The sequence below is a fragment of the Mobula hypostoma genome, chromosome 8 (genome assembly GCF_963921235.1).
Source record: "Mobula hypostoma chromosome 8, sMobHyp1.1, whole genome shotgun sequence".
Lineage (NCBI taxonomy): Eukaryota > Metazoa > Chordata > Chondrichthyes > Myliobatiformes > Myliobatidae > Mobula > Mobula hypostoma.
This window is the reverse complement of record NC_086104.1, coordinates 49,055,584-49,174,068: the sequence shown is the minus strand read 5'-3', so window position 1 is coordinate 49,174,068 and position 118,485 is coordinate 49,055,584. Positions and strand designations below refer to the sequence as shown.

The 118,485-nt window shown below is 42.0% G+C and overlaps 2 protein-coding genes across 5 annotated transcripts; one reads left to right on the top strand and one right to left on the bottom strand.

Annotated features, from left to right (window-relative positions):
* Positions 1-2,390: 2,390 nt before the first annotated feature.
* nsl1 (NSL1 component of MIS12 kinetochore complex) lies at positions 2,391-19,610 on the bottom strand. The gene is made up of 6 exons (XM_063055813.1): positions 19,357-19,610; positions 16,772-16,856; positions 13,964-14,094; positions 6,021-6,078; positions 5,245-5,312; positions 2,391-3,995 (listed from the first exon to the last, which is right to left on the bottom strand). Exons 1-6 carry the CDS (start codon positions 19,477-19,479, stop codon positions 3,714-3,716), a joined length of 747 nt encoding a protein of 248 aa, XP_062911883.1. The 5' UTR covers positions 19,480-19,610; the 3' UTR covers positions 2,391-3,713.
* Positions 9,861-106,213, top strand: LOC134350523 (putative deoxyribonuclease TATDN3). 4 transcript variants are annotated; one of them, XM_063055810.1, is made up of 10 exons: positions 9,861-9,962; positions 30,685-30,717; positions 31,456-31,529; positions 53,955-54,039; positions 58,311-58,373; positions 65,105-65,214; positions 76,385-76,440; positions 85,516-85,628; positions 92,503-92,580; positions 104,343-106,213. In XM_063055810.1, exons 1-10 carry the CDS (start codon positions 9,864-9,866, stop codon positions 104,484-104,486), a joined length of 855 nt encoding a protein of 284 aa, XP_062911880.1. In that variant the 5' UTR covers positions 9,861-9,863; the 3' UTR covers positions 104,487-106,213. The 4 variants fall into 4 exon arrangements, with proteins under 4 accessions (XP_062911880.1, XP_062911878.1, XP_062911881.1 ...); XM_063055808.1 differs by having other exon boundaries at positions 92,500-92,580; XM_063055811.1 differs by lacking the exon at positions 9,861-9,962 and adding an exon at positions 19,617-19,871 and having other exon boundaries at positions 92,500-92,580; positions 104,343-106,210.
* The last annotated feature ends 12,272 nt before the right edge of the window (positions 106,214-118,485 follow it).

Genomic DNA, 118,485 nt, shown 5'->3' with positions numbered 1-118,485 from the left:
CCAGTGCTATGTTTCCTCTAATCATCTTGATTTATATATTCCATTTAACCTCATAAGAGATTACATTGGTCCCAGGGAGGGTGTGTAGTTTATGTGTGGTGATGCACAAGACTTTAAAACTGTAAGGTACAGTCTGGATACACTCAAAAGGCTCATGTACTAATATTTTGGAAACTCCACTCTCCTTAGGCAAAGGTTCTTCTTAAACCATGTACAGATGACCAGGATACTGTCAACTCTCCTCAAAGAAAAGCATTTTGTCTCTTCCATACCATTGCCTTCATTTCCAGAATTACTCTAGTAAAGGGATAGGAGAAACTACAATGACGAATTTGTTCACTAAAGTGGAATAGAACACTGTATAAGTAGTAACGAGCTTCAATTACAAATAACACACAAGACAGAGCCTAAATAGTTTGAGAGTGGAATTCACTAGAATGCTATCATCATAATGAAATGTAAAACATATGCAGAATCCATTCTTAACTTTTCTGATGAGATTATTTAGCATTTTAACAATTGTACATGTCAAAAGTATTAAACCATGGAACGTACTTACTGAACAAACCACAGATCACAAGATATAGGACAAGAATTAGGCCATTTGGCCCATTGACTCTGCTCCACCATTCATGGCTGAATAATTTTTCTCCCAACCCTTTTCTCATGCCCTCGCTCCCTAACCCTTAACACCCTACAAATCAAGAACCTAACTCTGCTTTAAATATTCACAATGACTTGGCTTCCACCGCCATCTGTGGCAATAAATTCCAGATTCACCACCCACTGGCTAAAAAATTGTTCATCTCTGTTCTAAAGGGATGCCCTTCTATTCTGATGCTGTGTCCTCTTGTTCTAGATTCACTCACTGTTGAAAACATCCTCTCCATGTCCACTCTTAAGCAGGTCTTTCAATTATTTGGTAGGTTTCAATGAGATCCCCCTTCATTCTTCTAAACTTCAGTGAGTACAGACCATCAAATGCTCCTCAGCCTCAACATTACATCCTTATTTTTTATATTCCAGTCCTCTCAAAATGAATGCTAACATTGCATTTGCCTTCCTTACTACCGAGTTAACCTGCAAATTAACCTTTATGGAATCCTGCACGAGGAATTCTTAGTCCCTTTGCACCTCTGATTTCTGAATTTGCTCCCCATTTAGAATGCCTACACTTTTATTCTTCCTTACACAGTATCCCTCTGCCACTTCTCCTTATTTGTCTAAGTCCTTCTACAGACTTCCTGCTTTCTCAACACTACCTGCCTCTCCACCTACCTTTGTATTGTGTACAAACTTGCCACAAAGTAATCAATTCCATCATCCAAATCATTGACATATAACATGAAAAGCTGCAGTCCCAACACTCACCTCTGTGGAATTCCACTGGTCACCAGCAGTTATCCAGACTAGGACCCCTTTATTCCCACTCTGTCTCCTGTCAACCACTGAAGTCAGGCTGACTGGCTTATAATTCCATTTTCTGCCTTCCTTCCAGGAGATGAACCCTCTAGTCTGTCCTGCCTGAGCATTACCACGACATTTCCCTGACAAACAATACCTCCTCCACCATCATGCCTGAAACATTGAGCTGTTAGTCTTGCAGCTCACTAATGGCTACAAATGTGCTGGTTTGTGCTCTCATCTAAGGTAATGTGCCTTACCTATATTTGCATTAAAATAGACACAATCCAGAATATTAATCCCCATATGCTGAACTTTTTGGCTCCCATCTTTGCATGTAGGCTGAACATCTACTTTCCCCACACCACTCACTAGCCCCTCTGGTTTCCACCCAGATAGAATCATTTTTCTTGGTGTGCCCCTTAGGGAAGGAGGTGCTGCTAAAGATTATAAAACTAGATAACATGTTTAGTTTGAGGGGAGAAATTTAAAGCTGATACAAGAGGCAAGATTTTCACAGTATGTGGTAGCTATATGAAACAAGTTGTTAAGAGGAAGCAAATACCTGGAGAGGAAAGTAGTAGAGGGATAGGGGCCAATTGCGAGCACAAGATTAGTATAGATGAGAGGGATGAGTACCGTACATCTGTCAGAGGTAATAAGAAATAAATTTTGCAGCTTGTAGATCTTGGGCAGAAAGTGATGCAAGGTTGGACTACTAAGTCTATGGGCCTGTGCAGGGAAGTTATTCCATTGTACTGTACATCCTAAGTGAGGATGCCATGTGATAAGGAGTCAAGAACGCAGCTTGATTCTTTTTCCCATGCAATTGGTGCCTTATTCCACACTTGGAAATTGAGATTGAAAAATACTTTTGCAGTAACTTTGGTAAGTACTTACAATGTATCTTGATACAGTACAGCAAATGCAATAAACAATAGTAGAGTTAAGGTGATAACTATTTGCATATTTTATTCCTACAGAATGTTCTCTACAGTGAAAGATTTAAAAGAACAAGTAAAAAATTAAGATTTACTTGTTCAGTATAAATTCAAAGATCACCATCATGCACTGATAATCAGATGACAGAAATGCAAAATTGTACTTGAAGGTCAATTAATTTGAACAATTTCAACCATTTATAATTATTTAGATTCCTGAAGTAATTGAGACATTGATCTTGAATGGCACAGGCACGGTCAAAATCGAGGATAAAATTTTAAATGTACCTATTTTCTAAGGGGCACACTGCATCTTGAGCATGGGAGGAGGGGGAAGGCTTTGGTGCTCTAATGTTTGCCGTCATTCATTCTTTGGGTTTTCTTCTCTCGGTTTCATGGATGTCTGCGAAGAGCAAGGATACATTCTCTGATATTAAATTGAACCATTAAAAAAGCAATTCTGTCTCTGGATGGGAACCAGAGTACCAGGGCAGCTAATGGGAGTGGTGTGGGAGGAGTACATACAAAGACAGGAACCAAAAGGTTGAGTATGGTGAGATTAATGTTCCCCTAGCTGTGTCCACTTCAATGCAAAGAGTAATGTACAGCATGGATCAACACGTGGAATTATTAAAAGTTCCTATAATAAAGCATTGCTCCCAATTTAAGAGATCTTAAGTGAATCTACTGTATTTACAGTTTAAATTTTTTTAAAACCAAAACTGATGTACACATACAAAAGGACAGGTATAATTATTGATCTTTACAATATTAAACAAAATGTATTAAGGTGTGCTACATCCTTTATTAAATGCATAACTGACAAAAGTTTAATTTTTCTGTATCATATTTAGACACACTGAATGTTCATTTTCTGAATAAAGATTTGCTCAGTCACAATATCACAACTGAACAGAATGCTAGAGAGGCTCTTAGTAAAGCTGGAGGAAAAATAAGTCAAACAAAAACTAAACCATTTTTCACATTTTCAAAAGGATGTCACAGTCTTTTCAGATAAATCAATACTTGTAATAAGAATTGTGAAATGCACAAAAACAAAGAGCAACTAAATATTTAAATCAAGATCCATACCAGTCTAGCATCTTCTGTAGAAATGAAGAAAGATGACAAATATGTTATATTACACATTCTATCATGCTTAATATTCTATTTCATTTTCTCCCTATCTTATGGACATCCAATGTTCTGTTCAATCATGTAGCTAGTATGAACAGACTCAGTCATTTACATGTTGATATTGCCATACCTTGTTGCACATTTGGGTATTAATTGCTTAACATTCACTGAAAACAACTATATTTTATACAGGAATATACAAAAATGTTGGGTCTAAACATCTGGCAGGGTTTATTGACCAAGATGCAGTCTTCGCTTTGGATATTTATAATTAACAGAAGTATTTGTTTTTCTCTTCCTTGAACTACGATTCTTCAGCAATATCTTTTTATCTGTCTCTATGGGAGTGACATCCGTTTTTCCAAGGGGAAAAGCCTGTCCTTTTTCATTTTGGAGTTCCATCCCTGTATGGTTTGAGAAGACTGTCTTATTTGTCTGTGAGTGCTTCATGACAGAAACAAGATGTAGAGTTTGCAAAAGTCCTTGTGCTTTCTCCATAAAGGCTGGCAACTCCTAAAGGAAAACAAAAATATGGTTATTAGTGCTATTACACATTTATTTAGTTCAAACCATGGAAAATACACAAAAGCTAAATGATTTTTCACATCTTTTTCCCCCAGGTAATTCCTGCCCAGTTTGCCAAGTCAAGACATTGCACAGCCTCAGTAATCAAAGTACTTCATCTAAAAGTTACCTCTATCAAATGAAAAAATGTTAGAAATTAAGGCATAACAAAGATGGGAATTCAAGAAAATGTCTTGCAGCAGCTCTTTCAACGGAACCCTTTGTAGCTGCAATTAGTGCCAGGAGATCTGTGCACATTTCAATAGTACCAATGAGGTAGTAACAGACCAGTAATCACTAGCATGTTACTCATGTAATAAATGACAGATGTGTGCCCCAATATGCTACACTAGCATCACAGTTGATGTAACCACAGCTGACTTAGTGCCCAGAAATTCATATTTAGGCATGGTATGGTCCCAAGTTCAAACTGGGTAACAAATAAACTTACTGTCAGTCCCACAGGATTATAATAGCAATTAACAGTTTCACTAACTTACATCATTTGCTCCAATGTTTTACTATTCAATTCCAGTCACTGAATGGAACTCTATACAGTTTGCAGTGTTATTCTTGGTCTCTTAATATTGCCATCTAGTGGCTAAAATAAAAATAACATATCCTACAGTCCTGATGCAGGGTTAAGACTTAAAATGTCACAATTTCTCATCCCCTCCCATCCCTAAACTAATGAAGCTCAAAGGCATGGCATAAGATGTCTGCATGGACATCCTGCTACAATAGTTTGTTCTTTCAGATTCCAGAAACTGCACGTCTCCTCTGGGCAAATTTAACTGCTGGTTAACAATGACGTACATTAAAGGATTGATTCTAAATCACATGAAATTATGGACCCTGATTCAGACAACCAATTAAGATTTTTTTGTCTGGTACTTTTTTTGGATGGACAGATATACGAATCGCCATAATTATCAAAAAGTTTTATGTAGGCACTTAATTCAAATAATTCCAATACCCATCTTACTTTACAGAAATTTTCACACTGATTTTTGTACTTTATTATTTGGAAGATGGAACTTGAAAGCCCCTCTAGGAGAACCGAAGGCCTCACAACAAACAAGGGTAGAACTGAAAGACCTGAATACTTTCTAAAAACTCTAGTTGAAATGTTTCTGAAATTTGTTAACTGCTGATCGAGTTTCCTCTAGATAAAACTCAAAATATGTGGAATTCTTACCTTCATGGCTTCACTCATATCTTGACAATTTTTTGATGTACTTTCCAATATTTCTGCTTCCTTGAACACTAATGAAAAGTATACATATTAAAATTGGCCAATGCACAAATACCAAAAAGAGTTAGCACCTAGTGGTTGGGGTGTCATGTTGCAAGATGTTGTTGATGAGACCACACTGAGTATCGTGCAAACACGAGGAAATCTGCAGATGCTGGAATTTCAAGCAACACACATAAAAGTTGCTGGCGAACGCAGCAGGCCAGGCAGCATCTCTAGGAAGAGGTACAGTCAACGTTTCGGGCCGAGACCCTTCGTCAGGACTTGGGCAGTTCTGGTCAATCATAGGAATGATGTTTGTAAGCTGAAAAAGGTACAGGAAAGGTTCACCAGGATCTTACAGGGACATGAGTACAGTACAAGTGGCTGGAGAGACTGGGACCTTTTTTGCCTTGAGCACAGAAAGTGAGGGGTGGCCTTATAGTGAAGAAAGTCTTTTTCCCAGAATAAGGGAGTCTAAAACTAGATTACATACTGTAAATTTAAGGTGAGAGGAGAAAGATTTAATGGGAACTTGAGGGACAACTCCTTTTCCCCCAACCACACAGAAAGTAGTGAGCATGTAGAACACGCTGTCAAGGAAGTAGTAGAGGTGAGTACCATTACAACATTTAAAAGATGTTATCCCTGATGTAAAAGATTACTTGATAACTACCTTCTGTTGTTTTATTGTGTTAATTAACTCAGGTCCATAGCAAAAATTTATGCTAGGTAATTACCTTGTTCTGGATGGGTTTCCATTTTCATTTGCAGATCTACCGTTGGCTGATAAAGCTTCTGCAACAATGAAATGCATTAAGTTTATGACAGTAATAAACAAAATCAGTTAAAACATTTTACTATTAAAGTAATACTACTTTTGAAGCTTGTACAGACTGAGTAATAGTGGTCTAGAATGCAGACTTAATCATGCATAGTAAAAGGAATCAAGGGGGCAACCAATTTCGTCACCCTTTACAATTAGTACGCAGACCAAGATGTGATACTAATTGAGATGTAAAGAGCATAGTATATTTTGCTGCATGTCAATACCTCTGCATATCAGCAGGCAGCACAATTTCATAACTTCTGAACATCACTTAAAACCAGTCTGTACTGCAAAGCACGGCTAGACCAGGTGATGGGAAATAGTGAAGAACACCTAAACAAGTGAAAGATCGGGCGTTAAAATTTTCAGTGGAGATCTACGAAGAAGGACATGGGATGTTTTGTGTTGCTGGGCATCAAAAACCACTCAAACCACATGGGCATAAAGGCTGGTAAGCAGAAAATTAGTGAACGCCTCTTTCTGGCTGGCACAGCTAGTAAATCTTTGTTCTTTCCTGATTTCTGGCGCCATGGGGAGCATTCATGTTCTCCTTGTGACTCCATGGGTATCCTCACACATCTCAAAAAGTGAAGGCAAGTAGGTTAATTGGCCATATTAGACTGTAGGTGAGAAGCAAGTTGATAGTTGTGTTGCCACTGTAGCATAGCGATTAGTGTAATGCTATTACAGGTGGAGTGTTGAAGTTCAATTCTAGCTCTGTCCATAAGTTTGCATGTCCTTCCCGTGAGCATGTGGGCTTCCTCTGGAAGCTCCAGTTTCCTCCCACATTCCAAAGACGTACCAGTAAGTAAGTTAATTGATCATTGTAAATGGTCCCGTGATTAGGCTAGGATTAAATAGGTAGGCTGCTGGGTGGTGTGGCTTATTGCGCCGGAAGGGCCTGTTCTGAGCTGCATCCCTAAAATAACGGAGATAAATTTAAAAAGGATTAGACAACGGGGTCACCCGTTGGGGCACCCTTTGATGTGACCAGAATGAACATTAAATTTTCCTGAATGCCATTGGTATCACTTTGCTTTGGAAACTGAAGTAGAAAACCTCAGTTTATTGAAGAAGAATGATGCATAGCAAAGCAAATATAGCTGCTCCTCATTTAACGAAGGACACTTTTGATGGCATCATTTCTGGCTTATCTGCCATCCAGGACATCTCAAATGTCCTCTTTCCTTAAAGATCATGGTTTCCCTTCTGCCGTCACCAATGATGCCCTCACCCGCATCTCCTCCATTTCCTGCACTTCGGCCCTCACCTCATCCTCCCGCCACCACAACAGGGACAGAGTTCCCCTTGTCCTCACCTAGCACCCCACCAGCCTCCGGATCCAGCACATTATCCTCCGCAACTTCTGCCACCTTCAACAGGGACAGAGTTCCCCTTGTCCTCACCTAGCACCCCACCAGCCTCTGGATCCAGCACATTATCCTCCGCAACTTCTGCCACCTTCAACAGGACCCCACTACTAAGCACATCTTTCCCTCTCCACCCCTCTCCGTTTTCTGCAGGGTTCGTTCCCTCCACGACTCCCTGGTCTACACGTCCCTCCCCACGGATTTCCCACCTGGCACTTAGCTCTGTAAGCACAAGTGCTACACCTGTCCCTACACCTCCTCTCTTGCCACCATTCAGGGCCCCAAACAGTCCTTCCAGGTGAGGCAACACTTCACTTGTGAGTCTGTTGGGGTCATCTATTGCAGCAGTCCCCAACCACCGGGCCGCGAACTGGTACCAGGCCGCAAAGCATGTGCTACCGGGCCGTGAGGAAATGATATGAGTCAGCTGCACCTTTCCTCATTCCCTGTCACGCACTGTTGAACTTGAACATAGGTTGCCAACAGTCCCGTATTTGCTGGGACATCCTGTGTATTGGGATAAATTGGTTTGTCCCATACGGGACCAGCCTTCTCTTGTATTTCTCCCACTAAGGTAAAGCGTTCCTATAAAACCTTTCGTGCCGAAATGGTGTGAAGCGAAGGAGCAATTACCATTAATTTATATGGGAAAAATTTTTGAACGTTCCCAGACCCAAAGAATAACCTATCAAATCATACCAAATAACACATGAAACTGAAAATAAATAACACTAACATATAGTAAAAGCAGGAACGATATGATAAATACACAGCCTATATAAAGTAGAAATAATGTATGTGCAGTATAGTCGGGAAGATGAAGGCAAAGCTGATTTGTGGGGAAAAAATTCAGCATGTACGTGCATGCGCACGCAGGTGCCCGCGCAAGGCTTCATGGTCATGATAGTCCTTCCTGGTGTAAAGTGTCCCGGGATTTGACTGCTACTTTTATCCCTTATTTGGGAGTGAGAAAGTTGGCAACCCTAACTGTAAAAGACATGACGAGGTGAGTTCAACCCTATTTGAACACGCCCCCACCACCCCCCCCCCCCCGCCCAGTCCACAAGAATATTGTCAATATTAAACCGGTCCGTGGTGCAAAAAAGGTTGGGGACCCCTGACCTATTGCATCCGATGCTCCCAGTGCGGCCTCCTCTACATCGGTGAAACCCAACACAGATTGGGGGACCGCTTCGTTGAGCACCTCCACTCCGTCCGCCACAACAGACAGGATCTCCCGGTTGCCACCCACTTCAACTCTGCTTCCCATTCCCATGCAGATATGTCCATACATGGCCTCCTCTACTGCCAGGATGAGGCTAAACTCAGGTTGGAGGAGCAACACCTCATATACTGTCTGGGTAGCCTCCAGCCCCCGGGCATGAACATAGAATTCTCCAACTTCTGGTCATTCCCTTCCCCTCCGTTTCACTCTGCCCCCTCCCCCAGCTGCCTATCACCTCCCTCATGGTTCCGCCTTCTTCTACTACCCATCGTGTTTTCCCCTATTCCTTCTTCACCTTTCCTGCCTATCACCTCCCTGCTTCCCCTCCCCCACCCCTTGATCTTTCCCCTTACTGGTTTTTCACCTGGCACCTACCAGCCTTCTCCTTCCCACCTCCTTTATAGGGCCACTGCCTCTTCCCTCTTCAGTCCTGACGAAGGGTTCCGGCTCGAAACATTGACTGATCATTTCCATGGATGCTGCCCGACCTGCTGAGTTCCTCCAGCGTGTTGTGAGTGTTGCTCTGCCACCCTTGTGCCTTTCGTTGATATTCACCCCCACCCCCGTCTCTTCATCCCTTCTGCTGTTTGTTGTTTGCCTCTGATCCTGGAGACGTGCATGCCTCTCCTCCTCTGTCTCTTCTTCTCTCATCTTTTTTTGTCCTGACTCTTTGATCCTGGAGTCGTGCGGCCCTGGCCTCATCCGATTCTTGTTCTCTCCCTCTCCTTGCCACTTCCTGACGACGTATGGCATCATCTCTTGACCATAATGTCCCCCTTCCCTTTCCACGTGGCATAATTAGGCTGACCATTTTTTTTTACCCTAATGCTGGATAGAAGATACAAAGCACTAACACCAAAGGATGCTGATTATTCTTGATGATGTGGTTGGCGCTCTCCTAAATGTTTGTGATATAGTCACCGCTGTCCTTTGACTGCAGCAAAGGGTTTTATGGGTGTCCTGGAGTACGTCATTACAATAAGATTTAATTATCTCTTATTGATGGGTGGCAGTTAGATCTGTCCCAATCCTGCACATGCTGATGGTGATTAGCAGAATGTGATCCCTTGAAATACAGCTGCCCTGCCCTTTTGCTCCGGTAGGTGTCGCTGCTGAGGCTGGCCGTGTGCATGCGTCGGGCTGTCACGTCCCGATTTCCATGATGGCCGATCACATCTCGAGTGAAAGCCAGCCTGTTGATTTTTGGCGAATGAGAAATCTTATACCAATATATAACCCTGAACTTTGCCTGCATTCTGTAAGTTAGTGCATTTTAATTCAATTTAGCCCAAAAAAGTGCTGCTGTAATGCACCATTTGCACTAATTGGAGGTCACAAAAACAGAAAAAACAGAGCGTGAGAGTTTTAGTAGTATATAGATTAGAGTAGGATTAGTATTACCAGGGCTTGAAGATTGGTGTGGGCTTTGTGGGAAATGGTTCAACTCTCAGTTATTAATGCAATTCTCTGGACTGATCTCCATGTATAATTACATTAGTTAGGGATGAGATCACAAGAGAATGCAAATGATTTTTCTGATTTATTGACAATGAAATGCTTCCACAATAGTGAGCTCTCACAACAATAAATTCCTAGTGAAAAAAGGTGAAGACAGTTGTTAATGAAATTAAAATTTATCAAGTATTTTCAGGGCAACGATATAGAACACAATATTGTGAACTTTGTGCAGAAGTAAGTAGGAGAAAGTTGGGAGGCAGAGAAAGTGAAAAGGTAATTAGCTTACACTTTGAAACCTGGGATTAAAAATGAATAACTATGCATTACAACACTGGTATCAGTCTTATTTTGCCCAAAATTTGTATCAAAATGTGATATAAAAGAGAAAAAGTTGAAACTGAGAATGAAACTCATGATGCAAGATTTTGTGTTGAGAAAGATAAACACAAAGAATATATATATGACCAATAGGAAATCTCATGACAACTGGAGATTAGGGTCATGTGAAAGCAAACTGAATTATTTGACAATGAATGTTCAAGTAGTGACAGTATTCCTTTCTTTGAAACCCTGACTTGAAAAAGAAAAAGACTACGGTTATTTGCTTCCACTCTGAGCTTAGCCGTTTTAGAGTTAAAAGTTGTTTAATACATAATACACTTCAGTTTTATTTTGGAAGCATTAAGATCTTTATGTTTATACATGCATTATTCCTGAGATACTGAAGTACATTTTGCTGTGTACTTTACACACTGATACTGCCAGATTCCTGTCCTTGCACTGCACACATTGATCCTTCTGTGTGTCCCTTCTCCACATCATCTCTTTCTGAACTGAGTTTTCAGAACAGAAATAGTCAGGAAAGGGAGGAGCAGCAAAGAAATTGACAATGATTACTGTAGCTAAAAACTTAAGTGTGATCCAATATCGTAGAATTGCAAAATAAAAATCATAGCGGTAGGGTGCCTGGTGATTTAGCTTAGAATCAAACGGAACATTAACTAATGCACTTTTTGGAAAGAACAGTTGCTGAATGTCTGTGTTTGAAATACAGTAAATACTCCAAGTACAGAAGGTGGCACAGTGATATCACTTTCTAAAATCTCCAGTGAGTTAAGGACAATTGGGATGCAGCACGTGCTCCCTATTGACAGTAGGGTAACCCCTAGGGGTTCTGCTTTCTTTCCACACCCTAAAAACATTCTGGTTGTTAGATTCATTGACAACTGTGAATTGTTCCCAGCAGGGGTGGCTCATGGAGAATCAGATGGGTATTAATGAGCACATGAGAAAATAGGTTCAGGGATGTAAATGGAATGAATCTGAGACCTAGCATCAATGAATCAAAAAGCCTCCATTTGAAAAGATACATTTCAAATAATGTAAGCTAGATTGCTTTTCCGAAGTCCCAGTTTGCAGGAGGATTTCTTTAATTACTATTCTTTTAAAAAGAATATTTGGATGTTAATAACCTGCAACAAGATAAACTGGAGTAGACCTGTGACCTTTTACCTCTACCACTTTCCTACACTTAACCCATACTCCGATACTATTAATATCTGAAAACCTACTGTACATATCTCTAACAAGAGAAAATCTGCAGATGTTGGAAATCCAAGCAACACACACAAAATGCTGGAGAAACTCAGATCAGGTAGCATCTGTGGAAAAGAATACAGTTGACGTTTTGGACTGAGACCCTTCAACAATCCGCCCGAAACATCGACTTCTCCCTGGTAATGGCAACTTCACTAACTTTTGCCCAATGACACTTGAACCTCTGGCATACTGACAGTGTCTTCCACAATGAAGACTCATGCAAAATACTTATTCAGTTTTTCTGCCTTTTCCTTGTCCCCATTACTACTTCTCCAGCAACATTTCCAGCAGTCCAATATCTACTCTTGTCTCTCTTTTACTCTTTATATATCTGAAGAAACTTTTGGTATCCTCTTTAATATTATTGGCTAGCTTACATTCAGAGTCCATCTTTTCCCTCGATGACTTTTTCTGTTGCCTTCTGTTGGTTATTAAAAGCTTCCAAGATCCTCTAATTTCCTACTAATTTTTGCTCTATTATATGCCTTCTCTTTGGTTTTCATTTTGGCTTTCACTTACCTTGTCAGCCACAGTTGCATCACCTATCTTTAGAATACTGCTTTGGAATGCAATTATCCTGCGCCTTCCGAATTGTTCCCAGAAACTCCAGCCATTGCTGCTCTACCATCATTCCTGCTAGAGTTCCCTTCCAATCAACTTCGGCCAGCTCTACTCTCACGTCTCTGTAATTCCCTTCACAGACTTCTAAAATCTCGAGAATGCAGGCTTAGTCCACTTAATCTTTAATTAAACACAAACCTGCCAAACCAAGAACTAATTCTAATCCCCTTTTCATAAATCCATGAAATCTGGAGTAATACAAATCACGTTATACGAGGGGAGATTGATAAGTTCATGGCCTAAGGTAGAAGGAGTCAATTTTAGAAAGCCTAGCACATTTATTCTTCAACATAGTCCCCTCCTACATTTACACACTTAGTCCTGGGGTCATGGAGCATACGGATCCCTTCTTTGTAGAAGTCGGCATCTTGGACCTCCAAAAAGTGGTCCACAGTCAGGGGTGATTGATAAGTTCGTGGCCCAAGGTAGAAGGAGATGAGTTATACAGCTCTCGTTACATGCACATGCAGTTCAACTCTTTCAGTGACTATGCAGAAAGTTTGAAGTTAATAACAAGAGGAGAAGATGACGGCGCGACAGCAGTGCGCGCGGCTTCTCCGGTGAACGATATCTGTAATCTGTCAAGTAGGGGACCGTGCACAATTCTGATTTGATGGAGACAGACGTGAGAGTACGGAGGAACATCTGGAAAACTTCTGAAATGCCCGCTTCGCTGCCGCTGCTACTGTATGGTAACCGGAATCTCTGGAGCAGAAGGCCCCGAATCCTCGGCTTTGCTTGTTTCAGCAGCCTGGGCTAGGTTGAAAGTGCTTGGCAGAGGATGGCACTTGGGAGGCTGTATCGGAGGGGCTGGTTGGAGGCTCGACGTTTTTGGACGGATGGACTTGGTGTCGGCTGCTTCCAAGGCATCGGCAAGTTGACGATGCCTGGAGGTTTATGGCAGGGAATTTCTCCCTTATGCCGCCTGCTATCGGGGACTCGGGAGTCGATCGACTCGGGGACTTTGAGACTTTTTTTTACCGTGCCCATGGTTTGTTCTTCATCAAATTATGGTATTGCTTTGCACTGCTGCAACTATAGGTTATAATTATGTGGTTCTGTCAGTGTTAGTCTTAGGTTTGTCCTGTTTTCTGTGATAGCACTCCGGAGAAACATTGTATCATTTCTTAATGCATGTATGCATTTCTAAATGACAATAAAAGAGGATTGAGTGTTCTCGTAATCTAATCTCCTTCTACCGTAGGCCACGAACTTATCAATCACCCCTCGTACAATACATTTACAAGACTATGAAATGAATAGACCATTAAACAGTACAGCACAGGAAGTGACTCTTAAGTACGAGTACTGACTATGCTTATTTTAACTCATCTCATATGGCATACATCCTTCCACCTATTGTGCCAATCTAGAGGTTCTTTATCATATCTGTTTCTATCACCTTCACTGGCAGCACAATCCAGGTACCTACCAGTCTGTTTAAAAAAAACTTCGCTTCATAACATCTACTTTAAACTTCCCTCCCTCTCACCTTAAACTCATGCTCTCTAGTATCTGACATTTTCACCCTGAGAAAAAAAAACTCAACAGCACAAAAGATACAAAATCGAAAACACATACCAACAATTCCCTTTCTGCTTTCATGATTTTAGCAAGATGTCCAACGACCCTTCTGGGAAACTGTTTACGTTTTGAGGCTGTCTCCTTAATACATTCGTCCAAATCGTCATCCAAATTCTTTATGTCATTTCCTGAAAATAAAATTGTTAAAGCAAGATATTTAGTAAAAATTGGCTTTTTTTGGGCCAGATATTAACACCACCAATTACTTTAGGAATTAATAGCACAGCCTATTGAACTTACTTTCTCTACAGAAATAAAACAGAAAAAACATTAAAATCCTGTTGACTACCATAGCACTTCAACATTTAAATTCAGAAAGATTTAAATTACAAAGTAACTTCTTCTGCTTACATAACCAGAATTTAATTGAAGTGCAATGTCTGCTGCAAGCATGCAAAAAGAATTAAAGTTATGAGGTTTCATCATAATTCAAAATTTTGATTTGAATAAATCAAACCATTTAAATAGAATTGAAACAAGGTCAATTGTTAAATGTCCATTGCAATTTGAGATACCTGTACAAAAAAAAAGGACAATTGATGGAAATTAATAGTACCCTAATTATAGTTTTATTTAATATGCATGCCTAGTCTTAGTTCCCATAGATGAAGGAAATGCAGACTGCAGAGAGCAGGATGACACCAAGACTCAAAGTTCTGTAATGACTAATGGATGGATTCCCACAGCAAACCATTTAAAAGCACTGACAGAGGAATCAAGTCAATTCCATTCAATTATAACTTATGTCACTAACAGCTAATATTATATATTTTCTTTCATTTGTTTTTTGCTGTTGCACCAGAGGATTTTGAATAGGATGTCTAGGTTATTCCATTCCAGTTAAAAATGCTTTCAACTCTTATTGATCAGTGTTCAAGGATCAAATTTACACTGAGTTTAACTCAAAGTATCTCCATCTTCTGTAACAGAATCACTTTCAATTACTATAATATGCTCCTTAATATTATTCCTCTAAGTGCCTGCTAAATATATTTGTGTATTAATTTGAGGACTAAGCTCACAGATACAAAGAAAGATGGTGCTAGTGTACAATGCTCCGTCAGTCAACACCTTCCAGATAGTGCATGAAAATGTCTATTTTAATTCCTTCACATCTGTTTCTCATCTTAAATGTATTTCTGGGACTGTTACAGCCTGTAACTTACAATTTGGAGATCCATTGAGTGATCCATTGCTTTGCTGTTTCTGAGAAGATTCTGGGAAGTGAGCTTGTACTTGGAGGGGCTCGATGCAAAGAAATTTAGAGGCAAACTTTGACTCCATTTTGCTGATTGAAGCGTTGAGTAAGATTGAGACATAAAGCAAATGCAAAAGGCGAGCGAGAGATCAGTGCTGACAGCCTGTTTTGGCTGTGAGTGGATAACCATACTGTGGCTAGCCATGGTAAGCAGATAGGCCTCTGCCTCTCTTTTGATGAATGTCAGAGGATGCTTCGTGGTTCTGTGTTTATGGATTGTGGACTTTTTATGACTATGGTTTTTATATTCTGTGTTTTTGCCAATTCCTTTCTACTTTGTTGTGCAGGGGAAGGGGACTTGGGAGTTGTTCTTATTGCGTTTTGTGCAGAGGAAGGGGTTTGGGGGTCGATGTTGCATTTTCTGTGGGGGAGGGGGTTTAGTATCGAGGTTCTTGTTGCATTTTGTGTGGGGAAGGGATTTAGAGGTTTAATGTTCTTGTTGCATTTTGTGCCGGGGAGAGGGTTTTGGGGGCAATATTCTTGCATTTTGTGCATGGGGAGGGGTTTGGGGGTCAATGTTCTTGTGTTTTGTGTGGGGAGGGGGATGGGGGTTGATGACGATGCCATTCTTTTTTGTGCAGAGGTGGGTTTGATGTTTCTCTCTGGGTGACTTTTAAGTACTTTCTTTATTTCGTGGCTATCTAGAGAAGACTAAACTCAGAGTTGTATACGGATACGTACTTTGATAATAAATGAACCTTTGAACCTTATTGAACAACTCTGGACAGTGACAGTGTTCCCCAAAAAAAACTTGGTCTAGCTAATACTTCATAAGAACATGGACACCCAAAAATAGTTTAAAATGGAGACACAACAGAGTGTAATATGTTGGAAATCTGGGCAACTCCCAAAATGCTAGAGCAACTCTCAGTGCGACAGGCAGCATCTATCGAGCAAAATGGACAGTTGATGTTTCTGGTTGAGATCCTCCTTCAGGACTGGAAGGAAAGATGGAAGATAACGGTATAAAATGATTGGGGGGGGGAAGAGTGTTTGCTGGACAGAGCTGTCAAGTGATGAGTGAAAGGTGAAGGGGTAGACAGGCAGATCAGGGTGGGGAAAATGGGAATGATGTAAGAACTTGGAAAGTAATAGGTAGAAGCGAAGATGATGAAATCTCATAGTAGTGGACCTTGAGGTGAGAAGGGGAACCAGAGAAGTAGGTGATATGCAGATTGAGAGAACAGGAAAGGGTATTGGGGTGAGTGAGATAAGGGAAAAGACAGTAGTGACAGAGGTAGTGGATTATTCTAGGTTGGAGAAATTGATGTTCATGCCATCAGGTTGAAGACCACCATGGTGGAATATGAGACACTGTTCCTCTAATGTGCATCAAGGCCTCAATTTAGCAGTAGAGGAGAATGTGGACAGCCATGTTGGTATGGGAGTGGAAAGTGGAATTAAAATAGCTAACCAATTAAGCAATTGAGCTGGACAACTGCAATCAGAATTCAAAGGTAAGACTTTTTGTTAAGTTCAACATTTATCTTTTCACCTCTATATCCACCACATACTCTGATAATGAGCTGGAATTTAGTGCTCCATACCGTATCTCAATTCATCATCCTCTGAAACTTCTTGCCATAACATTCCATTGATAAGGATGTTCTCCTGAACAGCTGTTTCAAATATCTACAAAAATTAATGCACATATTAAAATATAGATATACAATTTAACCATAAGATATAGGAGTGGAATTAGGCCATTTGGCTCATTGAGTCTGCTCCGCCATTCAATCATGGCCGATTTTTATCCCTCTCATCCCTATTCTCCAGCTTCCTCTCTGTAACCTTTAACACCCTTACTAATCAGGAACCTATCAGTCCCCACTTTAAATATACAGGCGCCCCCCACTTTTCGAACGTTGGCTTTGCGACACTTTGCTGTTACAAAAGACCTACATTCGTTACCTGTTTTCGCTAACAGAAGGTGTTTTCACTGTTACGAAAAAAGGCAGCGCATGCCCCGAGCAGTCAAGCTCCTCCCCCGGAACTGCATTCTAGCCAGCATCGCTTAAACACGTGCCTGTGAGCATCTGTGCTTTATGTCGATTTATTTTGAGCATCCATTTGCAAGATGAGTTCTAAGGTGTCGGAAAAGCCTAAAAAAGCTCATAAGGGTGTTACACTAGTGTAAAACTAGACATAATTAAACGTTTCGATCATGGTGGACGAAGTGAGTTTGGCTTGTGGAAGTTAACGAAGATGATGTTGAAGAGGTTTTGGCATCCCATGACCAAGAACTGATAGATGAAGAGCTGATGCAATTGGAAGAGGAAAGGATAACAATCAAAACCGAATGCAGTAGCGAACAGACCGAAAGTGAAGTTGTCCAGGAATTGAAAGTGAAGCAACTGCATGAGATTTTCGCTGCAATGATTGCAGAAAAATACCACTTTAATTTTGAAAGGGCATATTTGCAGGATGGTTTGAGTGCTTACAAAGAACTGTATGATAGAAAATGCGCGAGGCTAAGCAATCAAGCCTTTTTCAAGCCTTCCACACCAGCCACAGCAGATGACAAACCTCGACCTTCGACAACGAGGCAGGCAGACATAGAAGATGACCTGCCTACCCTGATGGAAACAGACGACAATGAGATGACACCTCAGTGTCCCACCACCCCAGTGGTCCCAACATTCGGGCCGCAGACCGATACATTGCCGCGAACTGTGCAGTGGTGCAGCGGTAGCCGGGATGCACCCAGCACATCTTTAAGAAAAAAAAAAGCTGAAATAAACAAGCTAATTAATTTGGTGCCAGGCAGCATCTAATTAATTAGCTTGTTTATTTCGGCATTTTTCTTAAAGATGTGCTGGGTGTGTCCCGGCTACCGCTGCACCACTGCATGCTTCGCGGATCGGTATCGGTCTGCGGCCTGGAGGTTGGGGACCACTGCACCACCCCAACCTCCAACGACTCAGCCTAACACACCATCATCAGTGTGCTCGGCGCTGTCTTCCCAATTCTGGTAAGTGATACTACACTGTACATACATTATTTCTACTTTATATAGGCTGTGTATTTTTGTGTTATTTGATATGATTTGGCCGCTTCATAGCTTAAAGGTTACTGGAGAGAGTGTTTCTGCCGAGAGTGCTTGCTTGAGATTTTTGCTACAGTGGACAGTATGGCAATGATTGTAGAAAAGTATTTCTACTTCATATAGGCTGTGTATTTATCGTATCATTCCTGCTTTTACTGTATATTACTGTTATTTTAGGTTTTGTGTGTTATTTGGCATGATTTGGTAGGTTATTTTTTGGGTCTGCAAACACTCACAAATTTTCCCCATATAAATAAATGGTAACTGCTTCTTCACTTTACGACATTCCGGCTTACGAACTGTTTCATAGGAACGCTCTACCTTCCGATGGCAGGGGAAACCTGTACCCAATGATTTGGCCTCCACAGCAGTATGTGCCAATGCATTCCAGATTCAGCACCATCTAGCCAAAAGAAAACTTCTCATTTCTGTTCCATAGAGATGTCCTTCTATTCTGAGCTTGTGCCCTCTGGCTCTAAACTCTCCGACTACTAGAAAAATCCACTTCACAGCAGCTCTAGGCTTTTCAATATTCTGTAGCGAGTACAAGCCTGGAGCCATCATAAGCTCCTTGCGTGTTAACCCTTTCATTCCCAGGACCTTTCTTGTAAATCTCCTCAGGACCCTCCGCATCATTTCTTAGAAATGGGGCCTAAAACTACTCATAAAACTCCAAATGTGGTCTGACCCGTACCTTATAAAGCTTCAGCATTACATTCTTGCCTTCTATATTCTAGTCCTCTGGAAATGAATGCTAAATTGCATTTGCCTTCTTAGTACTGACTCAACCAACACTAGGATTCCCAAATCTGTTTGCACCACTGATTTCTGAATTCGATCCCAGCTTAGAAAACAGTCCACGACTTTATGCATTTTACAAAACTACATGGCCATACACGTCCTTCCACTGTAACTTGGAAAACCAAACTACCCTCCCCAGTGCCTCACCCCACCTACCGACAGCCCTCCATCCTCCCCCGTCTCTCCACCTATACCCACTCCCTCTGTCCCTCCCACCACCACCACCACCACCACCACCACCACCACCTCCGCCACCACCTCGGGGCCTTTGTTCACCCCACTCACCCGCCGAGCCTCCAGCTGCCGCTCTCCCTGCAACCGATCGCACAGAGCCTCCGACAAGCGCTCAAGCGCCGCCGTCACCGGCCGCTTCGAGCAGCAGAGCACTCGGCCGCCCGGCAGCGCCATCCATCCACCCGTCGGTACAGCTCTGGAACCACTCCAACACTAGGAGACTTTGCCGCCACTTTTCCAAACAGACGAACTTCCGCCGAGTGCAACCCTAGAGAATTCCGGTGAAAAACATTACTTCTAATACCGGTTCCGCAAGAGCCCTGGTCAGCCACATCGCGGAAGGAATGTGCGTCCCAATTTTAAAACAAATGGTTTAGAGCCCAATCTGGTATTGCTCATGAAGAATATTCCCCCCCCCGAGAATTCCTAAAATAAGCAAATCCGAAAGTAAAACGCTGCACTTCACTAATGTCAACGGACGGTGAGGTGCATCCTGTGGCGTTCCGGGCAGTATGAGCGGATTTATCGATTGCCACTGTCACTTAGCGGCGCAGGATTTCCTAACAGTAAGACCTTGGGCTCCAGGCCCTTTCATTCTCAGCAAAAGCTACTGCCCGCTTAAAGTGTGAATTATTATTGCGTAATATTTCAGGTCTGCATTCCTGGGCGGAGGATTCATTCCTGGCGGCCTTGCTGCTTCGAGCTTGGCACCATTCTTTCAGACGGGAGAAAACAAACAGGGTGATCCTGATGAAGGGTCTCGGCCCGAAACGTCGACTGTTTACTCTTTTCCATAGAAACTGCCAGACTTGCTGAGTTCCTCTAGCATATTTCAGCATCCCATATTTTTTCTTGTTTGAAACGGGGTGATCCTTGTGTTTTTTCCCCAATGAAATCAAATTAATAACGTTTATATTGCCATTCAGTATTGCAGTATTAAACCTTTTAAATAAAACACATTTACGTTCTTCTTAAGAAGACCTTCGGGCTGGAGGGATAATGAATATCACGAATGTTTCGTATGTCAATATCATTGATGCTAAACGGGCTGTGCTTAACTCCATTAATGGCAGAGGTCCCTGGACAGGACTGGTTGTAGACAGTTCTTGGCACCGGAAGATTAACAAGCTTCAGGCAGTCCAGACCTTCCAGCAGTAGTCAAAGCTTTTCTTCATATGTGGCAAAGCAATAGCGTATAGAGTTCAGTCTAGCATCATGCAGCTGGTCAACATAAATCTCGACAAATTTCTAGACAGTCTTTAAACTATACAGGAAGGTGAATGACCTTCTCAGCATGCAGCGTATTTAGATTCCTGGTATACATTAATGGTCTAATAGGAGTTGGGTGTTCTCAAAATGAATCAAGTGACTTGGTGCTTGTTTGAAATTTCTGTTGATGAGGCACTCTGTCAGACAGACTCTTTTGCATTTTCCTCCAGGACAGCTTTGTGGTGAAAGGTGCTTTTCCAAATAAATTTTACAATGAAGGACCGGTAGTATGGCATGGCCCACCTAAATGGAACGTTCCATGCCACTGACCCATTCTTCTCCACATCAGGGACAAGTACAACCTCGACATGTAGTGACATCTGATAATTGAGTACCCAGAATTTATACAGTGCTTAGTTTAGCCACAATCAAAGGTAGCCATCAGGTGATGGTTAAGTTACATTCTTGCCCTCTTTCTCAGGAGAATTATACATCACATCCCTGTGGATATGATCCACTTTGGATTAATAAATTAAGTGGCAGATGAACAGCTACATTGCTGGAGTGGCATTTGGGCCACTCCAGCACCACACATAGCAACACCAATAACATTGTGTGCTTGATGACCAGATTCTTTCCTGTCTGAGAAAGTGCAACTCCTGCATTCCCAGCTCTGTTATATCATGACTTTTCATTCCAACAAATTCCTGCTGCATGCCCTGGCTCCTCTGAACCAGATTTTTATAGCACTTTCCCATGCAACTGAAGGAAATGCAATGCCTGTGCATTCACCTTTTTCCTTCCCACCAACCAAGAATTCAAATAACAGTCCAAGTGAAGCAGTGATTCATTTGTACTGCATTCAGTGCTCATGATGTGGCCTCCTCTACATCGGAGAAATCAAACAGTTTGGATCACCTGCAGTGGAGTAGCAGCATTCAATTCACAGGAGTGACCTTGAACTTCTGGTTGCCTGTCATTTTAATCTATTGCCCCTCTAGCACATTAAGCCCTGTTTTTGGTCCCCTGCACTGTTACAATGAGGTCTAATGTAGGCTCTGGGAACAGTGCTATTTTTGTCAGCCTACAGGACTCAATACTGAATTTTGTAACTTAAGATAACTTGACTCTTCATTTTGTTTGTACCAGGACTGATTATTTGCGCTCGCTACCCTGCTTCCCTTCCCTCTTTTATTTTTTCTTGCACGATATACATCCCTGTAAGCCAGGCTGTAAAATGTCACCCAATTCAAAACTGGTGCCAGATGCTGATCAATCTGCGGACTGACAGTGAGTCTGTGCAGAAGATGGCAGCACTATTCTTGCAATGGAAAACTTTTCGGTTGCCTATGCAAACTTTATTCACAGCCAGATGCACTCTATCAACTCTGTATGCTTCAGAATCAGAGTTAGGTTTATTATCATTGGCATGGACATGAAATTTGTTAACTTAGCAGCAGTTCAATGCAGTACGTAATCCAGCAGAGAAAGAGAAAAAAAATAATAAATAAAATAAAACAAAACAATAATAAATAAATAAGTAAATCAATTACGTATATTGAATAGATTATTAAAAATCTGCAAAAACAGAAATACTGTGTATTAATAAAAGTGAGGTAGTGTTCAAAGCTTCAAACTCCATTCAGGAATTGGATGGCAGAGGGGAAGAAGCTGTTCCTGAATTGCTGAGTGTGTGCCTTCAGGCTTCTGTATCTCCTGCCTGATGGTAACAGTGAGAAAAGGGCATGCCCTAGGTGCTGGAGGTCTTTAATAATGGATGCTGCCTTTCTGAGACACCGCTCCCTAAAGATGTCCTGGGTACTTTGTAGGTTAGTACCCAAGATGGAGCTGACTAGATTTACAACTTTCTGCAGCTTCTTTTAGTCCTGTGCAGTAGCCCCTCCATACCAGACAGTGATGCAGCCTGTCAGAATGCAACTATAGAAGTTTTTGAGTGTGTTTGTAGACATGCCAAATCGCTTCAGACTCCTAATAAAGGATAGCTGCTGTCTTGCCTTCTTTATGACTATGTCAGTGTGTTGGGACCTGGTCAGATCCACAGAGATCTTGACACCCAGGAACTTGAAGCTGCTCACTCTCTCTACTTCTGATCCCTCTATGAGGATTGGTATGTGTTCTTTCATCTTACCCTTCTTGAAGTCCACAATCAGTCTTTTGCCCATTAAGTCTTCAACAGCCTCCTCCAAAATATGCTACCGCCAATCTTTCTCCACGCAGTCCCAGTCCTTTCTCACTGATTGCATCCTCAGATCAGTCTGCCCTGACACCGTCCCTCCTTGATACTTGAAACTTCCCAAGAAATTCTAGAATATTAACTCCCAGGGGAAAAAATAAGTTAAACATTTTTAAAGCCATTGCTGTAACATTTCATTTGATCTTTAATAGCTTTGTAGATACATTCATTAAGTTTTTTTACCATTGAACCAATAGATTTGAAAGACCAAGATTATGCAGTATTTGTAACAAATCGCTTTCTGGCTCTTTACACTTAATTGTAAAGATATAACAAAAAAGTAGCCACTGGTTACTGACTACAATCCAGAAGTCTTTGGTGAAAAGTATATGGAGGTGTTTGTAGAATCAGGCTTCAGTGTGAGTACCTGCATGATAAATAGTACAGTATGGCCTAATGGTTATGCATGCACAATATGAGGAGTGAATGGACCACAAAACAGACCACTGAAAGAACTCAGAAGGTCGAACAACATCTGTGGGGTGTGGGTGAATGGCGGAAGAAATTGTCAATGTTTTGGATTAAGAACTTGCATTAGGACTGAAATTGACTGTCTGATAGGTTGTTCTAAGGCAATAGAATTTTTTCTCATTTTCAACCTATTTGATTTGAACATAGCAGACACCTGTCATTTTAATATATATTTTTAAACAATGATAAATTTCTGCTTTTAAGATGCTATCATGTGGATAAAGGAGTTGATGAGAGCAGCTGGTTCAGTGTAGTTTGTGACCTGTAGAAATGAAAGATAAGTGATTGGCCCACTTGGTTGCAGCTCTAGTCTGATCCTGTGCTAAAAATATCATTTTATTCTTGGAGTTTATGGGACTATATAGTTTAATTTCCAAGCAATCATACGAAAGCAATTATATTGCCTTGTGAATAACTGATTTTAAAATTGCATCAAAGGCATAAGGGTAACAAGGACATAAGGGCAATGTCTCATTGACTTTCTGCTGTGAAACAAGCTAACTTGCGTTAATGAACATTGACTTCTCTAACTTCCGTTAATGCCCCACCTCCCCTTTGTACCCCATCCATTATTCATTTATTTATTATATATAAATATAATTTAAAAAAAATTTCTCTCTCCTTTTTCTCTCTCTGTCCCTCTCACTATACTCCCTGACATCCTCTGGGCTCCCTCCCTCCCCCTTTCTTTCTCCCTAGGTCTCCCGTCCCATGATCCTATCATATCCCTTTTGCCAATCAACTTTCCAGCTCTTGGCTCCATCCCTCCCCCTCCTGTCCTCTCCTATCATTTCGGATCTCCCCCTCCCCCTCCCACTTTCAAATCTCTTACTATCTCTTCTTTCAGTTAGTCCTGACGAAGGGTCTTGGCCCAAAACGTCGACTGTACCTGTTCCTATAGATGCTGCCTGGCCTGCTGCATTCACCAGCAATTTTTATGTGTGTTGCTGGAAATGGTCAGCGTGCTTTCACTCCATTAACCAATGCCAAGGGCACCAGAGGGCAGTATTGCCACATATTCCTGTGCAGAATTATAAGCAAGGTTCAGCCAAGGGTCAAGTACTGGAAGATTGGAGGGTTACAATGTGCCTTTTTAAAAAGGGTAGCAAGAATAAGCCGGAGAATCTAACATCATTGGTGGGAAAGTTACTGGAGGGGATTCTGATTGACAGGACCTACCAGCATTTTGGCACAAGGACTGTTGACGCCCCCTCCCCCCCTCCAGGGGAGCGCGTCTGGGGGTTGGAGGTCCATGCAAGTCTGGAGTTTGAGGGCTGGAGATAAAGTCCATGATCAGTGAGTTCTGGGATCGATAATGAAGGATAACATCTGAAGGTCGAAGACCAAAGTTGGTTAGTCCAGAAATCAAGGCATGATGGGCAAAGTCTCTGAGTTGGCATGTCTGAAAATCCAAGGCCAAAATCTGCAAGTCTATGATCCTGGCCCAGGAAATGTGGGTTGGAGGCCTAGAGGCAGTCTGTCCTTGGGTCAAAGGCTTTTGTTTGTGTGTGAGTGGGTAGGAGAGAGGAAAGGGGCTTGTTTTGTTGTTGTTTTGTTACTGTTGTGGTTTGTGTTGTTATACTGAACATTGTGGGCATGCTATGTTGGTGCTGGAATTCGCGGTGTTATTTGCGGGCTGCCATAGGTCGTGTTGGTTGTAACTCAACAAATGACACATTTCACTGGATGTATCAATGTACATGTGATAAATAAATGAATATGAATCCAGAAAGATGAAGAATGATTAGGATAGTTATCTTGTCTTTTTGCATGGGAAATCATATCTCGCAAATTTCAGTGAGTGTTTTTGAAGAGATGATGAAGAATATTGCCATGGGCAGGGCAGAGATAATTGTCTACATGATTTAGCAAGGTTCTGAATGGTAGATTAGAAGATTAGATCGCATGGAATCCAGGTGAACTGGTTAATTAGATGCTAAATTGGCTTAGTGGAGGGAGTCAAGGTGGTACTGGAGTATTGTTTTCCAAATTGGATGATTGTAACCAGTGATGAGTTGTGTGGATAAGTGCTGGGTCCACTGTTAATCTTTTGTATTAATGATTCGGATGAGAATGTAGTTGGCATTCTCATCCAATTTGTTAATATAGATGAAGACCTATTCATCTATATTAATGATGTTATAATGGGCAGTGAAGATTACAGTGGGATAGAGATTGACTGGGGAAGTGGGCCATGAAATGGCAGATGGAATTTAACTTGGATGAGTGCAGGTGTAACATGTTGATAAACAAATCTGGAGCAGGACTTGCACAGTAAATATCAGAACGATGAAGAGTATAGTAGAACAGAGAGATCTAGGGATTCAGATACATAGTTCCCTGAAAGTGTCAACGCAGGTGAACTATATGGTTTAAAAAAAGCATTGCTATGTGTGCCTTCTTCAATCAGGACACTGAGGACAAGAGTTGGGACATCATATTGCAGCTGTATCAGACATTGGATTTTTATATGCAGTTCTAGTTACCCAGCTATAAGAAGGATGCCATTCAACTAGAAAAAAGACTCACAAGGAGGTTACCAGGATTGGAGGGGTTGGTAGAGGGAAAGGCGAGATGGGCTTGGGCTTTTTACCCTGTAGCTTAGAGGCTGATGGGTGACCTGATAGAAGTATATAAAATCATGAAGGCTATAGATACGATAGATGTTCACAGTCTTTTTCTCCCAACTTGGGGAATCAATCTAAGGGGCAATGTTTAAGGTTAGAGGAGAAAGATTTAAAAGGAACCAGAAGGGCAACTTTTTCCACAGAGAAAGTGATTGTTATATGGAATGAGTTATCAGAAGAAGCTGTAGAGGCAGGTACAATTAATTTTAAAAAAACGTTAGACAGTTACACGGATAAGAAAATTTTAAGACATATGGGCCAAATGTGGGCAAGTGGGACTGATTGACTTCATTGGCATAGATGAGTTGGACTGAAGGCCCTGTGAAATATGATACTATGAATGATAAAGTTTCAAATCATTCATTTCTTTTGCTGATTACAGAACTTAATCGCAAAAGCAAACAGGTTTGATCAATCCACCTGGCAACACATACCATGTCAAGAAACGTTTGTTTGATGTTAACACGATGAACTTCCTGCTGCTCCTTACTTTATAGCCTTGCATACTGAAGGTATTATTTCTGATTTTATTAATCAGGCGTTTTATATCATTCATGTTATTTTGGTGAGTCTATTTTACTGACGTATGTGTTCTGGATCTTTGCACTGGCAATATATATTAAATAAAATTTTCTTTGAACTGAATTTTTAGTGTTCAAAACATCAAGGGCATAAAGCTCACATGACCACTCCCAACGTAAACAGCTATTCATCCTTGACTTTTGCATTGGTCTCAATATGCATTGACTTTAGTTCTGAAGAAGTTGCTATCTTCCTGCCATCAATCGGGATGTTAACTCCTCAAAGGTTTATAAAACTAGACAAGCAAAAATTATTTGCCATCGATAAATAAATATTACAGCAGTACATCTTCTATTTTCAATAATTTGTAAACTTGGTTGAATGATTTTATAGTATTTCTTTTCTAAAGCTACAGCCTGAATTTTAGCCGTAAAATGCAATCATTGTAGTCATTTTGATTTATTTGCTGGTATATTCACTTCTGAATCAAGGAGTTATGAGATCATTATGATGTAGCTGAGTACATGATCCAGACTGAGAATAAGTGCAGTAATTTGTGAGTAGTGTTTTTTTTAAGATAGTGCTTTAAATAGTTTCACCGAGAAGAATAGAACTCTTTTTAGTATCATAGTATTCTACTTCCAAGATTCAAGTTTTTTTAATGTCATTTCTAGTTCCCAAGTGTAAAGGGTAACAAAATAATTGTTACTTCAGATCCAATACAGCCAGCACAAAAAATCACAATATGATAATATAAATAGATAAGATAGCTTATATACATAGATTAATTGTATGTCCATAAAGTGACTCTAGGCACAGAAGTGCCTGTACTTCTAAAAGGACTGACAGGAAATGATAAAGGAGTGGTGGTTGGGGTGTAGTGGGGTGGATTAGTGGGTGGAGGTGTTGATCAGCCTTACTGTTATAACTGTTTTTGAGTCATGTTGTCCTGGCATGGATGCTACATAGCCTCTTTTCAGATGGAAATGCAACAAACGGCCCATAAGCAAGGCTGGGTGGGATCCTTCATGATGTTACTGGTTCTTTTCCGGAACCTTCTGTACGTATGTTCTTATTGGTGGCAGTGATGCGTTGGGCAATTTTTGACTACCAGTTGTAGAGCCTTCCTGTCTACTGCCATGCAGTTTACATACCAACCAGTGACGCAGCATGTAAGGATGCCTTCTACTGTGCCTCTATAGAATGATGTGAGTAGAGATGTGCATAGTCCAGCTCTCTTCAGCCTCCTCAGAAAGTAGAGGCATTGGTAAGCTTCCTTGATTGTATGGAATGTGTTCTGGGAACATGAGAGGTTGTGCGAGATGTGCAGTCCCAGGAGTTTGAAACTGCTCGCAGTTTCCACTGTTGTGCTGCCGATGTAAAGAGAGTTGAGTGGTGTAAGTTCTTCTGAAGTTGATGACCATTTCCTTTATCTTGTTGACACTGAGGAAGAATTAATTTGCCAGCACCAAGCCTCGAGTTATCTGCATAATTATAACATCAACGGTGAAGTCAGATACTTTGTGTGCCAGCAGTGTAATGTTGAATTTTTGTTACAAATGTTCTGTATTTTTGATGTGCATCTTTATGGACGTTGTTTAACAAACATAGTGGAATCAAATTGTGTGAAACAAAAACGGGTTCAGTTTGTTTTGACATTAAAGATTCAATGCTCTGCTGCCGGGGAGTTTGATGTGTCTAATGTATCCTCCATCACTAGAGTGACATGGACATTATTGCTCCTGTCTCCTTCACGCCCCTACCCAACTACTATCTTTGCTTTCTGGATTGTCATTCAAACACTCATCATCTCCCCAAGTTAAACAACCCTTCCTCTTATGCCCTCTTTCATCTACCTGAACAATTTCTTTCCCATCTTGATATTTGCCAAGTGATCCCTTACAACCAGTTATCTCATTCATCACTCTGAATTTCCATCACCCTGAACTCTTCTGTAACTTACACCCTCCTCCCCCACCATCCCCATCCCCAGGACATCCATGTCACTCCTCTAAGTCATCTTTCCAACATTACCACCACTTTCCTGACTACATCAACCCACTCCCCAAACATTTCAAATAAACCACCACCACAATTGCTTCCCAATACTTATGTCCTTTCTTAACTTCCTGCTTTCAGCTGGTGGATTCTGGTGTTTAATTCTGAGGTTCTTTTAGAAGTCAGGAACAAGGCATAAAACTTGTTACTTCACAATTGAACAAAGGGACAGGCCTACTTGAAGAGAGAAACTAAAGTAAGATAGCCCCTGGCACAATGCAAATACTTTAATACAGGGGTCTCCAACCTTTTTTGCACCGCGGACCAACCGACTGGGTGGTGGGGGGGGTGTTGGTGTTCCAGCAGGGTAGCCATCTTTCTCACTCCCAAGTAAGGGACAAAAGTAGCAGTCAAATACGGGACACTTGTGTTTACCCCGAGAGAGACTACCATGACCATGAAGCCTTGCGCGGGCACCTGTGTGCGCATGCGAGTACGTGCCGATTTTTTTTCTACAAATCGGTTTTGGCATAATCTTCCTGATTCTGTTAAGTTAAACTACACTGTACATACATTATTTCTGCTTTTATAGACTGTGTATTTATCATATCATTCCTGCTTTTACTATATGTTAGTGTTATTTTAGATTTTATGTGTTATTTGCTATGATTTGGTAGGTTATTTTTTGGGTCTGGGAACGCTCAAAAAATTTTCCTGTATAAATTAATGGTAATTGCTTCTTTGCTTTACGCCATTTTGGCTTACGAATGATTTCATAGGAACGCTCTACCTTAGCGGGGGAAATACGGGACAAGGGCGGTCCCATATGGGACAAACCATATATATTGGATGTCCCGGCTAATACGCATCAGTTGGCAACCCTATGTTCAAGTTCAACAGTGCATGACAGGGAATGAGGAAAGCTGCAGATGACTCATATCGTTTCCTCGTGGCCTGCTAGCACATACTTTGTGGCCCGGTACTGGTCTGCGGCTGGGTGGTTGGGGACCACTGCTTTAATACTATAGAGATAAGAAAAATTCCACAGATAAAAATAATCCAGTTAGAAAATATTTATTTAATACTTTATCAGCTAATGAGAAAATATTCATTCAGAACAAAGAAGGTAAGAAGCTTCCAGAATTATACTTTGTGTAACACTAAACTTTTATGTATATAAAGGATACTTAAAATACAAGTGGATGATTGATTGTTAAACAACAAAGAAAATGACAATTAAAATTAAACAGTCGGATCCAACGCTTCCATAATTATATCTTTACCCCTCTATTACAGATCAGACTCAATGAAATTTCTTCATAATCTACATCCTCATCCTGTGCAAATGTAGAACATGGCAGAAATAGCTTTGTGTGTGTTTAACCAGATATAACCAATCATTTTGTGCATGTGCCTTGGACTTATTGCATGATTGAAAGCAGCCTAGGGATCTTGCAGGACTGAGACTCATGCTTTACAAATCTAAAGCTTTTGAAACATTAAATGGGAGACTTAAGGCAACTCGAGACATGAGTTGTTAATTCTAAAGCAGTGTTAATTTGTCTAGAAAGAAATTGCACATCAATAATGGTATTCAACAGAAATAAAATATAGTTGCTAGTTAACAAACGAACACTGCTATCATTAATAAGTGACATTTTATATTTGTGTTGTGGGTGCCATTGTGGAAGTTGTGGTAAGGCAAGGGTTAAAGACAATGTACATGTGAAAATAGCCTGGAGCAGTTGTAGTCAAGTGAGACCTTTAAATGGAGACTGCCAGAGTTACTACTACAGCCGAAATAGACTAGGGTGACCATGGCACCGTGTACTTAAGCCAGACGAGTGAGCAGTCTTGTGAGACTTTTCTAGAAAGGCTTTCCTAAAACATAGCATTTCTTTACACAATAGGAGGTGCTGGAGACAGACAAGATGGAAATAATGGGACGATGTCAAACACACCCAAAAGCTAAGAGACAGTTGCTTTACTAACTTTAAAATATCAGCTTGAAGTTTCGATTGACTTTTAACACCTCTATTGTGAATGGCGATTTGACTTTCCAAACAAGGCACTCAGACAAATTTACCAAATGGTCAATATCTATAACTGATAAGCTAATTCTGTATAAAAAAGCAGTTTTCTGTCCTGGCTTCAGAACAGTGTGGACCACAGGGGCCCATGCTGTTCTTCTTGTGCACAAGTAAAAAGAATGCTTGAGTCCTAAAAGTGTTTGTTCTGGGCCCAGTTATTTTATTATTGGCAATGACACCATTACTGATCTTGTTCCTTTTATTTTAGGATATTGATGCAGTGATAGAGCAATCTAAAAAGGTAAGTGCTAATGTATTTCAATTAATCAATCCTTTGATTAAATAAAATACAATATAACTATGTGTGTAAGTGGCAAAGATATCATTTACACACAAGCTTTGAGGACCAAGTAACCCTGAATTGCATTGCACTTATCAGAGTTCTCTGATACTTGTCAGATTTTTCCCCACTTTCTTTCTGGGATCGTATTTGGGAAATAAGCATGTAACTTTGAAAATAATCCAAATTCATGATGGATTAATTGGCTACTCTCAATTATCCCTGGGGTAAACTAGAGGTTGGGAAATTAGGGGGTGGAAGGAGAGAGAATGGGTTGTAGGGAAATAAATGGACTGAAGAATTGCTCTGGCAGCTGGAGTCATCTTGTGGGTTAAGTAGCCTTGTTCTGTGTCGTGAGAAAATAATGATTTTTATTTGACATAAAAATATTCTAAAGAAATGTATTACTGCTTTGTCAATAATACTTAGTGTATGAATAGCTTGATGGGACTTCAACCACTGTCTCTACCCAAGTGCAACATTTGCCCATTTCACAGCCTCTGGTACAATAAGCAGCACAGTAGATTGTCACTCCAGCTGATCTGGAGGAAGTGTATTAGGAATTGGTTATCATGTGAGCTGGTATGTTACCATTTCTGCTGAATATGTGATCTTTAATTGGAATTGGCCTATATTAGACTGCATAACAATGGCTGTTGCTGGTGCAACTTGTCAATGTGGCATCTTTTCGTTTTACAGGTTGGACTCCTCGCTCTTGTGGCAGTAGCAGAGCATGCTGGAGAATTTGAAAGACTAATAGAGCTTTCAGACAAGTATGTGTGTCATATCTTCTACACAATTACTTGAAAAATCTCAAATCTTTAAATTGCTTTCATTCGGATCCTGTGATTTGGAAGTGAACAGTAGGGATCATGCATGTTTTGATTGGTCCAATGCTGAGATAGCTGACACCAGTTCCAATTTAGTAGAGGTGCAATATAAAAAACAGAAGCAGAATTAGACTAGTTAGCCCCTGAACTAATTCCGCCATTCAATAAGATTTTGGCTAATCTTCACCTCTATGCCAGTATCCTGCATGAAATGTATTATTGCTTGACTCACTTACTTTCCAACACAAAACATTCTGTTAATCTGCATCTTGAATTTACTTAGCAGCAGAACCTCTGCTGCCTTCATGGGTTGAGAATTCCTGACCCCTGGGTGAAGAACTTTTTGCTCATCGCTGTCCTGAATAGCTTGTCTGGTATTTTGATACTCTAACCCAGGGGATACATATGCACATAACCTCAAAGTTCACCATAAATTTATTATTGAAGTACATATATGTCACCATATGCAACCCTAAGATTCATTTTCCTGCTGAGATACTCAGTAAATCAATGCAAGACCGCATGCAAGAGGACAGACAACCAGTGTGCAAAGGACAACTGCAAATATAAAAGAAAAAAAAGAAATAATAAATAAGTGAACAATAAATATTGAGAACATAAGATGAGGAGTCCTTGATAGTGAAAGCTGTTTGTAAAGAGAGGTTGCTTCCGGGATGCGGGGTTTTACTTCCGGTTTCTACCGTGGTGCATGGTGAGAGAACTATGCGCACTGGGCAGAAAGAACGGAACTAAAACCCTGCAACCCGGAAACAATCTCTCTTTACAAACAGCTATCAGTAGCTTGAGTATTGCTGTGTTACCATTATCCTAATTAGTATTACTTATTTTTATAATGCTCACATTACAACAGTATTTGTGTATTTATTTTTCATTTTTTTTGGGATCTACTGGGAAAGTCTCAAAGATCAACCAGTCGATCGCAATCGACCAGTTGGCGACCACTACTCTAAAGCATACAGGGACAACTAGCTTAATTTCTGCTTAAAGTATCCCAGTCTGATGAACCTTCACTATCACAAGTTTATTTTTGCATAGAGGTACCAAGTATACGCCAAATTCCATGTGTGGTTCACTAAGGCTCTGTGTAATTGCGGTAGGCCACCATTACTCTAATAGTCAAATCCTTTAGCAAAAAAGGCCAGCATCTTATCTGCCATCCAAATTGTGTGCTGTAACTAAATGTTAACTTTCAGTAATTCATGTACAAGGACACCCACCTCCCTCTGAAAACCAATGCCTTTCAGTTTATTACCAATTCAAAAATAAATTTTTTTTTGTTTTCTACCAACATCGATGATCTGACATTTTTTAATATTCTATTCTATAGGGCAGTGTATCTGCCATATTTGTCCATTTACTCAGCCGGTCTCAATTCCTTTGAAGACTGTCTACATGCTCCTCCCTGGCAAACTAATTTACGTCATCAATAGAATGGATAAAGTATGCCTGGATCTCTCACTATTTTTGGCATCAAATCACTTGGCTAGGAAAAACAAGTCAGCCAGCAGACAGCAGGTCACAGTTTCTGCGGAAGGAGAAACGGAGTTAATTTTACATGTTGAAGATCCTTCATAAAAGCTAGCAAATAGAGGAAACAAACCAATTTTAAATTACAGGGAACTAAGATGGGAAATGGAGTCAATGGATTTCTCTGAGAGCTAGCATAGACACAGGCTATGAATGGCTCAAACTATGTCATAAGAAAATATGAAAGGTATTTCCTTTGCCCTATCCATTCCCCACTGTCCTCTCTGCATTCCTTAAACTAATTTCTTTTCTATTCTTCCCAGGTCTTATGAAGGAAATTCAAATTGAAATGTTAATTCTGTTTGACCTTTCTCCAATTCTGTCTGACTTGCAGAGTTTTTCCAGCTTTTTCTGTTTTTAGTTCAGATTTCCAACAGTTTTATTAAATATATATTTTGAATACTCTGGGCTTGATCTATTGTCTTTGCATCCTTGACAGAATCTTGCTCCCTGTAAAAATAAAAATAATGCACAATCTAGAAAATGCAGAAATGAATCTCTGAACTTTCTCTTTGTTCTTCATGCATATTTTTATTCTTTAAACTGGCATGGAATGCCCTTCTGTTTCATTATTCTTCCTATATAATTTAGATTGTAGTTTGATGTTACCAAATGCATGGTTTTTAAGTTTTGAATCGTTCACTGATGACATTGTTAAAAGTATAGGGGGGTGGGACTTCAGGGGTAAAGAAACACAATCAAAGTGATAATTGCTTTTCATAACAACAGTACTGATATTTATATCTTCAGAGTTAAAATTGCAATGTGATTGGATATGCAATCCCTTTAGAATTTGGCCTCTTGACTGAAGCTCCATCGTTTGTGCCAGAGTTTGTGGTCATGCTTTCCATTGCTTGGGCATAATGCTCTGAACTTGTTTCTTATACTAACTTACTTTACTCTATAAAATCCTTTTTCACCTACTTAATCATTCCTCTTTGTAATATTTCCCCGGCTCAGTATCCTTTTCAAATTAAGGCTCTGTAAATCACCTTGGGAAACTTTTCTATTTAAGTATGTAATATTAACATGTACTTAAGATAATGCCTCCCTGAGTATTCATTGAAAGGAGCAAATTTGGTGGGACAATACATGTTTTGCTGGGTAGCTTACCAATTCAAAGTTTATTTGCGACAAAAATGTGTTACCTTGTTCTCCTCTCCCAATGGAAGCCTTGTGAGATCAGCACAAGCTGGACCTGTAAGATCATAAGACATAGGAGCAGAATTAGGCCATTTGATCATTGCTGATTTACTATCCCCTTCAACCCCATTCTCCTGCCTTCTCCCTGTAACTCTTGACACCCTTACTAATTGGGAATCTATCAACCTCTGCTTTAAATACACCCAATGATTTGAGCTCCACAGCCGTCTGTGGCAATGAACTCCACAGACTGACCAACCAATGGATAAAGAAATTCCTCCTTATCACTGTTCTGAAGGGATGTTCTTGTATTATGACGCTGAGCCCTCTGGTCCTAGACTTCCCCACTACTGGAAACATCCTCTCAATGTCCATTCTATCTAGGCCTTTCAATATTTGATAGGTTTTAATGAGATCCTTGTCATTCTTCTAAACTCCAGTGAGTACAGGCCCAGAGCCTTCAAACGTTCCTCATACATTAACCCTTTCATTCTCGTGAACCTCCTCTAGACCCTCTCAAATGCCAGCACACCTTTTCATAGACAAGGAACCCAGAACTGCTCACAACATTCCAAATGCAATCTGACCAATGCCTTATAAAGCCTCACCATTACATTCTTGCTTTTAAGTTATTAAAATGCTAATTTCTTGCTCTCAAAATAAATGCTAATACTGCATTTACCTTCCTAAGTACTGACTCAACCTGCAAGTTAACCTTTAGAGAATCTTGCAGGAGGTCTCCCATGTCCATTTGTACCAGTGATTTCAGAATTTTCTCTTCATTTAGAAAACAGTCTACCAAATTGCATGAGCATTTATGTACTTCCCTACACTATATTCCATCTGTCACTTCTTTATCTTTTATCCTAATCTGTCTAAGTTCTTCTGCAGATGCCCTGCTTCCTCAACACTGATTAGATTCCCCTCCACTTACTGTTGTATCGTCTGCAAGCTTGGCCACAAAGCTATCAACTCCATTATCCATATCATTGACAAAACATGAAAAGAAGTGGTCCCAAATCTGACATCTGTGGAGCATCACTAGTTACCGACAGCCAATCAGAAAAGATCCCTTTTATTCACACTCTTTGCTTCCTGCCAGTCAGCCAGTCATCTGTCCATGCTAGTATATTTCCTGTAATACCGTATATCCTTGCTTAGCAGCCTCATGTGCAGCACTTTGTCTAGGTCTTTTGAAAATCCAGGTATACAACATCCACTGACTCTCTCTTGTCCCTCTTGCCCATAATTTCCTCAAAGAATTCCACCAGATTTGTCAGGCAAGATTTCCCATCCAGGAAACCATGCTGAACCTCCAACTACTCGAAAACCTCATCCTTAATAATGGACTCTAATGAATGTGACTGATTAATGGACTCTAATCTAAAAGAAAAGAGCAGGAAAAGGGATTCTGGGAAATCATTATCATTTGTTCAGGAGAGAATTTGGGGGAAACAACAGTTTGTGCTCAATGGAAAAGAGTATAGTCGATGTTTTGGGCTGAGACTCATCAGCAGCTGCTGCAGAACAGCAAATTTCACAACATATGCAGGTGATATTAAACCTGATTCTGATAAAAAGTCATATGATAAAAAGTCATATGATAAAAAGTCATAACAACAAGTTGTAGATGAACCAGTTGTCTGCAAAAAAATTGAAGGCAAATTTGTTTACCCCATCTTTTTGTCATTTTTCTTGATGTTTCTGGACCATTCCTAACAAGCCCAACTGCTCTCTTACATTTATAATTTTTATTGCCACTTGGGTGATTTCACCGACATGTGATATTTTGATGCATCCTTGTTACACAGTGTCATTCTGCTCCTGCTTCTCTCAAATCTTAAATGTAAACTTCCTTCATACCCATTTCATCAATGAAATTGTATTCAATGCTGTTTCGGAACTTTGTCTCAAAGAAGATAAAGTCTGCAGATGTAGAAATCCAAGCAACACACACTGCTAGAGGAACTCAGCAGGTCAAGCAGCATCTATGGAAAAGAGTGCAGCTGAGATTTCGGTCCGAGACCCTTCAGCAGGACTGGATAATAAAAGCTGAGGGGTAGATTTAAATGGTGGGTGGAGGGGAGAGTGAGAAACACAAGGTGGATAGGTGAAATCTGAAGGGGGAGGGATGAAATACCGAGCTGGAAAGTTGATTGATGAAAGAGATACAGGGCTGGAGAAGGGGGAGTCTGATAAAAGAGGACAGAAGATCATGGAAGAAAGAACAGGGGGGAGGAGCACCAGGGGGTAGACAAGGAGATAGGGAAAAAGGATGGGGAATGGTGAAGGAGGGGCATTACCAGAAGTTGGAGAAATCAATGTTCATTCTATCAGGTTGGAGGCCACCCAGACGGAATATAAGGTGTAGTTCCTCCAATCTTAGTGTGGCCTCATCACGACAGTGGAGGAAGCCATGGATAGACCTAATCCAAATGGGAATGGGAAGTGGAATTAAATGGGTTGCCACTGTAAGATGCCGCTTTTTCTGGCGGACAGAGCGTAGGTGCTCGGCAAAGCAGTCTCCCAATCTATGCCAGGTCTCACCGATATACTGGAGGCCACACCAGGAGCACCGGACACAGTATATGACCCCAACAGACTCAGGTGGTGTCGCCTAACCTGGAAAGACTGTTTGACGCCCTGAATGGTGGTGGGGGAGGAGGTGCAGGGGCAGGTGTAGTACTTGTTCCATTTGCAAGGATAACTGTCGGGAGGGAGATAAATGAGGAGGGAGGAATGGACAAGGGAGTTGCTTAGGGAGTGATCCCTGCAGAAAGCAGAAAGTGGGGGGAGGGAAAGATTGCTTGGAGATGGGATCATAATTTTTCGCAACTTCCGCCATCTCCAACGGTATCCCGCCACCTTTGAGTCTGTTCAAGAAATTGTTGTTCATACCTCAACAGATCGATCACTTATTTTATCAAAGAAACATGATAGCCTACAAAATTATAGCTGGCAGTGTTTTGAATGAATATATATATTTTTTAAAATGCCAGAAAGATATTCCGTCTGGGTAGCCTCCAACCTGATGGCATGAACATTGATTTCTTGAACTTATGGTCATGGCTTCCCCCCCCCCCACCCTCCTTCACCATTCCCCATCCCCTTTTCCCTCTCTCACCTTATCTCCTTGCCTGCCCATCGCCTCCCTACGGTGCTCCCCCTCGCCTTTCTTTCTTCCATGGCTTTCTGTCTCTTTCACCAATCAATTTCCAAGCTCTTTACTTCACCCTCCCCCCATTCCCGTTTCACCTATCACCTGTGTTTCTCCAACCCTCCCCCCCACCTTTTAACTTGACCCCTCATCTTCTTTTCTCCAGTCCTGCTGAAGGGTTTTGGCCTGAAACATCAACTCTACTCTCTTCCATAGATGCTGCCTGGTCTGCTGAGCTCCTCCTGCATCTTGTGTACGTTGCTTAGATATCCAGCATCTGGAGATCTTCTCTTCTTTGAGTTTGTACCCAAATCATCCTTTGCCTTTCAAAAGGAGGAGGATCAGGTCAGACAGCCTGTTGGAAAGGGGGTGGGGGGGGAATAGTAGGTTAAGGCCTGGACCCACTGCAGTTTGCCTATCACCACAATAGGTCAACAGCAGACATAATCTCAATGGCTCTTCACACAGTCTTAGACCACCTGGACAATACAAATACTTATGTCAGGATGCTGTTCATTGACTATAGCTCAGCATTTAACAATATCATTCCCACAATCCTGATTGAGAAGTTACAGAACCTGGGCCTCTTTACCTCCCTCTGCAATTGGATCCTCAATTTCCTAACTGGAAGACCACGATCTGTGCGGATTTGTGTTAATATCTCCTCCTCACTTATGATCAATATTGGTCTACCTCAGGGGTGTGTGCTTAGCCCACTGCTATACTCACCCTATACCCATGACTCTGTGGCAAGGCATAGCTCAAATACCATCTATAAATTTGCTGATGATACAACCATTGTTGGGAGAATCTCAGATGGACAGGGTATATGGGAGCGAGATATGCCAACTAGTGGAGTGATGCTGCAGCAACAACCTTGCACACAACATCAGTAAGATGAAAGAGCTGATTGTGGACTTCAGGAAGGGTAAGACGAAGGAACACATACCAATCCTCATTGAGGGATCAGAAGTGGAGAGAGTGAGCAGTTTCAAGTTCCTGGGTGTTGAGATCTCTGAGGACCTAACCTATTCCCACATATCAATGCAGCTATAAAGAAGGCAGGACAGTGTCTATACTTCATTAGGATTTTGGAGATTTGGTATGTCAACAAAAACATTCAAAAACCTCTATAGATGTACCATGGAGAGCATTCTGACAGGCTGCATCACTGTCTGGTATGGGGGGGGGGAGGTGCTGCTGCACAGGACCTAAAGAAGCTGCAGAGGGTTGTAAATTCAGTCGGCTCCATCTTGGGTAGTAGCCTACAAAGTACCGAGGACATCTTCGGGGAGTGGTGTCTCAGAAAGGCAGTGTTCATTATTAAGGACCTCCAGCACCCAGCATGCCTTTTTCTCACTGTTGTCATCAAGTAGGAAGTACAGAAGCCTGAAGGCACACATTCAGCAATTCAGGAACAGCTTCTTCTCTTCTGCCATCCAATTCCTAAATGGACATTGATCTCGTGAACACTACCTCACTATATATTATTTCTGTTTTTGATTGATTTATTTATTGTTATTATTTTTTCTTATTCTATATCATAGAAACATAGAAAACCTACAGCACAATACAGGCCCTTCGGCCCACAAAGCTATGCCGAATGTGTCCCTACCTTAGAACTACCTAGGCTTTACCCATAGCCCTCTGTTTTTCTGAGCTCCATGTAGCCATCCAGGAGTGTCTTAAAAGATCCTATCGTATCCACCTCCACCACCGTCGCTGGCAGCCCATTCCACGCACTCACCACTCTCTGCGTAAAAAAAACCTTCCCCTGACACCTCCTCTGTACCTACTTCCAACCACCTTAAAACTGTACCCTCTCGTACTAGCCATTTCAGCCCTGGGAAAAAGCCTCTGACTATCCACACGATTAAAGCGAAACTGAAAGTGGATCTCTGCAGGCCTGCATATCCATCGATTTGACTCGCTAACGAACGAGCGCTGCAAAATAAACTGGATTACCTGCTGCTGCGTCTAATCCAGCGGGAAATGAGGGATGTTGTATGCTAGTCCTGACAGAAATGTGGCTTTAAGACGCCATTCCAGAGTCGGCCATCCAGCTGGAAGGAAGTCTCTTTCTAGGTGGATGTATTACATTGAACTGCTGCTGCTAAGTTAACAAATTTCACGACACATGCCGGGGATAATAAACCTGATTCTGATCTGTACTCTGATGTAGGGGTACTTATCTGGAGGCCTCCTTATTCAGTATTGTAAGAGTCAGCATGTTGTCTGACAGTGTCCAAAGAAGCCCACACCCAGTCCAACGTGTACAAAGCTCTCCTCCTAGAGGAGAAATGCAAAGGAAATATGTTGCCTCACTTGTCTTGACTAGCAAGCTGCTTCAAAGTCAGAAGGTGCCTAGTATGTGAGTGCACAAGGTTGAGTTTCCAATGTAACATGAAACACAATGATTTTCCAAACGCAGTGGTAGTGTTCATTTCCTTCTACTGAAATGTTTGAATTTTATTATTTTATTATTGAATTTTATTATGAATTGAATTATTGAATAATATTGTAAAGATTCTAAAAAAATGGGGAAAATGTTTTTCAAACTGATTTGTTAATTCAGTGCTAATACCTAGTACCGTAAGGGTAAAAATAACCAGCTTGATAGAAAAGAAATTGCAGTATTTCATTTAGTTATCCAATAGTAATACGACAGTGTTTAGAGAGCTGTGGGTAAGAGTTTTCTGAAGGACAGTAATCTGGTTTGGTGTCTTTGAGCGGGAGCTGTGGAGTGGATCAGAAGGGAAGATGCCGAAAAATGATGTTGGAGGGAGGGTTTCTGCTGCAGGAATTGCTTTGTGCAGACTAATTGGGGGGGGGGAGGAGAGAGGGGGGAGGGGGAGGGAGGAGAGGAGAGGAAAAAAAAGACGGAGAGGACGGAGATGTTGCGGGTGCTGTCACACAGGTAGTGGGTCCAGCATGTGAGTAAGACATACACCCCCCTGTATACTCCAGTATGAGCTCCAATAGTTACGTGCACATTGGAGTAGTTTAACTGTAATGGGTCCTGTTCTTTACTTTTATTTTTCCTATTAACTGTTAGATAAAGCTGAAACTGGTAAATATACTTTCTTTATAACTTTATTAGGTATACGATCCATTATTTCTTGCTGACTGATAATTGTGTATGGGCAGTATTTAAACAGTCTTCACTCAAATCCAGGTTTCTTTAATCGGAATGTCATGACATTCCTGTTTGGTTAAACCCCAAATCATACCTACCCTGGACGTATATTGTTTATGAAAGGTGGGCTTCTCACCGCTGAGTCATGTGGCTATTAGCCAAGTTTGCATACGAGCCCATTCAAAGGGTTACAGTTTGTGGAGGCTCGTCTGGGATTTTGGATGTTGTTTTAGGATTGATTAAGCGGTTTGTGTGTTTAAGCCTGTGTTTAAACTAGTGTCGGAGAAAGTGATTAAGGTACTTTATTATGGACGCCGCAGGGATAAAGGGTGGGTATAATTCAAAGTGGTTATCCACAAATAATGCTGGTGTTCTGAGTGGTGTGGATGTTCGAATTCCTGATAAACTGCTACTGAGACTGCTGAGTTCTGTAAAAACGTTGGGAAAAGTTACGGTGATTGAACAATATTTTGACCAATCAGCTGGCAAGGATGTTGTGTTAGTCCAGACTAGCAGTGACGTAACTGAAGTTGTGCTGCTGATATGTTGGGAGACTCTGGAAAAGCGGGGTCATGGGCAGTCCATATTTTTAGAGAAAGGGGACATTTAGCTGAGGGTGAAGGCTTTAAAGGCAAGTTGTTCTTGTTTCTGCGAAGTCGGGAAAGAGTTGTCTGATGTGAAAGATCTAACGGGTCCTTCAGTTGATGGAAATTCTGAGCTGGTTTTGGCTATACTGTTATTGGCTGATAAATGCCAAAGTTATTGTAGGCTGGAAATGTTCTCTGGAGTCAAGCCCACACCTAGTCGGGAAGAAGAACATATGGAGCAGACGTCTCAGTTAATGGCTGAGTGGCAGTGCTCAGATAATATGAGAAAACAGAGACTGGTAGATAGTCTAAAGGGTCCGCCGGCTGAGATAGTGAGGTTCCTAAAGGCAGAAAACCCATAAGCTTTGTCGGCTAATTTCTTGCAAGCTCTGGAAGATGCTTTTGGCACTGCTGAAACGGCAGCTGATCTTAGGATGAAGTTTAGGCACACACTCCGGGGGAAGGAGAAAAGCTGTCTGCCTTCCTTTTCAGGCTGGAGAAACCGCTGCACAGCTTGTGCCACAAAGGGGGGCATTCCACTGTCTGAGGGAAATTGCTCAAGGTTGGAGCAAGTTGTGAAGGACCCGCTGTCTCATGACATGATTGCTCTACGTATTCGAATGACTCACCAGATGCGCCCTCCTCCATCTTTTACCGAGCTACTCGGGGAAGTTAGAGAGGAGGAAAACATGATTGAGAAGTGGAACATTTCCAAAAGCTGAGAAGTGACCCCTGGTGCCACAGAGTTAGAGGTTTTGTGGAATAAAGTGGGAAATCTTTGACCTGTGAGTGCATAGTTCATTGAAAGCAGCATCACTTGTATACAAGGTTATAAAACAAGAATTTAAAATGCTGGTCTTCTTCAGCAATGAGTATAGAAGCTGGGACATTATGTTACAGTTGTGTAAGTCGTTGGTGAGGCTGTACTTGGAGTACTTTGATCACCCCTGTTGCAGGAAAGATGTGGTTAAACTGGAAAGAATGCAGAAAAACAATATGAAGAAATTGCCAGGACTAGATGGCATAGCTCAAATACCACCAATAAATTTGACAGAAACATAGATAGCTAGAAAACCTGACGATACAACCATTATTGGTGGAATCTCAGGTGGTGACGAGAGGGTGTACAGGAGTGAGATATGCCAACTAGTGGAGTGGTGCCGCAGCAACAACCTGGCACTCAACGTCAGTAAGATGAAAGAGCTGATTGTGGACTTCAGGAAGGGTAAGACGAAGGAACACATGCCAACCCTCATAGAGGGATCAGAAGTGGAGAGAGTGAGCAGTTTCAAGTTCCTGGGTGTTGAGATCTCTGAGGATCTAACCTGGTCCCAACATGTTGATGTAGTTATAAAGAAGGCAAGACAGTGGCTATACTTTATTAGGAGTTTGAAGAGATTTGGTATGTCAACAAATACACTGAAAAACTTTATAGATGTACCATGGAGAGTATTCTGCCAGGCTGCATCACTGTCTGGTATTGTGGGGCTACTGCACAGGACCGAAAGAAGTTGCAAAATGTTGTAAATCTAGTCAGTTCCATCTTGGGTACTAGCCTTCAAAGTACCCAGGACATCTTCAGGGAGTGGTGTCTCAGAAAGGCAGCCTCCAATTTTAAGGACCTCCAGCACCCAGCATGCCCTTTTCTCACTGTTATCGTCTGGTAGGAGGTACAGAAGCCTGAAGGCACACACTCAGCGATTCAGGAACAGCTTCTTCCCCTCTGCCATCCGATTCCTAAATGGACATTGAATCTTTGGACACTACCTCACTTTTTAAAAATATACAGTATTTCTGTTTTTGAATGTTTTAAATATATTCAATATACATATACCGTAATTGATTTACTTATTTATTATTATTATTTTTTATTTTATTTTTTTTATCTGCTAGATTATGTATTGCATTGAACTGCTGCTGCTAAGTTAACAAGTTTCATGTCAGATGCCAGTGATAATAAACCTGATTCTGATTCTGATTCTAGAAGGCCTGAATTATAGAGTTAGTTTCGCTATGCTAGATCTTTATTCCTTGGAACAGAGAAGAATAAAATTATAGGAGACATTAATTAGGTGGACATAACTATCTCAGGTTAGTGGAGAGCAGAGATTTGGGGCGAACTATGAAAGATTTAAAAGGGATTGCAGAGGATGGTGAGTTTATGGAACAAGCTGCATATTAATATCATTTAATATGCACGTGAATAGGTACATGTGCCATTGCCGATTAACTGGACTCTGAAAGCATACACCCATTCATCAGTCACACTATTTACTTAAGGGAATATGGACTGAACACTGGAAATTGGGACTCGCTGGGTTGGTACTGTGATTTTCATGGACATCTTGGGCTGAAGGGTCTGTATCTGTGCAGTATTGCTTTTTGTTTCTATGATACCATCCTGAGATCCACTTGATGACTTTGCTCTGGAAGTGGCAGATATTTTAGAATAGGAGTATGCTAGCATAATCTCATCATCAGAATCAGGTGTAATATCACTGGCATATATTGTGCAAATTATTTTGTGGCAGCAGTATATTGCAATACATAATATATTTTTGCAAAACTATAAATTTCAACAAGAAATACAGTGGATTCTGGTTAATTGGGCCATTGGTTAATCGGGGCTGCCATTTATTTGGGACAACTTTTAAAGAACAAAAGCTAAATTGAGAAAATAGCCGGGATTCCCTTTGTTTATTTGGGATAGTATCCCGCTTAATTGAGGCAGAAGACTGATACTGAATGTTTTCTAACTAGCATCAATTGCATGCACTTGCATAATCATTAGATACTACAATGTGGTCTATGCTGTTCCAAAGATCAGTTTTTAAACCGTATCAGTTGTGCATATTTGTGTTCAAAAAGCAGTTTCTTTTGTCACTGACACAACATCCATTCAGGCAACCTGCACCGAGTTGGGTGGCTGGCTGAAATCTGTGGACAAGTCTGGCCTACCTGGGAAGTTTAAAGCCTGGGTGTATCAGCATGGCATTCTTCCCAGAGTCCTGTGGCCCCTTCTTATCTATGCAGTTCCGATCTCGACAGTCGAAACCTTAGAGAGGAGGGTTAGCAACCACCTCAGGAGATGGCTGGGGCTGCCAAAGAGCCTGAGCAGCATCGCACTCTATGGACACCACAACAAACTGCAACTGCCCTTCAAGTCCTTGGAGGAAGAATTCAAGGTAACAAGAGCCAGAGAAGTGGTACGGTATAGGGACTCAAGTGACCTGAAGGTGGCTGGAGCAGGGATCCAAGTAAGTACTGGCAGGAAGTGGAGGGCAGAGGAAGCTGATCAGGAGGGAGAGGTGAGGCTGTGTCACAGGAGGCTGGTGGGAGTGGTCACACGAGGCCGAGCTGGGCTAGGATCCTTTCCAACTCCCCAAATGGACACCAGAGGGAAGGAAAGGCGTCGTCTAGTTCAGGAGGAGGTGAGAGCAGTAGTGGAGGAGATGAGAGCCTGCAAGGCAGTGGGAATGAAGCAACAGGGAGCTTGGACAAGATGGGAGAATGTGGTTGAGAGGAAAGTGACCTGGGCTGATCTTTGGAAAGCCGAACCACACCGCATCCAATTTCTCATCCAGGCAGTGTACGATGTGCTTCCAAGCCCATCAAACCTGCACACATGGGGCAAGGCAGAGTCATCTGTGTGCCCACTGTGCTCCAAGCGAGGAACCCTGGAGCACATCCTCAGTGGCTGTGCAAGGGCACTTGGTGAGGGACGGTACAGGTGGAGGCATGATCGGGTCCTGAAGACCATCGCTGAAGCCGTCAGCACAGGAGTTGAGTGGGCGAAGCGGTCCCGACCCTCCAAGCAGACCATTGCCTTTGTCAGAGCTGGGGAGCAGCCAATACCTGCCAAAAGAACATCTGCAGGCATTCTGACCTCTGCAAGGGACTGGTAGCTGTTGGTGGACCTCGAAGGGCAGCTGAAGTTCCCCAACCATATCGCAGCCACCACCCTGCGACCAGACATTGTCCTAGTGTCTGAGTCTACTAAGCAAGTGGTGCTGCTGGAGCTGACAGTCCCATGGGAAGATAGCTTGGAAGAGGCCTTTGAAAGGAAGCTCTCCAAGTACGCAGGACTGGTCAGCAACTGTCAGCAGGCTGGATGGAGAGCGAGGTTTCTCCCAGTGGAGGTTGGTTGTAGGGGATTTGTAGCCCGTTCTTTCGTTAGAGCCTTCAGCATTTTGGGCATCGAGGGAGAGAGGAAGAGGAGAGCCATCCGCAGTACTGCTGATGCGGCAGAGAGGGCCTCAAGATGGCTGTGGCTCAAGAGGGGAGCAATGGAGTCATAGTAGCTAGCCATCTGGACACAAGCTGGGGTCTGATCAGCCCTGGATGGGTTACCTGGAGGAGGTTGTATGATGTTGAAAGACCCGCAACACCCGATGATTCCAGGAACAACACTGAAGATGTGTCCAGAAGCATCAATAGATGTATGTACACAGTGGAGGGAAATAGTAGTAAGACAATTTGGTATGGTTTTTCTTACCATGGTTTCAAGCATATAGGCTTGGAATTGCCAGAAAGGGCTGGGAGTGAAAATGAGATGGTTACACAACTTTAACAAGTTAGGAATTGTGAAGGTATTGACAATCATCTTGAATGTTACAAAGACAATGAAGATTTGGAGGATGCAATCATCTAAAGTATTGTATGAAGGCAGTACATTATCTGCAATACGTATCTGCACTGGTTTTGTTCATTCACTGTCAATCAAAAGAACATAGCAGATGAATTGCGCTGCAAATAATTTAGGAACTAATACACAATTTTATAGTATTGTGGAGGTATTATTTGTGTTATGTATTCATTTAAATACATAAATTGTTACTTAGTTAAATAGTAGTTTGTCTTTTTTGTACCTTTAAACTATTTCTACGGAACTTCGGCTAATTGGGGCAGCCACTTAATTGGGCCAAAATATACTGGCCCTGACATGCCCCAGTTGACACATTAACTGTATACATGAAAAATTAAACAAAATAAGTAGTGCAAAAATGGCATGCGTGGATGTATTGTCTATCAGAAATCTGATGGTGAAAGGGGAGAAGCTGTTCCTAAAATATTAAGTGTGTATTTTCAGGCTCCTGTAGCTCCTCCTTGATGGTCGCAATAAGAGGGCATGCCCTGGGTGATGGGGTTCCTTAATGAAGGATGCTGACTTTTTAACACATTGCCTTTTGAAGATGTCCTCAATTATGGGGAGGCTAATGCCCATGAGATAGGAACTTCCTGGAGCTTTTTCTGATCTTATGCAGTGACGCCTCCATACCAGATGGTGACGCAACCAGTTAGAATGCTCTCCACAGTACATCTGTAGAAATTTGTGAGTGGCTTTGGTGACATACCAAGTTTCCTGAAGCTTCTAGGAAATACAGCTGCATTCATGCCTTCTTTGAAATTTCATCAATATGTTGGGCCCAGGACAGATTTTCAGAGATGTTGATACCCAGGAACTTGAAACTGCTTACCCTTTCCACTGCTGAGTAGTTTCAATTTCCTGTGTGTCAACATCTTTGGTATTCTCATCAATATTTATCAAAAGGTACTTAATCTATCAGTAATTGTCAAAATCAATATTTTTTTGCCGAATTGTTAGTATGTTTTGACAATGGTCTCATTGTACTTCAGCATGCTTTTGCTAAGAGTATTCCAGCTCCATCGTTTAGATTCAGTGACTACACTATATATGTGAGCATTAATGAGAGGCGGCTAAATCAATAAACAATTGGTTGATAAGACCAGATTGGATTTTGTTCTATTTGTGGAAAAAGAGTAAATAGGGAATCTTCTGCTTTGCTAGGTAAATGTTGTTGATTATTGGAGCTTGGCTAGAGATGCCGCAAATTTCAGAGCATTACAGTAGGTTGTTGTCTGATCTCGTATCCAGTGCTGTCTACCTTTTCTTGACGTCACAATCTGAATTGACTGTCTGCTTCTTTGATGGGAGAGAAACAAAGGCAAATTCATCATATACTTAGCTTTTCTGGATAAAGATGTTTATAAGTACTTTAGCCTTTCCCTTAGCACTCATGATCGGATCTCCACTGTCATTGAGGATGAAGATAATTAGAATCAGGATTATCATCACTGACATAAGCTGTGAAATTTGTCTATTTGTGGCAATGCAGGCACAACAATTAGCCATTTAATTGTCCACCTTCATTTAGAATTGCTGAGCATTGATCTAATTTCTAGATAATGTGATCGCACAGCTCTTTCTATTCCATGCTGCTTTGCATTTTAGTTGATTATTGCAATATTTTGATACTGGCATCTCATCTTGAAGGATGTCTGGTTTTCTGTTCTGTAATCCCCACTTAACATTGCCTAACACCAATGGTAGAGTGAAAAATATACTGGGCCAAGTAACGCAGTGACCTACAGTATTTCATGGATGCCCAGATTTGAGGTGACAGCCTGTCTGCATCTATCATGTTTACCACAATGGCAGTCTTACTCATTGTGTTGTAAACTGTTCTCTGTTGCTGACATTGTCTAACAACACCAGGCATGGACATTAGTCAGTATTCTTTTGGTCAGTTTTACTCAGTATTTCTTCATATTGTCCATTTACCTGAAAAATCATTTATTTCACCATGCTCCTCAGGATTTTTTATGGAATATTTGCTGTCAAATTAATTGGACTCTTAAAGGTATCTCGCATAAAAACAGGTCCTTTGCCTGGTTCACTTATTCCGACCAAGATGCCTATCTGTATAAAATCCCAGATCCATATATACCTTTCCTATCGATGAACCTGTCCAAATGTCTTTTAAACATTGTAAAAAATACCTGCCTGTAATAACACCTCTCACTTTAAACCTGTGCCTTACCTAGGTAAAAGACTGTGACTATCTATCCAATCTATGTCCCTTATAATTTTATGAAATTCAGAACTGCTTATAACCTACATAATATGACCCTTATAATTTTATAAACCTATAAAGTTGCCCTCAGCCTCCTTTTCTCCAGGGAATGCAGCCTCAGCCTATTCAATTTCTCCTTATAACTCAGGACCTCTAGTCCCAACATCATTTCTTCAAAACTTTTCTGCAACATCTCTAGCTTAATCACATCATTACTGTAGCCTGACAACCAGATCTGTACATAACTCACAACATATGGCCTAACCAACAATTGGAACAACTATAACATAGTATGCTAACTCCTACGCTCAATGTGTTTATCATGGAAGGCAAAAATGTCATAACAGTTTCTTGACCACATTGCCTACCCTTGTTGCCACTTTCAGGGAACTATGCTCTTATGCCCAAATGTCTTGCTGTTCCCTCCCCAGGTCCCTGACGTAAATTGTGTATATGCTGGCCTAGTTTAACTTCACAAAATGTATCAGCTATTCCCTTTCCCATTCTAGGTTTTATTGTGACCTTGGAGAAGCTGCTTCAATGTGCATTGTACAACCCATTTTGGTGTCATTTGTAAACTCACTAATCATGCCACCTATATTTCCTTCCACATCATTATTTTATATGATGAACAATAAAAGACCAGCACAGATCCCTGTGGCATTCCATTGGTTACATATATCCAATCCAAAAAACAGCTCTCCATTACCACTACCACCAAGTCCATGTCTTATCCATGTATTCTAATGTTATGTACTAGCCTATCAAGCGAAACTTTGGGATTTATCCATCTTCATGTGCTTCAAGACCATAGCCACCTCCTTCTTCAAGATGCTGATATTCTTCAGGATATCACTGTTCTCTTCCTGAACTCAGCAGCTTCTATGTCCTTCTTCATGGTAGATACTGACGAGAAGTATTCATTGATGTGGTTCTATCTATATACTTTATACTTTGTACTTTATTGTTGCCAAACAAATGATACGAGAATGTACAATCATCACAGCGATATTTGATTCTGCGCTTCCCGCTCCCTGGATTACAAATTGATAGTAAATATTAAAAATTTAAATTATAAATCATAAATAGAAAATAGAAAAATGGGAAGTAAGGTAGTGCAAAAAAAAAACCGAGAGGTAGGTCCGGATATTTGGAGGGTACGGCCCAGATCCAGGTCAGGATCCGTTCAGCAGTCTTATCACAGTTGGAAAGAAGCTGTTCCCAAATCTGGCCGTACGAGTCTTCAAGCTCCTGAGCCTTCTCCTGGGGGGAAGAGGGACGAAAAGTGTGTTGACTGGGTGGGTCGTGTCCTAGATTATCCTGGCAGCACTGCTCCGACAGCGTGTGGTGTGAAGTGAGTGCAAGGACAGAAGATTGGTTTGTGTGATGTGCTGCACCATGTTCACGATCTTCTGCAGCTTCTTCCAGTCTTGGACAGGAGAACTTCCATACCAGGTTGAAATGCACCCTAGAAGAATGCTTTCTATGGTGCATCTATAAAAATTAGTGAGGGTTTTAGGGGACAGGCCAAATTTCTTTAGTTTTCTCAGGAAGTAAAGGTGCTGGTGGGCCTTTTTGGCAGTGGACTCTACTTGGTTGGACCAAGTCAGGTCATTTGTGATATTGACCCCGAGGAACTTAAAGCTTTTGACCTGTTCCACTTGCATACCACCAATGTAAATTGGGTCGTGTGGTCCGCTACTCCTTCTGAAGTCAACAAGCAATTCCTTCGTCTTGCTGATGTTGAGGGATAGGTTATTGTCTTCACACCATGCCACCAGGTTCTTAATTTCCTTTCTGTACTCAAACTCATCATTACCTGAGATACGGCCTACAATTGTTGTGTCATCAGCAAACTTATATATTGAGTTCGATGGAAACTTGGCTACACAATCATGGGTGTACAGTGAGTACAGCAGGGGGCTGAGTATACAGCCTTGTGGGGCACCGGTGCTCAGAGTGATTGTAGAGGAGAGCTTGTCCCCTATTTTTACAGCCTGAGTCCTGTCTGTGAGGAAGTTGAAGATCCAGCTGCAGATCTGAATGCTAAGGCCCAGGTTCCGGAGCTTAGGAATCAGTTTATTTGGAATGATGGTATTGAAGGCAGAGCTGTAGTCAATGAAAAGGAGCCTTACGTATGCATCTTTATTCTCCAGGTGTTCTAAGGAGAAATGTAGGGCCAGAGAGATGGCACCTGCCGTATATGGTTTTCCAATACCATCTACTATTGATAATTGAATTGACTTTTATTCTTACATTCTTCATATACATGAGGAGTAAAAATCCTTGTTAGGTTTCCGTCTAAATGTGCAATGTGCAATTTATAGTAATTTATAATAAATAGTATGTACAACAGGACCGTCAATATAGCACAGAAATACAGTTGTATCAGCATGAATTAATCAGTCTGATGGCCTGGTGGAAGAAGCTGTCCTGGAGCCTGTTGGTCCTGACTTTTATGCTGAGCTACCGTTTCCTGGATGGTAGCAGCTGGAATAGTTTGTGGTTGGGGTGACTTGGGTCCCTAATGATCCTCCAGGCCATTTTTTACACACCTGTCTTTGTAAATGTCCCGAATAGTGGGGAGTTCACACCTGCAGATGCGCTGGGCTGTCCGCACCACTCTCTGCAGAGTCCTGTGATCGAGGGAAGTAATTGTTAGTCTCCCAATATTAATAAACATAAAATAAATATCTATGGCAATGGTTTTGGTTATCCTCAATATTCTTCTCCAAATAGTATATTTACAGTCTTTCTGATTGCTTCACCTAACATCATAAAAGCTTTTAATCTCTTTTAATCGTTAATTGCTCATAGGTCCTCCATTTTAACTTTAACTTGCTTTATTTTTGTTTAATCTCATCGTCCATTCCTAAAATATTATCTCAATTTGAATACTTTAGTTGGAATTTCAAGTTCCTTTGTTTCCTTGACACTCATTTTGAACAAGTGCAAACATTCTACTTGGTTATGGCAGAGTTTAAGCAAACTTCTCAAGGTAGAGAGCAACAGAGTGCTTTATTGAGCAATGCCTCCTGCTAAAATAATATCTAAACTTAAATGTTGGAATAAAGGAAGGATCAAACATTACAAGTATTAACAAATGAATTACTTTAGAAATCCTAAGCAACTTCTAGAGTAGATTACATAGTCGGCACAACATGGTTGGCCGAACGGCCTGTAATGTGCTGTAGATTTTCTATGTTCTGTGTTCTATTTTTGACATTTCATGGCAATGCCATCTTTGAATCCCCAGCATTAACATTCTGGGTTGATCAGAATCTTAACTGATAGGAACAGTCACCTAAATACTGTGGCTGCCTGAACATAGGCTGAGTATTCTATGGTGAGTGACCTGTCTCTCAACTTTCCTAAGTCTTTCCACTATCTGCAAGTCACAAGTTTGTTTTGTGAAGAATTAACTGGATAGGTGCAGCTCCCACAACACTTGAAAAGTAACTGGTTTGATTGACACCAATCTATAATGCTGAGCATTTACTTTGTTGATCACTGGATCTAGTCAGATGCATATAATATCAACAAAATCCATTACAACGCTCATCAAAGCTTTACAGTACCACAGAAGCCTACTGAAAGGGTAACAGACACCTGAGAACACCATTTGCAAATTCTGTTTACCTAACAGCATTATAGGAATATCTTCACCAGAAATATTGCCATGGCTGAAGAAAGCCATTTGCTAGTACTTTTTAAGAAGGCATTTAAGGAATGCTTTCTTTAAAAGTGGGAATTGCGGAACTTGCTAAGAATATCTACATTTCAAAAGAGAATTACATAGAAATAATTTGAAATGTTGCTGGAATATTGCACAACAAATATCAGTGCATTTTAGGGAAGGAAAAACGTATTTTTCTGGCGTTTAAAAAAAATTATTCACTCAAAACACCTAGTTATAATTTTGTAGGGTAGAATGTTCTTTTGATAAAATGAATGATAGATCTCTTGAGGTATGTTTTAATTTGAAAAACATATGGTACTGTTTGTACATCTGTAGTATTGATTATTGTGCAGTTGTGTATAGCAACGATGATTATTGTTTGGAGCAATCTGTTCTCACAATTCTTCCTTGACTTATTCCACCCTGATGCTAGCTACCTTGAGCATAGTTCACAAACTTCCTTATAAATTCATGTACTCTTACCTAAAGAATATACTTTCTTACAGGCAGCCCATATATTTGTGAGCTTGCACAATAATGAATGACGTAATAGGAATTATCTATACTGGTACATACATGATGTGATCAACATTGATGATATATCCGATGATGTAATCCTTATTGTTTGAATACAATCCAGGACGTACATTAAAACAACATTTTAAAATGAGAATACTAGAATACATTCATCGTTAATTCTACTCAGCTTGCATTTCAAGTAGAGCTCTATGAAGTATCTGTTATATTATTAATCAGTCCTACTTTATAGTAGATAGGATGTGATTTACCAACATCATATTTGATGGATTTTAAATATTTTTGCACTGTATATGTGGAGTAACAGACCTCAAACAAATAACCTTGAACCAATATTATAGTACAGACTTGGATTCATTCACATGGAAAGAGTAGCGAATTTGCTGTCACATAGAATTGTTGAGGAAACTGGCATAAAGGGGAAGCTGACATGAGGAAAGAATTAATAAAGTGGTTCAGGTTGGATGAAGTAGGTAGGAGGGAAATGTCAAACATAATCTGATCTAAACCTGCTGAGTCAAATTACCTTTCCTGGCTTGTTAGTCCAATATGATGTTTTATTTTATTTCGCACTACAGCACAGAGTAGGCCCTTCTGGCCCTTTGAACGACGGTGCCCCAGCAACCCTTGACAAAACTGATTAACCTTAACCTAATCCTGGGACAACTTAGAATGACCAACTAGCCTACCCAGCATGACTTTGGATTATGGGAGGAAACCAGAGGATCTGGAGAAAACCCATGCAATCCATGGGGAGGATGTACAAAGACTGATTACAGAATGGTACCGGAATTGAACTCTGAACTCCAGAACGCCCAAGTGGTTTTAGCATTGCGCTAACTGCTACACTACTGTGGCAGCTCACTAAGACATGGGAGTGCTGAGGCAATTTACAAAGGAGAACATCTTCTCATTGACAGATTGTGTTGCCAATGTTTGAATGTTGAAGGTAAGATGTCTGAATAGCAGTTTCTAAGGCAACACTAAAATGAATTAAAGTTGTATAATTTTAAGGCTTTATAAGACATTTGTCAGACTGTACTTGGAATATGGTGAGCAGTTTTTGGTACCCAGTCTAAGAAAGGATGTACTGGCATAGGAGAGGGTCTAGAGTACAGGCCTAGAGCATTCAAACTCTTGAGAATGATCCTGGGAATGAAAGAGTTAACATTTGAGAAGGCCTGTGCTAGGACAGAGAAAGTTAATGAGAATGTACTTGCTGGAATTTGGAAGAAAGAGGGGGTAAAGGCCGAGAAAGGATGGACATAGAAAGGATGTTTCCTGTTGTGGGAAAGTCTAGGACCAGAGCGCACAGCCTCAGAATATAAGGATGTTAATTTAATACAGAGATGAAAAGGAATTTCTTTAGCCAGAGTGGTGAATTTGTGAAATTCATTGCCACGGATGGCTGTGGAGGCCAAGTTATTGGGTATATTTAAAGCAGAGGTTGATAGGTCCTTGATTAGTAAGTGCCAAAGGTTACAGGAAGAAGGCAGGAGAATGTGGTTGAGGCAGATAATAAATCAGCCATGATAGAATGGTGGAGCAGACCTGATGGGCTGAATGGCCTAATTCTGCTTCTTATTTTTGCAGAGTTAATGACTGACACCCTATCAACAGGAATATAAGAGTCTTTCCAAGAAATATTTTGATCTTTTTGTGCCTTATCTTTATTTAATAAAATAACGTACAATAATTACTTTCAGATATCCTGGGTTTGTGCTACCATGTTTTGGTGTTCATCCAGTGCAAGTAAATCCATCACAAGAACAACGTAGTGCCACTGTTGAGGTAACGCAAGGCAAAGTTCAGTGACAATTTTCATGATGAAATAAAAGGAATGTTAAGATGCATTTTTAAGCTAAAATTAATTCTCCTACTTTTCGTATACATATAATAACCCAGATGGAGACCATTTGGCCCATTGGATCGATGCCATCTCCAAGGTGAACAATATCATTAGTTCAATTGCTCTTCTCTTTATTTCTCTCTTCTCTGTCATACATACTTATCAAATCCTCTTTGATTCTTTTTACCATTAGTCTACAACGTGGGATAACTTACAATAGCTGTTTAATATACCATTGTGCTAACTCATCACAAAGTATGTTTAAATTAATTATGTGGATTAATTAGCCAACAGGCAAGATGGCTATCAGAAAGGTACTTTTCAGTTTCCATTTAGTTTTACATATTCTAGGGAACAAACAAATGTGTGCATTTTACTCCATAAAGAAGGTACAATAGGCTGTTCTCTTCAGTCCTGTATGAGTAATATAATAGACTGAAATTTCATTACACAATATTCTGTTCTATTCACTGTAAATTGAAGTCCTGATTTGTAACACACCTCATGTTATTAAAATGTTCATCAGTCTACCTCTGGAAGATAAGCAAAGTGCAAGGCTATGGACATGAGATTGCTGTATTCTGTACAAACAATGAGGAGCTTTGTTGGTACACCACATTGAATCATGCCATTATATACTAGATATTGCGCAAAAAATTGACGAAACCAGATTGTTGGTTTAGAAATATCCACTGATTGTGATGCTGTGATACAAATTAGATAAGATCTTTTGTACCTGTCTTTGTATTTACATAAATAGGAACTGGTGTACAAACTCTTTAGCAGTGGTGTCCCATTGTTAACCGATGATTGAGTTTATTTTTGTGAAGTGCAGACCATTTTATATATTGAGGAGTTCACAAGAATTGTGATGATAGGTGTATATATATTCTGCACCCCCCCCCGCCCCCATCCGGTGCCAGTGAGAAACTGCGAGAGCTCAACAGCGCCATTGGTGGCTTTCAAACCAAACACCCCAAAAGTATTTTCATTATTGTAGGTGATTTTAACCATGCGAACCTAAAGACGTCCTGCTTAAATTCTACCAGCATGTTGATTTTGCTTCCAGAGGTGAAAATACACTAGAGCTGGTTTGCACTAACATACCAGGTGCCTATAAAGCAGTCTCTCACCCACACACTGAAATCTTACATCACTTATTTGTAATGTTAATTCCAGCATACAAATCCGTGATCAAACTGGTTAAACCAATTCTAAAGGTGCTGAACACCTGGCCTGAGAGTACAATCTCTGCTCTGCAGAACTACTTTGATAATACAAACTACAGAGGAATATATGGATTCTGTGACCAGCTACACAGAGAAGTGTACAGTACTGAGAATGTTACCATCATGAAACACATACAAATGAAGGAAACCAGAAGCCAAGGCTTACTGAAGAAGTCTGTGCTGGTCTGAGGGATCGTGATACTGCTTTTAGATCAGGAGATGCGACTGCACTCAGCGAAGCAAGAACTGTGCTTTCCCACTCCATCAGGAAGGTGAAATCCCAAATCCCCCTCCAAGTCACTCACCATCCTGACTTGGAAATATATTGCCATTCCATCATTGTCGTTGAATCAAAATTATGGAATTCCCTCCCTAACAGCATTGTGGGTGTACCTATACCTCAGGGACTGCGGTAGTTCAAGGAAGCAGCTCATCACCATCTTCTCGAGGGCAACTAGGATGGGCAATAAATGCTGGTTTAACTGGCGACACCACATGTCGTAAATGAATAAATTTTTTAAAATGGGAGCATTCTCGGAGAATTTACAGCCACTTCTGTGGCACCAGAGACACGAGGCACATGTGGTAGGGAATTTAGAGGATTATAGACTACAAGTCTACCCTGCACCTCAGTGACCAAGATTCTTCACTCCCTGAGAGGCTGAATGTCTTCTATGCCTGGTTTGATGCACAGTACAAAGTGCTGGCAAGGAAGGCACCCCTCCCTTCTCCCCCCCCCCCCCCCAGAGGGGAACAGACTCTCTGCCTAGCTGAAGCTGAGGTGAGGAAGACCCTGGCTAGAGTCAACCCACACAAAGCTGGGGGCCCAATAATGTACCAGGTTGGGTTCTGAAAGACTGTGCAGCTCAGCTGATGTAGGTGCCAACGGATATATTCATCTCTCTGGAACTATCCAATGTCCCCTCAGTCTTCAAGATGGCAACCATCATTCCAGCGCCAAAGAAGGTGACAGTAACCTGCCTAAATGACTGTCGTCCAATGGCACTGACATCAGCCATTATGAAATGCTTTGAGTGACTGGTCAGGGGGACACATTAAAGCCTTACTCCCGGCTACACTGGTCCCTTTCTAGTTCGGTTATTGCTCGAATCGGTCTACTGATGATGCATGATGCAATGCTTCTGCCCTCCACTCTGTCCTGTCCCAGCTGGAAAATGGGGTCTCATGTGCCAGACTGCTGTTTATAGACTTCATTTTGGCATTCAATACCATTGTACCCCAGAAACTGGTGGGGAAACTGTCCTCGCTGGGTCTCAACACCTCCCTCTGCAGTTGGATACTGGACTTCTTAACAGTAAGGCCACAGTCAGTCGTGTGGGTAGCAATGTCTCTCGTCCCATTAAGTTGAGCACTGGGGCTCCCCAAGACTGAGTGCTCAGCACACTGCTGACGCATGACAGCTCAAACTGTGACATCAAGTTTGCGGATGATAATGAGAACGATGATGAGGCGGAGTATAGAGAGGAAGTGGAGCAGCTGGTGGATTGGTTTGAGAGGAACAACCTAAGCTTGAATGTGGAGAAGACAAAGGAAATCATTGTGGACATCAGGAAGGTGCAGATAAACCATCCCCCTCTGTGAATACATGACTCCTCCATAGAGTTAAGTGCACCAAGTTCCTGGGAGTTCACATCACAGATGACCTCACCTGGTCCTTTAATATCATCTCCCCGAACAAGATGGCACAGCAGCAGCTCTGCTTCATAAGAAGATTGAAGAAAGCGAGGCTCCCTCCCCGCTCATCTTAACTGTGTTTTACAAGAGCACCATTGAGAGCGTCCTGACAAGTTGCATCTCCATCTGGTATGGGAGCAGTCGAGCATTGGACCGGAAATCCCCTACAAAGAACTGTGAGAAGAACTGAGAGGATTATAGGGGTCTCCCTACCAATTATCGGGGATATTTATCAGGAGCATTGCACATGCAGGGCTCTTAGTATTATTAAGGGTCCCACCCATCCATCCAGCATCCTTTTTGACTTTCTACCATCAGGCAGGAGACTACAATACATAAAAACACAAAAGGTCAGAATGGGAAACAGTTTCTTCCCCCAGAGCATTCGGCTTCTGAACTCCCGGCTGCATCGAAGTGGCATTGATTAATCTGTTCTATACCTTACAATATTTAATATTAATGCACTTTAGTTTGTTATTTATGTGTGATTCATCTGTAGATTGTATCCTTACCCTTCATAAGTTAATATGTGTTATGTGTGTTATTGTACTACTGTGCTTTACACCTTGCTTGGAAGAAACGTCGTCTTGCTTCTATATACATTATATGGTTATATATGTTATATATGTGTATGTAGTTAAATAACAATAAACTTCACTTGACTTTCCTTATTTTTACAATAATTTCATGTACAGAGAGAGGCAATGGCCAGTTATTTAAGACTAAATGTAATAATTTTAAAGGATTGCTTTTCGCATCTGTCAGCAGATTTGAACATTGTAAATGACAGAGTTAACCTCTTGTGGCCTGAAAATAAACAGGCATGAGGTTTTATTCCTTTAATTTATGGTTTGCTCTAAGTGAATGTAGTCAGATTTAATTTTCTTCTTTTGTGTCTTGTTCCTACCTTTGTTCTCCAGGTTTTTTTCCTTTCTTCTTCTGCATATCGTGTAAAATTAAATTCACCCATTATAATACACTCTCATTAGTTCTTCTGTTTATTTTTGAATATCTCATTGGTTAAAGAGAAGTATTTTTGTTGCATTATTAATCAGATGTGGATGCCCTCCTATCTTAACAATGTTATTATCAGTTCATAGTACCAGCAAGGTCCTTTGGAAAGTAAGTTTAAAATTTGGACACGCAATTATGTAATCCTAACTTTCAGGACAAAATAGAAGCCTAGCATCATCATAATTAGTCTATAATCTGATCTTTGGTCATTTCTTTGAACTCATCACTTTATTGTGCTTTTATTTAATTAAAGATCATTATTTACTTTCTTCCAGGATTTGGAGGATGCACTTCCATTAATAGAAAAATATAAGGAATGTTTACTGGCAATTGGAGAGGTAATATCCAGTTCAGCATTTAAAATATTGTGGTTTATTTCTAGGGTACAAATATTGGTTGTGTGGAAATCCCATTATCATACTGCTTCTGGAATATATTTAGTAAAACAATAATGTGATTCTTGTACCTTATTTTGATGCTGCGGTCAGTGTGGTGCACTGTTACCCACTGAAAATGAAAATACAATGGATTCTGGTTAATTGGGCCATTGGTTAATAGGGGCAGCAGCCACTTATTTGGGACAATTCTTAAAGAACAAAAACTAATCCAGAAAATAGCTGGTCTGTCCTTATTTATTTAAGCCATATGCCGCTTAATTGGGACATGAGAATTTTGCCGAACAGTTTTTAACTAGTATCAGTCACACGCATTTGTGTGGCTGTTAGACACTACACCGTACTTAGAGCGAACAGTTTTTAAATAGTGTCATTTGCAAGGATTTGTGTTATTTATGTTATTCATTTGGGTTGACTGATGCAGAATTAAATAGCGGTGAATTTTGACACTACTCATGTAGTCTATCACCTGCACCAGGTGTCTGCACTGGTTTTGTTCATTTACAGGCAATCAAAAGAACACGGTAGCATGCACTATATGTATTCCTCCGATAACTATTAGGAACTAATACACAGTTTTGTAGTACTGTAGTAATATTGGTAGTGTTCAAAATTGTTCTGTATTTCATTTAAATAATTTGTTACTCATTTAAACAGTAGTTTGTCTTCTTTAAACTATTTCCATGAAACTTTGGCTAATTGAGACAGCCACGTAATTGGGTCAAAATGCACTGGACCCTGTGTGTCCCAATTAACTGCAATCCACTGTACATCTAAATCACTGAAATTTGTTTTTTTATATATAACAACTTGCATTTATGTCTTTAAAATAGTAAATCATTATATAGTTTTTACATCCCTGTCAATCTAGTGTTTGATTTTCTTTGTAAAATAACATTTGGAAGCAGTATATTAGTACAGTAATATGAAGCATGACATATTGAAGGTGTAACATGCTTGGACACTTCATGGTTCTCAGATTTCTCCAACAGTGGTGATTTCCTGGTGTTATTCTAGATTTGTTATCAACTAATTAATGCAATTGATTGCTGTGATTAGTTAATAATTGCATTATGATTATATGATGTGATTCTCAGAATAGTAGAAAGTTAATGAGAAGAACCATGGCCTTTGATTTCTCCAGTTATTGTTCTGTTTCAGTGAAAAATAATGAATGGTATACCAACTGGCTGTTTCATTTTTTTCCGGTAATGAAGGATGCAGTTTAATACGATACTTCATTGGTGAAAAATCATTGTGCATTTCACTCACCTACCACGTTATTCACGTGTTGAAGTCTCATATACAGTATCAATAGTGACTCCTAAACACAATCTGATAGTAATGTCTTTTTCTGCTTGTCCCTTTTCAAATTTTTTTCATCATTGGATATAGAGAGAAAAAAGACAATTTATTTCCTTTCATTCTACCTATTATCATTATTTTTCATTATTAATTTAATTTGCTTCAGTTTCCACATTTTCTTCTGGTTCTACCATTGCTATTTTCCTTTATTGGTTGAGGAGGAAGTTGTTGGACAATTTGTTAATGAGGTCCCAAATGCAACATTACATTGCTATACCAACATCAGATCAGTAGCCTAAAATACTACAATATCAACTGGGGAGCATAAAAATCTGCTCTAAATGCATTTGAAGGCAAACCAGCTATAACTGAAGTAATGTTTCTGTTAAAAAGAAACTGTTGATATCAAGACAACCCAGAAATACATTTCCTGGCACTAAACTATATAGACCCTTCATTTGTCCCATCCTGTTTACAGAAAATAATTAAATAAAAGAATAGGTGCTGAGGAAGAGGATTTCTTGGAATGTATGCGGGATGGTTTTTTGAACCAACATGTCGAGGAACCGACTAGAGAGCAGGCTATTCTGGACTGGGTTTTGAGCAATGAGGAAGGGTTAATTAGCGATCTTGTCGTGAGAGGCCCCTTGGGTAAGAGTGACCATAATATGGTGGAATTCTTCATTAACATGGAGAGTGACGTAGTTAATTCAGAAACAAAGGTTCTGAACTTAAAGAGGGGTAACTTTGAAGGTATGAGACATGAATTAGCTAAGATAGACTGGCAAATGACACTTCAAGGATTGACGGTGGATATGCAATGGCAGGCATTTAAAGGTTGCATGGATGAACTACAACAATTGTTCATCCCAGTTTGGCAAAAGAATAAATCAAGGAAGGTAGTGCACCCGTGGCTGACAAGAGAAATTAGGGATAGTATTCCAAAGAAGTAGCATACAAATTAGCCAGAGAAAGTGGCTCACCTGAGGACTGGGAGAAATTCAGAGTTCAGCAGAGGAGGACAAAGGGCTTAATTAGGAAGGGGAAAAAAGATTATGAGAGAAAACTGGCAGAGAACATAAAAACGGACTGTAAAAGCTTTTATAGATATGTAAAAAGGAAAAGACTGATAAAGACAAATGTAGGTCCCCTGCAAACAGAAACAGGTGAATTGATTATGGGGAGCAAGGACATGGCAGACCAATTGAATAATTACTTTGGTTCTGTCTTCACTAAGGAGGACATAAATAATCTTCCAGAAATAGTAAGGGACAGAGGGTCCAGTGAGATGGAGGAACTGAGCGAAATACATGTTAGTAGGGAAGTGGTGTTAGGTAAATTGAAGGGATTGAAGGCAGATAAATCCCCAGGGCCAGATGGTCTGCATCCCAGAGTGCTTAAGGAAGTGGCCCAAGAAATAGTGGATGCATTAGTGATAATTTTTCAAAACTCGTTAGATTCTGGACTAGTTCCTGAGGATTGGAGGGTGGCTAATGTAACCCCACTTTTTAAAAAAGGAGGGAGAGAGAAACCGGGGAATTATAGGCCGGTTAGCCTAACGTCGGTGGTGGGGAAACTGCTGGAGTCAGTTATCAAGGATGTGATAACAGCACATTTGGAAAGCGGTGAAATGATCGGACAAAGTCAGCATGGATTTGTGAAAGGAAAATCATGTCTGACGAATCTCATAGAATTTTTTGAGGATGTAACTAGTAGAGTGGATAGGGGAGAACCAGTGGATGTGGTATATTTGGATTTTCAAAAGGCTTTTGACAAGGTCCCACATAGGAGATTAGTGTGCAAACTTAAAGCACACGGTATTGGGGGTAAGGTATTGGTGTGGGTGGAGAATTGGTTAGCAGACAGGAAGCAAAGAGTGGGAATAAACGGGACCTTTTCAGAATGGCAGGCGGTGACTAGTGGGGTACCGCAAGGCTCAGTGCTGGGACCCCAGTTGTTTACAATATATATTAATGACTTGGATGAGGGAATTAAATGCAGCATCTCCAAGTTTGCGGATGACACGAAGCTGGGTGGCAGTGTTAGCAGTGAGGAGGATGCTAAGAGGATGCAGGGTGACTTGGATAGGTTGGGTGAGTGGGCAAACTCATGGCAGATGCAATTTAATGTGGATAAATGTGAAGTTATCCACTTTGGTGGCAAAAATAGGAAAACAGATTATTATCTGAATGGTGGCCGATTAGGAAAAGGGGAGGTGCAACGAGACCTGGGTGTCATTATACACCAGTCATTGAAAGTGGGCATGCAGGTACAGCAGGCGGTGAAAAAGGCGAACGGTATGCTGGCATTTATAGCGAGAGGATTCGAGTACAGGAGCAGGGAGGTACTACTGCAGTTGTACAAGGCCTTGGTGAGACCACACCTGGAGTATTGTGTGCAGTTTTGGTCCCCTAATCTGAGGAAAGACATCTTTGCCATAGAGGGAGTACAAAGAAGGTTCACCAGATTGATTCCTGGGATGGCAGGTCTTTCATATGAAGAAAGACTGGATGAACTGGGCTTGTACTCGTTGGAATTTAGAAGATTGAGGGGGGATCTGATTGAAACGTATAAGATCCTAAAGGGATTGGACAGGCTAGATGCAGGAAGATTGTTCCCGATGTTGGGGAGGTCTAGAACGAGGGGTCACAGTTTGAGGATAGAGGGGAAGCCTTTTAGGACCGAGGTTAGGAAAAACTTCTTCACACAGAGAGTGGTGAATCTGTGGAATTCTCTGCCACAGCAAACTGTTGAGGCCAGTTCATTAGCTATGTTTAAAAGGAAGTTAGATATGGCCCTTGTGGCTACAGGGGTCAGGGGGTATGGAGGGAAGGCTGGGTTCTGAGTTGGATGATCAGCCATGATCATAATAAATGGCGGTGCAGGCTCGAAGGGCCGAATGGCCTACTCCTGCACCTATTTTCTATGTTTCTATGTTTCTAATAATCCAAATAATGCAAAAGAGAAGGTATGACAGTCCTGCAATATTCTTAAAACTAGAATAACTGGATTATTTTTGCAAAATAAATTTGAAGAAATTGTACAGAATAGGAAGAGGTTATTTAGCTTTTCTTATCTGTGCCAGCTTTTGAAACAGCTGCTCAATTAATCCCATTCTTCCAATATTTTCCCATAACTTGCAGCTTTTTCTTGTTCATAGGTGCAAGCTAATATTGAGAGCATTCGTATGTGTCTGCTCATATTTTACCAACCACACTGTGTAAACAAATGTTCTGCCTCTCCCGTTCCATTCACCCGCCCAGCACCACTTTGCTCATTCCAACCAACCCAAACAGCTTAAACAATTATCTTTAAACTATGTCCCTTGGTTATTGATCCTCCAGTCAGTGGGGACAGAATTTCCTTGCGTAGTCTATCAAACTGGGGTGTTACTCGGTGGCACAGACTGGTTGGGCTGGAAGGGCCTGTGCTGTGCTATATCTCTTTTGTGAAAAAAACTACCATGAACTCAAACTGAAGCCTCCCATTAATCTTCTCGAAGAAGAAAACAAAACTTCTTCCCACTTAACTGATGCCTGTCATACATGGTAGAATCCAGCTAAATATTCTCACCATCCTTCCTAATGGTTGATATAATTACTGAAAATAGGCTAAGATTTCTCAGATGCCCATGTTTTACTCAGTGGCACAAAATAATATCCAATAATATTGCTTGTTAAAGCATAAATTTTCAATTGTGCAATACAATAGAGCATTGAAATTGTGTCAGCCTACTGAACACTGGATGGTTCATATCACTCTGTCAACCAAAGCAAGGTATTTTTAATGAAAATTCTGCAAATGCCATTGAGCACATCTACGTGAAATGTTGCCATAGCAAAGGAGCATCCATCATCGAAGATCCTCATCACACAGGCCATGCTCTTTACTTGTTGCTGCCATCAGCTAGAAGGCTCAAGTGCCTCAGGACTCACACGTCCATGTTCAAGAACAGTTATTACACCTCAGCCATCAGACTCTTGAACAAAGGGGGATAACTACACTCATTTAAGGACTCTTTTTATCTTTTTTTCATGCTTATTATCTATTGCTGTTTAAATATAATTATGGTCATACACTCACAGATAGTAATGTTTACTCATGTAATGAAAAAATTTAAGTTTACAACTGACAAAAGAAATGTAGTTGAATGGAACATTAGTTGAACTGTGCCAACATCTAAACACAACAGCTGACAGTTTGGCTTTTATGATCAGTAGTACTCAAATTCAAACCATTGCCAGTTTAGTCGTCCACGCTTCACAGCAAATAAAGTCTCTGATTGTTCTAATTTCAATATCAGTCAGACAATTAAATCAAGTCTGAGCACAAGGAAATTTGTTTATACATTTCCACTTTTAAAACAGGATATAAAGATTAAATGAATCATATGTGCAACAATGTTTTTTTTCACTCCATGGTTTCAAAGGCAGGGATAAGAGCAAGATCAATTATTAGATATTTTCAGCTCTCATTTCAGAAGAAATATTGGACTGTAAAGTAACATTATAAACAGGTTTCATCTACAATGTTAAGATACACAGTATTTCTGTCATGAATTTAATGCAAGAATTTAATAAAGCTCGATGCACGGTCAGTTTAAAGATACAAATGTGTTGAACCACTTCCTTGCAAAATGCAAAACAGTTATGTGTAATACATAGTCACAGGGTGTATCATTTCCAGTGGAATTTACAGATTTATACATTATACATTACCTATTATAATGTGTAAATCTGTAAATTCCACTGGAAAATACAAGAGAGGTTAGTATTGGAATTTTCATGGCAGTATAGAGTACTTGACAGCAAAATATTATTAAACTGCAGTTGAGATTACAAAAGCAGCAACCCATCTGTATATACCAGCTCCCTCAAACACATAATGTGAAAGCACATTTTTTGTTTTTGCAAGACGTTGATATGAGGGTCCGTGTTATTGGCCTAGACTGAAATTAACCGCTGCTCTTCTTTGAATCTTTTATGTCCATCTGAGAAAGCAAACTGATCAATGTAAAACTAGTAAAATAACAAATGTTGGAATCTGAAACAACACCAAAAAATGATGGAAGAACTTAGCCATAACTATTTAATTTTGTACTTAAAGATGCAGTTCTCCTTCGGAGAAACTGAAGGAACCAGTATATATGTGCTCAATTTATTGGAACAGAACTTCAACCCAGAGCTTCTGACACAGAGAAAAGAATACTACAAACTGATCAACAGTTGACACTTAAAGAGAGATTCTGTAGTTAGTAATGGACTGGAAATAGTATTTTTGATAATTTTTATTTGAAATTCTATGTCATGTTTGATGAAGTGATTATATACAAAAAAATCCTCTCATCTGTGCTTCTGATTTTATTCCAGGTTGGATTGGATTTCACCCCACGATTTGCCAGCACTGAGGTACAGAAGAATGAACAAAGAAAGGTCTTCATTGAACAAATTGAAATTGCAAAGAAGTTGGATTTACCTTTGTAAGTACAGTAAAAGCTCTTCCTTATGAAACAGCAAGGATTTTAAGGAAAAATTGAATGAAGTCATGTAACAACAATGGAAAAAGAAAGAGTTCATGTTTCAAGCTGATGATCTTTTATCAAATAAATCATTAGTCTAAAATGTCATGTTTTTCTCCCTTCTAGTATCTTCTTTGGCTTTTGTCAGGTCTTGCCTAATGTTGCATTCATAATGTTATGCAGGTTGCTTTACTATGCTGTAACCTTGTTGTTCAGAAATGCAGTTTTGAGATTTAGATTAGATTAGATTAGAGTCAACTTTATTGGCATTGTGCTGAGTACAGATACAAAGCCAATGAAGTGCATTTAGCATCTGACCAGAAATGTAAAGAATAGTGTTATTTACAAAATAACTGCAAATAAAAAAAAATGCTACAGCACACAAATATAGAAGTACTGAGACAGTCCAATATGGGTGCAATACTGCTTAGTGCTGTGATGAGAGGTTCAGCAGTGTCACAGCCTCAGGGAAAAAGCTCTTCCTGTGCCTGCTGGTGCGGGAGCAGAGGCTCCTGTAGCGCCTACCGGATGGGAGGAGAGTAAAAAGTCCATGGTTAGGGTGAGATGCATCCCTGATAATGTTTTTCACCCTGCCCAGGCAGCATTTATGGTAGATGTTCTCAATGGTGGGCAATTGGGTACCGATAAGCCGCTGGGCAGTTTTCACCACACGCTGGAGTGCTTTGCGGTCCGATACGGGACAATTTCCATACCACACTGAGATGCAGTTGGTGAGTATGCTCTCAATGGTTCAGCGGTAAAAGTCCATCAGTATCCTGGGACAGAGGGGAGCTTTCTTCATGCTCCGCAGGAAATAAAGGTGCTGTTGCGCCTTTTTGATCAGGATGGAGGAGTTCAGGGATAAGGTGAAATCCTCGGAAATGTGGACACCAAGGAATTTGAAGCTTGATACACGCTCCACTACAGCTCCATTAATGTAGATGTGAGTGTGACTCCTGGCATGCCTGAAGTCCACAATGATCTCCTTGGTCTTCTGGGTGTTAAGGGCCAGATTGTTGGCTGCACACCATGCAGCCAGGTGCTGGACCTCATCTCTGTAGGCCGTCTTGTCATCCCCTCTGATCAGACCAACCACTGTGGTGTTGTCTGCGAACTTGATTGTGGAGTTAGAACCATGTACAGGAGCACGGTCATAGGTGAAAAGGGAGTACAGAAGAGGGCTCAGCGCACAGCCTTGAGGCACGCCGGTGTTCAGGGTGAGAGTAGAGGAGGAGAGGTTGTCTAACTTAACTGATTGGGGTCTGTTAGTCAGAAAGTCCAAGGTCCAATTGCAGAGGGATATGCTGATACCAAGCTGGCGAAGTTTGGTGATCAGCTTGGAGGGGATCACAGTATTGAATGCCGAACTAAAGTCAATGAACAGCATTCTGATGTAAGAGTTGGGGCTGTCCAGGTGGGTCAGGGCAGAGTGAAGTGCCGTGGAGATGGCATCCTCTGTTGACCTGTTAGTGCGATAGGCAAATTGATGGGGGTCCAGGGTAGTGGGCAGACAGGATTTCAGATGTGATAGAACTGGTCTCTCAAAGCACTTTGCAATGATGGAGGTGAGTGCAACTGGACGGAAGTCATTCAGGCCCGTGGCCATGGAATGCTTTGGCACTGGCACGATGGTGGTGATCTTGAAGCTTGTGGGGACAACTACCTGGGCCAGGGACAGATTAAAAATGTCCGTGAAGACCCGACCAACTGCCCTGCACAGACTCTGAGCACACGGCCAGTTATTCCATCTGGACCAGCTGCCTTCCATACATTCACCCTGCTCAGGGTGGCGTAAACATCGGAGGTGGAAAGTGAGAGAGGCAGTTCACCAGGTGGGAGATCTGCTGTCTTAGGCTATGTAAGATTAGTTTCTTCCATGCTATGTTTTAAAGTTAATATTTCTCAAACCCTGTCCATTTTAAGTGCAGTAGCTATTTGCATTGCCATGGAAATTAACAGTATGCAATTTAAAATGCATTCTTGACTTTCCCTGGCTAATCTTCCTTGATACCTACTTGACTCATTGTTTATTATTAATACCAAGTGTTGATGAATAGGTGACAATTTTACATTTTGGTGTCTGAAGATCTTACACTGAAGAACTATTGCTGGTGTAATCTATTCACTGGACGGTTGGTGCCAGAGGACCAGTCATTGTCATGATTGTCAATCAATGCAATTGTTTCAGTCTAGAAGATTAGAAGATTAATTTTTAGTTTGGCATATTAGTGGAGGTGTATTGTGGACTGGTCCAGTTTCAGTATCCCCAAAGACAAAATTATTACTGAAAGTCAAAGTGACTCCCAGATATTTATTTCAAAGTGATGTTGCCAAAGTAGAGGTTCCACAGACCAGGTGGAAGCTCATTTCACCACTGTAAATCCTCAAATTTTCTTTAGTGGTTTATCTTGCCATCCATTAAATTGCTTCCTGTATAAAGCAACCTCAGGATGTTTCAAGAAGTGGTTAAGGAAAATGCAGAGTAACGCACGCAAAATTCTGGAGGAATTCAGCAGGTCAGGCAGTATCTATGGAAATGATTAAACTGTTTATGTTTCAGGCCAAGACCCTTTTTCAGGAATGGGAAGAAAGGGGGAAGAGCAGAATAAAACGGTGGGGGAGGAGAAGGAGGATAAGCTCGGCAATTGGTGAAGCCAGGTGCGTGGGAAAGGTGAAAAGTTGGAGAAGAAGGAATCTAATAGAGGAGGAGAGTGGGCCTTGGGGGAAAGAGAAGAAGGAGAAACACCAGGGGGAATTGATAGGCAGGTGAGGAGAAGAGGTAAGAGGCCAGAGTGGGGAGTAGAGAAAGAGGGAAGGGGGAGGGGATAAAATTACCAGAAGGGGAAATCAATATTTATGCTATTGGGTTGGAGGCTACCTAGATGGAATATGAGGTGTTGCTCCTTCACTCTGAGAGTTGCCTCATCATGGCAAAAGAGGAGGTCATGGACCAACATGTCGCAACGGGAATGGGGATAGGAATTTAAACGGGAAATTCTGTTTTTGGCAGAGGGAGTGGAGGTGCTTGATAGAATGTTCCCCTAATTTATGTCGGGTCTCACCAATGTAGAGGAGTCTGCATTGGGAGCACTGGATATAATAGATGGGGTATTTTTTAATGTCTCTAAGCACGCTTGTCCATCTATTAACTATTCCTAGAACCTTTGATTCAAAACAGAGTGTCTGACCACAAACATAAACGTGTATGTTCAAGGTCTTCTGTTACTTTCACCCACCCACTTCAAGGTACAATGTGCTGTACATTCAGGGATGCTCTTCTGCACACCACTGTTGTAACGTGTGGTTATATCAATTACTGTCACCTTGCTGTCAGCTTGAACCAGTCAGACCTTTCCCCTTTGACCGCTCTCATTAACAAAGCATTTTCACTCACAGAACTGCTGCTCCCTAGATGTTTATTGTTTTTTGCGCTATTCTCTGTTAACTCTAGAGATGGTTGCATGTGAAAGTCCCAGGAGACCAGTTTCTGAGATACTCAAACCACTCTATTTGACACCAACAGTCATATCACCGTCAAAATCATTTGGGGTCACATTTCTTCTCCATTCTGTTGTTTGGTCTGAACAACGACTTAACATCTTGACCATGTCTGCATGCTTTTATACATTGAGTTGCCGCCACGTAATTGGCTGATTAGATATTTGCATTAATAAAAGGTATTGTACAGGTATACCTAATAAAGTGGCCACAGAGTGAATGTACCACAAGTTCCAATTTATGGCCCAGAATTGCCATCAGGATTTCTCAGTGCATTGAGGGGAGATTTCACTTCCTGCTGCTGGAATAGAGAGCATGTGTCATTAGGACAAAAGGATTTGCCAAGTTTGCTACCTTCTTTAAGACTTGAGGGATAATAAATTGATGTTACATTTGTGGCTACACATGTGAACTCAGAGCTTCTGATGAACTTCAGAAATGACCAACAACCTTTTGCTTCCACCACAAACATAGTGGTAAGACTGTGACCAAATGTTGCAAGACCTGACCACCATACAGACTTGGAGCTTCATGTGACAGATTACCATTACAATACATCTGTGCCTACAAGTGTAGACTGCAAGGCTGTTCCTCAGTTAGGCTGATGATGGCTGCCTATCTCCAACCCTACGACTCAGTTTGAAGCATCACTGCAGCCATCTTGTTACCACTAAGTTATTTACTTATTTAGCGATACAGTGTGGATTAGGCCCTTCTGCCCTGTGAGCCACACTGCCCCATCATCCCCCATTAAATATGATTAACCCTAATCTAATCACAGGACAATTTACAATGTTATGATATACTTGTACATGCACTCGTGAGCAGACGGTTAAAGCTGGTGCGCATGCACCGTTGTTTTTGTCTGAAATATCTGTCTCGAAACAACCATTTAACCTACCTGGTACATCTTTGGCTCAGAACAAACCCACACATTCCATGTGGAGGAGACATACGGAGACTCCTTACAGAGCAGCAGCGGAATTTAACTCCGAATATCAGAACACCCTGAGCTGTAATAGCTTTGCGCTAATAGCTACACTACTGTGGCTGTAGTTGAATATTGTGGTTTGATCTGTTCCTGTCTAATTATGTGCAGTCATTCCTTTCAGCAATGATTGAGCGGTTGTACGTTGACTTCTAGCGGTGGTTTCAAAGACATTCAACATTTAATGTCAGAGAAATGTATACAATATACATCCTGAAATACTTTCTCTTCGCATACTCCCATTAAATCGGTTGGATTTAATGGGAGTATAATGTAGCTTAATGCTGACTAATTTCAATGGATGTGAAATTTCTCATGTTAATATACACTAATGGGGCATTCAATATCAACTTCAAATTAAAATACACACAAGCACTTGCACGAAGTGCAAGTGTACCACTGGCACTGGAACATCACAACTCCCCTCATCCTTCCTAACAACCAACACCCCCCCCCCACACACACAGCTCTCCCCACTATAACGCCATTTGTGTTCATGCATTTCTAATCTCTCATTCAAGAAGGATATATTGGCCTCAGGTGCATTGAGATATAGATTCTGCAAAAATAACACTAGGACTAAAAAGGTTTGATAACGTGGAGGTTGAATGTCAAAAATTGTATGGGGATCCATTCTAAATAATTACTGAATTTTATAGGGTAGATAAAGAAAAATTTCCTCTGGTGGTGAGCAACCAGATTTGGAACAAGGCAAATAATATTAAGACTACAGCCATGTCATTTAGGAACAAAGTGAAGAATTAGTTCTTCACACTGAAATCTGGAGCCTGAAAAAAGGCTGTGGTTACAGGTCAATTGAAGCTTTCAAGATTAAGAGCATAGGCTGTTTATTAAGTACAGTATATGAAGGAATAAAGTGGGTATGGAGCAGCCATTGTAGGACTGAATGGTGAAAGCAAACTCCTGTAGTTCCAAAGTTCCTTTCTGCATTGCCCCCATTAACAGTGATGCTAATGTTTTCAACATACAGTGTAAATGAAATTTTATCGATAACATGAGGTGCAGTATAAAAGTTCCACTACCATTCATGTTTTGAGAGAATTTCAGAGTGAGATTGAGTTGCCCACTAATTCAATTTGCTTGAAAATTGCTCAAGCTCTTGCAGTGTATTTTAATATATCTTGTATGTATTTTCCTTTGAAAGTTGATTCACTTACATTGCGCTGAATCATACCTCATAATGAAAGTACAGTAGTTCTATTTTCCATTTTAGTGGCTGACTATTTGGATGTAGTAATGCATGTGTGGAATGTTGCCAAATTGTCCTTAATTGGTAGACCATGGTTAGACTTCCCTGAAGGCAGAACATGCGTTGTCCTTTGATATATAATAAAATGATAGGTACAGAATGTATAATTATAGACGTAAAATTATATCACCATGAAGAGAAGGAATTTTTTCGACATCATGTTTCTATATAGAGATGCAATAACAATGAAATGTCTCAATTTAGAGTTCGTATTAATCAGATGTGGATTTCTCAATGTTTTATGGAGAATTTTAAGACATTCATTACTGCGGTTCATAAAATTACTTTCATCTGTGTGTTTTCATGCATGTGCATTTAGATTCTCAGATCTTTCAGCAGATCCACAAGTGAGGATGGAAATAAATCAAAAAGCAATTGTGTTCCTGCATAAAAAATAATGACCTTTTAAGCACTAAATGTACAGTCATAATGTTTCCATTTAAGAATTAGTTTTTTTTTAAAAAAACAGCAATTTAAGTCATTTTATTAGCTATGTTAGCAACAGAAAATGTTGGAAGCTCTCAAAAAGCCATACAACATAAATGGGGAGAGAAAAAGAGTTAACATCACAGGTCAATCTTAAGTGAGTTACGTGCAACAATCTTTAGTTTCAGTGCTACTAGAACCCATTTCCTCAATTCTATTCCTCCTTACACAGATGGTGTTGATTGTTTCCAGCATTTTCTTTTTTTTTTTAGAGATTTCAGGCATCTGTGTTTGTTTTTATATAATTTTCCTTTTAGGACGACCTGTCCTCGGCCCAGTACATAAGTGCAATGATGAAGAAAGTAAGATAGTGCCTTCACTTTCTTAGGAGTTTGTGAAGATTCAGCTTGATATCGTCTGGTCAGGGAGAGTGAGGAGGTTTTAGAGAGGAGTTATAGGCAGGTAGTCACTCCAGGGCCTGGGGAGACAGAGAAGAGAGTGACAGTCAGGAGAGGGAAGGGCAAGAAGCAGGTGCTAGAGAGTACCCCAGTGGCTGTCCCCCTTAACAATAAGTACTCCTGCTTGAGTACTGTTGGGGGAGACTGCCTACCTGGGGGTAGCAACAGTGGTCGCACCTCTGGCTCAGAAGGGTAGGGAAACGAAGAGGATGGCAGCAGTGATAGGGGACTCTATAGTTAAGGGGTCAGACAGGCGATTCTGTGGAAGTAGGAAAGAAATGTGGATGGTATTTTGCCTCTCAGGTGCCAGGGTCTGGGATGTTTCTGATTGTGTCCACGATATCTTGAAGTGGGAAGGAGAACAGCCAGAAGTCGTGGTACATATTGGTACCAACGACATAGTTAGGAAAAGGGAGGAGGTCTTGAAAGCAGATTACGGAGAGTTGGGAAGGAAGTTGAGAAGCAGGACTTCAAAGGTAGTAATCTCGGGATTACTGCCTGAACCACGTGACAGTGAATATAGGAATAGAATGAGATGGAGGATAAATGCGTGGCTGAGGGATTGGAGCAGGGGGCAGGGATTCAGATTTCTGGATCATTGGGACCTCTTTTGGGGCAGGTGTGACTTGTATAAAAAGGATGGGTTGCACTGAATCTGAGAGGGACCAATATCCTGGCGGGGAGGTTTGCAGATGCTATTGGGGAGAGTTTAAACTAGAATTGCTGGGGGGTGGGAACCGAACTGAAGAGAAGGAGGAAAGGGAGGTTGGTTCACAAATAGAGAAAGCTCGGGTATAGTGCAAAAGGGAGAATAGGCAGGTGATAGAGAAGGGCCACACTCAGACCGATGGTTTGAGACGTGTCTATTTTAATGTGTGGAGTATTATGAATAAAGCGGATGAGCTTAGAGCATGGATCAGCACTCGGAGCTATGATGTTGTGACCATTACAGAGACTTGGATGGTGCAGGGGCAGGAATGGCTACTTCAAGTGCCAGGCTTCAAATGTTTCAGAATGGAAAAGGAGGGAGGCAAAAGATGTGGGGGCGTGGCACTGTTGATCAGAGATAGTGTCACAGCTGCAGAAAAGGAGGAAGTCATGGAGGGGTTGTCTACTGAGTCTCTGTGGGTGGAAGTTAGGAATAGGAAGGGGTCAATTACTCTACTGGGTGTTTTTTATAGACCACCCAATAGTAACAGGGACATCGAGGAACAGATAGGAAGACAGATTCTGGAAAGGTTTAATAATAACAGGGTTGTTGTGGTGGGAGATTTTAATTTCCAAATATCGATTGGCATCTCCTTAGAGCAAGGGGTTTAGATGGGGTGGAATTTGTTAAGTGTATTCAGGAAGGTTTCTTGACACAATATGTGTCTACAAGAGGCGAGGCTGGACTTGATCTGGTATTGGGAAATGAAGGTGGTCAGGTGTCAGGTCTCTCAGTGGGAGAGCATTTTGGAGATAGTGATCACAATTCTATCTCCTTTACCATAGTAAAGGAGAGGGATAGGAACAGACAAGTTGGGGTAACGTTTATTTGGAGTAAGGGGAAATATGAGGCTATCAGGCAGGAACTTGGAAGGATAAATTGGAAACAGGTGTTCTCAGGGAAACATACGGAAGAAATGTGGCAAATCCTCACGGGATCTTTGTGTAAGGTTCTGCATAGGTACGTTCCAATGAGACAGGGAAAGGATGGTAGGGTACAGGGACCATGATGTACAAAGGCTGTTGTAAATCTAGTCAAGAAGAGAAGAAGAGCTTATGAAAGGTTCAAAAAACTAGGTAATGATATAATTCTAGAAGATTGTAAGGCTAGCAGGAAGGAGCTTAAGAATGAAATTAGGAGAGCCAGAAGGGGCCATGTGAAGGCCTTGGCAGACAGGATTAAGGAAAACCCCAAGGCATTCCACAAATATGTGAAGAGCAAGAGGATAAGACACGAGAGAATAGGACCAATCAAGTGTGACAGTGGAAAAGTGTGTATGGAACCGGAGGAGATAGCAGAGGTACTTAATGAATACTTTGCTTCAGTATTCACTACAGAAAAGGATCTTGGCGATTGTAGGGATGACTTGTAGATATTGAGGAAGAGGATGTGCTGGAAAGCATCGAGTTGGATAAATCACCAGGACCGGATGGGATGTACCCCAGGCTACTGTGGGAAGCGAGGAAAGATATTGCTGAGCCTCTAGCAATGATCTTTGCATCATCAATGAAGAAGGGAGAGGTTCCAGAGGATTGGAGGGTTGCGGATGTTGTTCCCTTATTCAGGAAAGGCAGTAGGGATAGCCCAGGAAATTATAGACCAGTGAGTCTTACTTCAGTGGTTGGTAAGTTAATGGAGAAGATCCTGAGGAGCAGGATTTATGAACATTTGGAGAGGCATAATATGATTAGGAATAGTCAGCATGGCTTTGTCAAAGGCAGGTTGTGCCTTATGAGCCTGATTGAATTTTTTGAGGATGTGACTAAACACATTAATGAAGGTAGAGCCACAGATGTAGTGTATATGGATTTTAGCAAGGCATTTGATAAGGTACCCCATGCAAGGCTTATTGAGAAAATAAGGAGGCATGGAATCCAAGGGGACAATGCTTTGTGGATCCAGAACTGGCTTGCCCACTGAAGACAAAGAGTGGTTGTAGATGGGTTATATTCTGCATTTAGGCCAGTGACCAGTGGTGTGCCTCAGGGATCTGTTCTGGGACCCCTACTCTTTGTGATTTTTATAAATGACCTGGATGAGGAAGTGGAAAGATGGGTTAGTAAATTTGCTGATGACACAGAGGTTGGGGGTGTGTGGATAGTGTGGAGGGCTGTCAGAGGTTACAGTGGGACATCGATAGATGCAAAACTGGGCTGAGAAGTGGCAGATGGAGTTCAACCCAGATAAATATGAGGTGGTTCATTTTGGTAGGTCAAACATGATGGCAGAATATAGCATTAATGGAGAGACTGTTGGCAGTGTGGAGGATCAGAGGGATCTTGGGGTCCAAGTCCATAGGACACTCAAAGCTGCTATGCAGGTTGACTCTGTGGTTAAGAAGGCATACGGTGCATTGGCCTTCATCAATTTTGGGATTCAGTTTAAGAGCCAAGAGGTAATGTTGCAGCTATATAGGACCCTGGTCAGACCCCACTTCGAGTACTGTGTTCAGATCTGGTCGCCTCACTATAGGAAGGACGTGGAAACCATAGAAAGGATGCAGAGGAGATTTACAAGGATGTTGCTTGGATTGGGGAGCATGCCTTATGAGAATAGGTTGGGTGAACTCCTTGGAGCGACGGAGGATGAGAGGTGACCTGATAGAGGTGTATAAGATGATGAGAGACATTGATCGTGTGGATAGTTAGAGGCTTTTTCCCAGGGCTGAAATGGCTAACACGAGAGGGCATATTTTTAAGGTGCTTGGAAGTAGGTACAGAGGAGATGTCAGGGGTAAGTTTTTTACGCAGAGAGTGGTGAGTGCGTGGAATGGGCTGCTGGCGGTGGCGGTGGCGGTGGAGGCGGAAATGATAGGGTCTTTTAAGAGACTCCTGGATGGATACATGGAGCTTAGAAAAATAGAGGGCTATGGGTAAGCCTAGGTAGTTCTAGGGTAAGGACATGTTCGGCACAGCTTTGTGGGCCAAAGGGCCTGTATTGTGCTGTAGGTTTTCCATGTTTCTATATCTAAAACTTTGACAAACTTCAATAGATGTGTAGTGGAGAGTACATTGACTGGCTGCATAATAGCCTGGTATGGAAATAACAATGGCATTGAATGGAAAATCCTACAAAATGTAGTAGATACAGCTCAGTTCATTACGGGTAAAGCCCTTCCCACCACTGAGCACATCTACACGAAACGCTGTCGTAGGAAAGCAGTATCCATCATCTGGGACACATCCCCCCCACCCCCCTGCCACTACCCAGAACATGCTCTCTTCTCACTCTGCCATCAGGAATGTGGTACAGGAGCATCAGGACTCTCACCACCAGGTTCAGGAACAGTTATTACCCCTCAGCCATCAGGAATGTGGTACAGGAGCATCAGGACTCACACCACCAGGTTCAGGAACAGTTATTACCCCTCAGCCATCAGGCTCTTGGACCAAAGAGGATAACTTCACTTGCTCTGTCATTGAAATGTTCCTACAAGCTATGGACTCACTTTTAAGGACTCCTCCTCTCATGCTCTTGATATTTATTGCTCATTTGTTTATTATTATTATTTCTTTCTCTTTGTGTTTGCACAGTGTGTTTTTTGCACATCGGCTGAATGTCAAAGTTGGCGTGGTCTTTCATCGATTCTGTTATGGTTATTATTCTGTGGATTTATTGAGTATGTTCGCAAGACAGTGAATCTCAAAGTTGCATATAGTGACCACTTACGTACTTTGATAATAAATTTACTTGGAACTTTGTGGAGTCAATTATATTTTAAATAAGTCATTTATTGTATTCCTTGCATTTTTGTGCTAATTGTTCCTTTCTTATCCTTTCAGAAATGTACATTCTCGCTCTGCTGGACGACCAACCATTAACCTCCTGAAGGAACAAGGTTTAACATTTACATTTTTCTTTTGGCTTCATATGCAAAACCAAATGAAACTGTCATTTTTTTTTTCTTAACGTCCATCATATTTTATTTACTCTCATCTTGCTGCATCCCCTTCCTCCCAAGTGCAGTTACCGAGCCTTCTTGGCAAATTTAACATGCTTTAATCTGGTTTGATAACTGAAAGACATCTTACATAGCAGCTCTACTATACAAAGGGAAGTAAAGACCTGGACAGAAGGAGCCTTATGGGATTGTTCTGAAAACACGGACTGGAACATGTTCAGGGAGGTGACTACCTATCACATTGCCTTTGAATATGCGGGATCTGTGATTGGCTACATAGAACTGCATTGAGGACATCATCGTTATTGAGGACGTCATCTATGTGAGGAAGGGCAAATCAGAAGCCATGGCTGACAGCAGAGGGCCACTCACATCTGAGCAATCGGGATGCTGCCTTCAGATCAGGTGATAAGACGGCTGTCAGGGTGGCAAGCTGCACTTTCCTGTGCCATTAGGAAGGCAAGACGGGATTATTCACAGAGAATATACGACCATTTCAGTAACACCAGAGACATGGGGCACATGTGGCAGGGCATTCAGACCATAACAGAGTACAAGTTCTTGCACGTCAACGACAATAATACCTCTCTTCCTGATAAGCTGAATTTCTCTTACACACAGTTTGATGCATGGAATGATGTGCCAGTGAGGAAGGCCTCCCCTCCTCTCCAAGGAGCTTGCAGTCTGTCTGGCCTCAGCTGATGTGTCAGGATCAATTCACATAAGGCTGTGAAGCCTGGTAATATACCTGGTTAGGTGGTGAGGAACTGTGCACCCCAGTTAATAGAGGTTCTAGCAGACGTCTCCTACATCTCTCTGGACCAGTGCACTGTCCTCTCAGGCTTCAAGGTGGACACGTCATCCTGGTGGCTAAGAGAGCGACAGTAATCTGCATCAATATCTATCGGCCAGTGGCACTAACCTCAACAATAATAAAGTGCTTTGAACAGCTCATCATGGATTGCATTAAATCTCATCATCCTGCTACACTGGATGCTTTCTCATTCTCTTATTGCTTAAATTGGCCCACTGATAATGCCATAGCCTCTGCACTCCACTGTGTCCTGTCCCATCTGAAAAATGGTGCCTCATATACCAGGATACTGTTTATTAATCAGCTTGGCATTTAATATGATCATGTCTCAGAAGCTGGTGGGTAAACTATCCTCGCTGGGTCTCAACATATCTCTCTGTAACTGGATCTTGGACTTCTTGACAGAAAGTCCACAGCCAGTCTGTGTTGGCAGCAACATCTCTAGCTCCATCACGTTGAGCACTGTCACCCCCCAGGGCTGTTTGCTGAGCCCGCTGCTGTTCATGCTGTTGATGCATTACTGCACTGCTGATGCAGTTCAAACCAAATCATCAAGCTCGGCCTCATCAGTGACGATGACACAACTGCATACAGAGACGAGATACAACAGCTGGTAGAATCCAGTGAGCACAAGAACTTGAGTCTGAACGTGAACAAGATTGTGGACTTTAAGAAGGTGCAGGGTCCTTGGGGCACATAAGCTGCTCCTCTGTGGAGAAAGTTGGGAGCATCAAGTTTCTGGGAGTGCACATAATGGACAAACTCACCTGGTCCCTCAACACCTCTTTGGTCAAGAAAGCACAGCAGTGTCTCCACCTCCTGAGGAGATTGAGGTGAAAGAGGCTTCCCCCAACCCGATTTTAACCCCTTTTACAGGAGCACTATCGAGAATGTCCTGACCAGCTGCATCACTGTTTGATACAGGAATTGCAAGGCATCTGACCACAAATCCTTACAAAGGATTGTGAGGACTGCTGAGAGGATCATCAGGGTCTCTCTTCCACCCATCAGAGATATTTATCAGGAGCGCTGCATACACAGGACCCTTAGGATTTTCAATTATCCCTCCTATCCATCCTGCAATCTCTTTGGCTCTGTAGCATTAGGACAAAAATTGTTAGGATGGGAAACAGATTTTTCCCCCAGACCATAAGAATACTACCACCACCCAGGTCTCATTACATATGAAGTGTCAGTGGTATCATACTGTTAACTTTTTAAATTGTGTCTTAAATGCACCTTATTATTTGTTAATTTAATTGTGGTAATATTAGTTATGTGATGTGTGTTAGTTATATGTACTGTGTTGTGCACCTTGTCCAGAGGAACACATACACTTACTCCTCAATCATACTTAATGCTTCTGGTCCATAGTGTACAAATATACACACTACTGGAGTGCTTTAAAGGTTTGAAATAGGAGACTTTCATGTTATGATTCACACACATACAATCAAGGTGTGCGCACGTACACACTTCACACTCGTCATGCTCCCGTAGAGTCTGACTTGGACCAGGCTAACTTCTTCCTGTGCTGAATCAGGGCAACCCCTTTATTTAACGTGCTCCTGCGGGATCTGACCTGGATTGGGACGCCCCCTTTATTTAAGGTGTTCCTGTGGGATCTGACCCAGATCAGGACACCCCCTTTATTTAACGTCCTCCTGCGGAGTGCAACCCAGATTAGAGCAGCCCCTTTTTTTTTACACTGCAGCTTTTCTATGTCAGCACCTCAGGTGTTGGTGTAACTTGACTACTCCATACAAGAGGAAATTAATGTTCCAGCAGCTCAACTGTGAACTGCCTAGGATTTAGGACTGATCAGCTACCAAGGCTGAATTTCTTACTCACGCTTAACAAAGTCGAAGGTTAGCTATCATTTACAATAATGCAAATGACCACAAATAAATTGAGTGAGTGAGTGCGTGTGTGTGTGTGTGTTCTGAGTGCAGTTAATTGGCAACAACATGTATACAGTCAAATGAAACAATGTTCCTCTGGACAAGGTGCACAACACAGTACACATAACTCACACGCAACACATAAGTAATATTACCACAATTAAATTAACAAATAATAAGCTGCATTTACAACGCAAGTTAGAAAATAAACAGTATACACCCTATCCTCGTTATATGCGGGGGATACGTTCCTCGCGGTCGACGCATAATGTGAATAATTACTTAAATGGAGAAAATAGGGATGCGTTCCAGAGGGCTTCATAAGTATGCTTTATCTGTAACTTATTCACATTTTCATACCAATACGATACAAAAGCAGTACTACAAGGCAATATTCATATTATATTTCATCAATTTAAGGTAACATTCGATGTAATAAATCATAGAAAGTTAACATACTAGGGTGTACAGTACAGTACTCACCAACAGTGGCAGGTGTGTTCGCTCTGGGAGATGAGTGGTTGTTGTGGTCGTCAGGATCATATCAAGCACAGCAAGGGGTGAAGGAAGACTCACAGAACTCTTACAACTGCCGGCAGCAGGAGATGACACCGATTTGAAGAAAGTGGTGAGGGTTGCTTGCTTGGCAGTATTTTGTTTTTCATCATAAATTTGCTTGTAGGGAAGAAGGGTTGACGGCAGGGAACGACTGAAATGCTGACTCCGTTCTAAACTTGGGTCCATGTCCATCGTCATTTGTGCCAAGTGTTCCGACTTCCACCATTCCTTCACCGTTGGTAAATTACCGGGATTTTCAAAATTGTCTGTTGCTTCCAGCATCTGAGAGATAGTTCACTGTAAAAAATAATGCCTTGAATGTGGATCACACCTTAGTCGAGTGGTTGAACCAGTGATGCTGTGTTAGGCAGCAGGAAACGCACTGTTATGTTAGGATGAATGCTGTTCAGATACTTAGGATAGGCTGGCACATTGTCAAGCAACAAAAGAACTTTAAAGGCAAGATTCTGTTCCTGGCAGTAGTGTCCCAGAGCTGTGTTACCTTCAGTTGATGCCACGCTGTTTATAATTTCCAACTTTTTTTCAAGTGTTAAAGCGGTTCTCTGCCGTTCGGCTGATAGCGCAGGACATGACATCGGACGCTTAGGAGGCATAGATAAATATTTCAAGCACAAAATCACTGCACCGTAGGTAAAACCAACAAAAGTTTAAGAGTGCAAGATCACGCATCCACACCTTGTGAAAACCAATGCGAGACTGGCAGGAGTGAGATTGTGAGGCGCGCGCACCTGACTTGTATTGGCGGAAAAGCAGTGCTTCTTGTCCCAACAGTGAGACTGTGAGGCATGCGCACGTGACCTGTATTGGCGGGAAAGCAGTGCTGCTCGCATAACTGCGAGTTTTGGACGCATACAAGGAGACGTTGGTAGAAATAGGTTCCTCGCATAACTGTGAATCTGCATTGTCTGAAGACGCATATAACGAAGATAGGGTGTATCGCTACTGGCACATCATACGTATTGAGACCTGGGTGGTGGTGAACCTCCAAGTAACTGTCATAACTGATTAACTCAACTCTGAACAGACACACACATTCCTCAAACATACTTTATCTTACTTGAGCACAAGGAGAACAACAAGGGCCTTGTCATCACACTGTTCTGAAGTCAGAACAAAAAAAAAATGCTATTTTTATACAGAATTGCCCTATCAGTTATGGATATTGACAACTTGATAAGCTGTGTATGTTTGAATTTCTTACTGCAAGATCAATCATTATTCTTAATATGGTGTTAAAAGTCAATAGAAACTATAAACTAACAACTGATGATACTTTGAAGTTAGTTAATCAATTATCCCTTAGTAAGTGTCTTTGTTTCGATCCTTTCATCATATTCTTATCTTGTCTTCAGTAAGTGAAACTGGCTCTGGGAATCTGTTGTGTAAAGGGAGAAGAAAGCCCTTAACTCTGAGTGGAGTCATTGGGACGCCGTCATGACGGCTTTTTTTTTAGCAGGCTTTCTTATTTTTACGGGGCTGAATTGCTAGCTCATCACTCAACCCAACATGGATGGAAAGCGTGCAAGGGAGCTGGCTGGATTCGAACTCAGGAGCCTTCGCACCGAAGTCCGACGCTGATGCCACTATGCCACCAGCCGATTGTAGTCAGCATCTACAGGAAGAAAGGCGACCGTAGTGTTTGTGGAAACCACCGAGGAATCTCCCTTCTGTTCACAGCTGGCAAGATTGTGGCGAAGATACTGCTCAGCTGGCTCAAGATCATCTCAGAAGATGCGCTTCCTGAAAGCCAATATGGCTTTAGGGCTGGAAGAGCAACCTCTGACATGATTTTTACTTTGAGGCAACTCCAGGAGAAGGTGGTAGAACAGCAGCAACAATTGTACATTGTCTTTGTTGAAGTGCTCAAAACTTATGGCTGTCCAGATGGGCTGATTACGATGATCAAGTTGTTTCATGAGAATATGTCTGGCAAAGTATCTATTGGAGGAGACGTCAGCGAAGCCTTCACCTTCAACCATGGGGTAAAACAGGGATGTGTTCTTGCTCCAACTTTGTTCACACTATGTCTTGCTGCAGTTTTGGAAATAATGGACCATAATTTGGACAAAGGTGTGTACATCAGGACTCGCTCAGATGGAAAATTGTTCAACCTGTCAAGACTCAAAGCCTCAACCAAATCAAGAGAGATATGTGTCAGAGAGCTTCTGTATGCAGACGACTCAGCCCTGGTTGCTACTGATGTTAATGTGATTCAAGAAATTGTAGACCACTTCTCGTTTGCTGTCACTCCTTTTGGCCTAAGAATCAATGTCTCCAAAACCGAACTTCTGTACCAGCCCCCTCCTCTGTGTAGTCCCAGTGAGACCCAACCACCAGTCATATCGGTCAATGGGGTAGTGCTGAAATGTTCTGACACTTTCACATACTTAGGAAGCGCTGTGACCAACACCAACTCATCAGATCTGGAAGTTGAGAGGAGAATTCAATCAGCTACAAAAGTCTTTGGTGCTTTGCAGAAGCGACATTGGTCTTACCACGATATTAAAATGGCAACCAAAGTCAAAGTGTATAACACAGCTGTTGTACCATCTCTGCTTTATTCAACTGAAAGGATGACATTGTATCGGAAGCACATCAAGAAATTGACCAAGACACAATACAGGCATTTACGCCAAATATTACACATCAATTGGCAAGAGAGGGTACCAGATGTGGAGGTGCTCAAACGTGCTGGGACAGTCTGCGTAGAATCGCTCATTACAACTTCGCAGCTGTGTTGGAGTGGTCATGTCACAAGAATGAGCGATGATTGTTTACCCAAAGCTGTTTTCTCTGGCGAACTACATGAAGGAAAGAGGAACCACGGTGGTCAGAAGCTGCACTACAAAGATGCACTCAAGCGCCAGATGAAGAACACTGACATGAATGTCAACACCCGGGAGAAAGATGCTTTGGACAGAAGAAGTTAGCACTGCATTGTCAAGAAGTCAATCCCAGCCATCGGGGAGAAAAGGCAGAAGAAATATGAAGCAGGTCATGAACGCAGACATTCAGTGCTAGACCAGTCAAAACACAAATGCAACCGATGTGGGAGACAGCGCCGATCCAATGCTGGTCTTGTGGCCCATAAACGTGCCTGCAGAGACTAAACTCTCAGCACAGTTAACATTGAAGAAGTGTAAAGGGAGGCTTTGGTCTTCAAAGATCTTCCTTGCCTGGGCCGGTTGCACTCGATTTGCAGTCTATCCTTGCCTGGACATTACATTAACTCTTGCCTTACCATAACTTCCACATATTTACAACACAATTTAAAAAGTAAATAGTTTAACACTACTGGCACTTCATACGTATTGAGACCTGGGTGCTGGTGAACCTCCAAGTAATTGTCATAACTGATTAACTGGACTTTATTTGAGACCTAGGTGTTCAATTGTTCATATGTTCAATTTTAGAACTGACAATAAAGTTGAACTTGAATAAAATCACTGAGTTTGCTAAACTTTTACACTGCTAATCTCTAGTCTTAAAAAAAGTTGAAGTGTTGAAATAAGGAGGAATCTATGGTCTTCAGAGTGTGCTTGGTCTCATTAAACATGTTGTTAGGTTATCTTACATATAATATGTGGGTAACTTGAAGGAAATACTAAATATTTCAAGAGCCAAGAAACGATTCCAGGAGAGGTTAGAGGCAACATTGGATGCACATTAACTCTGGCAGGGTTTGCAGGTCATTACTTCCTATAGAGCAAAATCCAACATCATGTATGACAGTGATGCTTCACTACCAGGCAAACTCGACACTTTCATGCTCGCTTTGAAAGGGAGAATAAAAATACCAGCTATGAGGATCCCTGTAGCATCTGAACACTCTGTGTCTCAGAGACCGACATCGGGCTGTCTTTCAAGAGGGTGATCTCTTGCAATGTAGCCGGTACCGAAAAGGCAGGGTACCTAGTAAGGCACTGAAAACCTATGCCAACCATCTGGCGGGGTATTCAAAGACATTTTCAATCTCTTACTGCTACAGTCAGAAGTTCCCATCTGCTTCAAAAGGGTAATGATTATACCAGTGCCTAAGAAGAGCAACGTGAGCTGCCTTAGCGATTATCGTCCAGTAGCATTGACATCTACAGTGAAGAAATGCTTTGAGAGGTTGGTCATGGTGAGAATTGCTGAGTGTGGAAGGACCTAGACCCACTGCAATTTGCCTATTGCCACACTAAGTCTACTGCAGATGCGATCTCAATGGCTCTCCACACAGCCTTGGATCACCTGGACTATGCAAATACATATGTCAGGATGCTGTCTGTTGATTGTAGCTCAGCATTTAACACAATTATTTGTACAGTCCTGATTGAAAAGCAGCAGAATCTAGGATTCTGTACCTCCCTCTGCAACTGGATCCCCGACTTCCTAACTGGAAGACCACAATCTGTGTGGATTGGAAATAACACCTCGCTGACAATTAGCAGTGGCACTCCACAGGGATGTGTGCTTAGCCCACTGCTCTCCTGTCTCTACACCCATGACTGTGTGGCTAGGCATAGCTCAAATACCATCTATAAATTTACTGATGATACAACCATTCTTAGCAGAGTTTCAGATGGTAATGAAAGAGTGTACAGGAGTGAGTCACAGCAACAAACTTGCACTTAACATCAGCAAAACCAAAGAGCTAATTGTAGACTTCAGGAAGGGTAAGATGAGGTAATACAAACTAATCCACATAGAGGGATCAGAAGTTAAGAGAGCGAGCAATTCCAAGTTCCTGGTTGTCACTATATTTGAGGACCTAACCTGAACCAAACATATTGGTGCAGCTATAAGTAAAACAAGACAGAAGCTATATTGTATTAGGAGTTTGAGAAGAATGGATTTGTCAACTAAAATACTCAAAAAGTTTTTACAGATGTACTGTGGAGGACCTGACTGGTGGCGTAGTGGCATCAGCATCGGACTTCGGGACGAAAGGTCCCCGGTTCGAATCCAGCCAGCTGGCTCCCCCGCAAACTTTCCATCCGTGCTGGGTTACGAGCTGGTGATCTCTTTGGAAACTCACCTGTCAGAAGGCAATGGCAAACCACTGCTGTAACTTGCCTCGTACGTGATTCCCCACTACGTCAGAGAGGCGTGGAGGGAAATTGTCTGCTAACCGGAGAAACTCTGGATGCGACGCACCTTTCCTTGTACTGTGGAGAGCGTTCTGACAGGCTGCATCACCGTCCAGTATGGAGGGTCTGCTGCACAGGATTGGAAGGAGTTACAGAAAGTTGTAAAATTAATCAGCTTCATCAGGGGCACTAGCCTCCACAGTATCCAAGACATCTTCAGCGAACAGTGCCTCAGAAAGGTGGTGTCCATTATTAAGGACCCCCACCACCCAGGACATGCCCACTTCTCACTGTTACCATTGGAAAGGAAGTACAGAATCCCGAAGGCAGATGCTCAGCGATTTAGGAACAACTTCTTCCCCTCTGCCATCCGATTTCTAAATGGACATTGAACCCATGAACACTACCGCACTACATTTTTATTTCTGTTTTTTTGCATTACTTATTTTAACATAACTAATTAACAGCCATACTATATATATATATATATATACTTACTGTAACTCAGTTTTTTCCCCTCTATATTTATTTATCGTGTAGTTCATTGTCCTGTTGTGGTAAAGTTAACAAATTTCATGCCATATGCCGGTGATATATTAAATCTGATTCTGATATTGTAATGATAAAATAATATGTATTTTTCTAGGAGCTCAGAAGGTATTGCTTCATGCTTTTGATGGAAAACCCTCTGTGGCTATGGAAGGTGTGAAAGCTGGATTTTTCTTTTCAATACCACCATCAATTATACGAAGCGAGCAGGTTAGATCAAATAAAATTTTTAGATTGTATGTTAGATGCACAGAAATTCTTTTAACTAGAGTAATAAAGACAGTTTTGAAGGTTCATTGATTTTCACTAGTTCATCTTTTCCATGCTGTCTTACTCTATGACGCAATATTTATGAAAAACAAAGTACCTGTAAAAGAATTTCATTTTTAGTTGATGGTACTAAGTTTTCCACGTTAATGGTAACTGTATGAATTATTCTGCTTCTAAAGCTACAGTAGAAAGTACAGGTCAGAAGTGGGAAAGAACATACAGCTGCCACTGTTCATGGACTAGAAGGGCCGAGATGGCCTGTTTCCGTGCTGTAATTGTTATATGGTTATATGGTTAAAACTACAGTAGAAAGTACAGGTCAGAAGTGGGAAAGAACATGCAGCTGCCACTATTCACTGGGCTTAATACCACCAACTGAACGTTAATTTCAAGGCAGCAATGTTAGCTTGTTCCATTTTTCTATCACGACAATCATGAGTAAGAAATTCCTTTTCTTTCCTGGTATGATTCCTGTCTTTAATCAAAGACCACACTCCTCACACATATTTAAGCACCACTGCTATAACTGTCTATTACAGCACTAGATGAATAGCACAAATGCTACCAAACCTGTACTCTTTTAACACTGGCGTACCTCAGGGGTGTGTGCTTAGCCCAGTGCTCTATGCTCTGTATACACATGACTGTGTGGCTAGGCGTAGCTCAAATACCGTCTACAAATTTGCTGACGATACAACCACTGCTGGTAGAATCTCAGGTGGTGATGAGAGGGTGTACAGGAGTGAGATATGCCAACTAGTGGAGTGGTGCCGCAGCAACAACCTGGCACTCAACGTCAGTAAGATGAAAGAGCTGATTGTGGACTTCAGGAAGGGTAAGACGAAGGAACACATACCAATCCTCATAGAAGGATCAGAAGTGGAGAGAGTGAGCAGCTTCAAGTTCCTGGCTGTCAAGATCTCTGAAGATCTAACCTGGTCCCAACATATATCGATGTAGTTATAAAGAAGGCAAGACAGCGGCCATACATTATTAGCAGCTTGAAGAGATTTGGCATGTCAACAAATACACTCAAAAACTTCTATAGTTGTACCGTGGAGAGCATTCTGACAGGCTGCATCACTGAGGGGCTACTGCACAGGACCAAAAGAAACTGCAGAAGGTTGTAAATCTCGTCAGCTCCATCTTGGGTACTAGCCTACAAAGTATCCAGGACATCTTTAGGGAGCAGTGTCTCAGAAAGTCAGCGTCCATTATTAAGAATCTCCAGCACGCAGGGCATGCCCTTTTCTCACTGTAACCATCATGTAAGAGGTATAGAAGCCTGAAGGCACATACTCAGCGATTCAGGAACAGCTTCTTCCCCTCCGCCATCCAATTCCTGAATGGACATTGAACCCTTGGACACTACCTCACTTTTTTAATATATATTATTTCTGTTTTTTGCATGATTTTTAATCTATTCAGGATATGTATACTGTAATTGATTTACTTTTTTTTATATTATGTATTGCATTGAACTGCTGCTGCTAAGTTAACAAATTTCACATCACATGCTGGTGATAATAAACCTGATTCTGATTCTGATACCTCTTTAATTGAAGAGAGGGTTTATCTTCCTATTCCTGTGATGTACCAGTCCGCAAGAATCTACCTTTTGTTGCTTGCGCTGTAAGACAGCAGCACTGTAGCAAAGATGCTGCTGTCTCACAGATCCTGGGTCCCAGCTTCAATTTTGATATGGATGCTTTCTGTGCAGGATTTGCACATTCTCCTTGTGACTGTGTGGGTTTCCCTCAGATATTTTGTTTTGAGTCTTATCCTAAAAATATGCTGGTATGAGCTGGCTTGTTTCAAATGACCATAATACAGGCTAATGGCAAAAGAAGTCAAAGTGATTTGATGGGCATATTTGATAGTAAGTCAGTTGCATTAACTTAAGGAAGTAAGGAGAGAGGAAATAGGACTAATTAAAGTACTTGGCTGGGAACTGCATGAATCAAAGGGTGAAAAAGCCGCCTTCTGTTTCATTATAAGATCTGCATTCTGCCCCTTGGCAGCATCATTTATAGATATGCATCTTAGAGATACTGGATTAGTTAACAACTAAGTGCCTTTGTTTTGTCAGATTAGTTGTTCAGATAATATCACTTGCCAGAGAAAAAAATCCCACCATATTTGCGCAATGTCAGGCTGAGAAGTGAAAATTGCATAGTCTAAGACTTAACAGGCTCAGAAGTACGATCACATGAATTGGGTCTTGAAGGATTGCTCCCATCTACGGATTTGTACCATATTTTGACAATTGCATATTGTGAAGAAAAATCTGCTAAACCAGTTGGTTCAGTTAGGTATATATATACAGTATGTTGACATTTGGTAGTCACTGAGAATAATTTGTGTACTGTGGCGGCTCGCCCATGCAGCAAGCGAACCACCTCCAGCAGTCACGGGCGAGTCCGCAGCCAGTGGCAACCGAGAGGGCTCTGAGTGTGGGGCAGACCTCGGCCTGGAAGCCGACGTCACTTCCGCCCCGCAAAGAGTGGGGGATGCTAGGAGCTGGCACTTAAGCGCGCGCAGATTGAAACAGTAAACAGTTCAACCTGACCTTGCTCAACTCAGTGTTGCTTTCACTCGTTGCGTATCAGCGTGGCCACATTGGTGACCCTGACGGTCCAACGGCATTTGGACCCAGCATGAATGACTCGGCTCTGCAGAATGCAGTTTCCATTAAACTGCCAACCTTCTGGACCACTCAACCCCTGGTCTGGTTCGACCAAGCAGAGGCCCAGTTCCAGGTCAGGCAAATTGTCTCAGACGCCACCTGGTATTACTAGGTGGTGCAAGACCTCGACCAGGAGACAGCGGGCTGCATTATCGACTTTCTGCATCAGCCCCCGGCAACAGACAGGTACGAGGCACTCAAGGCCCTGTTTATCCACACATTTGGCCTCTCCCTCTGTGAACAGGCCGCTCAGTTACTGCATATGGACGGCCTGGGCGAACGCGCACCATCAGCCCTGATGAGCGACATGCTAGCAGTGGCAGACGGCCATAAGCCTTGCCTGCTTTTTGAACAGACCTTCTTGGAGCAAATGCCAAAAGACATCCGCCTCCTGCTAGCAGATGAAGACTTCAGAGACCCGCACAGGGTGGCTGCCCGTGTGGACGTGCTTTGGCGCGCCAAACAAAATGGCGGAACCACCATCAAAATTAGTGCTGCGGCATGGCTGAAAGCCCAGCCCTCCCACACCCCAGCAGCGGAGCACATAACACCCACACCAAGGGATGGCACCACTTCTGAGTCTTGGTGTTTTTATCATCAAAGGTGGGGTTCCGGGGCCCACCGCTGCCAACTGCCATGCTCGTTCCAGGGAAACGCCAGGACCAGCCGTTGCTGATGGCTATGGCGGCTGGTCATCGTGATAGCCTCCTCTATGTTTGGGACAAGCACTCCGGGCATAGATTCCTGGTGGATACGGGGGTGGAAATCAGTGGCCTACCCCCCTCGAGCCACGATACCCGAACTAGAAGAACAGGACCAGAACTTGCGGCAGCCAATAGCAGCACCATCCGCACCTACGGCACAAGAGCCACCCCCTTGCGGTTCGGTTCCAGCCGCTTTACATGGACATTTACGCTGGCCGCAGTGTCACAGCCATTGCTGGGTGCGGACTTCCTCCGCGCGCACTGCCTGCTCGTGGATTTGAAGGGGCGATGATTGGTCGATGCGAAGACGTTCCAGACTTTCTCCCTCGGTGAGGCCAGGTTACCGGCCCTGCTCCGTCACTTATTCCGACAACGAGTTCGCCAGAGTGTTATCGGATTTCCCATCTATCATCACGCTGCTGTCTTCCTCAACAGACCCGAAGCACGGCGTGATGCACCACATCCCCACACAGGGACCTCCCCCTCATGCCCGGGCCCGCAGGCTACCGCCCGACAAGCTCCACCTCGCGAAAGAGGAATTCAAGAAGATGGAGGAGATGGGGATTGTGTGGCGTTCCGACAGCCCATGGGCCTCCCCACTCCATATGGTGCCCAAGTTCGCTGGAGGGTGGAGACCATGCGGCGACTATAGGAGGCTGAGTGATGCCACCACGTTCAATTGCTGTCCGGTACTGCACATCTAGGACTTTACAGCCAACCAGCACGGGGCACGCATCTTTTCGAGGATCGACCTGGTCCGAGGGTATCATCAGATCCCAGTCCACCCAGACACCCAAGACGGCCCTCATTACCCCCTTTGGCCTGTTCGAGTTCCTCAGGATGCCATTCAGGCTGAAAAATGCAGTGCAGACATTCCAGAGCCTGATGGATGCAGTAGCGTGAAATCTGGACTTTCTGTTCATCTACCTGGATGACATACTTATTGCCAGCCGCTCCCGCCAGGAACATCTGGCACATTTATGCCTGCTCTGCTGCCGCCTAAGCGACTACAACCTGGCTATCAACCCCGCCAAATGCCAGTTCGGCCTACCCGCCATCGACTTCTTGGGACACCGGATCGACCGCCATGGAGCTGTGCCCCTGCCGGCAAAAGTTGAAGCCATCCGCCAATTTGCCAGACCCAGCACTGTTAAAGTTCTTTTATCACCGTTTCCTGCCCTCAGCGGTTTGGATCATGCGACTCCTTTTCGGATTGATGACCGGCAAGATCAAAGAAGTCACCTGGACAGAAGAGGCGACGGCGGCTTTTGAACAAGTCAAGAACATACTAGCAAACACCACGCTCCTAGTCCACCTCCGGGTTGACGTCCCCATTGCCCTCACTGTGGATGCCTCCGACACGGCAGTTGGTGGCGTGCTCGAGCAGCTCATCGAAGGCCAGTGGAAGTCGCTCGCTTTTTTCAGCCAGCACCTACAATCCCTGAAACTTAAGTACAGCGCTTTTGACAGGGAGCTGCTGGCCCTGTACCTTGCCATCAGGCACTTCAGGTATTTCCTGGAGGGGAGGGAGTTCACGGCCTTCACAGACCACAAGCCCCTCACTTTCACATTTGCCAAAGTGTCGGACCCGTGGTCGGGCCGCCAGCAATGCCACCTGTCGTATATCTCGGAGTTTACCACCACGATCAAGTACATCTCCGGGAAGAACAATGTGGTAGCCGACACGCTGTCATGCACCTCCATCCAATCAGTGCACTCTCTGTCTCCAGGGGTGGATTATGTGGCGTTAGCTAAGGAGCAACGACTGGACAGCAAGATGCCGGCGTACTGAACCGCAGTCTCAGAACTCCGCCTTGAAGACATACCCATTGGGCCCGAAGGTAATGAGCTCCTTTGCTATGTGTCCACCGGGCAACCTTGGCCCATCGTCCTGACCGCTTGGAGGCGCCGCGTTTTCGACGCCTTGCACGGTTTGGCCCACCCTTCCATCCGGCTGATCATAGACAGGTTTGTGTGGCATGACCTACGTAAGCAGGTCGGGCACTGGGCCAGACATGCATGCACTGTCAAACCTCCAAAATCCAGAGGCACTTGAGGCCCCACTGCAAGCCTTCCAGCCGACACATAGGAGGTTTGAACATGTCCACGTGGACATCGTCGGCCCACTGCCGGTTTTGAGAGGAGCGAGATACCTGTTCACCATAGTGGACAGGTTCACGAGGTTGCCGGAAGCTATCCCACTCGCTGACACGGCCACGGAGACATGTGCCAGAGCCCTGATTACCACCTGGGTGGCACGGTTCGGACTCCCAGCCCACGTCACTTCAGACGGGTGTGCAGTTCACATCGGCTTTGTGGTCTGCAGTGGCACAACTCCTCGGAACCCAGCTCCAACGAACGACTGCTTACCACCCGCAGTCCAACGGCCTGGTGGAACATTTCCACAGGCACTTGAAGTCAGCCCTGATGGCACGCCTCCGAGGGCCAGACTGGGTTGACGAACTCCCCTGGGTGCTACTTGGCATCCGCACGGCACCCAAGGAGGACCTGGCCGCATCATCGGCCAAACTTATTTACGGTGCCCTGTTCACAGTTCCCAGTGAGTTTGTGCCAGGAGGACACACCTACTAAACTAAATTCTGGGAGCGGATTGGAACACTTGCCCCAGTCCCGACGTCCCATCACGGAACAACACCCTCTTTCGTGCCCGAGGACCTACAACAGAGCAAGTATGTTTTCATTCGCAGAGGCGCGCACAGACCACCCCTGCAGCGACCATACGAAGGACCCTACAAGATGGTGCGCCATAATGGGACAACCTGCATTCTCGACATGGGCGGTCGTGAAGAGACTTTTACCATTGACCGCCTCAAACCGGCGCATCTAGACCTTGAACGCCTGGTTGCAGTGCCACCCCCACAACATCGAGGCCAGCCATCTCAAAGAACTGACGGTGTGCAGGCTATGGACTCTGCACCTCCAAGCGCCATTTCTGGGGGGGGGGGGTCATATGGCGGCTTGCCCACATGGCAAGCGAACCGGCTCCAGCAGTTGCGGGCGAGTCCGCAGCCAGCGGCAACCGAGAGGGCTCTTGAGTGCGGGGCAGATCTCGGCCCGGAAGCCGACATCACTTCTGCCCCGCAAAGAGCAGGGGATGCTGGGAGCGAGCACTTAAGCACGCGCGGATTGAAATAGTAAACAGTTCAACCAGACCCTGCTCGACTCAGTGTGTTGCTTTCCCTCATTGTGTATCAGCGTGGCCACAGTACACTTAAATCTTGCTACCACAAACCTGTGAAACAGAGTACTCTTACTGCACAATATTTTACTTTTGAATAGTTGTGATTGCATTTTTTTCTGTGGGTTAAAATGTTTTGAAAGATTTTTAATTTGAATTTTTGCATTAGCTTTGTGGAGTTCAACCTGTGATCAAACTAATGTTTTTGTTATTTTGTCCAAGAAGCAAAAACTGGTGAAACAATTGCCATTAGAGTGTATCTGCTTAGAGACAGACTCTCCTGCATTAGGACCAGTAAAACAGGTAAGATATTTCTTTGTCCAATAAAATTGGTTATATATCTGATTCTTGTAATAGATATGTCATCTCCTTCAAACCAAGAAGAATACTGTATGGAAGATTAACTTTGAACGTCTTTAGAGCTGATAACTAATGTTTTGATAAATTTAAAAATCACTTAGTTAACTTTTCATTTGGCTGAAGGAAAACAGTGGCAGAGCCTGACAGAGTACCCTAGGAAACTTTCAAAGCTTGAAAAGGCAAGAACTGCCATGAACATAAATTTAAAAAGAAATTTTAACATCTGGTTTAGGCCGGTACTTAAGCAAGTTTAAACAAGACTTGAATTCAGCTTCAGATCTATCCTCTTCCAGTTTTAAAGGAGGTTATGTTTTGGCTGATAGGCAGTCAATCTGCCTTTAAGAAAAAAACATATCCTTTAAACATCTCATGCTTCAGAAATAACTTCCATTTCATATTTAATCGTGTATGGCTGGGTTTTTTGGGTCTGACGAAAATTGTCAGGAAGAAGAAAGTGAGGTCTGCTGGAACTAGTATGTGCACTTTTATTAACTGGATTCAATTTCTCAACTTTATGTGGAATTTCCACTAAACGTTTCATTCTGCTCCTAGGTATCTCTAATCTCTCCATTTGCCCACCACTTCCAAGCTTACTTTTACTTTTCTAATCTGTTGTCAAAACCTTTCTGATGTCAACCACCAACCTTTCTAATATCTGAATGAGGCTTTTTAATCTCTTCCATTGCTAATAATTCCATTCCCCCTAACCCCATCCAGCTCATCTCAAAGACAATTTTTTGTTCCACTACTGATCCTTCAGATATCGTTCTTCAGTCTGTTCGCTTCCATGATACTGAAGCCACATTTGGCTGCTTAAAGGTCACGTATCACTTCTCACCATTCCCTGACTGGGATCTTGTGCTGAAAACTTAATATTCAGCCAGCCACGTCAGAGATAGATGTTAAATTTAGTGCAGAACTACAACAAATTCTCAAAATCTGAAGAGGAACAGAAAATAATACAGAAGGTATTGCATGGGGTTCTGGATAGGTCTCTCCCATTGAAGCAGGGGGAAGGATGGCAAAGTGAAGGAACCATGCAAATTTAAGGACAAGCATACTTAAAAGGTTTAGGAAGCAAGGATCAAATAGGATTCTAGAGAGTTACAAAGCAGCTAGGAGGGAGCTGAAGAATGGTAGACTTAGGAAAGATAGAAGGGGGCATGTGAAGGCCTTGGCAAGTAGTATTAAGGAAAATCTCAAGGCATTTTATACGTATGTGAAGAACAGCAGGATGACCAGACCGATCAGAGATAAAAGAGGAAACGCACACCTGGAGTCAAAGAAGGCAGGGGAGGGTTAATGAATACTTTGCTCAGTATGGATTTTGACCAATGTGAAGTCGGCATAGAACAGGCTGATATGCTTGAACATGTCGAAGTCAAGAAAGAGGACGTGCTGGAAACTTTGAAAAACATTAGGATACAGTAGAATAGTCCCCACGTTGCTACAGGGGACAATGGAAATGATTGCTGTGCCTTTGGTGATGACCTTTGCATCCTCACTGACCACATGAATAATGACAGAGGATTTGAGGGTGGCAAATGTTATTCCTTTGTTCAAGAAAGGGAGTCGGGATAATCCTGGGAATTATATAGCAGTGAGTCTTATGTCAGTGGTGGACAAGCTGTTGGAGAAGATTCTTACAGACATGATTTATGAGTATTTGGAGAAGCATAATCTGATTAGGGATAGTTAGTATGGCTTTGTGAGGACATTGGCCTCAATACCTCCTTGGACAATTGGATCATGGATTTCCTCACTCATAGACTCCAATCAACACACATCAAAGTTGCTGGTGAACGCAGCAGGCCAGGCAGCATCTATAGGAAGAGGCGCAGTCGACGTTTCAGGCCGAGACCCTTCGTCAGGACTAACTGAAGGAAGAGTTCAAGGTTCAAGCCTAGGGTGAGAGCCAAAAGACCTGGATTATTAAAGACATAAAAATCTGAAGTCATGGAGGCTAAATCATGTAGGACTATGTGTGTTTATATTTTCTGAGATGAATGGGGAGTGTGGGGAATGAAAATATGATGGAAATAGGATATCAAATACTACATGCACCAAAAATCTGAAATAAAAGCAGAAAATTCTGGAAGCATCGCAAGTCAGAATGCACTTGAAGAGAGAGAAGAAACATTTCAGCTCAACCACCTTTCACCAGAAGTACAGAAACGAAATAGCAGAGAGGGGTAGGGTGAAGAGAATAGAGGCAAAATCCCCAGTAGGAGATCCAGGTGACTCGGTGCTTTTGGTGAAATGAATGAGGGCAAACAGAGAGAGAATAAAAATCAAAAGAACATTCTGAAACTGAGAGGCAGAACAGTGCTGTTGATGAAAATCTGTACAGTCAGAAAAGCAGGAAATATCCATTCATTCTTCCACATCTGTGGAGAGTGGAAAACTGAGTTAGGATGAGAGATTAACATTACATCTGACACAATAGGAAAACCTGTTTATTTGAAATCATTACATTTGGTATTGTGTCCTGAAGGCTGCAACATGCCTAGAGATGAAGGCATTCCTTGGGATGAAGGTGAAGAATGGATGGTGGTCTGCAATCAAAGTCAAAAGAGGTCTCATTGTGAAATTTGAAGTGTGCATGAATCATCAGCAAACTGTAGCCCAAGTTCCGAATTAAATGTGGCAGACAAATGAAGCTCTGTTAAAATTTTAAAAGACTGAGTAAGAATGAATCCACTGGTGGAGTGACTACCAGGCTTCTGAAGATCTAGTAGAGTGTAGAATCCATGGCCTCCTCTACTGTAAAGATGAAGCCACACTCAGGTTGGAGGAACAACACCTTATATTCCGTCTGGGTAGCCTCCAACCTGATGCCATGAACATTGACTTCTCTAACTTCCGCTAGGCCCCACCTCCCCCTCGTACCCCAGCTGTTACTCATTTTTATGCACACATTCTTTCTCTCACTCTCCTTTTTCTCCCTCTGTCCCTCTGAATATACCTCTTGCCCATCCTCTGGGTCACCCCTGCCCCGTCTTTCTTCCCGGACCTCCTGTCCCATGATCCTCTCGTATCCTCTTCTGCCTATCACCTGTCCAGCTCTCGGCTCCATCCCTCCCCCTCCTGTCTTCTCCTATCATTTTGCATCTCCCCCTCCCCCTCCAGCTTTCAAATCCCTTACTCACTCTTCCTTCAGTTAGTCCTGATGAAGGGTCTCGGCCTGAAACGTCGACTGCGCCTCTTCCTATAGATGCTGCCTGGCCTGCTGCGTTCACCAGCAACTTTGATGTGTGTTGCTTGAATTTCCAGCATCTGCAGAATTCCTGTTGTAGACTCCAATCAGTTCAGATTGGCAATATCATCTCCCCCACAATCTCCATCAGCACAGGTGTGCCACAGAGCTGTGTTCTCAGCTCCCTGCTCTACGTGCTTTACCCTTATGGCTGTGTGGCTAAGTACAGTTTTAATGCCATGTTCAAGTTTGTGGTTGTGGGCTGAATCAAAGATGAAGCAGCATACAGAAGGGAGATTGAAAATTTGGCTCTGTTGTTATAGCAACAGCCTCTCACTCAATGTCAACAAGACTAAGGAACTAATTATAGACTTCGGGAGAGAGAAACCGGAGGTCCATGAGCCATTCCTCATCGGAGGATCAGAGGTGGAGAGAGTTAGCAACTTTAAATTCCTGGGTGTTACTATTTCAGAGGATCTGTCCTGGATCCAGCATGTATGTGCAATTGTGAAGAAAGTAGAGCAGTATCTTTACTTCCTTAGGAGTCTGCAGAGATTCGGTACGATATCTAAAATTTTGACAAGTTTCTAAGTGTGTAGTAGAGAGTGTATTGACTGGCTGTATCACAGCCTAGTATGGAAACACCAATGCCTTTGAATGTAAAAGTACATCACAGTTAAAGTCCTCTTAACCATTGAATACATCTGGATGAAACACTATCGTAGGAAAGCAGCATCCATCATCAGAGATCCCCACCATCCAGGCTAGACTCTGTGCTCACTGCTGCCATCAGGTAGAAGGTTCAAGAGCCTCAGGACTCTTACCACCAGGTTCAAAAATAGTTAATACCCCACGACTGTCAGGCTCTTGAACAAAAGGGGATAACTATATTCAGTTGCCTATCCATTGAGATGTTTCTACAACCAATAATCTCACTTTAAAGACTCTTTATCTTGCTATCTGATGTTCTCCATAAGACCATAAGATATAGGAGCAGAAATAGTCCATTCAGCCCATCAAGTATGCTCTGCCATTCAATCATGGCTGATCCAATTCTTCCAGTCATCCCCACCCCCCTGCCTTTTCCACATACCCTTTGATGCCCTGGCTAATCAAGAACCTATCTATCTCTGCCTTAAATGCACCCAATGACTTGGCCTCCATAGCTGCTTGTGGCAACAAATTCCACAGATTTCCAACCCTCTGACGAAAGTGATTTCTCTGCATCTCTGTTCTAAATGGACGTCCTTCAATCCTGAAGTCATGCCCTCTTGTCCTAGAATCCCCTACCATGGGAAATAACTTTACCATATCTAATCTGTTCAAGCCTTTTAACATTCGGAATGATCCTTTGAGAATCCCCCCTCATTCTCCTGAACTCCAGGGAATACAGCTCAAGAGCTGCCAGACATTCCTCATATGGTAACCTCTTCATTTGGAATCATTCTTGTGAATCTTCTCTGAACCCTCTCCAATGTCAGTAAATCCTTTCTAAAATTAGGAGCCCAAAACTGCACACAGTACTCCAAGTGTAGTCTCTCAAGTGCCTCATAGAGCCTCAACTTTACATCCCTGCTCTTATATTCTATACCTCTAGAAATGACTGCCAACATTACATTCACCTTCTTCACCACTGACTCAACCTGGAGGTTAACTTTTAGGGTATCCTGCACAAGGACTCCCAAGTCCCTTTGCATCTCTGCATTTTGAATTCTCTCCACAACTAAATAATGGTCTGCCTGTTTATTTCTTCCACCAAAGTGCATGACCATACACTTTCCAACATTGTATTTCATTTGCCACTTCTTTGCCCATTCCCCCAAACTATCTAAATCTCTCCGCAGGCTCTCTGTTTCCTCAACACTACTTACTTCTCCACCTGTATTTGTATCATCGGCAAATTTGGCCACAAATCCATTAATCCAATAGTCCAAATCATTGAATACATCGTTAAAAGCATCAGTCCCAACACCAACCCCTGTGGTACACCACTGGTAACCGGCAGCCAGTCAGAATAGGATCCCTTTATTTTCACTCTCTGTTTTCTGCCGATCAGCCAATGCTCCATCCATGCTAGTAATTTCCCTGTAATTCCAGGGGCTGTTGTCTTGCTAAGCAACCTCATGTTCAGCAACTTGTCAAAGGCTTATTGACCCAGTTTGTTATCTTCTGCCTCCAGTTGATCTTTCATTGATCCTGTTATGGTTTCTATTCTGTAGATTTGCTGAGTATACCCACAGGAAAATGATTCTCAGGGTTGTATGTGGTGAAATATACTTCGCTAATAACTTTGCTAATAAATTTACTTTGAACTTTGAATTATTTGAGGAAGTGACAAAATATATTGATAAAGGCAGAGCAGTGGATGACATTTGACGAGATTTCCCATGGTAGACTCCTTCACTAAGTCAAGAAGCATGGGATCCAGGGAAACTTGGATGTGTGGATTCAGAATCACCTTGCCCACAGAAGGCAGAGAATATAGTAGATGGAGTATATTTTGCCTGGAGGTCAGTGACCAGTGGTGTTCCACGGGGATATGTTCTGGGGCCTGTACTCTTTGTAATTTTTCTTAAATGCCTTGGATAAGGAAATGGAAGGGTGGATTAGTAGTTTTGCAGATGACATGAAGGTTGGTGGTGTTGTGGGTAGTGTAGAAGGTTGCTGTAGGTTAGAAAAGGATATCGATAGGAAGCAGAGTTATAGAGTCGTAGAATAGTTGAGCACAGAAACGGGCCCTTTGGCATTTAGTCCGTGTCAAACTATTAATCTGCCTAGTACCATTGACCTGCACCCAAAGCGTAGCCCTCCACCTAAATTTCTATTAAATGTTGAAATCAAACTACACCCACTACTTCCACTGGCAGCTCATTCGACACTCTCACGACCCTCTGAGTGAAGAAAATCCCCCTTGGGTTCTCCTTAAACATTTCATTTTTCACTCTTTAGCTCATGGTCTCTAGTTCTGTCTTGCCCAATCTCAGTGGAAAAAGACTGCTTGCATTTACCCTATCTATATCCTTCATAATTTTGTATACTTCTATCAAATCTTCACTCATTCTCCTACGCTCAGGGGAATAAAATCCTAACCTATTCAACCTTTCCCTATGACTCAGGTCGTCAGGTCCTGGCAACATCTGCATTCTTTCAATCTTATTGATATCTTTCCTGTAAGTAGGTGACCAAAACTACACACAATACTCCAAATTGGGCATCACCAATGTCTTATACAACTTCAGCATTACATCCCAACTCCTGTACTCAATACATTGATTTATGAAGGCCATTGTGCCAAAAATTCTCTTTACAACCCTATTTACTTGTGAAGCTACTTCGAAGGAGTTATGAATCTGTTCCCCCAGATCCCTCTGTTCTACCACACTCCTCATTGCCCTGTCGTTCACTGTGTGAGACCTACCCTGTTTGGTCCTCCCAAAGTGCAACACCTCACACTTGTCTGAATTAAATCCCATCTGCCATTTTTTAGCCTTTTTTTCCAGCTGGTCCAGATCCCTTTGCAAGCTTTGATAGTCTTCCTTTTTGTCTACTACACCTTTAATCTTGTTCAGCTGCAAATTTGCTGATCCAGTTAACCACATTATCATTCAGATCATTGATGTAAATGACAAATAACAACAGACCCAGTACCCACTAGTCACAGGTCTACAGTCAGAGAGAGGCATCTATCTACTACCACTCTCTGGTTTCTCCTGTGAAGCCAATGTCTATTCCTAATTTACGACCCCATCTTAATGTCAAGTACTGAATCTTCTTGACTAACCTTACATTCAGTACCTTAGTGAAACGTTCAGTTATATTGGCTCGTATATGTCTAGGGGAAATCCAGCCCAGCACCCGCCTCAACACTCCCCACAGGGTTGGTGGCCGCCCGAATCAATCACAAACATCAATCATCAGCCAGCACACCCAGTAAATTTTAACAAATACACTTTATAGATATTACTAATTCTATGACATTAATATACATTTGATACAGAGAGGAAAGTAATGAAAAAAAAGGCGCCAACACTTATCAAAGTCCAAAGTCCAAGTTCTTCGCGCGCTACCGTTGGAGCTCAATTCGACTTCAGACGACCACCCGAATTCCGTCGACTCACGGCTCGGGACCACCCTGAGTGATCGACCGGAGCCTCTCCACACGTCCGCAGTCTTCCTCGTCTCTCCTCCGACTCCCCGCCAAAACTCAGTCCACAGTCATATCATACAGCATGGTATCCGAAAACAAAACGATACATAACCACCCATTGGCTAATAGAACTCTGTTATCTCATTTTAAAGTAAAACAAACTGTTAGAAACAAACTGTCTTCAGCGTTAAAGCACAACAAAGCCGCATTCCCCAGATTAACATAACAAAGTTGCCATTTTAAATGTAACAAAAGAAAGACCCCTTACATTAGCAAAGACCTTGCTGAAGTCCAGTGCCTTGTCTTCTTCCATTTTCCTGGTTTGTTCCTTGAAAAACTCTACAAGATTGGTTAAACCCAATTTACCATGCACAGAACTGGGTTGATAAGTGGCAGATGAAGTGCAATCTGGAAAAGTGTGAAGTGATTCACTTTGGAAGTTCGAACTTGAAGGTAGAATACAGAGTTAATGGCAAAATTTTTAACAGTTTAGTAGAACAGAGGGATCTTGGAGTTCACGTCCATAGATCCCTCAAAGTGCAGTGCAAATTGATAGGGTGGTTAAGAAAGCATATGGTGCATTCATCTTCATTAGCTGGGAACTGATATCAAGGGCTGTGAGATAATGTTGCAACTCTATAAAACTCTAGTCACATTATATTTAGAATATTATGATCATTGCTGGTCACCTTATTATCAGAAGGATGTGGAAGCTTCAGAGATGGTGTGGAGGAGATTTACCAGGATGCTGCCAGGTTTGGAGAACGTGTCTTATGAGGATAAGCTGAGCAAGCTAGGACTCATTTCTTTAAAGAAAAGGAGGATGAGAGGTGTACAAAGTAGATAGCCAGTGTCTTTTTCCCAGGGCTGAAATGGCTAATATATGGAGGCACAACTTTAAGGTATTTGAGGAAAGTATAGGAAGGATGTCAAAGGTAGTTTTTTTTTAACACAGAAAGTAGTAGTTGTTTGGAATGTACTCCCAGGGTTGGTGGTAGAGGCCGTGACATTCAGAACATTTAATCTACTTTTTGGTGCATGGATGAAAACAACAAAGGGCTATGTGGGAGGGAAGGTTTAGATTGATAAAGGGTCGGCACAATATCATGGGCTGATGAGCCTGTATTGTACTCTGCAGTTTTGTGTTCTATTTTCTAAGGCTAAGAAAGAGTTAATAACTTAGAGGAAAAGTAAATTTTATTACAGAGAGAAAAGTGAGGTGGGAATTGGAAGAGAGGGAGGAGAGAACACAAAGGAACGTCTGTGCTAGGGTGAAGATCAGAAGAAATGAAAAGGTTAAAGATTGACAACTCATAGTGAAAGAAGATTGTGAAAGTATTAGTAAACAACAAAAGTATAGTGTGGAGGATATGCCCTTTTACTGGCTGTGAAATATTTTGGGATATACTGAGAGAGTATACTGGGAAATGAATATTCAAGGATATACGTCCTATCGAAAGGACAGACCGATGGGCAGAGGGGGTGAGGTGGCTCTGTTGGTGAGGAATGATATTCAGTCCCTTGCGAGGGGGGACATAGAATCGGGAGACGTAGAGTCAGTATGGATAGAACTGAAAAATCCTAAGGGTAGAAAGACCCTAATGGGAGTTATCTACAGGCCCCCAAACAGTAGTCTGGATGTAGGGTGTAAGTTGAATCAAGAGTTAAAATTGGCATGTCGCAAAGGTAATGCTATAGTTGTTATGGGGGATTTCAACATGCAGGTAGACTGGAGGAATCAGGTTGGTACTGGACCCCAAGAAAGGGAGTTTGTGGAGTCCCTCCAAGATGGATTCTTAGAACAGCTTGTACTGGAGCCTACCAGAGAGAACGCAATTCTAGATTTAGTGTTGTGCAATGAACCGGATTTGATCAGGGACCTCGAGGTAAAGGAGCCATTAGCAGGTAGTGACCATAATATGATAAGTTTTAATCTACAATTTGAGGGGGAGAAGGGAAACTCGGAAGTGTCAGTATTACAGTTGAACAAAGGGAACTATGGTGCTATGAGGGAGGAGCTGGCCAAAGCTCAATGGAACAATACCCTAGCAGGGATGACAGTGGAACAGCAATGGCAAGTGTTTCTGGGAATAATGCGGAAGGTGCAGGATCAGTTCATTCCAAAGAGGAAGAAAGATCCTAAGGGGAGTAAGGGGAGGCCGAGGCTGACAAAGAAAGTAATGGACAGTATAAAAATAAAAGAGAAGAAGTATAACATAGCAAAGACAAGTGGGAAGCCGGAGGATTGGGAAACTTTTAAAGGTAACTAAAAAGGCAATATGCGGAGAAAAAATGAGGTACAAAGATAAACTAGCCAAGAATATAAAGGAGGATAGTAAAAGCTTCTTTAGGTATGTGAAAAGGAAAAAAATAGTTAAGACCAAAATTGGGCCCTTGAAGACAGAAGCGGGTGAATTTATTATGGGGAACAAGGAAATGGCAGACGAGTTGAACAGGTACTTTGGATCTGTCTTCACTAGGGAAGACACAAACAATCTCCCAGATATAATAGTGGCCAAAGGACCTAGGGTAATGGATGAACTGAAGGGAATTTTCTATTAGGCAGGAAATGGTGTTGGATAGACTGTTGGGTCTGAAGGCAGATAAGTCCCTGGGACCCGATGGTCTGCATCCCGGGGTACTTAAGGAGGTGGCTTTAGAAATCGTGGACGCATTGGTCATCATTTTCCAATGTTCTATAGATTCAGGATCAGTTCCTGTGTATTGGAGGGTGGCTAATGTTGTTCCTCTCTTCAAGAAGGGAGGAAGAGAGAAAATAGGGAATTTTAGACTGGTTAGCCTGATGTTGGTGAAGGGAAGGATGCTGGAGTCAATTATAAAAGATGAAATTATGACACATCTGGATAGCAGTAACAGGATCGGTCCGAGTCAGCATGGGTTTACGAAGGGGAAATCGTGCTCGACTAATCTTCTGGAATTGTTTGAGGATGTAACTATGAAAATGGACAAGGGAGACCCAGTGGATGCAGCGTACCTGGACTTTCAGAAAGCATTTGATAAAGTCCCACATAGGAGATTAGTGGGTAAAATTAGGGCACATGGTATTGGGGGCAGAGTACTGACATGGATTGAAAATTGGCTGGCTGACAGAAAACAAAGAGTAGCGATTCCCTTTCGGAATGGCAGGCGGTGACCAGTGGGTTACTGCAGGGTTCAGTGCTGGGACCGCAGCTGTTTACAATATATATTAATGATTTAGATGAGGGAATTAAAAGTAACATTAGCAAAATTGCCGATAACACAAAGCTGGGTGGCAGTGTGAAATGTGAGGAGGATGTTATGAGAATGCAGGGTAACTTGGACAGGCTGGTTGAGTGGGCAGATGCATAGCAGATGCACTTTAATGTGGATAAATGTGAGGTTATCCACCTTGGTGGTAAGAACAGGAAGGCAGATTATTATCTAAATGGAGTCAAGTTAGGAAAAGGGGAAGCACAACGAGATCTAGGTGTTCTTGTATATCAGTCACTGAAAGCAAGTATGCAAGTACAGCAGGCAGTGGAGAAAGCTAATGGCATGCTGGCCTTCATAACAAGGGGAATTGAGTATAAGAGCAAAGAGGTCCTTCTGCAGTTGTACAGGGCCCTGGTGAGACCACACCTGGAGTACTCTGTGCAGTTTTGGTGTCCAAATTTCAGGAGGGACATTCTTGCTATTGAGGGAGTGCAGCATAGGTTCACAAGGTTAATTCCCGGGATGTTGAAAGATTGGAGCGACTGGGCTTGTATACTCTGGAATTTAGAAGGCTGAGAAGGGATCTTATTGAAACATATAAGATTATTAAGGGATTGGACACACTGGAGGCAGGAAGCATGTTCCCGCTGATGGGTGAGTCCAGAACCAGAGGCCACAGTTTAAGAATAAGGACTAGGCCATTTAGAATGGAGTTGAGGAAAAACTTTTTCACCCAGAGAGTGGTGGATATATGGAATGCTCTGCCCCAGAAGGCAGTGGAGGCCAAGTCTCTGGATGCTTTCAAGAAAGAGATGGATAGAGCTCTTAAAGATAGCGGAATAAAAGGTTATGCGGATAAGGCAGGAACTGGATACTGATTGTGGATGATCAGCCATGATCACAGTGAATGGCGGTGCTGGCTCGAGGGGCCGAATGGCCTACTCCTGCACTTATTGTCTATTGAGTCATGAAAGTAGCTCTACAAATGCGTATCTTTCGCTGTTCTATATATTGTCATTGGTTTAATCGGACAACATTACTCTCCTTTTAAAAAATCTATTATCCAGCAAGCACTGGGTAAACTGTTTTTGGTTTGTTTCTTTCTTTTAGTGCTGTCTATAATTGTACTCTGCTCTAATGAAAATGACTGAAATTATTGTTTTCCAGATAAGAAATGAGCCCCAGAACATATCAATTTCCTGTCAGTACATTGCACAGGTTAAAGGACTTTCAGTGGAGAAAGTCATGGAGGTGACGACACAGAATGCAATCAAACTTTTCCCAAAACTGCAGAAATTTATCCGTTTATAAATTATCTTTGCAATAATTAAGTGACAAAAAATAGTATAAATTTGTGAATGCAATTTAAGCTTAACATAGAGTTGATGCATAATAAAATAAGCCTCAAAGTGCAATATAATAGTTGTGTCAATATTATGACAGAGCTATAAAGTTATGGAGCAAGGAAAAAGCTGCTTCAGCCCAACTTTTCCATGTTGAGCAAGGTGTCCACTTGATCTAATCCCATTGCCTGAATTTGACCCATATCTCCAAATGTTTCAGATTCATGTAGCAACCAAATATCTTTAAAACCTTCTAATTATACCTACCTTTACCTCTTCCACTTCCTCTGCCAGCTGGTTCCATATGTTCACCAGTCTCTGTGTGGAAAAACTTGCCTCTTGCATTTTCTTTAAACCTTTTCTCTTGTCTTAAATCTATGCTCTCTAGTTTTAGACTCTCCTGTGGGAGAAAGACTGACAATTTATCTTGTCTATGCCCCTAATGATTTTATAGACTTCTATAAAGTTAACCCTCAGCTTCCTCCAGTTCAGGGAAAACAAATTCCGCTCTTTTTATAACTCAAGCCTTCACTCTGGACAAAGTATTTTATGAATCTTTTCTGGATCCTCGAGTTTAATCACATCCTTCTTATAGCATGGCAACTAGAACTGCACATAATACTCTTGAGTACGTTCTCACCAATGTCTTGCACAGGTGGTTTACTTAAAAGTCTATCCACTGATTCTAAGGTTAAAATCACTTTCATTATTCACTAAACATTGTTTATGCAAATCTGAACTAAAAAACTTTTGGTGAATATATTTTACTTTTGAAATAAAGAAGTTGGGAATTCACAATAAATCCATCATTATCTTAAGTAACAAAAGTACATTAACATTTGAGTGTGGAAACTTTATCACAGTATTCCATTATATAGTTGTCAAACTGACATTATTTACAGACATGTCAAAAAACTTCTATTGAGCAATGATTCAACTTTTTTGAATTGTTCAACTTTGCTGTATATCTAGTAACTTTGAAAACACACTGTGGCCACTTCATTAGGTACCTCCTAGTACCAATAATTCTGCTACTGTAGCCTATCTACTTCAGGATTTTATGGGTGTTCAGAAAGCCTGCTCTGCAGGTAACACATGTTTAATTGATTTACTGTCACCTTGCTGTCAGTTTGAACCAGTCTCTCCATTCTCCTCTGACTTCTGTCATTAACAAAGCCCACAGAGCTGCCACTCACTGGATTTTTTTCTCTTTTTGAACCATTCTCTGTAAACTGTTAAGACTGCTGCACGTGAAAATCCCAGATCAGCAGTTTCTGAGATACTAAAACCATTCTGTCTGGCACCTTAATCATTCTACCGTCAAAGTCACTTAGATCATATTTTTTCCCTATTCTGATGTTTGGTCTGAAAACAACTGAACCTCTTGACCATGTCTGCATGCTGTTATTCATTGAGTTTTGACCATATGATTGACTGATTAGATATTTGCAGTAGTGAGCAGGTGTACAGATGTGCCTCAAAGAGTGGCCACTGAGTGTATATGTATTGAATTGCAGATAGCTTGCTTCTGGGGATGCCTTCTATCACAAAGATGACACTTTTTGTAATGTCCTGACATAGTTGTCTTGAAATTTTGGATATTGTTGGTGCAAATCATCTTTTGTGTTGTTTAATTTAATGAATTACCTTACATATGAAACCATGGGTAACAAAATAATCAAATCAAGAATGCATAAAATTATCTTTTAATAATTATTTTGTCAACATTTATTCCACTGATCTTTTCTGAAAAGGCCGACCATCCTAAAGGAAAATGTAAAAAACAAAGTCCTATTTTTATTATTTTACCAAATATATACCAAAACACTACAGCAACACAAGAACTAGATTTACGTGCACACTAATTCTGAATTATAAATGCAAAAAAAGGAAGGAAGATTCATGGCATAATCTGCCACAGTTCTTAATTAAGCCAAATATTCAGCCTGTAAGTAGAATCATGCCTGGAGAAGGATCACGCAGAGTTTTTCCCACAGTCTTCAATATGCTGAAATCCCTCGTCAGTCGCATGACCTTACATAACAAGAAAATGCATATTTATTTCGTTAATAAAGGAAAATTTGCCTCAAGCCTTAAAAGCACAGACTGCACTTATGAGAGATCAGATGATTTGTATTTTCAGCTTTGTTACTAGGGAAGTTATATTTAAAAGTGAAGTTCAGCCAAGTTACATCGCAAAACTTTTATCGAGAATGGGATTTTAGTATAAAACAATATGTGCTTGCCTGATTAGAATTGTGCTTCAATCTAAAAACCTTGAAAAAAGAGTCAAAAATCAGGCCCATTTCCATCCACAGTGCATTAAAGTGCAAATTTTAACTGGTAGTTCGGGATCTTAATGCCATTTTTCTTTATAAGCATCATTTAACATTTTTGACTCCAGTGAACTAACAATCAGGAAGATACGATTATGAACGCAGAGAACAGTATACCAGAAACAGTAAATTAACATTCAGGAGATGATTTTTAGGAAAGAATTATAATTGAGTTAAGAGGTGAAAGAGTAAAGTCTTCTTATAGAGTCTGGATGAGGAATCCTCCTGATCCTCGTGGAAACTTAAAAGGTTGAAAGCTGTTTTCCTTACTTGCCCTTACCAGAGCCTGGGTATTATGAGTCCTTGAGTCTGGAATTGGGTATCAAACACATGGCATTCAAAAATCCATTTGAAGTTGATTGACATAATTGGACCCCATCCATTGATTGTTTTTGAGATCCTTACAATCCAAATCTCTGTTGATGAAATTATAACCAAGAAAATGTAACAGCAAATTGGAAGGCAGGATGCTCCCTGCACTTCAATCACCAGCCTACCCGGGTTTGTCTCCCTTCAAATCAGGGCCCAGAAATCCTTTGTTGGTGCAGAATTATCTTAGAGTACTTTGGAATTGAGTGTTCCAGGAATTATTCTTTTTGGGAATATACAGTAGGACTTTTATGACTGAACATAATGGGAGATTTGTTTTCTCTGGCAGAAGAGAAATAATTATAGCAGAATTAAGGCACCCTTTATTGGGTGCCACGTAGCCTTAGATCCCAATTAGCCAAGTGCCATTTTCTGAATTTGATGATAATTCCAGAGACAATCTGCAGTGCAGCAAGACAATTTGTGAATGGACAAAAGCTTACACAAATTCAATTAACTCAGGATGCAAAAATCTAGGAAAATATTTAACTGGTGTTGGTAATTAGAGATATATTTAGGTGACTGCATGGCAGAACAGTTAATTCCTTAATGGAACATTGAGCAGGAAAGCAGCTGATACCTGTGATGTCCCCCCCCCCATGCATGCCCTGATGTGACAAAGGGTGGTGCTAGTCATGATTTTCACAGACACAGTCAACATAGAGTGAACGATTGCCTGCCTTACAGGTTTCTCTGAACCAGGTGGCATACTTCAGTGTCTAAGTACTGTATACTAAGTCTGAAATGTATCGAAGAGTTTTTCTCCATCAAACACATAAGATTAGCTTTATTCGTCACATCTATGTTGAAATATACCATGAAGTGCATCATTAACATCTATAACCAACACAGACTGCCGATAGGGGCAGCCTGCAAGTATCGCCATGCTTCTGGAGCGAACATAGCTTGCCCACAATCTACTAATCCTAACCCTTACATGTTTGGAATGTGGGAGGAAACCGGAGCGTGCGCAGGAAACTCAACAGTCATGGAGAGAACGTACAAATGTCTTACAGGCAGCAATGGTAAATCTGGTTCTATCAGTATAAGTCTTTTAACAATATCATTCATCATGGGATTCCTGACAAAGCATCTTCAAGACATTCCTGTATTTATAAAACCTGGATCAATGTTTAACAGCCCTTGGTTCATTGACTACTATATAATGATAATTCAAATACTTGTTCAGATACTTCTTAAATTTTGTAAGGGTCTCTGTCATCTCTCTCTCTCTCTCTCTCTCTCCCCCCCCCGCCCCCGTCTCTCCCTCTCCCTCTCCCCCCACCCCTAGGTGTTTCAAGGTTCCAAACATCCTCTGGTTAAAAAGTTCTTCCTCAGGTCCCCTCCTAACCTCTTCCTCCAAAATAGGGATACTTTGGGTACAGGGTACAACTTGGCAGCATGTTGACAGTTGAAATAACATCCTTTGGCCCACTATGCCTGTGCTGACTATGATCCTAATTTAAACCACTCATCTGCCTACATGTGGTCTACATTGCTCTACAGCCTGCCTGCTCCTCTGTCTTTATAAATTCTTGTTCTATGTTGCTATCATATGTTTCCAATACTCACCGTGGCAGCATGTTCCAAGCACCTAACCAAGGACTTGGAGGGGAAGTTTCGACAATGTGGAATGAAGATTGCAGACTATAGGGAAAGCAGCAGTCCATTTCGTTTGTTTGTCTCTCTTTATATATCTGAAAAAAAATTCTCCTCTTTTATATTATTGGCAAGCTTTCCTTCATATTTAATCTTTTCTCTCTTTATGGTATTATATACCCTCTATTTTGCTTTTTTGCTGTCTTTGATTTTCCTTATCAGCCACGGTTGCCTCATCCTTCCTTTAGGATACTTCTTTATCTTTGGGATGTATCTTTCCTGTGCCTCCCAAATTGTTCTCAGAAACTCCAGCCATTGCTGCTTTGCTGTCAACCCATCCAGTGTCCCCTTCCAATGAACTTTGACCAGCTCCTCTCTCTTGCCTCTTTAATTCCCTTTACTCCACTGTAATACTCATACATCCCATTTTAGCTTCTCCTTCTCAAACTGCAGGGTGAATTCTATGATATTATGATCATTAACTCCCAAGAGTTCCTTTACTTTTAAGCTCCCTAATTACATAATACCCAATCCAGAAATGTCGTTCCCCTCGTGGGCTGTACCACAAGTTGCTGTAAAAAGCTGTATCATAGGCATTTTACAAATCCCCTCTCTTGGGATCCAGCATCAACCTGATTTTCCCAATCTACCTGCATGTTGAAATCCCCCTCATGACAATTGCAACATTGCCCTTTTTCCACACCTTTTCTATTTCCCTTTGTAATTGGTTGCTCACATCATGGTAACTGCTCGGAGGTCTGTATACAACTCCCATCAGGGTTTTTTTACCCTTGTAGTTTCTTAACTCTACCCACAAGGATTCTACATCTTCCTATGTCACCTCTTTCTAAGATATTGGTTACCTCGGGTTCAGGAGTAACCTGTCCTCTTTGTACAGGTCATACTTTCCCCAAAAGATATCCCAATGATTCAGAAGTCTGAAGTCCTGTCCCCTCCTTCAATTCTTCACCCGCATATTCATCTGATAAATCATCCTATTCTTACCCTCACTGGCACGTGACACAGGCAGCAATCTGGAGATTACTAACCTTAAGGTCCTGCTTTTCAGCTTTCTACTTAACTACCTGTATTCTCTCTTCAGGACCTCCTCCCTTTTCCAACCTATGTCGTTGGTACCAATATATACCATGACTTCTGGCTGTTCACCCTCCTCCTTTAGAATGCTGTGGACCTGATCTGAGATATCCTTGACCCTGGCACCTGGGAGGCAACATACCATTTGGGTGTCTCTTTCACATTCACAGAATCTGCTGTCTGCTCTCCTAATTATGGAATCTCCTATCACTACTGCACTCCTCCTCTCTCCCCTTCCCTTCTGAGCCACAGACTCATCTTCCTCCGGTAGGTACCCCCCACCCCCCAATAAGCATGTGCTTACTATCGAGGGGAGCGACCACAGGGGTATTCTGCTCTGGCTGCCTAATCCCTTTCCCCCTCCTGACAGTCACCCAGATCACTGCCTCCTGCGACTTAGGGGTGATTACCTCCCTGTACCTCCTATCTGTCACCTCATTTTCCCTTATGAGTCAAAGGTCATCCAGCTGCGGTTCCAGTTCCTTAACACGGTCTTGAAGGAGCTGCAGCTCAGTGCACTTTGTGCAGATGTACTTATCAGGAGGTTAACTTCTTTAGGGTAGGTATAAATCCCCTTCAAACTTTTCCCCCTCTCACCTTAAAGCCATGCCCTGTAGTATTTGACATTTCCATCATGTAAAAAATATTCTGACTATCCTATGTATGTTTTTGTCTTGTTCACTTTGATCTCTTCAGGTTGAAAGACTAGCATGTGCCATTTGTTAATGATGGAAAGGCAACAAGAGATCATTAAGTTCTGCTCATTTCTCTTTGTGGTTTGCATTGACATATGTGAATAATTTTCTGCAAAGATTTTATATTGCAGTCGGATTAGTGGGCTGGAGATCATTTAAATAATGAGGTTCCTCCATGAGATATTGGACATCTCCCCCAAACAGAACGCTCTGTTTTAATATTTTTGTTTGACAATTTCTCAACATGACTCTCATGGACCATATTAACTCTGAGCTTTGATCCTGCTCATATTTTACATGAAACTGTGTATAAAAGATAAATCCTAGAATAATCATGCCCAGTATTTCGGTAACCTCTGCAGAATTGCTGACTCAAATACTATTATAAACCATGTTCAGATCTCAGATTAGTGTCATGGATATTGTATGTTGCTACCATGAACTATGCTTGAAGAATTTAATTTTAATTATAAAAAGAACATTTAAGGATTAGAGAAGGAGCTTGAATGGTCAGCAGACTACAGTGAGTGAGTAAGAGTTATTTCAGGACAAGAACCCTATGTCACAACTTGAAAAGTTGCAGAGATGGGCGAAGTGAAGAGAAAAAAATGAAAACATAATTATTTCCCTCATTACATAAGTCTGACCTGTTAAGTGCTTTTAACACTTTGTATTTTTGAATTTAATTTCCATTATCTATAATATTTTGCTCTGATATCAAAGGATTGTTTTGATTCCATCAGTCTCCTATTTAAGTGCAGTGTTTGTGAGAGACTTCAAAAGCAGCAGCATGTCAGATCTGATCAAGGGTCCAACATGGATCATGAGGGCAGAGATATGATTAGCATGCATCGTGGCTCAGCGAAATGGACTGCTGCTTTCCCTATAGTCTGCAATCTTCATTCCACATTGTCAGAACTTCCCCTCCAAGTCCTACTGCCTTTTCTTTATTGACCTCAAATCTGGAATTCCTGGGACAACATTGGGAGTGGGGATTGTTGAGAATAATTGACGATACCTGTGGTACACCCTTTCAATAATTACCTTGTGATTTAGGCAGTTGTTTTAGCAGTCTCTGTATTGTAATCTGCACCTTATCTACCACTATATGTTTCACTGCCACTCCCACACTTTTTCCTGTTTTCTGTCTTAGAGACAGACCATTGCACTCACCTAATCAACACTGACCCACAAACACTCATTTTATTCTCTCCAAGTTCTCTTCCAGCCCTTCATTTTAAAATTAGTCCTGCTCCATTCATCTTCCCATTCCCACAAATAACATGAAACCTTATTCTATTCTGACTTCTAAACTCAGAGCTTGTTGACCTCAAATGCGTTGAACCAAAAATAATCCTCTAATGAGTACTACAAATATAACACAATTTCACTTTAAACTGGTAAATTGTTAAATTGTGTATAAACCCTTTAGGCTTCCTATAATGGGTAAAGAACTCTGGCTGTAAGAAGATATAACAATGGAGGTGTATAAGGTCCAAATTATTCCTCTGATAGATTCTTAACAAGGCAAACAGCTCGAGTCTTTCCAAACAACACTCACAAAATCCTGGGGGAACTCAGCAGGCCAGGCAGTATCTACGGAAAAGAGTAAACAGTCAATGTTCCGGACCAAGAACCTTTACCAGTGCTGGAGAAAAAAGGCAAGTCAGAGTAAGAAGGTGAGGGGAGGGGAGGAATAAATACAAGGTAGTAGGTGATTGGTGAAATCGGGTGGGGAGGAGGGGCGAAGTAAAGAGCTGTGAAGTCAATTGGTGAAAGAGATACCAGAGGCTACCCAGACACAATATAAGGTATTGCTCCTCCATCTCAACAGGGAGAGGGCTCACCTTATCCTCACCTAACACCCCACTGACCTCCGAGTCCAGCACATAATTCTTCGTAACTTCTGCCATCGCCAACGGGATCCCCCCACCAAGCACATCTTTCCTTTCCCCACACTTTCTGCTTTCCGCAGGGATTGGAACCTACACGACTCCCTTTTCCATTTGTCCCTCCAAACTGATTGCCCTCCTGGCACTTGTCCTTGCAAGCGGAACAAGTGCTACCCCTGCCTGTACACCTCCTTCCTCACTACCATTCAGGGCTTCTAGGTTACACTTCACATGTGAGTTTGTTGGGGTCACCTACTGCATCCAGTACTTTCAGTGTGGCCTGCTGTATATTGGTGAGACCCGACATAGTTTGGGAGACCATTTCGCTGAGCAACTATGCTCTTTCTGCCAGAAAAAGCGGGATCTCCCAGTGCCACCTATTTTAATTCCACTTCGCATTCCCATATGTCAGTCCACGGCATCCTCAACTGTCGCGATGAGGCCACACTTAGGTTGGAGGAGCAACACCTTATATTCCGTCTGGGTAGCTTCCAACCTGATTGCATGAACATCGATTTTTCGAGTGGAGTGACATTTGCAATTTTCCAGTCCTCTAGCACCATGTCAATGATTTTTGAAAGGTCATTGCTAATACCTCCACAATCTCCAACACTACCTCTTTCAGAACCCTAGGGTGCAGTTCATCTGGTTCAGGTGACTTATGTACCCACGGGTCTTTCAGCTTTTTAAGCACCTTCTCCCTTGGAATAATAACTACTCATTTCTCTTCCTTCACACACGATAACATCTGGCACACTGCTGGTGTTTTCCACAGTGAAGACCTCTGCAAAATACTCATTTAGTTCATCTGCCAGCTCCTTGTTCCACGTTGTTATTTCTCCAGCCTCATTTTCATAGCAGTCCTATATCCACTCTTTTTTATATTTTCAAGTTGTCAAGTCAAGTCGCTTTTTATTGTCACTTCGACCATAAACTGCTGGTACAGTACACAGTAAAAACGTAACAACATTCCTCCAGGACCATGGTGCTACATGAACCAATACAAAACTACACTAGACTAAGTGAGACAACACAAAAACTACACTAGACTACAGACCTGCACAGGACTACATAAAGTGCACAAAACAGTGCAGGGCAGTACCATAAATAATGAACAAGACAATAGGCACAGTAGAGGACAAATTACAATATAATAATAAATGATGTAGATGTCAGTCTAGTCTCTGGGTATTAAGGAGTCTGATGACTTGGGGGAAGAAACTGTTGCACAGTCTGGTCATGAGAGCCCGAATGCTTCGGTACCTTTTGCCAGATGGCGGGAGGGAGAACAGCTTGTATGAGGGGTGCGTGGGGTCCTTCACAATGCTGTTGGCTTTACGGATGCAGCATGTAGTGTAAATGTCTGTAATGGCGGGAAGAGAGACCCCGATGATCTTCTCAGCTGACCTCACTATCGGCTGTAGGGTCTTGTGATTGGAGATGGTGCAATTCCTGAACCAGGCAGTGATGCAGCTGCTCAGGATCCTCTTGATACATCCTCTGTAGAATGTGGTGAGAATGGGGGGGGGGGCGGGGGATGGGAGATGGACTTTTCTCCGCCTTTGCAGAAAGCAGAGATGCTGCTGTGCTTTCTTTGCTATGGAGCTGGTGTTGAGGGACTAGGTGAGATTCTCTGCCAGGTGAACACCAGGAAATTTGGTGCTCTTAACGATCTCAACGGAGGAGCCGTCAATGTTCAGCAGAGAGTGATCACTCCGTGCTCTCCTGAAGTCAACAACCATCTCTTTTGTTCACACTCAGAGACAGGTTGTTGGCTCTGCACCAGTCCGTTGGCCGCTGCACTTCCTCTCTGTATGCTGACTCGTTGTTCTTGCTGATGAGACCCACCACGGTCGTGTCATCGGCGAACTTGATGATGTGATTCGAGCTGTGTATTGCTGCACAGTTGTGGGTCAGCAGAGTGAACAGCAGTGGACTGAGCACACAGCCCTGGGGGGCCCTGTGCTCAGTGTGATGGTGTTGGAGATGCTGCTCCCGATCCGGACTGACTGAGGTCTCCCAGTCAAGTATTTTTTACATACCTGAAAAAGCTTTTACTGTTTTTTAGTTGTTCTCTGTAGGTTTTTTAAAAGCTTCCCAATCCTCTATCTTCCTGCTAATTTTTGATTTGGTGTATGCCCTCCCTTTTGTTTTTACATTAACTTTGACTTCCTTTGTCGGCCATGGTTGTACTATTTTGCCATTTGAGTATTTCTTCATTTTTGGAATACATCTGTCCTGCACCTTCCTCATTTTTTTCCCAGAAACTCACGCCGTTGCTGCTCTGCTGTCATCCCTGCCGGCAGCTCCTTCCAATTTACTTTGGCCAATTCTCTCATACCACACACAAAATGCTGGTGGAATGCAACAGGCCAGAAAGCATCCATAGGAAGAAGCACAGTCGATGTTTCGGGCCGAGACCCTTCGTCAGGGCTAGAAGGGTCTCGGCCCAAAACGTTGACTGTACCTCTTCCTAGAGATGCTGCCTGGCCTGCTGCGTTCACCAGCAACTTTGATGTGTGTTGCTAGTAAAAATGTCAAGTCGTTTCCATTCAATGTAACTGATTGCGTAAAGTTTACTGTAAATCTATTATTTCTCCCAAAATAAAATTACGACGCCACTTCAAAGTACTTTCTCACCCTACATAAACGCTACTTTTTTGGGAGGGGGAGGATTTAAAGGGATTTTGGGACAGGACGAGTTTCTGCCACTCCCGCAATGGGTGTGTTAGAGAAGAAACCAAGGGGGAATGGCGGTTCATCACCTCCACAACAATGGGAATTCTTCTAAAAACAAGGCACCACCCAGCATTTTAATGATGAATATTTCCTAATCGCGCCAGAAGCGCTAAATAAACTACAAACAGCCTACTGAACTGGCGCCAAGTGCGCAGCTGCAGGCAACCAGCAGTGACTGACGAAGGAATCGGACCCCAGGCTCTCGACGTCATCGCGCTCCGCATCAGATGCGACCGGAAGTCCACCCACATAGCAACCGGGCAGCCCTTGCCGACCATGGCAACGGGGAACCCCGGCATGGCAGCCGGCGGTGCGAATAGTAGCAGTGACTAAGAAAACAACATTCTCCGCCCCGCCGCTTTTAGGGACAGCGATGCCGTGCCCCGATGAGTCACTGTAACTTCACGGGGCAGTGTCCCTGTCGCTCCTCTTTCACAAGAAGGCGGTGCACTGCCCCTAAGTAGTACCTTTAGCAATTCACACCCCAAAAACCAGTCTCATATTTGCATAGAGAACGGAGCTACAAAGCCGTTGAACCAAGTTGTTTTGTTCATACATACTTTATATGAGTAAATAATCAGTCAAGTTCCAGCTAGCGCTCCTGCCTTGCCAAATTAAGTGCAGTTAATAATGAATGAGACCAACTAGTATTTTCGCTTTTGACTCAGTTAATGCACAATAGTAATCTATCTGTTGGAAAATATTCAGTAGGTTGAGAAAAAATAACATTTCAGGCTCATATAAGCAGAGAACAGGCAAATTTTTAAAATGCTGAGAATATGGAAAGGAATATATACTCCCACATATTATGGGAGTATAATATGGTTTAGATTAAAGCACCGGCAGGAGATCTAGCGCAAAGCAGAAGATGTTATCGGGTTAAGTAAAGAAGCAAGTCGAGAAAGACTGTAAAAGCGTTACCTGAAGCCCAAGAAGAGTCTATTCATTACCTGATATTTTTGATCTTATTGTTGACTTTGGAATGCTGTAACGTGCAAGATATTAAGATAAGCCCGTTCAAGTTTGGTAGATCAGTGTGGGAAGCCAAGGTCAGGGACTGAAAATTTGCGATTAACCTTGCAGATGAAATGGAGATCCACAAAGTAATTACACAATCTGCATTTAGTCTCCACAATGTAAAGGAGATTTACAAATACAGTATTCTGATTGAAGGAAGTACACACCAATTTATTTATCAAGAAAAAGTGCTTTGGTCCCTGGATGGTAGGAAGGGTTTTTGGTTCTTGATCCTCCAAAATATTCGCATGGAATTTAAACTGGGGGTGGCGGAGGGGTGGGCTTAAGAATGTTTGGATGAGGTAAAAATTCAGGTGTTGCAACTCCTGGCTTATGGGGGGTGGGGGGGGTGCAATTCCTGCCACTTCCTGTAAGGAGTTTGTACATTTTCCTCGTGACCGCCTGGGTTTCCTCCTACAGTCCAAAATGTACGGGCTGGTAGGTTAATTGGTCATTGTAAATTGTCCCATGATTAAACTAAGGGGTTGCTGGGCAGTGTGGCTGGAAGGGCCGAGGGGCCTACTCTGCACTGTATCAATAAATAAAAATAAATAAAGTGAATAAAAATCTGGAACAATCCATTCAGAATATCAAAAATGTAAGTGAAGATGTAAATGCTTAGTGGTGACATCTTGTTGGCAACATTAAAAATAGTGTGGGGTGATGTACAAAAATTCAGAGCTGGTGGGATGGAAGATGAGGGCAAAGACACCCTTAATGGACTTCTAAAAAACAGAAAGGGTGGAGATATAGGCAATGAAAAAGACACAGTTGAGAGCCCTGCCAATAATGCTGCAGTGGGATCTTCAGCCAAAGAAAAAGAAGGATTTGTTGGAAGTGCAGGTATGGAAGAAGGCGTCATTAGGACAGATGAGATAGACAAAATTAATGAATGCTATCACCTCCAATTTAAAAGCAGGATGCTTTGAAATTTTGTCAAGGTACCTGTGCTTTTTGTATGGGCTTTTTATAAATTCTGGCAACTCTTTGAACTTGATCCAGAATCTTAGGTGGTTTCCGGAAATTTTCAGAATACAAAGGATTTCATCCCTGCTTTGGTGAGTACTATCATTGGCTTTTCAGGCTGAAGGTCGCCAGTCCTAAACAAGGCATGCACATTTGCTAACCACAGTATTACTTCCTAGTTCCAAAGATGAATGCAGAGAAATTGAGGAAGGGAAATGCTGCAGATCCACCATTGTGCAGATGATTGATGGGAAGAAATGTTTGGTGAAAGTTGATAAAATTTTCATGTTTCACACAAGAAGATGAAAAGTCATTGATAAAGTGATCAAGCTGAAGCTAAAAAATTGAAGAAGTGCACCTAATTAGGACCAGAATATAGATGATCCATATAATCATGTCGTACAAAGAAACAGCAGGCATATTAGAATATCAGCACAAACATGTCGGTCTCCTTCCAAGGCACACTGCTTTGACAAATATTCATGGGATATAAGGATGATTCATGGTCTGCAAATGGATCCATTACTTTTTATTGGGAGACCACAGTGTGTGTGGGTTGGAAATAACATCTCTCCCCCCCCCCCCCCCGCCGCCCCACTATCAACACAGGTGCATTTCAAGGATGTATGCTTTGCTCACTGCTCTGTTCTCTCAATACTTGTAACTGCGTGGCTAGGCATAGCTCGAATGGCAAACGAGAAAATCTGCAGATTCTGGAAATCCCAGCAACACACATAAAATGCTGGAGGAACTCAGTAGGCCAGGCAGCATCTATGGAAAAAAGTACAGTTCACAATTTGGGCTGAAACCCTTCGGTGATCTTCCTCCTGGCACTTACCCTTGCAAGTGGAACAAATGCGCCACCTGCCCCTACACCTCCTCTCTCACTACCATCCAGGCCCTAAACAGTCCTTCCAGGTGAGGTGACACTTCACCTGTGAGTCTGTTGGGGTCATTTACTATGTTTGATACTCCCGGTGTGGCTTCCTGAACATCGGTGAGTCCTGATGTAGATTGGGAGACTGCTTCACTGAGTACCTACACTCTATCTGCTAGACCAAGTAGGATCTCCCAGTGGCCACTCATTTTAATTCCACTTTCCATTCCCATTCTGATATGTCCATCCATGGCCTCCTCTACTGTTGTAATGAGGCCACACTTAGGTTGAAGAGACAGCACCTTATATTTCGTTTGGGTAGCCTCCAACCTGATGGCATGAACATCAATTTCTCTAACTTCCGGTAATGCCCTCCAACACC

Excerpts from the sequence above, each read along its gene's own strand:
- LOC134350523 (XM_063055808.1), top strand. The coding sequence starts at position 9,864 with ATGATGGCCGATCACATCTCGAGTGAAAGCCAGCCTGTTGATTTTTGG. Across the intron at positions 58,374-65,104 it reads GTTTACTGGCAATTGGAGAG|GTTGGATTGGATTTCACCCC; the intron begins GTAATATCCAGT and ends ATTTTATTCCAG. Across the intron at positions 76,441-85,515 it reads TAACCTCCTGAAGGAACAAG|GAGCTCAGAAGGTATTGCTT; the intron begins GTTTAACATTTA and ends GTATTTTTCTAG.
- nsl1 (XM_063055813.1), bottom strand. The coding sequence starts at position 19,479 with ATGGCGCTGCCGGGCGGCCGAGTGCTCTGCTGCTCGAAGCGGCCGGTG. Across the intron at positions 16,857-19,356 it reads GGCAGCTGGAGGCTCGGCGG|ATATTTGAAACAGCTGTTCA; the intron begins GTGAGTGGGGTG and ends TAATTTTTGTAG. Across the intron at positions 3,996-5,244 it reads ATATGAGTGAAGCCATGAAG|GAGTTGCCAGCCTTTATGGA; the intron begins GTAAGAATTCCA and ends GTTTTCCTTTAG.